This window comes from Peromyscus leucopus, chromosome 18 (assembly GCF_004664715.2).
Source record: "Peromyscus leucopus breed LL Stock chromosome 18, UCI_PerLeu_2.1, whole genome shotgun sequence".
In the NCBI taxonomy this organism is placed as follows: domain Eukaryota; kingdom Metazoa; phylum Chordata; class Mammalia; order Rodentia; family Cricetidae; genus Peromyscus; species Peromyscus leucopus.
This window is the reverse complement of record NC_051078.1, coordinates 1,144,358-1,276,378: the sequence shown is the minus strand read 5'-3', so window position 1 is coordinate 1,276,378 and position 132,021 is coordinate 1,144,358. Positions and strand designations below refer to the sequence as shown.

General features: G+C 37.5%; 9 protein-coding genes across 9 annotated transcripts in view; 2 read left to right on the top strand and 7 right to left on the bottom strand.

Annotated features, from left to right (window-relative positions):
• The first annotated feature begins 10,136 nt into the window (after positions 1 to 10,136).
• Positions 10,137 to 11,075, top strand: LOC114681783 (olfactory receptor 6C3-like). The gene has a single exon (XM_028855491.1). The coding sequence runs from the start codon at positions 10,137 to 10,139 to the stop codon at positions 11,073 to 11,075; it is 939 nt and encodes a 312-aa protein (XP_028711324.1).
• A 21,152-nt stretch (positions 11,076 to 32,227) lies between these two features.
• Positions 32,228 to 33,166, top strand: LOC114681781 (olfactory receptor 6C3-like). The gene has a single exon (XM_028855488.1). It carries the CDS (start codon positions 32,228 to 32,230, stop codon positions 33,164 to 33,166), a length of 939 nt encoding a protein of 312 aa, XP_028711321.1.
• A 9,813-nt stretch (positions 33,167 to 42,979) lies between these two features.
• Positions 42,980 to 43,915, bottom strand: LOC114681769 (olfactory receptor 6C2-like). The gene has a single exon (XM_028855467.1). It carries the CDS (start codon positions 43,913 to 43,915, stop codon positions 42,980 to 42,982), a length of 936 nt encoding a protein of 311 aa, XP_028711300.1.
• A 9,267-nt stretch (positions 43,916 to 53,182) lies between these two features.
• LOC114681778 (olfactory receptor 6C2-like) lies at positions 53,183 to 54,118 on the bottom strand. Its single transcript, XM_028855484.1, has one exon. The coding sequence runs from the start codon at positions 54,116 to 54,118 to the stop codon at positions 53,183 to 53,185; it is 936 nt and encodes a 311-aa protein (XP_028711317.1).
• A 10,162-nt stretch (positions 54,119 to 64,280) lies between these two features.
• Positions 64,281 to 65,222, bottom strand: LOC114681768 (olfactory receptor 6C68). The gene has a single exon (XM_028855466.1). It carries the CDS (start codon positions 65,217 to 65,219, stop codon positions 64,281 to 64,283), a length of 939 nt encoding a protein of 312 aa, XP_028711299.1. The 5' UTR covers positions 65,220 to 65,222.
• Positions 65,223 to 80,777: 15,555 nt separating this feature from the next.
• LOC114681735 (olfactory receptor 10P1-like) lies at positions 80,778 to 81,713 on the bottom strand. The gene has a single exon (XM_028855420.1). It carries the CDS (start codon positions 81,711 to 81,713, stop codon positions 80,778 to 80,780), a length of 936 nt encoding a protein of 311 aa, XP_028711253.1.
• Positions 81,714 to 94,706: 12,993 nt separating this feature from the next.
• LOC114681749 (olfactory receptor 6C76-like) lies at positions 94,707 to 95,642 on the bottom strand. The gene has a single exon (XM_028855442.1). The coding sequence runs from the start codon at positions 95,640 to 95,642 to the stop codon at positions 94,707 to 94,709; it is 936 nt and encodes a 311-aa protein (XP_028711275.1).
• Positions 95,643 to 105,318: 9,676 nt separating this feature from the next.
• LOC114681756 (olfactory receptor 6C2) lies at positions 105,319 to 106,257 on the bottom strand. Its single transcript, XM_028855447.1, has one exon. It carries the CDS (start codon positions 106,255 to 106,257, stop codon positions 105,319 to 105,321), a length of 939 nt encoding a protein of 312 aa, XP_028711280.1.
• Positions 106,258 to 131,246: 24,989 nt separating this feature from the next.
• LOC114681750 (olfactory receptor 6C75) overlaps positions 131,247 to 132,021 on the bottom strand; it is a 963-nt gene continuing 188 nt past the window's right edge. Inside the window, exon 1 of the mRNA XM_028855443.1 lies at positions 131,247 to 132,021. This exon is cut by the window's right edge and continues 188 nt beyond it. Within this exon, the coding sequence (XP_028711276.1) occupies positions 131,247 to 132,021 (775 nt within the window).

Sequence of the window (132,021 nt, the reverse complement as noted above, 5' to 3'; positions counted from 1 at the left end):
AAATGGTAAAACAAAGACCCAAAGTCATTTCAGTGAGAAGGGGAATGGTTTTATAAATGCTAATAATTTCTGTGAATCAGATCATGGTCATAAGCTGATATTGTCACTATTCCAGCCATTCTGGATGTTATAAAATTCTATGAAAATTGGCAGTAATATATATTCTTGTATCAATATAGAAGATTGTGGAAGATTCTGATTTTGCATTGATTCTTTAGCTAATAGCTTAATTAATTTTTTTTATGTTTTAGAATGTCATACATGTTTACAATGAAATATATCTATCCCTAGTGTCTCCCTTCCAGCTCACTCACTCTCAACCTCAAGCTTTTTTCCTCTTCTTTCTTCATTCATAAGCTACTTAGTGCTTCCCATATATTTATGGATGTGAGGCCACCTTCTGGAGCCGAGGAGCCTACCAGAGGCCACACACTCAAAAAAGAATGAATCTCTGTCTTCCACCAACTGTACACTGCCAATCGGTGGGGTATGAAGATCACCTGCCTTCTCTGTGCTGGATTTTGATTGGCTTGATCTAGTACAGGTCTTGTGCAGGGAACCACAGCTGCTGTGACACCATGAGTGTGGTGGACATGTCATGTCCAGAAGATGGAATTCATAACAATCCTTCCCATCTTCTGCTTATGTTCTTTCCACCTCCTCTCTCTTGATGGTCTCAGAGCCATTTGTGTAGGGTGACTATAAAAGATGTCTCATCCAGGCTGAGCAATCAGTCACTCAGTACACTTTGACCAGTTATGTACACCTCTACTGACTGGTGCTCACTTGCAAAAGAAGCTCTCCAACCAAGACTGAGAAGAGCCAGGATTTCTGAGTATAAACATAACTGTTTAGAAGGTGCTTGACAGCATGACCATCTAAAATAACTTAAACTAATGACCTCATCCTCCATGGTTGTTTGAGCAGGATTACAGCAACAAATATGGTGTTCTGTCCTGTGGAACAGGCCTCAAATCTGGTCATTAAATGGTTATTTCTCCAGAATGATCTTGTCTATTGCACCAGCGGACACATCTTGTCTAGCAGGATAATATGGCAGTATGCAGTGTCTAGTGCTGGGTAAGATCACTGATGTCTTTGTCCCCCAGCAGCCTGTACAGAACTTTTCAGCAGGATCAAAGCTTGTAGCAAGGAGAAAGTTTCCTGGGTGGTTTAAGACCGATTTCTCTATTTCTTGCATCCAAGGTGTGTGTGTGTGTGTGGTGTCTTCAGGACTGGAATTTTAACCATGTTTATTATGATAACTAAGGGAAATGGTAATACCATTTGTAGTTTTGGAGACTTTGGGACCTACCCTTGCCAACAAATCACAGGGAAATATCTGATGCCTGGTACCGGAGTTTTCATTGAACAACCAACATCTTCTGGAGTGACAATGTCCATCCTTGGAGTGTAATTTCACTTTAGTTCTTATTTTTAAAGTCATATTTTGAAGTTAACAGCTCAACTTACTCAACCTAAGTAGATTATACCAGACTATAGTTTGAAGTGTGGTATTAAAATTATATTACATGTGTATTTTGTTATACTACACAAAACTAATTTTGTACTGATTAAAAGGTAGAAATTACACTTTCTGTGTTTGTGTTTATTTAAATAGAGGCTGTATAGGACTGTTTTTTAAGGGAATACACTTATTTGTAGGTGATATTAGATTATATTTAACATTTGTTAGCTATATGATTTAATGCATATTATACAATCTCTCTGAACCATAATGCTTCATTTGTAAATAATAATAAAAAATTTTAAGACCAAATGAGAATAAAGGTAAAGGTTTATGATCCTTGTTTGAAAAATTAAAAAAATGATAAAATGACTTATATGCTATTTTGCTGTACTTATAGACTAATACTGTCTTGTTCAGCTATCATCAGAGAACCTCCTCCTACAGCAGATGAGAACAAACACAGAGATCCACAGCCAGACTTTTCCCAGAGAGTGAGAGACCTTGGAACATGCATTCCCTACATGGGATGTCTCCATCAATCTCTTTCCTCAGAGTACAGGCAACTGGAGGAAGTGGAAAGAGTGTACAAACCAGGGGGTATGGAGGACACCAAGGAAAAAGTCCCTTTAAATCAACATAAACAAAGCTCCTACAAACCCACAGAGACTGAAGCACCACACACAGGGCCTTCACAGTCTGCACCAGGTCCTCTGAGTACATTTTATGGCTTCCACTTTAGTGTTTTTATGAGATTCCTGAGTGTGTGAATGAGTGGGCCACTGATTCCTTCTCTTGGGCTGTTTTCATTCTGTTGGTTTATCTTGTTCAACTTCAATGTTATAGTTTTTATCTTATTATATTAGAAATAGAATGAATGAAAACCTTGCCACTATGATAAAGGTTAACCACTACACTGTCCTTTATACCTGCTGGATAGGGAAAATCAGTTTTCTCCAATAGTGACCCTGGGTATATTAACCAATCTAGAACAGACAGGCTTTGTATTCAGGAGTAGTTGACCAACATATGATGGATTCCACCTTATTATTATTATTTTTTTTGTGTGTGTGATTTTATTTGGTTAGAGTTTGGTGGATTTTTTGGGTGTGTGTGTGTGTGTGTGTGTGTGTCTGTGTGTGGTTTATTGGTTTTGTTTTTTTTTCTGTTGTTAAACTGAGTTTTTGTTTGTTTTTAAGAAAGAACTTAAAGTTGGGTGGGTATGGAGGGGGAGAGGAGCTGAAAGGACTTGGAGTAAGGAAAGAAAATGATCAAAATAAAAAATGTTTTAAAAATAAAAATGTAATAATAAAAATACAGTGATTAGAATGGTAGTTTTAATAAAGGTATTATTACAACCACTGTGAACACCTTTCCCCAAGTTAAAAATTAATTCTGTTTGAAAGAAAAATGACAGAATACTTCAGCCATTTTTGGAGCCTCAATGCTACATACTTATAAAGCACAATTGTTTTTATATAATTTTCTTTAATTTTCAAAATCTCTCAAGATTCTATTTTCAACAAAGGAATTGAAGATTGACAAAATTAATTGAGTCACCCAACACTAGAAATCACATTAATGTTTATTTGTACTTTTATTCTTGGTCTTCCCAATTCAAAGCTCATATACATATTTTATTTATTTTTTAATGAAAATTGATTAATTAATAAATTATATTCTGATAAGTGTTTTTCCTCCCTTGTCTCCTCCCAGATCATCTCCTCTCCCTCATCCATCTAACGTTAGGTCTTCTTTTTCTCTGTTTAGAAAGCAAGCAGGCAAGTAAATAAAAAATCCAATAGAGAAAAACAAACAAACAGAAAAAAAACCCAAAGAAATAGCACAAGATACACACATATGCACACACAGAGACACACAGATACACAAACACCCACAGAGACACACACACCCATACATACACACCCATAACTACACAAAATTGGAAACCATACAACTTCAACAAAAGAGCAGTGAGGTAAAAGGTGAACAGACAAACCATTAAGAGACAAAAGATCTCCAAAAATATCATGGAGTTCATTTTGTGTTGGTCTTTAACTGCAGGTCATGTGGCTTCCTCTTAAGTGTGGTTTGTATTCCCAAAGAGACTCCACTGGAAAAAAATTAACTTTTCTTATGTGTGTGGTTGTCAAGTAGCTATAGCTTCTTGGTTAGGGATGAGAGGTCGTGTTCCCTTCCCCTTCTCAGTGCTGAGACTCTATCTGACTTAGCCTTGTTCAGGTCCTGTGCATGCTGCCACTGTCTCTGTGAGTTTATGTGTCAGTCCTGTTGTGTCTGGAAGGCATTGTTCCCCAGGTGTCTTCCATCCTCACTGGCTCTTATAATCCTTCCACCCCCTCTTCTGCAGGCTTCTCTGAGCCAGAGGAAGGAAGTTTGTTTGAGACATTTCATTTGCAATTGAATGTCCCAAGGTCTCTCACTCTCTGCCCGTCTAGCTGTGTGTCTCTGATTTTTTTCTCATATACTGAAGGTGGAAACTTTATTGATGATGTCTGAACAAGTCACTGATCTATGGGAATAGAACTTTATTAGGAGTCATTACATTGCTGCATTCATTTAGCAGAGCAATAGTATTTGGCTTTCCCTAGGTCCAAGGCCTATCTAGTCCAGGTTATTGGCCACCTGGACACTGTCAGTCATGAGTTCCATTTTGTGGTTGGGCCTTAAATCCAATCAGGTAGTGGTTGGTTACTCTGGCATTATTGTACCACCATTGCACCAGCTCATCATCCAGGAGGTCACCAGTGTAGATCAAAGGGTTTATATCTGTTAAGTTTCTCTTCTGGTTGCATGTAGAGTACTTTCCAGTCCCTTGAGCAGTAGTCAGTAGGGATGAAGTCTCTAGTTAGGCACCAGTTCGACTTCTCTGTGTTCAATGAGTTATTCGGACGTTTTCTTCAGCAATAGGGCCTTACAATCAATTTATGCAGAGCAACCAATAGCAAAGCCCATATGTTTCTTCACTGTTACTATTTATTATTTTTTTTTTAGGAAATTGGATGTAGTAGTCTCTCTTCTAAGATTTGTTTCTATATACACTGGTATTATTGTTATTATTATCATTATTAAAATTAATTAACACTCATATTTGCAAGGAGATTTTTGTAAAAGTAATCCTGAAAAATAGGGAAAAGAAATTCTAATAAAATAAATCCTTTAATTATTCATTAGCTTCTGAGGAGTCTTTCTTTCAATCTGGTCAGTAGAAATTCTGAAAAGAACCATTGCATGATGAGCCAGACTCTGGAATACTTGAATATTGCTATATTTAAAAAAGTTACAGATTTCTTTATTATATATATGAATATATATATATATATATATATATATATATATATATATTTCCTTAAAGCAGGAACAAAATATTTTTCCTGTATACGATATGTTGGCACATTATTTTGATCCCATTACTTGGGTGGTAGAGGCATGTGTATTTCTAGTTTGGGGCTAGCCTGGTGAGTTTTAGGCCATCTAGGGTTAAATGTGAGGCCTTAACAAAAATTGCCTATCCTGACCTGGCAGTACTGGCACTCACCTTTAATCCCAGCACTGAGAGGCAGAGGCAGACAGATCTCTCTGAGTTCAAGGCCAGCCTGGTCTACAGAGTAAGTTTCAGGGCAACCAGGGCTGCATAGAGAAACCATGTCTCCAAAAACAAAAACCACCCCCCCCAAACTGCTTATCCTGAACGTTAGTTATGTATTATGGGATGTCTCAAAGTGATTATGAGCTGATATAGATATTACCTATACCATGAATAGTATTTTTGATGTATTAACTTTAATTTCGAATAACTTTAAGTTTCTAAAATAGAAAAGTATAACATCATAAAAAAGTAAATATTTGGACATAGAATATTTTTTGTGACTTTGAGTTTTGTTAAATGGCATACAAGACAATTGAGTACACAAAAGCAAAGTTGAAAAAAACCCTAGATATTTAAATGGTAATTGCATTACTGTAGAGATTTCAATAATAAACATAAAAAACCATTAACAAAAACAACACACACACACACACACACACACACACTCACACAGAGACAGAGAGAGACAGAGACAGAGAGAGACAGAGAGAGACAGAGAGAGACAGAGAGAGAATAAAATTGAGATGGTCAAGTCTTTTGTCTCAGTCTCTCAGAGAAATAGCCCTTGATGTTTAAACCAGTATTTCCTTTAAGCCAGAGTTCCCATGCTGCTCTCCCCTCCCCCAAGGCCATGGTGACATCTGGCTCTAAGCTGCTGCTGCTGACTACTTCTGGTACAGTGATCCTGAAGCAGCTGGGGTCTGTGTGTCAGTTGCCTGTGTCACCTCAGGAGCCCATGCAAACCATGTATTGAACTATATATTGAATATGAGGGACCTGCTGAGTTGGCCCCAACCCTCACTGTCCTGGAATAACCCCCTCCCCAAGGAGAGCGACCCTCCCACCCCAGGAGAGCTGACCCTGAGCCTCCTCAGTCCTAGGATAAGAGAACCTGATGACTTTGGCATGAGAAAGCTGGCCTCACCCCTAATAGGAGAGCTGGCTCCCACATTTAGGAATGCTCACCTTACCCTGCCCCTCATGATGTGAGCACCTCTTCCATAAAATGGAGTAGTGAGAGTGTTAAAAACCAGAAAAATTATCAGCCTGTGGCTCTTCAGGTACAACAAGGCTTTCCAAACATCATCATGTGAATGTCTTGAGTAGTCAACCACAGCTGCTGTGATTTCATGAATGCATTTTTGCAAAGCTAAAGTACAATCCTAATTTTTAAAGATATTTAAATGATTTAAAGTTATGCTGTTTTGTGCTAGCAGAGAATGAATGCTACTAGCGAATGAAATTTGGATCTAGCTCTAACCTTAACCAACAATAAAATTAATAAATTATGAATAAATCTCCTTGGATAATCCATGCAAATGTTACAAAAGGAAACTTTTTTTTCTAGATAACACGACCAGAAATGACATTTATTACTCAGTGTTAACTGAAAAGCAAGATAGGAATGTTGAACAATATTTTGTGTAATGAAATTTCAAAATATCTGTACTTACATAGTGTATATGATATAATAAAGTACATAAAACCATAAGTGAGTGTGTGGTTGTGTTTGTAAATACATAAAACCAATTTGATATAATATAGTATATTTTATTTTGAATCATCAAAAGATTTGAAATAAATGCATGGTTGGTAGGGTAGGTTAAGAATAGGTCTCTGAATGGATGAGATCTACTTGAGCAAACTGGCTGTGAGGGGGTGTAATGAAGGGCAAGGTTTGGGGGAAAGAGAACTTAGGGGAGTGGGAGGTCCCAGCTGGATCAAGAACGGAGTGGGAGAACAAGGAAAGAGACACCATGATAAATGAAGACCCCATGGAATTAGGAAGAAGCAGAGTGTTAGAGAGGTTCCCAGAAATCCACAGTGATGACTTCACTATAGACTACTGGCAATTGTCGAGAGGATGCCTGAGCTGACCTACTCTGGTGATTGGATGGCCAAACACCCTAACTGTCATGATAGAACTCCCATGCAGTGACTGGTGGAAGCAGACGCAGAGATCCGTGGCCAGGCCCCAGGTGGAGCTCCAGGAGTCCAATCGGAGATAGATAGATAGATAGATAGATAGATAGATAGATAGAAGTGTAGATGTAACCAACCGTCTTATTAAATAAGAAACACAGAACCAATGTAAAAGAGAAAGCCAAGAGGTCATAGTTCAGAGCTAAAATCTCACCCTTCCTCCTGCAGTGGTCCTAGCTCTCTGAAAAAAACCTATTTTCTGTGTGTATGTCTTTTCATAGTCTTTTTGTTCTGCCTTCTCATTGGTTGTAAACCTAAACATGTGACTGCCTCATCACTGCCTGTATGTACAGCCCCCCAGGTCTTAAAGGCGTATGTCTCCAATGCTGGCTGTATCCCTGAACACACAGAGATCTACCTAGCTCTTCTACCAAGTGCTGGGATTAAAGGCGTGTGCCACCACTGCCACGCTCTTGCTATGGCTCTAATAGCTCTCACCCCTGGGCAACTTTATTTATTAACATACAATCAGAATCACATTTTAGTACAATTAGAATACCACCACAGAGGAGGGTTTATATGAGCAAGAGATATTGAGACCATGACTGGGAAAAGCACAGGGACAAATAGCCAAACTGGTGGTAACACATGAACTGTGAACCAATAGCTGAGGAGCCCCCCCATGGAACTATACCAGGCCCTCTAGGATAAGTGAGACAGCTGATGAGCTTGAACTGTTTAGGAGGCGCCCAGGCAGTGGGACTGGGACCTGTACTTGTTGCATGAGCTGGCTTTTTGGAACCTAGGGCCTATGCTGAGACACTGTGCTCAGCCTTGGTGCAGGGAGGAGGGGACTGGACCTGCCTCAACTGAATCTACCAGGCTGAGCTGAATCCCTAGGGGAGATCTTGGCTTGGAGGAGGTGGGAATGGGGGGTGAACTGGGGGTGAAGAGGCTGGAAGGTGGGAGGAGGAAGGACAGGGAATCCGTGACTGATACATAAAATTAAATTAACTATAAAATAAAAATATTTATTAAAAAAGGATAGGTTTCTGTATACTGGTGTGGCTCTGGATCTCATATTGTGGAGCACATTATCAATTTTGAAATTAAAAATAAAAAACAAGGGCAAAGTATAACCCTAACTTTGAAGATTTTAAAGATTAAGTTTTAAGTTATCTATTCTGTTTTGTGCTGGGAGAATTTTATCAATTAAAAAATACCAGCAAGAATGACAAAGAAGAGCCCATTGTAGGGCAGTTTAGTCCTGTGTTTAACTAATCCCAAATGAATTGAGAATGAATTATCTCCTGAGAATAGACAGAGTCTAGGCTCTTATTAGGAAAATTGTTTGACCAAAGGGAAGACAGGTAGAATGTTATCAGTTGATTGGTATACTTTTCCCCTCTGTCTCTCTATATTGTTTGGTTTTCAAGGAAGATGGGTCATGACATCACTACATACAAGTCTAGAATTTCTGTTTGCATCTTCTGTTCTTTAGTTGAGTGTATCAGGGATTTGTACAGTGGCCAGAGAAGGTAAAGTTGTGTTTATGTTTGTGTAGATTTCAATCTTTACCTTATCCAGAGACCTTCAAAAGGTTTTACCTTCTATTGTCTTAAAATCTTATCAGTCGCTTCATTTTCGAGGATGACAATGGTGTATTTTATAGCACATGCAGTTTCAGTGAAACAATAGAAGAGACTAAAGATACATTTATTTTCACTTCTAGGTGAGACTGTTAGCAATCTTACAAGCAATTTAGCATGAAGTTTTTGATGTAACAGGCTTCAGTGTAGTAAACAGAGTCGAGTGACCTGAATGGGAAAAACTTCTTGAGATTTTTATTAATATGTTTAATTTTGTGTTTCAAGTAGCAACATTCAAGTTATGTTGTAGACTGTAGGATTTTATATCCGATTGGTATTAGCATATACACCAAATAGCATGTTTCACATTAGTGAAGAAAAGAATTTTTATCTATCATTGAAAGATTTACTTTACTGGGAAAATGCAAGGATCCTCAAATTATCACTTAAATACATTTATTGCTATTATTTTTACATTTTAGTATGTTTTAATTATCATGTGAACTACAAAACAGTACCTGTAAGTTTTGATGAAAAAGATATGTTTATTCCTAAAGAGAAAAAACACTGAGACTCAGAAGACTACAACAGGAAAAAGTGGATAATGCCCATTATCAGCTTTATCACTTGCTGAAATCCCTGCTTAGAAAGTAGTACATCACATTTGGTGATAACTTATACACAGACTGTATGTTGTCTGTTAAGCATCAGAAGAGAATAGGACTGATTAGAAGAGCTCGTGGTTTGAAAATGAAAATTCTATAGAAAATTTTATTTATTCTGTTGATTCCTTGAGAAGGAAGGCACTATTATACTTTGAGATAAAAAATCATTTGTAAGAGTTATTTTTTTTTGTCCTCGAGAAAGTTTAAAGATAAAAATTACAAAGTGAGCTTAGTAAAAAGAAAATATTAAAATGCTACGAGTACCTTAGACTTCATAGAAAGTAGTTATTGATCCCTGGCTCTGTTTAAATTGTTTTCTCTGGTCTTTGTTTTATTTCCCACAAATTAAAAATTTACTTATTTTTATAACTAAAGAAAATCTCACCTTACTTCTCTCTTGGGAAATACATTTATTCCTGGCCATTTTAAACTACACATGTATTAAGGTTGAAAATAACCATGACAGTTTTAGGTTTAGTAAATATGATCAGGTGCTCAGTTTGTACCTATAAACTAAGTTTGGAAATAGTATTAGAATTAAAATTAAATGTCATATATTCAATCCTGAAAACATACAATATGTGAAACCAGAACATAATGAAGATACTATTAAAATATTTTTAACATAGTTCAAAGGAATCTTGTAATATAGAAATAATGACTGTATGTAAAATTTTTGTGTATAGAAAGGCTGTAAACTCCTATCTACAAAAGTATTTCCTTTCAAAAAGATGTTTGAGGAATGAGCAGAGATTAGAAAATCTTAGTGGAAGTGCTCTTATTTCATTGAACACAGTAATATCAATATTTAAACATTTGTTTCTTTTACATTGAATTTACACTTTAATTTTTTTATCAATAGATTCTACGGACTATAAATCAGAATGAGAAACCACTCTATGATTACTGAGTTTGTACTCTTGGGTATCTCAGACACACCAGAACTTCAGGTTGTACTTTTCATTTTTTTATTCATAGCTTATATATTAAGTGTATGTGGAAACCTAAGCATCATCACACTTACTTTGCTTGACTCTCAGTTAAAGACTCCTATGTATTTTTTCCTCCAGAACTTCTCCTTCCTAGAAATTATGTTCACCAGTGTTTCCATCCCTAGATTTTTGGGGTCAATAATTACTAAAGTCAAGACCATTTCCTATAATAATTGTTTGGCTCAGTTATTTTTCTTAATCTCCATGGGTGTTTCTGAGTTCTTTCTTCTAACTGCTATGTCTTATGATCGCTATGTTGCCATCTGCAAACCACTGCATTACACCACCATCATGAACCAGAAAGTTTGCACCCTTCTTGTTCTCACTGCATGGCTGGGAGGATTTCTGTTCATCTTCCCATTAGTCATACTGGTCCTCAAGTTAGACTTCTGTGCTTCTAATGTCATTGATCATTTCTGCTGTGACTACTTCCCCATCTTACAGCTCTCCTGCTCAGATACAAGGCTTTTAGAGGCATTTGGCCTTTATGTTGCCTCCATCACTCTGCTGTTCACACTGGCTCTAGTTATCCTGTCGTACATCTGCATCATCAGCACCATTCTGAGGTCTCCATCTGCCAGTCAGAGGAAAAAGGCTTTCTCCACCTGTTCCTCTCACATGATTGTCATCTCCATCTCTTATGGAAGCTGCATTTTCATGTATGTCAAACCTTCTGCCAATGAAAGGGCATCACTGACCAAAGGTGTGGCTGTTCTCAACACTTCAATTGCTCCCATGTTGAACCCTTTTATTTACACATTGAGAAATCAACAAGTAAAACAAGCCTTCAAAGATTTGATTAATAAAGTAATGTTTCATAGAGACAAATGAAAATACAGGTTAGCTTGAATGTCATTATACCCCTCCAAAAAGGAGGGATGAAACTTTGTATTATGAGGTCATTGGTTTCAGCTTTCTTAAAAAATATTTTGTGTGTGTTGATGTTTTGCTTGTATGTATTTTTGTGTACCAAGTTGAAATCTGGTTCCTACAGAAACCAGAAGAGGTCATTGGATCCCCTGGAAGTAGAGTTATAGATGGTTGTAAGCCACCATATGGGTACTGGGAATTGCACCATTGTAGTTGGAAAGAATAGCATGCCCTTTTAACTGCTGACCCATCTCTTCAGACCCTCAACTTTAATTTTTTTAAAAAATATTTATTTATTTATTAAGAAATTTTTTTTCATTCATTTTACACACCAAAGATCCCCCTCTTCCTTTCTCTGGCCCTACCAGCCTCCCCCTCTGAACCCACCTCCACTCCCACCCACAAGAAGGCAATGCCTCCAGTAGGGGCAAGTCCAAGCCCTTCCCCCGCCTCAAGGCTGCAGGAGGTTCCCATCATAGGGATGTCAAAAATCCTGCTCATGCACCAGAGATGGATTCTGATCTTACCGCCAGGGGGCCTCCCAAGCAGATCAAGCTACACAATTGTCTCACCATGCAGAGGGCCTAGTCTAGTCCCATGTAGATTCCACGACCATTGAGCCAACTTTCATGAGTTCCCTCTAGTTTGGTTTGGTCATCCCTGCATGTTTCCCCTTCATGGTCCTGATGCACTTGCTCATAGAATCCCTCTTCTCTCTCTTTGACTGGACTACTGGAGCTCGCCTAGTGATTGGCTGTAGATCTCTGCATCTGCTTCCATCAGTCATTGGAGAAAAGCTCTGTGATGACAGTTAGGGTATTCACCAGTCTGATATCTGGGGTAATCCAGTTCAGTTCAGGCACCCTCTCTATTATTACTGGTAGTCCAGGCTGGGGCATCCTTGGGGATTCCTGGCAACTTCCCTAGCACCGGGTTTCTCTCTGTCTCCATGATATCTCTCTCTATCATGGTATATCTTTCATTGCTGTCTCCCTCCCTCCCTGTTCCAGATCAACCATCCCATTCCCTTATGTTCTGATCCCCTATCCCCTACTCTCCTTTGCCCACCCCTCATCCCCAATTTACTCATGGAGATGTCATCTATTTCCCCTTCCCAGGGTGGTCCATGTGTCCGTCTTCCCTGTTAGTTAGCTTCTCTGGAGTTGTGGGTTGTTGCCTGATTATCCTTTGCTTTATATCTAGTATCCACTTATGAGTGGGTACATACCATGTTTGTCCTTCTGAGTCTGGGTTACTTCACTCAGGATGGTATTTTCTAGTTCCATCCATTTGCCTGCATATTTCATGATGTCATTGTTTTTCTCTGCTGAGTAGTACTCCATTGTATATATGTGCCACATTTTCTTAATCTGTTCTTCAGTTGAGGGGCATCTAGGTTGTTTCCAGATTCTGGCTATTACAAATAATGCTGCTATGAACATAGTTGAGGATATGTCTTTGTGGTATGATTGAGCATTTCTTGGGTATATGCCCAAGAGTGGTATAGCTGGGTCTTGAGGTAGATTGATTTCCAATTTTCTGAAAAACTGCCATACTGATTTCCAAAGTGGCTGTACCATTTTGCACTCCCACCAACAGCAGAGGAGTGTTCCCCTTGCTCCACATTATTTCCAACATAAGCTGTCTGCAGTGCTTTTGATCTTAGCCATTCTGACAGGTGTAAGATGGTATCTCAGAGTTGTTTTGATTTGCATTTCCCTGATAATTAAGGATGCTGAGCAATTCCTTAAGTGCCTTTCAGCCATTTGAAATTCTTCCTTTGAGAATTCTCTGTTTAGCTCTATAGTCCATTTTTTAAATTGGATTGTTTGTTATTTTGATGTCTAGTTTCTTGAGTTCTTTATTTATTCTGGAGATCAGCCCTCTGTCAGATGTAGGGTTGGTGAAAATCTTTTCCAATTCTGTATGCTGTTGTTTTGTCTTATTTACTGTGTCCTTTGCCTTACAGAAGCTTCTCAGTTTCAGGAGGTCTCATTTATTAATTGTTGTTCTCAGTGTCTGTGTTATTGGTGTTATATTTAGGAAGTGGTCTCCTGTGCCAATGCGTTCAATACTATTTCCTACTTTCTCTTCTATCAGGTTCAGTGTGACTGGTTTTATATTAAGGTCTTTGATACACTTGGATGAATTTTGTGCATGGTGACAGATAATGGATCTATTTGCAGTGTTCTACATGTTGACATCTAGTTAGGCCAGTACCATTTGTTGAAAATGCTTTCTTTTTTTCATTGTACAATTTTGGCTTCTTTGTAAAAAAAATCAGGTGTTCATAGGTGTGTGGGTTAATGTCAGGGTCTTCAATTCAATTCCATTGGTCCACATGTCAGTTTTTATGCCAGTACCAAGCTGTTTTTATTACTATAGCTCTATAGTAGAGTTTGATGTCAGGGATGGTGATGCCTCCAGAGATGACTTTGTTGTACAGGATTCTTTTAGCTATCCTGGGTTTTCTCTTTTTCCAAATGAAGTTGAGTATTCTTTCCAGGTCTGTGAAGAATTGTGTTGGGATTTTGATGGGGATTACATTGAATCTGTGGATTGCTTATGATAAGATTGCCATTTTTACTATGTTAATCCTTCCTATCCATGAGCATTGGAGATCTTTTCATTTTCTGACATCTTCTTCAATTTCTTTCTTCAGAGACTTCAAGTTTTTGTCATACAGGTCCTTCACTTGCTTGGTTAGTGTTACCCCAAGGTATTTTATATCATTTGTGGCTATTGTAAAGGGTGATGTATCTCTGAAATCCTTCTCAGCCTGTTTGTCAATTGTATATAGGAGGGCTACTGATTTTTTTTGAGTTGATCTTGTATCCTGCAATGTTGCTGAATGTGTTTATAAGCTGTATCAGTTACTTGGTTGAATCTTTGGGGTCACTCCAGTATACTATCATGTCATCTGCAAATAGGGAAAGCTTGACTTCTTCCTTTCCAATTTGTATCCCCTTAATCTCCTTATGTTGTCTTATTGCTCTGGCTAGAACTTCAAGTACTATATTGAATAAGTATGGGGAGAGTGGACAGACAGCCTTGCCTCGTTCCTGATTTTAGTGGAATTGCTTTGAGTTTCTCTCCATTTAATTTGATGTTGACTGTTGGCTTGCTGTAAATTGCCTTTATCATGTTTAGGTCTGTTCCCTGTATTCCTGATCGCTCCAAGACCTTTATCATGAAGGGGTGTTGGATTTTGTCAAATGACTTTTCTGCATCTAGTGAGATGATCATGTGGTTTTTTTTCTTTCAGTTTGTTTATATGGTGTATTACATTGATAGACTTTTATATGTTGAACTATCTTTGCATCTCTGGGATGAAGCCCATTTGATCATGGTGGATAATTAATTTTTGTATATATTTTTGGATTCGGTTTGCTAATATTTTATTGAGTATTTTTGCATTGATGTTCATGAGGGAGATTGGTTTGTAATTTTCTTTCTTTGTTGTATCTTTGTGTGGCTTGGGAATCAGAGTAACTGTAGCCTCATAAAAGGAGTTTGGTAATGTTCCTTCTGTTTCTATTGTGTGGAACAATTTAAAGAGTATTGGTATTAACTCTTCTTTGAAATTCTAGTAAAATTCTGCGCTGAAACCATCTAGTCCTGGGTTTTTTTTGGTTGGGAGACTTTTAATGACTGTTTCTTTTTCCTTAGGGGTTATTGGTCTATTTAAATTGTTTATCTGGTCTTGATTTAACTTTGGTATGTGGTACCTATCCAGAAAATTGTCCATTTCTTTTAGATTTTCCAGTTTTGTGGAGTACAGGTTTTTTAAATATGACCTGATGATTCTCTGGATTTCCTCATTGTCAGTTGTTACATCTCCCTTTCATTTCTGATTTTTGTTAATTTGGATGCTCTCTCTGCCTTTTGGTTAGTCTGGATAAGGGCTTGCTATCTTGTTGATTTTCTCAAAGAACCAGCTGTTTGCTTCATTGATTCTTTGTATTGTTCTCTTTGTTTCTATTTTTATTGATTTCAGCTTTCAATTTGATTACTTCATGGCATCTATTCCTCCTGGGTGACTTTGCTTCTTCTTGTTCTAGAGCTTTCAGGTGTGCTGTTAAGTCACTAGTGTGAGAATTCTCCAACTTCTTTATGTGGGCATTTAGAGCTATGAATTTCCCTCTTAGCTGCTTTCATAGTGTCCCATAAGTTTGGGTATGTAGTACATTCATTTTCATTGAACTCTAGGAAGTCTTTAATTTCTTTATTTCTTCCGTGACCCATTGGTGATTGATTCAATTGGGCATTATTCAGTTTCCATGAGATTGTAGGCTTTCTGTAATTTTTGTTGTTGAAATCTAACTTTAAGGCACAGTGGTCTGATAGAATACAGGAGGTTATTCCAATTTTTTTTTCTTTTTTTTCTTTTTTCTTTTTTTTTTTTTTTTGGAGACAGGGTTTTTCTGTGTAGCTTTGCGCCTTTCCTGGAACTCACTCTGCTGCTCAGGTTAACCTCGAATTAACAGAGATTGCCTGCCTCTGCCTCCTGAGTGCTGGGATTAAAGGCATGCACCACCACCGCCTGGCCTCCATTTTTTATCTTGTATCTGTTGAGATTTGCTTTGTGACCGAGTATGTGGTCTAATTTAGAGAAAGTTCCATGGGGTGCTGAGAAGAAGATATGTTCTTTTTGGTAGGGTGGAATGTTCTGTAGATATCAAATAAATCCATTTGAGTCATAACATCAGTTAGGTCTCTTATTTCTCTGTTAAGTTTCAATCTGGCAGATCTGTCCGGTGTTGAGAGTGGGGTGTTGATGTCTCCCACTATTGATGTGTAGGGTTTGATATATAATTTAAGCTTTATTAATGTCTATTTTACATATGTGGGTGCCCTTGTATTTGGAGCATAAATGTTTAAAATTGAAACTTCATCTTGGTGGATCTTTCCTGTGATAATTAGGAAATGTCCTTCTTGATCTCTTTTGATTGATTTTAGTTTGAAGTCTATTTTGTTAGATAATAGGATAGCTACACCAGCTTGCTTCTTAAGTCCATTTGATTGGAAAGCCTTTCCCCAGCCTTTTACTCTGAGGTAGTGTCTATCTTTGAAGTTGAGGTGTGTTTCTTGTATGCAGCAGAAAGATGGGTCCTGCTTTCGTATCTATTCTGTTAGCTTGTGTCTTTTTATAGGTGAGTTAAGTCCATTGATATTAATGGATATTAATGACCAGTGATTGTTAATTCCTGTTATCTTTTGGTGGTAATGTGTGTGTATTTCTCTTCTTTGAGATTTACTTCTGTGAGGTTATCTATTGCCTGTGTTTTCATGGGTGTATCTGACTTCCTTAGGTTGGAATTTTTCTTCTAGTGCTTTCTGTAGGTCTAGATTTGCAGATAGGTATTGTTTAAATCTGTTTTTGTTTTGGAATGTCTTGTTCACTCAGTCTATGGTGATTGAAAGTTGCTGGGTATAGTAGTCTAGGCTGGCATCCATTGTCTCTTAGTGTCTGCATTACATCTGTCCAGGACCTTCTGGCTTTCAAGGTCTCCATTGAGAGGTTGAATGTTATTCTGATGGGTCTGCCTTTATAAGTCACTTGGCCTTTTCACTTTGCTGCTCTTAATATTCTTTCTTTATTCTGTATGTTTAGTGGTTTAATTATTATGTGGCGAGGGGACTTTTTTGGAGTTCTAGTCTATTTGCTGTTCTATATGCTTCTTGTATCTTCATAGGTATTTCCTTCTTTAAGTTGGGAAAATTGTCTTCCATGATTTTGTTGAATATATTATCTGTGCCTTTGAGTTGATATTCTTCTTCTATCCCTATTATTCTTAGTTTTGGCCTTTGTGGTGATATTGTGTTCCCCAAAATATTGTGCACCCTATTAAATTTGTCTGGGGTCAGAGAACAGAACAACCAATAGACAGACATATAGGAAAGAAAATGGTGGCACACACACCTTTAATCCTAGCATTCCAAAGGCGGAGATCTGTCTGGATCTATGTGAGTTCAAAGCCACACTGGAAACAGCCAGGCATGGTGACATGCCTTCAGTCCTAGGAAGTGATGGCAGGAAGCAGAAAGGTATACAAGGCATGAGGACCAGGAACTAGAGCTGGTTAAGCTTTCAGGCTTTGGAGAAGCAGTTTAGCTGAGATCCATTTTGATAAGGACACAGAGGTTTCCAGTCTGAGGAAACAAGATCAGCTGAGGAATTTCAAGGTGAGGAAGCTGTAGCTTGTTCTGCTTCTCTGATCTTCACCCCAATAACTGGCTTCAGGTTTGTTTTTATTAATAGACTTTTTAAGATTCATGCTGCAGGCCTTTTCATGGTGTCCCAGATTTCCTGAACATTTTGTGTTATGACTGTTTTGGCTTTGGTGTTTTCTTTGACTGATGAATGTATTTGCTCTATTGTATCCTCTACACTAGAGAGTCTGTTTTCCATCTTTTGTATTCTGTTGGTTATGCTTGCGTCTGTGTTTCCTGTTCATTTACTTAGATTTTCTATTTCCAGCATTTCCTCTGTTTGTGTCTTCTTAATTGTTTCTATTTCAATTTTCAGATCTTGAACTATTTTCTTCACATGTTTAATTGCTTTTTCTTGGCTTTCTTTAAGGGATTTATTGATTTCTTCCAGTTTTTTGTTTGTCTTTTCCTCAATTTCTTTAAGGGAATTTTTCATTTTTTCTTTAAAGGCCTTTAGCATCTTCATGAAGCTATTTTTAAGGTCACTTTCTTCTGCTGCTTCTACATTGTGATGGTCAGGTCTTGTTTTTGTAGGAGGGTTAGGTTCTGTTGATGTCATATTGCTCTTTATGTTGTTGTATGTATTTTTGCACATCCTTTCCACTAATAGGTGCAAGAGGTGCCTATGTCTGAGCAAGCTGCTATTGGTCCACTCTGTGCTTGTTGTGTCTGTGTCTCGGGGGGGCCCCCTTGGGTCCAATCTTAGTTCTTGGTCTAATTGGAGCTGGCAAATTCTGTTATCTCAGGGAGTTGCTCTTGGTTCAACCCAAGCTAGCTGGTTCTGTGACTCAGGGAGCTGCTCTCAATCTTATCAAGGCTCTTGGTCCACTCAGAACTGGTGGATTCTGTATCTCAGGAAGCCACTCTTGGTCCAATGAGAGCTGGAGGATTCCTTGTCTCAGAAAGTTACTGGTGTCACAGTCAGATGAGTATTGGGGTAGGGTGTAGGTCTTGTAGATTGCAGGGTCCCATGGGGGATTTTGGTGGGGGAGCATGGACGTGGGAGTTTTCCCTGCTGGCTAGCAACTGGGGCAGAGTTGGGTGGCGGTTCCCAGGGACTGGTTGTATCTTGGGTCCTAGGTCCTTGAGGCAGGACTCTCTGGATGGTAGAGGAGTCACTCACCTCTTGGTCCAATTGGAGCTGGTGGATTCCTTGTTTCAGGAAGTTACAGGGTCACAGCCAGATGGGTATTGTGGTAAATGCTAATGGTAAAGTGCATTTACAATTGGTGTTATTTGCTTGTTACTATTTTCTTCTTCATTTCATTGGGCACTATCTCTCAATCTTCCTTTTCTAACTTTGATACAAATGTGTATTATATTTTATATTCCTTTAGATTGTGTGTGTAGTCTATCATGGCTATTCCTTTTTGTGCTTATATTTGGTGTGGTGTGCATGTGTAGGAGTTTGTGTACATGTGTGTGAATGTGCATGCCTGTGTGTATGGAGGTCCAGGGGACAGTACTAACTGTCCCTATCTATCACTCTTGCCTTGTTCCTTTGAGGCAGAATCTCTCACTGAACCTGGAGTTCAGCTAGGCTCACCACAAACAAGCCACAGTGACCCACTCATTTCTGTTCTCTTCTGTTCCTGGGTTATAAGCATTCCTGGGACTGTGCTCAGATTTTATGTGGCTGCTGATACCCAAACTTTGCTCCTCCTGATTGTGCAGCGAGCACTCTTAACCACTGAGCCATCTCTCCTTGCCCACTCTACTACAATTCATTACAATAAATTAGTCCCTTGAGCTGGTGGAAGAGAAGAGATCACACATTAAGCATCTCATACTATAGAAAATATATGTAAAATATGCCAAATAATTAAAAAATGCCTTCTGCCTGATCCTCTTCCTTTTACAAGCTGTTCTTTTCCATCTCTTCAGTCAAACTAGTACATACACTATTGATAAAATGGTAAAACAAAGACCCAAAGTCATTTCAGTGAGAAGGGAAATATTTTTATAAATGCTAATAATTTCTATGTATCAGATCATATTCATAAACTGATATTGCCACTATTCCAGCCATTCTGGATGTTATAATATTCTATGGAAATTGGCAGTAATATATATTCTTGTATCAATATAAAAGATGGTGGAAGATTCTGATTTTTGCATTGATTCTTTAGCTAATAGCTTAATTTAAATTTTTTATGTTTTAGAATTTTATACATGTTCACAATGAACTATATCTATCCCTAGTGTCTCCCTTCCAGCTCACTCCCTCCCAACCTCATGCTTTTTTCCTCTTCTTTCTTCATCCATAAGCCACTTAGTGCTGCCCATATGTTTATGGATGTGAGGCCACCTTCTGGAGTGGAGGAACCTATCAGAGGCCACATCCTCAAAAAAGAATGAATCTCTCTCTTCCACCAACTGTATATTGCCAAGAGATAGGGTCTGGAGATCACTTGCCTTCTCTGTGCTGGATTTTGATTGGCTTGATCTTGTACAGGTTTTGTACAGGTAACCACAGCTGCTGTGACACCATGAGTGTGGTGGACATGTCATGTCTAGAAGATGGAATTCATAACAATCCTTCCCATCTTTTGGTTCTTATGTTCTTTCCACCTCCTCTCTATTGATACTCTCAGAGCCATTTGTGGAGGGTGACTATAATAGATGTCCCATCCAGGCTGAGCAATCAGTCACTCAGTACACTTTGACCAGTTATGTACACCTCCACTGACTGCTGCTCACTTGCAAAAGAAGCTCTCCCGACAAAGACTGAGAAGAGCCAGGATTTCTGAGTATAAACATAACTGTTTAGAAGGTGTTTGACAGCATGACCATCTAAAATAACTTAAACTAATGACCTTATCCTCCATGGTTGTTTGAGCAGGATTACAGCACAAAAATATGGTGTTCTGTCCTGTGGAACAGGCCTCAAATCTGGTCATTAAGTGGTTAGTTATCCAGAACGGTCTTGTCTATTGCACCAGTGGACACATCTTGTCTAGCCGGATAATATGACAGTATGCAGTGTCTAGTGCTGGGTAAGATCACTGATGTCTTTGTCCCCCAGCAGCCTGTACAGAACTTTTCAGCAGGATCAAAGCTTGTAGCAAGGAGAAAGTTTCCTGGGTGGTCTAAGACCGATTTCTCTATTTCTTGCATCCAAGGTGTGTGTGTGTGTGGTGTCTTCAGGACTGGAATTTTAACCATGTTTATTATGATAACTAAGGGAAATGGTAATACCATTTGTAGTTATGGAGACCTTGGGACCCACCCTTGCCAACAAATCACAGGGAAATATCTGATGCCTGGTACTGGAGTTTTTATTTAACATCCAATGTCTTCTGGAGTGACAATGTCCATCCTTGGAGTATAATTTCACTTTAGTTCTTATTTTTAAAGTTATATTTTGAAGTTAACAGCTCAACTTTACTCAAACTAAGTAGATTATACCAGACTACAGTTTGAAGTGTTGTATTAAAATTATATTACATGCTATATTTTGTTATAGTACACAAAACTAATTATGTACTGATTAAAAGGTAGAAATTACTCTTTCTGTGTGTGTGTTTATTTCAAATAGGGGCTGTATAGGACTGTTTTTTAGGGGGATACACTTATTTATAGGTAATATTAGATTATATTTAACATTTGTTAGCTATATGATTTAATGTGTATTATATTATCTCTCTGATCCATAATGCTTCATTTGTAAATAATAATAAAAAATTTTAAGGACAAATGAGAATAAAGGTAAAGGTTCATAATCCTTGTCTGTAAAATTAAAAAAATGATAAAATGACTTATATGCTATTTTGCTATACTTATAAACTAATACTGTCTTGTTCAGCTATCATCAGAGAACCTCCTCCTACAGCAGATGAGAACAAACACAGAGATCCACAGCCAGACTTTTCCCAGAGAGTGAGAGAGAGACCTTGGAACATGCATTCCCTACATGGAATGTCTCCATCAATCTCTTTCCTCAGAGTACAGGCAACTGGAGGAAGAGGAAATTGGAAAGAGTGTACAAACCAGGGGGTATGGAGGACGCCAAGAAAAAGTCCCTCTAAATCAACATAAACAAAGCTCCTACGAATCCACAGAGATTGAAGCACCACACACAGGGCCTTCACAGTCTGCACCAGGTCCTCTGAGTACTTTTTTTTTTTTTTTTGGTTTTTCGAGACAGGGTTTCTCTGTGGAGCTTTGCGCTTTTCCTGGATCTCTCTCTGTAGACCAGGCTGGCCTCGAACTCACAAAGATCCGCCTGCCTCTGCCTCCCAAGTGCTGGGATTAAAGGCGTGTGCCACCACCGCCTGGCTCTCTGAGTACATTTTATGGCTTCCACTTTAGTGATTTTATGGGATTACTGAGTGTGTGAATGAGTGGGCCTCTGATTCCTTCCCTTGGGCTGTTTTCCTTCTGTTGGTTTGTTTATCTTGTCCAACTTCAATGTGATAATTTTTTTTCTTATTATATTAAAAAAGAACGAATGAAAACCTAGCTACTATGATAAAGGTTAACCACTACACTGTCCTTTATACCTGCTGGATAATGAAAATCAGTTTTCTCCAATAGTGAGCCTGGGTATATTAACCAATTTAGAACAGACAGGCTTTGTATTCAGGAGTAGTTGACCAACATATAATGGACTCTACTCTGTGTGTGTGTGTGTGTGTGTGTGTGTGTGTGTGTGTGTGTGTGTGTGTGATTTTATTTGGTTAGAGTTTGGTGGACTTTTTGGTGTGTGTGTGTGTGTGGTTTTATTGGCTTTGATTTTTTTCTGTTGTTACACTGAGTTTTTGTTTTTTTAAGAAAGAACTTAAAGTTGGGTGGGTATGGAGGGGGAGAGGAGCTGAAAGGACTTGGAGTAAGGAAAGAAAATGATCAAAATAAAAAATGTTTTAAAAATAAAAATGTAATAATAAAAATACAGTGATTAGAATGGTAGTTTTAATAAAGGTATTATTACAACTACTGTGAACACCCTTCCCCAAGTTAAAAATTAATTCTGTTTGAAAGAAAAATGACAGAATACTTCAGCCATTTTTGGAGCCTCAATGCTACATACTTATAAAGCACAAATTTTTTTATATAATTTTCTTTAATTTTCAAAATCTCTCAAGAAATAATTTTATTTTCAACAAAGGAATTGAAGATTGACAAAATTAAGTGAGTCACCCAACACTAGAAATCACATTAATGTTTATTTGTACTTTTATTCTTGGTCTTCCCAATTCAAAGCTCATATACATATTTTATTTATTTTTTTAATGAAAATTGATTAATTAATAAATTATATTCTGATAAGTGTTTTTCCTCCCTTGTCTCCTCCCAGATCATCTCCTCTCCCCCATCCATCTAACGTTAGGTCTTCTTTTTCTCTGTTTAGAAAGCAAGCAGGCAAGTAAATAAAAAATCCAATAGAGAAAAACAAACAAACAGAAAAAATCCCCAAAGAAATAGCACAAGATACACACACACACACAAACACACACACACAGAAAGAGAGAGAGACACAGATACACAAACACACACAGAGACACATTCACTCATACAAACACAGAGACACACAGATACACAAACACACAAACACACACACACACACAGACACACACACCCATACATACACACCCATAACAACACAAAATTGGAAACCATACAACTTCAACAAAAGAGCAGTGAGGTAAAAGGTGCACAGACAAAGCATTAGGAGACCAAAGATCTCCAAAAGTATCACGGAGTTCGTTTTGTGTTGGTCCTTAACTGCAGGCCATGTGGCTTCCTCTTAAGTGTGGTTTGTATTTCCAAAGAGACTCCACTGGAAAAAAATTAACTTTTCCTATGTGTGTGGTTGTCAAGTAGCTATAGCTTCTTGGTTAGGGATGAGAGGTCGTGTTCACTTTCCCCTCTCAGTGCTGAGACTCTATCTGGCTGAGCCTTGTTCAGGTCCTGTGCATGCTGCCACTGTCTCTGTGAGTTTATGTGTCAGTCCTGTTGTGTCTGGAAGGCATTGTTTCACTGGTGTCTTCCATCCTCACTGGCTTTTATAATCCTTCCACCCCCTCTTCTGCAGGCTTCTCTGAGCCAGAGGAAGGAAGTTTGTTTGAGACATTTCATTTGCGATTGAATGTCCCAAGGTCTCTCACTCTCTGCCCGTCTAGCTGTGTGTCTCTGATTTTTTTCTCATATACTGAAGGTGGAAACTTTATTGATGATGTCTGAACAAGTCACTGATCTATGGAAATAGAACTTTATTAGGAGTCATTACATTGCTGCATTCATTTAGCAGAGCAATAGTATTTGGCTTTCCTTAGGTCCAAGGCCTATCTAGTCCAGGTTATTGGCCACCTGGACACTGTCAGTCATGAGTTCCATTTGTGGAGTGGGCCTTAAATCCATTCAGGTAGTGGTTGGTTACTCTGGCATTATTGTACCACCATTGCACCAGCTCATCATCCAGGAGGTCACCAGTGTAGATCAAAGGGTTTATATCTGTTAAGTTTCTCTTCTGGTTACATGCAGAGTACTTTCCAGTCCCTTGAGCAGTAGTCAGAAGGGGTGAAGGCTCTAGCTAGGCACCAGTTCAACTTCTCTGTGTTCAATGAGTTATTCGGGTGTTTTCTTCAGCAATAGGGCCTTACAATCAATTTGTGCAGAGCAACCAATAGCAAAGCCCATATATTTCTTGACTGTTACTATTTATTATTTTTTTTAGGAAGTGGTATGTAGAGGTCTCTCTTCTAAGACTTGTTTCTATATACACTGATATTATTGTTATTATTATCATTATTAAAATTAATTAACACTCATATTTACAAGGAGATTTTGTGCAAGTAATCCTGAAAAATAGGGAAAAGAAATTCTAATAAAATAAATCCTTTAATTATTCATTAGCTTCTGAGGAGTCTTTCTTTCAATCTGGTCAGTAGAAATTCTGAAAAGAATCCTTGCATGATGAACCAGACTCTGGAATACTTGAATATTGCTATATTTAAAAAAGTTACAGATTTCTTTATTATATATGTATATAAATATACACATATATATTTCCTTAAAATAGGAAGAAAATATTTATCCTGTGTAGGGTATGTTGGCACATGATTTTGATCCCATTACTTGGGAGGTAGAGGCATGTGTATTTCTTGTTTGGGGCTAGCCTGGTGAGTTTTAGGCCATCTAGGGTTAAATGTGAGGCCTTAACAAAAGTTGTCTATCCTGACCTGGCAGTACTGGCACTCGCTTTTAATCCCAGCACTGGGAGGCAGAGGCAGACAGATCTCTCTGAGTTCAAGGCCAGCCTGGTCTACAGAGTAAGTTCCAGGGCAACCAGGGCTGCATAGAGAAACCATGTCTCCAAAAGACAAAAACCACCCCCCAAACTGCTTATCCTGAACATTAGGTATGTATTATGGGATGTCTCAAAGTGATTATGAGCTGATATAGATATTACCTATACCATGAATAGTATTTTGATGTATTAACTTAAATTTCAAATAACTTTAAATTTCTAAAATAGAAAAGTATAACATCATAAAAAAGTAAATATTTGGACATAGAATATTTTTTGTGACTTTGAGTTTTGTTAAATGGCATACAAGACAATTGAGTACACAAAAGCAAAGTTGAAAAAAACCCTAGATATTTAAATGGTACTTGCATTACTGTAGAGATTTCAATAATAAACATCAAAAACCATTAACAAAAACAACACACACACACACAGACACACACACACACACACACACACACACACACACACAGAGAGAGAGAGAGAGAGAGAGAGAGAGAGAGAGAGAGAATAAAATTGAGATGGTCAAGTATTTTGTCTCAGTCTCTCAGAGAAATAGCCTTTGATCTTTAAACCTGTATTTCCTTTAAGCCAGAGTTCCCATGCTGCTCTCCCCTCCCCCAAGGCCATGGTGACATCTGGCTCCAAGCTGCTGCTGCTGACTACTTCTGGTACAGTGATCCTGAAGCAGCTGGGGTCTGTGTGTGTCAGTTGCCTGTGTCACCTCAGGAGCCCATGCAAACCATGTATTGAACCATATATTGAATATGAGGGACCTGCTGAGTTGGCCCCGATCCTCACTGTCCTGGAATAACCCCCTCTCCCAGGAGAGTGACCCTCCCACCCCAGGAGAGCTGACCCTGAGCCTCCCCAGCCCTAGGATAACAGAACCTGATGACCTTGGCATGAGAAAGCTGGCCTCACCCCTAATAGGAGAGCTGGCTCCCATACTTGGGAAAGCTCACTTTACCCTGCCCCTCATGATGGGCCTGGTGAGCTGGCTCCATCCCTCACCTGAGAGGAGTGGTCCTAGCAGCCTGGTTATTATGGGTAGGATAACACTTTTGTAGTGTTATCTGTGACTGCAAACTTATCCCTGAGAATGAGAGACATGGAAGGCTTCTGTGACACATACTTCCTCTCAAAAAAAGAGGAAATAGTCCAGAGAGGAATGTATTGAAGAGCATCCTTAAAAACTGTGATAAAGATGCTGAAATGTGGCTCTTCACAGCTGATAGCTTCTGGTGAGGGTGGGCGGCGAAGGACTCAGTTTTCTTTTAAGACGCTGGCCACTGCGAGTTTGACCATGCTCCAGTGAGTTTATAGGCAACACAAATTGTACTTGGTGGGAGTTTTCTTTGGGGGGCACAAGGATGAGAGGGTAGACCTGAGAGGAATCAGAAATGAGTGTGATTGTTGTACCCTGTATGAAATTCCCAAATAATTAAAAAGATATTATGCTGGGTAAAATAATATACTTATGTTTGAAGAAATATGGACTTTGGGACTGTAGATTAGAAAAGCAGTTAAATGCTTTAAGTGCTGGTCAATGGCCAGACTAGTAGGAGCATGGAAGACAGTGGTGCTGAGTGTGAATTGATGAACTGTGTGGGCCTGGCTCAAGATGTTTTAGGGGAGAAGACTTTTAGTATGTTGCCTAGAGATCATTCTTGTGATATTTGGTGAAGAATATAGATGCTTTTTGCTCTTATCCAATAAGTTTGCCTGAGGCTAAATTGAAGAGTTTTGGAATAATTTCCTTGGCAGTGGAAATCTCAAAACAGCCTAGTATAGACTCTGCTGTGTGGTTACTAGTGTTAACTCTGATGAAGATATATAATGAAAAAAAGCAAGCTGAACATGAAAAAATACTTGAGGAGAAGAGGAGAACCAAAATGTTGAATGGAGCTGAATTCTATGTTCAAGGAAATAAACAGATTAAAGAAATGGAATAAAATGAGTGGTGACCCCAGGACTAGATTCCACCCAGCTAAGTTTCCAAATTGTGAGAAGGAATTGAAGAAAAGCTTAGAGCCAGGTGTGGTGGGCACATCTTTAATCCCAGGATTTGGAGACAGAAGCTAGCAAATCTCTGAGTTTGAGTCTAGCTGGGTCTGTAGATCCAGATTCAGGACAGCCAAGCTTAGGTGGTAAAGGAAACCACTGAGAACAGAAAGCTGGTGAAGATATGATTGCACAAGGGGCTAAGTTCCAGCCACCAGGAAGCAGCAAAATTTAGAAGCTTTGGCCACATGGTTCTGGGTTTAAGGATAGAAGAAAGGGGCTATGGAATTTGCCTCCATGACTAAAGAAAGCTGATAAGGCCAGGTGTGTGTCAGGGGTGTCCCTGAATGGAAGCTTAGAGAAGCCATTGCATGAACCTGTGAAGTTGAAGCCTGGATTACCTTGGAGATTCCAAGATTTTGGAGATGCCAGAGCAATGGGATACCTGCTGAGAAGAGCTGCTAACAGGTAGTGGATCCAGCCCAAAAGAAAGAAGTGTGTTGCAGTCTACAAAGATGAAAGGAGTTGGAGATCTAAAGAGCGTTATGACATCAGGCATGGGGATGCAGTTTGGAGTTTGCCCAGCTAGTTTTCAGTCTTGCTTTGTGTGGTCCAGTATTTCCTCACTATGCTCTCTTCCCTATGTTTTGGAACAATAATGTATATCCTGTGCCACTATATGTTGAAAATATGTGATCTGCTTTTTGATTTTGATTTTATAGGGGGTTACAGTTAAGAGATTGCATGAATCTCAGAAGACACTTTGAACTTTGGACTTTTAAACACTCTTAATAGAGTGATAGACTATGGGGACTTTTGAAGTTGGACTGAATGCATTTTCACACTATGATATGGCTACAAGCCTTTGTGGGACAGGGAGTAGAATATGGTAGTTTGAAAGAAAATGGCCCCCAAAGGGAGTGGCACTATAGGTGTGTCCTTGTTGGAGGAAGAGTGTCACTGTAGGGATGGGCTTTGAGATCTCATATAAGCTCAAGCCATGCTCAGTGAGACAGTTCACTCCCCGTTGCCTTTGGATCAAGATGTAGAATTCTCCAGCACTGTGTCTGCCTGCATGCCACCATATTCCCAGCCACCTTGCTCTTGCTATGATAATAATGAACTAAATCTCTGAAATTGTAAGCTACCACGTCAATGAAATGTTTTCCTTTTTAAGAGTTGCCATGTCCATGGTGTCTCTTCACAGCAATAAAAACCCTAACTAAGACCCGGTCCCAGAGTGATAGGAGTCCATCAGCATCATAGTGGATAATCATGGTAACTGAAGCAGCTAGCTAAGAAAACGCATTTTAAGCCACAAGCGAGTTGCAGAAAGTGAACCAGGGATGGCTTGTAGAGTTTGAAACCTCGAACCCTACCTCCAGTGACACACTACCTCTAGTAAGGCTACACTTCCTAAATTTCCTAGACAATATACCAACTGAGAACCAAATATTCAAATGCCTAAAAATATGGGGGCATCTGATGTAATCTGATGTAGAAACTGCATTCTACTCCTTGACCCCTATAGACTTCTGTCCATATTGCAGTGCAAAATGTATTTAGTCCAACTTCAAAAGTGTCTATAGTCTTTCAAAGTCTCAACACTATTGAAATGTTCTAAATTTAAAGTCTGTTCTGAAACTCAGGGGAATTCTCTAACTGTAACCCCATGTAAATAAAAGCAAGTCATGTTCTTTTAACCTATGATGGCACAGAATACACTTTCAGCTTTGTTGCCAGAACATACATTTTCTCGTTAGACTGGTCTCACAAGGAAAGCTTGTATGCAGCTTTCCTCAGCAGATATCTCAAGGTTCTGGCCTCTCCAACATCTTAGGGTCTCCAGAGCAATCCAGGCTTTACTTCCACAGTTTCATACAAAGGTCTCTCACAATGGCTTTTGCTTGGTAACACATTGCCTGGCCATATTGGCTCTTTGTTTGCAGTCAGCTTGGTAAGGAACCTGGGCTCCTTGCATCACATTTGCAGCATTTTTGATTGTCTTCCTTTCTAGGGTCAGCAAATTCCCAAGCATATTCTTATACAAGTTGGAAGATTAGATGGTGGGGTCTTTATTCCAGTGCAGATCAAGCATCCCCTTAATCTCTTTATCTCTCTCATCTCAAGCTTTGGCTGCCATATTGTTTCCTGGTGCTCCTTTTCTCTTTAAGCTGTACATATGTATTTATTTCTGCCCCATGATTTTTTCTTGTTGTAGCTCTGTTTAAGAGTGGTCTTCAATAACCAGGTAGCTGATGGTAGTGTTGAAGTCTCAGTATAGAGAGGAAAGGAACATATGATGTCTGCCAAGAAATTTACAGGCAATGAGTTGTGTTAACCCAAGAGAAAGTCTAGGTGGGATCCAGATGGTGATGCTGTAGTGAAAGAGTGTCTAAAATCTTTAGGTCTTATATCATGTCACTACATGCTCTAGATACTGAGATATTAATTACAAGATTAAATGTGTTCTTTTAGGTTTTAATCTTGCTTTCTATCTCTATTCTTCCATTTTATTTATTTATTATTTGTATACAATGTATATGTGTTCAAATAGTTGTGAAATCTTCCATATTTGACTGAGGATGTTAATTTTGTGCTATTGTATGTCAGATATAGGTAATAGCTCACAGTTATAATTTTTTAAAATTCAAAACTTGGCGAAATGAACAAATTTCTTATGATACATCCAACAAAATTCACTAATGAAAATAGTTATCTGCATATCACTACATCTACTAAAGAAGACCTCAGAAAAAGAAAACTCTAGGTTCAGATAGTGTCACAGTTGAGTAATACCAAATTTTAAAGATAAAATCAAACAAGATGTGAGCACCTCTTCCATAAAATGGAGTAGTGAGAGTGTTAAAACCAGAAAAATTATCAGCCTGTGGTCCTCAGGTACAGCAAGACTTCCCAACCACCATCATGTGAATATCTTTAGTAGTCAACCACAGCTGCTATGATTTCATGAATGCATTTTTGCAAAGCTAAAGTACAATCCTAATTTTTAAAGATATTTAAATAATTTAAAGTAATGCTGTTGAGTGCTAGCAGAGAATGAATTCTACTAGTGAATGAAATGTAGATCTAGCCCTAACCTTAACCAACAATAAAATTAATAAATTATGAATAAATCTCCTTGATATTCCATGCAAATGTTACAAAAGGAAAAGTTTTTTTTTAATAGAAAACTCCAGGAATGAGATCCATTACTCAGTGTTAATTGAAAAGCAAAATAGGAATGTTGAACAATATTTTGTGTAATAAAATTTCATAATATCAGCACTTATAAAATGTATATAATATAATGTATATAATATAATAAAGTACATATAAACAATAACTGAATGTGTGATTTTGTATAATACATAAAACCAATTTGGTATAATATAGTATATTTTATTTTTAATAAACAAGAGATTTGAAATAATGCATGGCTGGTTAGGTAGTGTAAGAGTAGGTCTCTGTATACTGTTGTGGCTCTGGATCTCATATTGTGGAGCACATATCAATTTTGAAATTGAAAATAAAAAACAAGGGCTAAGTACAACCCTAACTTTTGAAGATTTTAAAGATTAAGTTTTAAGTTATCTATTCTGCTTTGTGTTGGCAGAATTTACTAATTAAAAAAATAACAGCAAGAATGTAAAAGAGAGCCCATTGTAGGGCAGTTTAGTCCTGTGTTTAACTAATCCCATATGAATTGAGAATGAATTATCTCCTGAGCATACACTGAGTCCATGCTCTTATTAGGAAAATTGCTTGACCAAAGGGAAGCCAGGTTGAATGTTATCAGTTGATTGGTACATTTTTCCTCTGTCTCTCTATATTGTTTGGTTTTCAAGAAAGATGGGTCATGACATCACTACATACAAGTCTTGAATTTCTGTTTGCATCTTCTGTTCTTTAGTTGAGTGTATCAGGGATTTGTACACTGTCCAGAGAAGGTAAAGCTGTGTTTATGCTTGTATAGATTTCAATCTTTGTCATATCCAGAGACCTTCAAAAGGTTTTACCTTCTATTGTCTTAAAATCTTATCAGTTGCTTCATTTTCTTAATGAATTTCGAGGATGTCAATTGTGTGTTTTATAGCACACACAGTTGCAGTGAAGCAATAAAAGAGACTAAAGGTATTTTACTTTCAAAGACTAAATATATTTTCATTTCTAAGTGAGGCTGTCAGCAATCTTTCAAGCAATTCAGCATGAACTTTTTAATGTGACAAGCTTCAGTGTAATAAACAGAGCCAAGAGTGACCTAAATGAGAAAACTTCTGGAGAATATTATTAATATGTGTTATTAATTTTGTGTTTCAAGTAGCAACATTTAAGTTATGCTGTAGACTAGGATTTTATATCTGATTGGTATTAGCATAAGCAACAAATCGTGTGTTTCATATTTGTGAAGAAAAGAATTTTTATCTATCATTGAAAGATTTACTTTACTGGGAAAATGCAAGGATCCCCAATATATCACTTAAATACATTTATTACTATTAATTTTATATTTTAGTATGTTTTAATTATCATGTGAACTACAAAACAGTACCTGTAAGTTTTGATGAAAAAGATATGTTTATTCCTAAAGAGAAAAAACACTGAGACTCAGAAGACTAGAGTAGGAAAAGGTGGATAATGCCCATTATCAGCTTTATTACTTATCCCTTGCTGAAATCCCTGCTTAGAAAGTAGTACATCACATTTGGTGATAACTTATACACAGACTCTATGTTTCTGTTAAACATCAGAAGAGAATAGGACTGACAGAAGATTACAGTGTAGAACCCTGTGGTTTGAAAAAGAAAATTCTAAAGAAAATTTTATTTATTCTGTTGATTCCTTGAGAAGGAAGGCACTATTATAATTTGAGATAAAAAATCATTTGTAAGAGTTATTTTTTTTTGTCCTCGAGAAAGTTTAAAGATAAAAATTACAAAGTGAGCTTAGTAAAAAGAAAATCTTAAAATGCTACAAGTACCTTAGACTTCATAGAAAGTAGTTATTGATCCCTGGCTCTGTTTAAATTGTTTTCTCTGGTCTTTGTTTTATTTCCCACAAATTAAAAATTTACTTATTTTTATAACTAAAGAAAATCTCACCTTACTTCTCTCTTGGGAAATACATTTATTCCTGGCCATTTTAAACTACACATGTATTAAGGTTGAAAATAATTATGACAGTTTTAGGTTTAGTAAATATGATCAGGTGCTCAGTTTGTACCTATAAACTAAGTTTGGAAATAGTATTAGAATTAAAATTAAATGTCATATATTCAATCCTGCAAGCATACAATATGTGAAACCAGAAAATATTGAAGGTACTATTAAAATTTTGCTACACAAATCTGAAGTTCAAAGGTATCTTATACTTAGAATTATATCTAGAACTTATACATAGAAATTATGGCTGTGCAATATTTTTGTGTATAGAAAGGCTTTAAACTCCCATTTACAAAAATACTTCCTTTCAAGAAAATGTTTTTGTTAAAGAGGAATGAGCAGATATTAGACAATCTTATTGGAAGTGCTCTATGGCTTTATTTCACTGGATATAATAATTTCAATATTTAAACATTTGTTTCTTTTACATTGAATTTACACTTTAATTTCTTTTTTATCAATAGATTCTATGGACTAAAATCAGAATGAGAAACTACTCTATGATTACTGAGTTTGTGCTCTTGGGTATATCAGACTCACCAGAGCTTCAGGTTGTAATTTTCATTTTTTTATTCATAGCTTATATATTAAGTGTCTGTGGAAACCTAAGCATCATCACACTTACCTTGCTACATGCTCAGTTAAAGACTCCTATGTATTTCTTCCTCCAGAATTTCTCCTTCTTAGAAATTATGTTCACTAGTGTTTCCATCCCTAGATTTTTGGGGTCAATAATTACTAAAGTCAAGACCATTTCCTATAACAACTGTTTGGCTCAGTTATTTTTCTTCATTTCCATGGGTGTTTCTGAGTTCTTTCTTCTAACTGCTATGTCTTATGATCGCTATGTCGCCATCTGCAAACCACTGCATTACACCATCATCATGAACCAGAAAGTTTGCACCATTCTTGTCCTCATAGCATGGCTGGGAGGATTTCTGTTCATCTTCCCATTAGTCATACTGGTCCTCAAGTTAGACTTCTGTGCTTCTAATGTCATTGATCATTTCTCCTGTGACTACTTCCCCATCTTACAGCTCTCATGCTCAGATACAAGGCTTTTAGAGGCATTTGGCCTTTATGTTGCCTCCATCACTCTACTGTTCACACTGGCTCTAGTTATCCTGTCGTACATCTGCATCATCAGCACCATTCTGAGGTTCCCATCTGCCAGTCAGAGGAAAAAGGCTTTCTCCACCTGTTCCTCTCACATGATTGTCATCTCCATCTCTTATGGAAGCTGCATTTTCATGTATGTCAAACCTTCTGCCAATGAAAGGGCATCACTGACCAAAGGTGTGGCTGTTCTCAACACTTCAATTGCTCCCATGTTGAACCCTTTTATTTACACATTGAGAAATCAACAAGTAAAACAAGCCTTCAAAGATTTGATTAGTAAAGTAATGTTTCATAAAAACAAATGAAAGCACAGGTTAACCTGAATGTCATTATACCCCTCAAAAAGGAAGATTGGAATTTTATATTATGAGCTCATCAGTTTCAGCTTTTTAAAAAAAGTATTTTGGGTGTGTAGGTGTTTTCTCTCATGTATACCGGTGTACACTTCTGTGTATGTATTGTAAAATTCGTACCCACCGAGACCAGAGGAGGGCACTGAGTTCCTTGGAAGTGGATACTGGGAATTGCACTGGTGTACTTGGAAAGAACAGCTAGCTCTTTTAATGCCTGTCCCACCTGTTTATTCCCTCAACTTTCATTTTAATTTGAAAGTTACTATTTTATGTTTTTCATTAAATCTATGTAGGTATTATTTAACATTTTCTCTGCATTTAAACATTCCATTCTAGAGGACTTGTGGAAATTAGTGTAAAATGTTATGGCACAGTTGATAGACATTCATACTGTGGAATATTAACCTGTGTTTGGTTATGATCTTTGTGTCAAAAAAATATGATGCTAATGGTAAAATGCATTTGCTTCTTCTCATTTTCTTCTTCATTTTATTGGGTACAATTTTTCAATCTTTCTTTTCTAACCTTGTTACAAATGTGTATTGTATTGTATTGTATTGTATATTCCTTTGGATTGTGTGTGTAGTCTATCATGGTTATTCCTTTTTGTGCTTATATTTGGAGTTTGTGTACATGTGTGAGAATGTGCATGCCTGTGCGTGTGGAGGTCAGAGGACAGTACTAGCTGTCCCTATCTACCACTCTTGCCTTGTTCCCTTGAGGCAGAATCTCTCACTGAACCTGGAGTTCAGCTAGGCTCACCACAAACAAGCCACAGTGACCCACTTGTTTCTGTTCTCTTCTGTTCCTGGGTTACGAGCATGCATGGAACTGTGCTCAGATTTTATGTGGCTGCTGATACCCAAACTTGGCTCCTTCTGATTGTGCAGCAAGCACTCTTAACCACTGAGCCATCTCTGCTTGTCCAGTCTACTGCAGTTCATTACAATAAATTAGTCCCTTGAGCTGGTGGAAGAGAAGATATCATACATTAAGCTACAGAAATGTATGTAAAAATATGTCAAATAATTAAAAAATGCCTTCTGCCTGATACTCTTCCTTTTACAAGCTGTTCTCTTCCAACTTTTCAGTCAAAGTAATGCATTCATTATCTATAAAATGGTAAAACTAAGACTAAAAGTCATTTCAGTGAGAAGGGGAATGATTTTATAAATACTATAATTTCTGTGTATCAGATCATTGTCATAAGCTGATATTGTCACTATTCCAGCCATTCTGGATGTTATAATATTCTATGGAAATTGGCAATAATATATATTCTTGTATCAATATAGAAGATGGTAGAAGATTCTGATTTTGCATTGATTCTTTAGCTAATAGCTTAATTTATTTTTTTCATGTTTTAGAATTTCATACATGCTCACAATGAACTATATCTATCCCTAGTGTCTCCCTTCCAGCTCACTCCCTGCCAACTTCATGCTTTTTTCATGTTCTTTCTTCATCCATAAGCCACTTAGTGCTGCCCATATGTTCATGGATGTGAGGCCACCTTCTGGAGCAAGGGAACCTACCAGAGGCCACACCCTCAAAAAAGAATAAATCTCTCTCTTCCACCAACTGTACACTGCCAAGGGGTGGGGTCTGGAGACCTGCCCTGTCTGTGCTGGATTTTGATTGGCTTGATCTTGTACAGGCCTTGTGCAGGGGACCATAGCTGCTGTGACACCATGAGTGTGGTGGATATGTCATGTCCAGAAGATGTGCATAACAATCCTTCCCATCTTCTGCTTCTTATGTTCTTTCCACATCCTCTCTCTTGATACTCTCAGAGCCATTTGTGGAGGGTGACTACAATAGATGTCCCATCCAGGCTGAGCACTCAGTCATCTTGTGTACTTTGACCAGTTATGTACACCTCCACTGACTGCTGCTCACTTGCAAAAGAATCTCTTCTGGCAATGATTGAGAGCTCCCTGGGTCTGTGGATATAAACATAAACACTTAGAAGGTATTTGACAACGTCACCATTTTAAATAAAATTAGACCTATGAACTCCCCTTCCATGGACCTTTGACCAGGATTACAGGACAAATATGGAATTCTGTCCTGTGGAGCAGGCCTCAAATCCGGTCAGAAAGTGGTTAGTTATCCAGAATGGTCTTATCCCTATTGCACCAATAGACGAATCTTGTCTAGCAGAACAGACTCAGTGTACGTGCTGGGTTTGATTGTTGATGTCTTTTCTCCCCACCAGCCTATCTGGGACTTTTCAGCACTATGAAAGCTTGTACCAGGGAGAAAGTTCCCTGAGTGATTTGAGACTGATTTCTCTATTTCTTGCAGTCAAGATATATGGTGTCTTCAGGACTTGTGTTCTTACTATGTGTTATGTTGGATAACCACAGGCAATGGTAGTATGCCGGTGTCCCACTGCAGCCCAGATTCAGGTCATGAGATGGGGAAGGGGTGTTGGTGGAGGAAGAATTGTCTGACCGTCAGATGAGTTTCACGCAAGGGGCCAGCCCCTAATAGTTCAAGGCATCTTTATTTATGCTTCAAAAACAAACATGTTTTTCCCATCCTCCAGTGTTGACTGACCTCTGGCAAAAACAAAGATGTGAAATATGTTCCCCCCAACTTTTATATCAAAACAACCTCTAAACCAAAAACAATGTTCAGCATTTTGCTAGCTTGGCTAAATATCACATCAGACACAAATTTGTTCTCACAAAGCTAAAAGGTGATAAAGATAGGCACACATTTTCAAAAACGATAATATCATTCAAAATTTAACAAATTATATTTAAGGAAATAGGAGTAATTTGCCATGAGCTTGCATACAGTTAGCTGATACTTCTTTAACTGCCCATTAACTTTTATTGCCTCCTATCCTGTCAGCCCTGAATCAGAACAGTTCCCAGTGTCTGGAGTGACAGCAGGTATTTCCAGATAAAAAAATCTGAGAAGCATCAGGTCCCAAAGAATTTTAGGGCAAAATATTGCAGAAAAAATGGGGTTTCTGAGAATGATCACATCTGTGCCACGTGTGACTGACAAAGTGAAACTATAAACTACCAAGAGAATCATCAATATTATGAGAGAGAAGAGAGCGTGGAGGATGTGTGGTCCCAGCATTATTCTGCACTGTCCCAAAGTCCAGTGGATTTTGTCCAGTGAGAGACTTTCTCTTTGGATTTTGTCTCGCAGACACCTATTGGACAAGCACTCATATTCTAATCTGAAACTAGGCCACACAGCTCCCAACAGTAATAGGCCGAGTATTCTTGCAGATCTCAAGGCTCACCCTGCCAATAAATCATGGTGAGATATCTGATGTCTGGTACTTCAATTTTCATTTAACAACCAATGTCTTCTGGGAGCGATGTTGTCCATCTATGGATCATAATTCCATTTGAGTTCTTATTTTTAAAGCTGTATTTCAAAAGTAACAGCTCAACTTTAGTCAAACTAAAGCAGATCACATGAGGCTGTAGTTTGAAATGATATATTAAAATTATATTAAATGATATATTTTGTTTTAGTGTATAAAACCAATTTTGTACTGATTAAAAGATGGGAATTACTCTTTCTATCTTTGTATTTATTTCAAATCCAGGCTATATAGGACTGTGTTTAAGGAAATACACTTGTTCATAGGTGTATTCCTACACCTATGATTGTATTTGACATTTGCTAGCTACATGAATTACTCTGTATTACATAATCTCTCTGAGCCATAGTGCTTCATTTGTGAATAATAATAAAAGGCCAACTGAGGTTAAAGGTAAAAGTTCACAGTGATTCACACAAATGTTACCATTTGAAATTACAACTACTGTGACTATCCCTTTCCAAGAGAAGAATTAATTCCATTTGAAAGAAAAATGATGCAATTACTACAGCTATTTTTGGAGTCTGAATGCATCAGATCTACAAAGAACAATTTTTAATATAATTTTATTGGACGTCTCAAAAAAATCTCTAGAAATTATAATTCCATTTTAAACAAAGGAACTGAAGATTAAGGAAATTAAGTGACTCACTTGACACCAGAAATCTCATTAATGCCTATTTGTGGTTTTATTCTTGATCTTCCTAATGCAAAGCCCACATACTTATTTATTTATTTTTAATTAAAATAGATTTTTTCTATGCAATATACTCTGATCACAGTTTTTCTCCCTTAACTCCTCCCAGTTACTCCCCATCTTCTTTTTATCTGACTTTGTGACTTCTTTTTCTCTGTTTAGAAAACAAACAAACAAGAAAAGACAAATAGCAGAAGAAATACACAGACAGAGAGACACACACACACACAGACAACGCCCCCCCCCATGAAAACCCAAAATTGGAAACCATAATGTTTAAACAAAAGAGCAGTGAGGTTAAAAAAAATAAAGCCTAGACAAAGAATGATAACACAAAATATTTTCCAAAATACCACTGTGTTCTTTCTTTTTTCCTTCTTTCTTTCTTTTTCTTTCTTTCTTTCTTTCTTTCTTTCTTTCTTTCTTTCTTTCTTTCTTTCTTTCTTTCTTTCTTTCTTCCTTCCTTCCTTCCTTCCTTCCTTCCTTCCTTCCTTCCTTCCTTCCTTCCTTCCTTTCTTTCTTTCTTTCTTTCTTTATTATTGGTTTTTTGAGACAGGGTTTCTCCGTATAGTTTTGGTGCCTGTCCTGGATCTCACTATGTAGACCAGGCTGGCTTTGAACTCATAGAGATCTGCCTGGCTCTGTCTCCTAAGTGCTGGGATTAAAGGCATGCGCCACCACTGCCTGGCCTGAGTTCATTTGGTGTTGGCCGTCTACTGCAGGGCATGGGCCTTGCCCTTACCTGTGGTTTTTATACCCAATGAGACTCTTTGGAGAACACTAATTTTTCCTTTGTGAGCTGTTGTCAATTGGAGATAGCTTCTTTATTAGGGATGGGAGGTTATCTCCCCACCCCCCTCTCAGTGCTGTCCCCTCCATCCCCCAATCTGGCTTAGCTGTGTGCAGGCCCTGTGCATGGTTCCACAGTGTGTGTGAGGTGATACATACGTCAGCCTGTTGTGTGTGCAAGACACTGTTTCCTTTGTGTCTTCCATCCTCATTGGCTCTTGTAATCTTTCTGCTCTCTCTTCTGCAGGGTTCTCTAAGCCCTTAAGGAAGTGGTTTGATGGAGACATCTTGTTTAGGATTGAGTGCCCCAAAGTCTCCCACTGTCTGCACATTGTTCAGCTGTGTGTCTCTGTATTTGTTCCCATCTACTGCAGAGGGAAGCTTCTTTGATGATGGCTGAGCAAGATACTTATCTCTGGGTATAGCAAAATGTTGTCATGAGTCATTACATTGGTACAGCCATTAAGCAGAAGAATAGTATTTGGTTTTTCCTATGTCCCTGGCCCATCTAGTCCCAGGTTCTTGGCCACCTGGACAGTGTTAGGCATGGGTTCTATTTTGTGGAGTGGGTCTTAAACCCAATTAGATAGATAGCCTCTGTTATAGGACCCAAAACACCTGTAGCCAGACAGGTATAGACCCTCATGGAGAATATACTATTATTACTGTTTTGACTTGGCATAGTATGAAGCTGAATCCCAGTGACTTACCGCTGTACTCATAGATGAATGTAACAATCTACCATCATCAGAAAAGTCTCATCAGTTGGTAGCAATAAACAAACACACAATTGTTTGAGAGGCAGGGAATAAGAAACTTCAGAATATAGCCAGTTAGGCTATAACTGGCACCTGTATCGCAGCCTGTGTGAGCCTGTGTGGCAAAGCTGTGGACTCACTGTCAACTCTGGATGGGGCAGAGTGAGAGTGCTTTTCCCTCAAGATGACCTTCTAGAAAAAATTGTATAAACTATGACAAGCAAATGTATTTGAAAGCAAGGACATGAACAGAATGGGCTGGCATGTCCACCTCATCTCGGTGGGAAAGGCAAAGACCTAAGAGGAATATTCTGGGTTCTTTTCACATGATCAAAGACGATAAGACACAACACTGGTTATATTCCCTGTCTATACTTGTATTTGTTTAAGCTAACTGCAAATGTCATCTCATGTTTTGCTTTCCTTAATAATAAAAGTGATGAGTGCTTTACACTACTCTTGAACTCTAATGCTTGGAGGCTTTGGTTACTCCATGTTGATATTTTGGTATATCCTTCAATTTGTGAAGATTTAACCTTGATGGCCAGGGTGGGTTGACAACAGCCCCTTTCTTCAAGGCTGAGGTATCATTGTGGAAATGGAGAGGAAAGATTGTAAGAGCAAGAGCTGGTGGGATGACAAAAGGAAATAGGGTATTTAAAACACGGCAGAGCAGTTGTACATATAAATTCACAGTGATTGTGATTGTGACAACATTTACAAGATCTGTGCAAGGTCAAGCCATGGTCAGTATGGAAATGGGAGGTAGACATGATGTTTACCCCTATCTGAGTAGGTATTTACGATTAATGACTGTTAGAGGGAGAGTTCATTTTCTTTTTTTCTTCTTTTTTTAATTTTTAAAAATTTATTCTATGAACTTCCAGAAATGGCTACATCATTTTCATTTTTACTCTTACATTTGATTAAAAAACAATCCTATGTTTTCTCCAAACCTTCATTTTACCCCTCTTTTTAGTTAAAAATAGTCTAATGGGTTTGAAATGATACCTCACTATGGTTTAAATTTGTATTTCCTAAATAACCAACAATGTTGAATATGAATCATCTAAAGTCTGAAGAATTTTGTAGGACTTCTCACTACACAGTAACTTCTATAATCAACAAAAATTAGAAATTGTTTTGTTTGGTTGGTTTTTTTTCTGTCTGTTTGGCTTTCCATGATATAGTCTTTTTATTCATTCTATCATCCTGCTTTTAATTCTTCAGTGCTCATATTATAAAGATTTCCATCATATCTTTAATATAGACAGTAATCACAATGCAGCTATATAATTCCATTGACTTAAGATAGGAAATGTTTATTTATTGCTTGTAAACATTTCTGAAGCTCTCTGTAAAACAGAAGATCTATTGCCTTCTTTATGATAGCTTAATATTCCAATCTAAAAAATAATAAATGAGAAGAATGAGCAGGGGTACCACAAGATGTGTTAGCTGTGGATCAATTAATATAAGTATGTATGTAAATGCTGAAAAAGAACCTGTAAATTTATATGCTCGAGTTCATTTTCTTTAATAGTGGGGCCCCTGGGAGGTGGACCATATTCCAGTGGAAGGACACATATCCAGGAGTATATGGGTAGCACAAACTGTAGTTGATGTTTTTTTTTTTTAAAGAGTACACAAAATTGGATGGGTAAGGAAGAAGGTATGAATTATGGAGGAGTTGAGGGAGGGGATGTTATAATAAAAATATTATACAAAATCCTCAGTATAAAATACCATAATATCTTATACATTTTATTTGTTTATTTTATGAATGATCAATAAATTTATCAGCACTGAATAGTACTCCATAGATGTAACACCTAGAAACCATAACAATGACCAGCGTGGCAAGATATTCCTAAAGGAGCAAGCAGTAGTAGAACTTACACCTTGGCTGTAACCAAGAACTCTCTAATTGGACTTAGGGCCTGCTCAGCTTGAGTGAAATCATGCCTGTTGCTGGAAACCTAGCCAACTGGCTAGGGATAGTAAGGTTATGGGAATTAGAGGAGAACCTACTATCACCAGTTTACTAGACCAGTGTAATTCCTAACTTCATTTTATAAACTTTCCCTATACTCACAGGTAAGTATAGCTTTTATCATTTATCAAGGAAACTTCTCTTTGCAACATATGGAGACCATTACAGAAAACCACAACTGGTCAAAGTGCAGAGATCAACAGATTGTGAGGTACCCAGCACCAGTGGATACACTTATAATACAACTCCTGCACCCAAGGCTCAGGAAACATTGAGGAAATGACAGGAATTTGCAGCCATGATACCTCAACAATTTGGCTGAGTGAACAAGACATGAGCATGGAAGAAAAGGGATCATGGGATGGATTAGAGGGAGGAAAGGGGAAGAGGGGAAATGATGTAATTGTTTTATACTTAAAATGAAAAATTTTAAAATTATTTTATATGTATGGGTATTTTGCCTAAGTGTGTGTCTGTGCATCATGGTTTTGCGCTGTCATGTTGGTGCTGAGAATCAAACCCGGGTCTTCTGGAAGAGCAGCCGGTGCTCTTAACTGCTGAGCCATCTCCTTAGCCACCACATTTTTCTTTTAAACTCATTTTCTTTTTTTTTTTTGTTTTTTGTTTTCATTCATGGATCAAAATTCCTATTGGACATCTATAGTTTTCTTAAGCTATACTTTAGGATATCTTTATGCTAGATATATTTTAGTAAGGCATCAAATACTGTATTAAACACAAGATAAAACATCATTTGTATTTATTATTGCAAATCATGAAAGTAATAGGATTACATAATAACCACTATCACCATAGTGTAAAGATGAAACTATTAACACTATTACTTAATAAGATTTAAATTTTATGAGACTGATGTGCTACCTACAGTGCTAACGAGGCACCTGCTGACCCTACCCGCCATCACAGAGCCTTTGTCCAGTGACTGATGGAGGCAGATGCAGAGATGCAGAGCCAGGCACCAGGCTGAGCTCCGGGAATCCAATTGATGAGAGAGAGGAGGGATTCTGCAGGTGAGGGACATTGAGATCATGATGGGAGGATGTGCAAAGATGACGGGCCACACTAGTGGAAGCCCATGAACTGTAGACTAGTGGCTGTGGAGCCCCCATGGGACTGGACTAGGCCCTCTGGATACGGAAGTTGGTTGTATGGCTTGAACTGTTTGGGGGGTCACCCAGGCAGGGGGATCGGGATCCGTCCCTGGTGCATGGGCAGGCTTCTGGGAATCCAATGCCTGTGGTGTGAGGCCTTGCGCAGCCTTGGTGCAGTGGGGAGGGGCTTGGACCTGCTTAGGCTCAGTGTGCTGGGCTCTGCTGACTCCCCATGGGAGACCTTGATTTGGGGGATGTGAAGATGTGGTGTGGCTTGGGAGGGAGGGGTGGGGGAATGGGAGGAGGGAGGGAGTGGGATCTGTGGGTGGTATGTAGAATGAGTAGAAAATTTCTTAATAAAGAAAAATGAAATAATGATTTAAATATTATCTGTAATATTAAATATAAATTGTTCTAAACCCATTCTTTTTTCTTAGTTTATTGTTTAGGGTAAACAATAAAGTACCAGGGGTTCCTCCACACTCACAGGTTATGCAGGAGTCAACTAAAAGGTGGAAAACAGTGGAACAAAAAATTGTATATATAGTGAACATGCTCATCCTGTAGTCAGAATTTCCCAAACATTGTAGCTATTTGCATAGAATTTACCCTGTGTTCAACACTTTCAGTAATTGAGATGATTTAAAATATACAATAGGATGTACACAGGAATATAGAAATACTGAGCCATTTAATATAAGGCATTTGTGTACACATTTTAGCACCCTCCTGGGGGTTCCTGAACCAATTCCCTGAGGATACTGAGGAATAGATAGAACTTAACATGGTGCCTGGGGCCAAGATCCTCTTGAAAGCTGGACTTAGAATAGACAATAAATACAATTATTCATTGAGATTGCCTCATCATTGTTTGCCTTAACTTTTTTTTGGTGTGAAGTCATATTTTTATTTCCTGGAAGTGTTTCATACATAATTATTAAGAAATTTAAATGAAATAAAGTTTCTCAGTGAGAAAGCTAAAGATAAAAATTTTAAAGATATAGTTTATGAATGGCATATATTTTTAATGAAAAGTTGACTCTCTCCAGTAGTAAATGTTTCTACTTCTTGAAGAACAGTGTGATTCTTTTAACTGAGTCACTGAAGGCCTGTTTGACTTGTTTGTTTCTCAAGGTGTAGATGAAGGGGTTCAGCATGGGAGCAATGGAAGTGGTGAGAACTGTCACACCCTTGTTGATGGCCACTGAATCCTTTGCAGATGGCTTGACATAGATGAAGATGCAGCTGCCGTAGGTGATGGAAACCACAATCATATGGGAAGAACAGGTAGAGAAGGCCTTTTTCCTTTGCTGGGCAGAAGGAAATCTGATAATGGTCCTGATTATATATACATAGGAAAGAACTACACACACAAGGGTCATGATAAATGTCAGCACTGCACAAACTATCACCATCTGCTCTATGAGCCACGTATCTGTGCATGAGATCTTCAGGAGGGGAGATGCATCACAGACAAAGTGGTCAATAACATTAGAGTCACAGAATTCCAGATTGAGGCCCAGGCTAAGTGGTGGCAGGACCACCAACAAGCCAGCTGCCCAGCAACAGAAGATAAGCCTTTGACAGATCTTGCTGTTCATGATGGTGACATAATGCAAGGGTTTGCAGATGGCTACATATCTGTCATAGGACATGACGGCCAGGAGAAAAAACTCTGTCACACCAAAAAGATCAGTAAAAAATATTTGAGTGGCACAGTTGTTATATGTGATTGTCTTGTCACCTGTTGAGATGTTGTATAAGTATCTGGGAATGCAAGCAGTTGTAAACGAGATTTCTAAGAAGGAGAAATTTTGTAGGAAAAAGTACATGGCAGTTTTTAGGTGTGAATCCATAAAGATGAGAGAGATGATTGTGAGGTTCCCAGTTATACTCAGCATGTAGGTGAGAAACAGAAAGATGAAGATCAGAGTTTTTAGTTGTGGGTCGTCAGTTAGTCCCAGGAGGATGAATGTTGTTAACGTGTGGTTTCTCATAATTGAATTGTTACCTCTAGTCTGCACTTAAAATTCAGAGATATCTGTTCAAGAGTAGCAATTAATAGGAGAAATATTATGAAACCCAACTCACATGCACTCACATTCTGTTTACAATCACAAACACACTGGTTGCTTAGGTCCTACAAGTAAGTAGTTTGATCTTTTCAGGGTAGAGATAGAAAATCAAATTGCCTTGTCTATACCACATTTCAAGATGTTATGGGTGCTTCCTTCTCTTTGCATTTGATTCTTAATTTGTTATTATTATTTACTTAATTGCTCTTTGGGTTCATGTTTTTTCAAGCAGTTTGGGTTGCCTGCTAAAGCTCCAAGAGACTGAGCTCCTCCCTAGAGGCAGAATCCTGAAGTCAAATTTTATACTCTCTTTGGCCTGTTCATGTGTTTATTGTGGTTTTGTTATTTATAAAAATCACATAGTTTAAAGTTCATTGTTATAGGCTTTCTATTTGCTGTCTAATATACTGGAGTCTAGTATTATAACTATGAACATTTGTATTTTCTTTAAACAACCCCTTCCTTACCCCATCCTTTCCTCTTAATTTTCAGTTCAAAATTACATTGTTATCCTCTCATGGGAAAAAGAAAGGAAATATCTTGAGGGCACACTTATTGTACAGTATGATAAGTTATATATAAAGTATATACTTGACATGATCAACACAATTGGTATTACTGTTTAATTTAGGAATGCATTGAAAATATCATTATCAATATATTAAATAAAAATGCCATATTTAACTGTTAAACCTGTCTTCAAAGATATCTCTGCTTCACTGTCACTTAACTTTGTGTTATATGGAAATAATGTTATTATTCACACATATTCCATGCTGAAATACTAAAAATGCAGTATTTGTGAGTTGCAGACATACTTGAACTATTCTACATCCTGATCCATGATGCTTTTTTTTCTGTGAACATGTTCAGTTGTCAATATACCAAAGTCACATTTTGTCCATTATTTATATTGAACAATTCATAGAAAATTAATCAAACACTATGAAATTTGTTTCAATTGAGGGACTTTGTAAGTAGCATGTGTATTTTTAACCACACAATACTCATAGCATTCTTTCATAGCTTACCTTTGTGGCCTCATATGTGTTTATCTGTCACCTTTCTTCTTTGTAATTTTGAGACATTTGTTTTTCTTGCTGATGTCTTTATGTAGCCTACTGTGTTTTATTATTTGTTAACATAACTCTTTTTATTTTCATCAACTTTTAATTTTGAAAAATGATTACTCCTCATCAGTTATATAACCGACTTTACCTGGAACACAAATCCAAAATGAAATACTTAATGTCTATACCTATATTCTATTTCATTTTGTACCTTTAACCATAACCAGTATGTTATGGTTACTAAACCTTTACAATAGGTTGCACGATGAAATAGGCACTTGGCTTACTTTCATTGCCTGGGGGGCCCAGCCTCCAGCACCACAGGGTTCAAAGGGAATCCACACTACATGGCATACTATGACTATTTTATCTGAGAGGTAAGGGGAAAGATACACATTCTCTTGATGGTTTCCTTCTTTATTCTTCTTCTGTATTCTCTATTCTTTGTTTTCCTGGTGATTTTCTTCTCTCATTCTTGATGTTTTCTTTCTGTCTTTTCTCTTTTTTACTCTCTCATTCATTATTATTATTATAATTATTATTTTTTATTTTGTTATTTTGAGACAAGGTTTCTCAGTGTAAGCTTTGCACCTCTCCTGGATCTCACTCTGTAGACAAGGCTGACCTTGAACTCACAGAGATCTGTCTCCCCTGCCTCCTCAGTGCTGGGATTAAAGGCGTGTACCACCACCACCCAGCTATTCTCTCATTTTTGATGTTTTCTTTCTAACTCTATCTTTATTCTTGATGTTTTTCTTCTAATTCTATCTTTAATCTTTCTTATCTCTCATTCCTGATGTTTTCCTTTTAACTCTTTGTTTTTTTCCCTTACAGATTTTATACCCCAGCAAAATCTTTTAAGCAATATAAAAATTACAATGTGTTCACATTCTGTTTTTCAAGTGAATGATTACAATGAATATAAGGAAAAAATAGCATGTGATCCTATAACACAAATCTTAAAAGGTCTTATTAATGAAAACAAACCCAGAGCCAGGTATTGGGGTGAATGCTGAAAGATCAGAAAAACAGAACCAGCGACAGCTAACCTCACCTCTCCAATTCCTTGGCAGATCTCGTTTTCTCAGACTGGAAGCCCCTGTGTCCTCATCCTGATGGATCTCAGCTGAACTGCTGCTAAAAGCCTAAAAACTTAATAAGGCTCTAGTTTCTGTTACTCATGCCTTACATGCCTTCCTCTGTTTCCTGCCACACTTCCTGGGATTAAAGGCGTGTGTCACCATGCCTGGCTTTTTCCAGTGAGGCTTTAAACTTTAGATTGTCTTCTTGGGTTTCTCACCTCAAAGCTATTTGACAAAAACATCTTAGTCTAACTTTAAGTTATTTTCAAAGCTTTGTTTCAGCTATGAGGCACCTAGAAACTTGTGAGTACATCTTCCAACATTAAGATTAAAAGACTTTGAGCCAGCCTGGCTCCTAGAACTCAGTTGTTTTCCTTAATTATTAACCTGAACTGTGATCTCTGCAGCTCCTTAGGTGAAACTCATGGGCCCTAGCTGTGTGACATTTCCTTGTATCTATTTTCAATCATAAAAACTCTACTTAAACTAATGTTATTATTATCAGTTAGACAGTACAGCTGAAGAAGAAATCGTCTTCATAATAATCCACAGGTAAAAATGCCCAGTAGAGCAGGATGTTTCCATGAGATAAACATACTACATTACAGGCAGTGGGGATGTCCCCACACCCATTCACACCATGCCAGATACCGGAGAGAGATGGCAGTGACAAACACGTGAAGTTACAGAGAAGCAAAAGACCTTCCTGAATCTGTGGTCTTGGGGCCTTGCCTATCTGAGATTCACCCATCAAGGTTTTGTTTCCTGGTGGGCTGATCCCCTGAAGTTAATAGCTTTCTGCTGCTCCTCTGACATGGCCACCAGCAGCTTACTTACCAGGAATAATTTTCCTTCAGTGCTCTTTGTTTCCAGTTCCATCCTTGTCCCTGAGTCTCCAATTCACAAATTTCTAGAGAACTGCATGTAGATATTTTTCCACAGCCGTCAAACTACCCCATCTTTAGATGATCTCTTATTCCTTGTTGCTTTTTTTGGTTAATCCAGGGCCTTGGACAAGCTAGACAAACACTTAGCATGGAGATACAGCTTCAGTTCTCATTGTTGTGCAATATAACTTTATTAATGGCTATACCCTACCCAACATCAAACACTCTGAAATAGCACTTAAATTGGTACTATATTAGAGTTCCCATTCCTAATTTTAATGCAGTCATGAAGACCTTAAACTAGAGGAACATGGGATCTGAGTCTCAAAAAAGAGGCAGTAGTTGAAAGAATAGAATTCATCATATTCACACTTGTTCACAGCCTCTCTCTCTTAGTTATTTAACCACAATTATTCTTGTAAATATGATTTGAAAATGATTATTTCTGGGAATCACTGATTAAATCTATTCATGTCTACAAACATAGTAGTCTGAGAATGCATAAGAGTTTAAATTTTCTGGTTTTAGTCAATTGCATTAACTTTCTCATTGATGATGCAATATTATCATAAGAAAATAACTTTCTTATTTTTTCTATCTCTGAAAAATAGTTTCAAAGGAATACCTGGTAGTTTGGGAAGAGCTGATGTTCTGCAGTCTTTTGCTCAGAGAGAGGGTTTTCAAATATCAAGCTTGATACTTATTATTAATTTGCCACATCTACAGCAAATAAACACAAGAGTCCTCAGTGACCCAGGCTCAGAAATAACTAATGAATCATCTATGGGAACATGGCCTTTGGAGACTCAATGAAGCATCAACACCACTTAAAAGTAACTGCAAGTAAAATGTACAATCTACTTAAAAGAAAACCTAGTCCAGTTTCTTATAATTAATTCTTATTATACGAGGTGTAAAATTTTTGTGTCTCACTTTCTGTATTATCAATTTGTTATGCAGTAGATAAATTACATAGCTTTAAAATATCACTCAGTTTTATTCTACAAAAAATAATGTTTAAATTTTGTTTTGAAAAGTTAATTAATTAATTAATTAATTAATTAAATATCAGTCTTTATGTGTGTACATGATTTGTGTGTTTACATATGGGTGTGTGTGCCACAGTGATTTGTGGATATCAAAGGACAAGTTTGTGTAGCTGTTTTTCTCCTTCAACAATTGTGTGGATTCAGGGGATCAAATTCAGGTTTCCAGGCCTATACAAGTGTCTCTACTCAATGAAGCATCTCGATGGCTCCAGAGTATTATTTTTGCAAGTCAAACTATGCTGCTGAGGAGATGGCTCAGTGCCAAGAGTAAAGTGCTTGATGTGAAAATATGAAGACCTGAATTCTGATCCCCTAACCCCATGTGAACTTGATTATGATATCATGATTTTTTAATCACAGGGTTCCTATGGAAGGTGAGAAATGGAGAGAGGAGAATCCACAGAAGTGTATGGGCTTGGCATCCTGGCAGACAACAAAACATTGTCTATAGCCCATTTCTTAATTGGACTGTTGGGCATTTTGATGTCTAATTTCTTGAGTTGTTTATATATTCTGGGTATCATCCCTCTGTCAGATGTGGGGATGGTGAAGATCTTTTCCCATTCTGTAGGCTGCCACTTTGTCTTGTTGACCGAGTCCTTTGCTCTACAAAAGCTTCTCAGTTTCAAGAGGTCCGATTGATTAATTGTTTCTCTCAGTGTCTGTGCTACTGGTGTTATATTTAGGAAGTAATCTCTGGTGCCAATGCATTCAAGACTACTTCCTACTTTCTCTTCTATCAGGTTCAGAGTAACTGGATTTATGTTGAGGTCTTTGATCCATTTGGACATAAGTTTTGTGCACGGTGACGAATATGGATCTATTCTCAATAGAGGAAGCTCAAATGGCTGAAAGACATTTAAGGAATTGCTCAACATCCTTAGTCATCAGGGAAATGCAAATCAAAACGACTCTGAGATACCACCTTACACCTGTCAAAATGGCTAAAATCAAAAACACTGAAGACATCTTATGCTGGAGAGGATATGGAGCAAGGGGAACTCTTCTCCACTGTTGGTGGGATTGCAAGCTTGTACAACCACTTTGGAAACCAATATGGCACTTTCTTAGAAAATTGGGAATCAGTCTCCCCCAAGATCCAGCTATACCACTCTTGAGCATATTCCCAAGGAATGCTCAATCATACCACAAGGGCACTTGCTCAGCTATGTTCATATCAGCATTGTTTGTAATAGCCAGAACCTGGAAACAACCTAGATACCCTTCAACTGAAGAATGGATAAAGAAAATATGGTACATATACACAATGGAGTACTACTCAGCAGAGAAAAACAATGACATCATGAGGTTTGCAGGCAAATTGATGGATCTAGAAAAAAATCATTCTGAGTGAGGTAACCCAGACTCAGAAAGACAAACATGGTATGTACTCACTCATAGGTAGATACTAGATGTAAAACAAAGGATGACTAGACTGCTACTCACAACTCCAGGGAGGCTGCCTAGTAAAGAGGATCCTAAAAAGACACAAGGATCGCCCAACGACAGAGAAATGGATGAGATCTACATGAGCAAACTGGTCATGAGGAGGTGTAATTAAGGGCAAGGTTTGCGGGAAAGAGAGGTTAGGGGAGCAGGAGATTCCAGCTGGATCAGGAACAAAGAGCAAGAACAACGAAAGCGATATCATGATAAATGAAGACCACATGAGAATAGGAAGAAGCAAAGTGCTAGAGAGGTCCCCAGAAATCCACAAAGATACCTCCACAATAGACTACTGTCAGGGTTGGGGATTTAGCTCAGTGGTAGAGCTCTTGCCTAGCAAGCACAAGGCTCTGGGTTCGATCCTCCACTCCAGATCTCTCGGACAATGTCAATTCAAAATTTAAAACTATAGAATATGAAATGGCAGAAGGAGACAGGATCTGGGTAAAAGCCATCTTTAAATTAGACTACTGGCAATGGTCGAGAGAAAGCTGGAATTGACCTGCTCTGGTGATCAATCCAAACACCCTCACTGTCGTGGTAGAACTCTCATCCAATGCAGTCCAATCGGTGAGAAAGAGGAGGGAAAGAGGAGGGATTGTACCAGCGAGAGATATTGAGACAATGATTGGAAAAAGCAGAGGGACAAATAGCCAAACAAATAGAAATACATGAACTATGAACCAATAGCTGAGGAGCCCCCAACTGGATCAGGCCCTCTGGATAAGTGAGACAGTTGATTAGCTTGAACTGTTTGGGAGGCCCCCAGGCAGTGGGACCAGGACTGGTCCTTAGTGCATGAGCTGGCTTTTTGGAGCCTGGGGCCTATGCAGGGGTACTTTGCTCAGCCTGGGAGGAGGCGACTGGACCTGCCTGGACTGAATCTACCAGGCTGAGCTGAATCCCCAGGGGAGTCCTTGCCCTGGAGAAGATGGGAATGGGGGGTGGATTGAGGGGGAGGGTGGGGGGGCAGGAGGGAGGACAGGGGAATCCGTGGCTGATATGTAAAATTAAATTAAATTATAAAATTAAAAAAAGGTGACGTTGTTACAAATAATGTATACTGCTAATAACAACACTAGATGTTGTCTGAACTCCACAGGGTATCATGGCATGTGCCATAAGTGCTGCCCCAACACAAACTGTAAAACTTCTTCAGTCAAAATAAATATTAAACATTTGTAGATTTGACAACTGTAAGCATTCTCAAAGTTAACAGAAATATAAATTTCCTTTTATGACATAACATATCTAATATTTGAGGTCATGTAATATTTTACATCTAAGAGTCTCTATGGTTCCAAATCCATTGAGTGTCCACACAATTTGAAACTTGTTCTTTGCCACTATAAGCATCGATGTACCAAGTTGTCTTTGTGGTTTACTGGTAGAATCCTATAGTAGACAGATTGTATGGTAGTTTAAAAATTGTTGTTTCAGTACTTTCATGTTTACCTCCATTTGCAGTAGTAGTGAATAAGAGTTTTTTGTCCTCCTCCCCTGTATCTATGCGTGGATTAGTTGTGTTTTGGATTAACAATTGTGACTAGGATGAGGTGGGATCTCAGTGCAGTTCAGATTTGTTTCCCCAGATACTCTTCATGGTCTCATGGATCAAATTTGCTTTCCCCCAATTGTTGATGATGATACTGAACATTTAAAACATGTGCTTATTGATCATTTGTATTTCTTCTGTTGAGAATGTACAGTGTAATTAGTTTGTCTTTTTATTGATTGCTTGATATTTCTGATGCTTAAGTTTAGAGTTCTTTATATATTCAAGACGTCAGTCAGATCTACAGCTGTCAAAGATGTTCTCACATTCCGAAGGCCATATCTTCACTTTCATAGTTGTTTCCTTTCTATGCTGGAGCTTTGACATTTCATGCAATCTCATTCTCCACTCTTAGAATTTTTTCCAGAAGTATTGAAATTATTTTCAGAAGACGTTATCTGTGTTTTCAATAAGATTTCCTGTAGTTATTTCAAAACTTCATGTCTTACATTACAGTCTTAACATATTTGAATTAATTTTTGTAGAGGGTGGTCTTTTCAGAGAGTCCCAAATGTCCTGGATGTTTTGTGCCTTGATATTTTTTCTTTTCAGGTTTAACTTAATTTTGGATGGAGGCATTCAATCGTTCTATCTTGTCTTCAATGTCTGAGAGTCTCTCTTCCATCTTTTGCATTCTGTGGTGAGGCTTGCCTCTGAGTTTCTTGCTTGAGTTTCTAATTTTTCACTTCCAGCTTTTCCTCAGTTTGAATTTTCTGTATTGGTTCTATTCCCACTTTCATGTCTTAATTTTGTTTTTATTTTATTCTACTGTTTGTGTTTTCATAGATTTCATCATGGATTTATTCATATACTCTTTAATGACCTCTACCTTTTTTAGAGCCTATTCTGAAATCCTTGTCTTGTTCCTCAGCCATATTGCTTTTCTCAGGGCCTACATAGTAAAGTTGCCGAGTTTTATTGGAACCATATTATCCTAGCTGTTATTGATTGTGTTTTTATGCCATCATTTAGGTATCTGGGTTAGGCTGATTGTAATTCTAGGTTCTGATATCTGATTGTGTTTGTTGGACAGGTTTCTGTTGCCTTCTCTGGTTCTTAAGGGAATGTGGTGGCTGTGGGTTGTGTGGTAAGGAATGCTTTTGTGATTTCTACCAGTTGTGACCCCTGAAGGTCCTTGGCAGAATGTGTTCCTAGATATTTGGAGCTGACACTTAGGAAGGAGAATGAACAAAAGGGGGATTTTGGGAGTGTTCACAGGAGGGAGTAAAGCAGTATGTAGCACCAGGATCTGCACTGACCTCTGGGAATTGGGGCAGAGAAGGAGGAGTGGCCACAGCAAATGGTCTGCTACAGAGCTGGGGATGACTTTGGGGGATTGGATTTGGAGGACAGGAGGGAGAAGGAAGACTGCCTACCTGATTCCTTGTCTATCATGACTCCCTGAAGAGTAACTACCTTATCAAATTGTTTTCCTACTGTTTTACATAAATTTTCATGATTTCAGTCTTCCATTCATTTTCTCAAAATATACTAATGCCAGATGCCTTACGGTTTTTCGCTAACAGCTAATACACCCCCCCCCCGAGAAATCTCAGGAAAAGTTGGTTAACAGGAACTTAAATCAGTTTCTTGTTCACCTAAATGGTTTATTCAGGTTTCAAACTGATGGTGACTAAGGAGGTCTTCCTAGAGAGTTTTTGACAGGAAATATTAATAAGATTATTCATAACCAAAGGAAGCATAGAAAGTCATTTAAGAAGTGCCAACTTTTTTTTCTAAGTGGCAGAATAGATAATGAATTCTAAAGGCCACATCTGCCAATGGTACATATTACTTCTACACTCATTTGATTAGCTTCAATGCAAAATAAAAAGGAGCACATAAAAGTATGGGAAAATGATAGAAAATCACAAACTATTGTGTTTCCAGGGATAGCAGACAACAATTTCAGGTTCACTGCAATACTAAACATATTCAAAAAATTGAGTTTTAATGGAGATAAAGAATGTCGAATCCATAATATTCAAGTTTAAAAAGAAAGTGTGAGTACAAACAGATCAAGTATATAGAAAAATATAGTAAAGCTTCAGATGCTATGTTCATTCACTCATCTTTTAATTTAGTCCTCTCCAATTTATATTACATCTTTGAGAGGATTGCAATTTTTTTAATTGAGTAATTGAAAGCTTGCTTCACTTGCTTGTTTCTCAGTGCATAAATAAAGGGATTTAACATTGGTGAAATTGATATGATAAGAAGTGAAATCCCTTTATTGATAGCTACATCACTCTTGGATGAAGGTTTGACATAAATGAAGATGCAGCTGCCGTAAGTAATGGAAACAACAATCATGTGGGAAGAACAGGTGGAAAAGGCCTTTTTCCTTTGTTTGGCAGAGGGAAATCTCAGAATGGTCTTGATGATATAGACATAGGAGAAGATAACACACACGAAGGTGATGATGAATGTCAGCACCGCACCAACTACTACCATCTGTTCTATCAACCACGTATCTGAGCAGGAGATTTTCAGAAGAGGAGCCGCATCACAACAAAAATGGTCAATGATGTTTGAGTCACAGAACTCCAGGCCCAAGCCTAGACTAATAGGTGGGAGAATGATGATCAGTGCTGCTGCCCAACAGAAGAAGATGAAGTTCCTGCAGATTCTGCTGTTCATGATGGTCATGTAATGCAGAGGTTTACAGATGGCCACGTAGCGATCATAGGACATGGTAGCCAGGAGGAAAAATTCTGTGACTGCAAAGAGGTCTATAAACAGCAGTTGAGCGACACAAGCAATATAGGTGATGGACTTGTCCCCAGATGATATACTATATAGAAATCTGGGGATACAAGCACTAGTGAGTGAAACTTCTAAGAAGGAGAAATTTTTGAGGAAAATGTACATAGGCGTTTTAAGGTGAGGGTCAGTCAGAGTGAGGGTGATGATGGTTATGTTTCCAGATAAACTCAACATGTAAGAAAGGAGCAGGAAGATAAAAAGCAGAATCTTCAGCCTAATGTCATCTGTCAGACCCAGCAAGATGAAGGTTGTTACTGTTCGGTTTCTCATCCTTGATTGTTGTCTGTTGTCCAGCCTGGTTGAAAAATAAGAAAGACTTTACTGATAAAACTTCAGAGTTCAGTCAGTGCTAACCTCAAGACAAGCTAGCTTGAGTGTCATTCTAGCCATTGGCTAATGAAGAAGCAAGCACAGAGTGCAAGCTGATCTCTATCTTCTCTTTGTGTCACATGACAGCTCATATTTGAATCATGTATTTCATACTGATATTCTCAAGTGTCTACAGTCTAGCTGTAATCTATACCAGTTTAACACATAATCTTATCAGCATCATTCCGTAAAAATTCCCTTTAAATGAATTTAAATTAATTGCTGACATCATCTAAGAGCCACATCCCTGTTGTTCTGTTTTGGATTAACCTTGTTTTATTTTGAGATGTATTAATCCTTTATTATAAATGACAGTGTCACCTAGTAATAACACATCAAGAGAGTAGACCATAAGTTTATTTCCATGTTCCCTTTCCTTTAGCATTCTATTTGTTCAAAATTGTCTCTGCTTTTCTACTTTCCACTTGTACATGAACCCATTTGATATTAGTATATTTTAAATTATTTGATATTAGTATATTTTAAATTATTTTGGCCAAAGTTATCACCATTTGCTTCACTAATTTAGCACAACTCAGTCTTTATTTACTTCACTTTTTCTGCTGCATGTATGGCTCTGACCTGTTTACCTCATGAAAGGCTTTATAGCTTAATTCATTAATCTCACATTTTCCTTAATTTCTTACTACATTCCCATTTTCCCTCATGGCTCCTTTACCTTATCTAATCTTTATGATGGGGTAGAGTAAATCACTTTTCAAGAAATTGTTTCTGATTCTGACTTAGGAGAGTTTCTTTTTCTTTTTTTAAATATTAAGATATTTTCTATTAATTTTACGTATAACCACAGATCCCCCTCTCCTCCCTCCTCTCACCCCTAGCCTTCCCACCCTCCCCTTTCCCACCCTCTCCAAGGCAAGGCCTCCCATGGGGAGTTAGCAGAGGAGGGTTTTTTTTTTCAAATGAAGTGACTTGAAGTAACAAAATGATGCTGTTTCATATCTGTGGGGAAAATATATGGTACAGTTTTCCAACTTTACCATTGAACTTATTTAAGAACTTCTAAATCAACATAGAGGTTCTGAATTCACGATTTACTTTTTGTATCTGAATGCCCTTGAACAAATTGCTTAATTCATTTATTTTGCATTATGTACAAGCAAAAATTCAAATAAAATGCTTTGTATACTTCTTATTCATCTTTTTTATAAGAGTCTCTATGAAGTAAAATTGTATTTTTAAAATTTATTTTAATTATATTTTAAATTTTAAAATGATAATAATTCTGTTTTCATCTTTCTTTTCCTTCCTCCAACTCCTCTTATGAATCCTCTTGCTCTCTCCCAAATTCATGGCTTCTTCTTCAATTGTTGTTACATATATGTGTATATATTTCCAAATACTAGGCACAACCTGTTCACTCTGTATAGTGTTGCTTGTATGTATATGACTTTGGGGCTGATCACTTGGTATTTGATAATCAACTGGGGAGTTTGTTCCCTGGGGAAGACTCTTTTGACATGATAAGTCTAAGGGTACAATAGTGGAATGCATACCTTGGTGTCAACCAACAGCTCTCCAATTGCACTTACATTCTGCTCGGCAAAAGGGAAATCACGCCTGATACTGAAAACCTAACTAGTTGTCTAGAGGTAGAAAAGTCATGGATTTTAGAGAAGATATAACTTTCAATTTACTAAACCAGCAAATCACTAACTACAATCTAAATATTTAGCCTTATACCCACAGATGAGTATAGTTCATACTCCTCATCAAGGATATTTCCCTTTGCAAAAATAAACAAAAACTGTTATAGGAAACCACAACCAATCAAAATGCAGAGTTTTGAAACCTAGCCCTGTTGGATACATCTAAAACACAACTACTGTACTTAAAGCTCAGACATTATTGTGGAAGAGAGAGCAGAAAGCTTGTAAGAGCCAGAGGAACAGGCTGTTTGGTGTGAGATCATTTCATCTAGAAATGTCAGAGAATCTACATCCATGAAATCTCATCAACCTGGGTGTCTAAACAAGATTCAAACAATAACCACACCAATAAATATGCTAACATGAAAGGGGAAAGCTCATGAGACCTCAACCCTAGATAATGTGGTTTTAATATGTACTTTTGTTATGATTCGAGATGTTGAACTGTAATATATGACTACATTGGTCACCCCTATCTCTTTTTACTTGTATATGTTCATATATTTTGCCCATTTTAAAACTGTATTTTTTACTATTGAGTTCCTTAAATGTTTTAAATATTAGGTCCATTGTGTGATGTTTAGTTGGCAAATATTCTCTCCCTATCTGTGGATTATCTTCTCACTCTCAAAGTATTTTCCTTTGGTGTGCAGAAACTTTTTATCTTGATGACATCTCATGTGTCTGCTTTTGTTATGTTTTCTTCTAGTTATTTTGTTGTTTTAGGTCTTACATTTAAGCCTTTTATCGAAATATCAAAAGTGAATGACAACACATGCTGCAAGTATGTGGAGAAAAGGCAACACCCCATTTAGCCATCAGGATTGCAAAGTAGTACAGATATATTAGAAAATGATATAAAGGTTTAAAAAAAGTAAAAATAAAATTACAATGTGGTCCCAAAGTCCTATATCTTATTATGTATGATTTTCTCCATCATCATAAGATTGAAAATTAAATTACCGTATTGTGGGCTTGGCTTATTCAGTTAGAATAATGTCATTTTCTTCCATATATGTTATTACAAATGCCAGAATTTCCTTCTTATTTAAGTTGTACAGTACTTTGTTTGGCATCTATACCTCATTTTCTTTATTTATTCATCTATTCATGGGCACTTAGTTTTATATATTGGATATTGTTAATGATGACAAAATGAACATGGGAATACGGAAATATCTTCAGTATATCATCTTTGATGTCAACACAATCCTTTGAATATGTATTCCAGGGATCTAGCAAGCGTTGTATAAAAGTTTGTGGAAGTAATGCTGAAATGAACATAATATTTGCTTGACGTACACAAATCAAATCATAGAATGACTTCTAAGAATTTTCTTTTTATATGAACCTTAGAGCAAAAATTCATTGATGTTTTGAGACTATCTTTAATATTATAGTAATTGGTCTGACTCTCTAATTTCTTCCTACCAACTGATGTCCAATGAGGGAGTATATTTCCTGTGCATTTATAATCTTTAGAAACTATCTATGACCTTTCTATTCCTATTGATTTCTTTGTCTGCTTTTGTTATGTTTTATTCTAGTTATTTTGTTGATTTAGGTCTTACAGTATCTAGTCTATGGAGTTATTGTGATCATTGGTTGAATAATTCTCCAATAATTCTTGGTAGATAGTAAGTTAGGGCCAGTGTCTCAGATTCTTTTGTTCATTTATGTTTACATTCTGCTTTTCTTCCTTTGCTCCTTAACTTGCTCTAACATTTTTGCTAATTTATTTTTTTATTAATCAATGGCCATTGTGAATACTATATTTTGTTCTTGTATTCTTTTTTCATTTTATAATTTAATTTAATTTTACATATCAGCCACAGATTCCCCTGTCCTCCCTCCTCCAGTCCCCCCACCCTCCCCCCAGCCCATCCCCCATTCCCATCTCCTCCAGGACAAGGACTCCCTTGGGGATTCAGCTCAGCCTGGTAAGATGAGAATTTTTGGTGCTTTTGATAACTTTCTTATGAGCTTCTAGTTAACTTACAAGAGGAGGAGTGAGTCTTCTACAAATTGGAGAATGCATCAGTTCGATTCTGAATTTATTTTTGAAGACATTTTTGTTTTCAATTTTATTCACTCCTTTATCAAAACAATCAGAATATTTTCCCCAAGTCCAGATGAGATTAGCCTTTCCAAATGTGTTATGAAAAATTTTGGTCTATTAAGTCTATTTTGTAAATAAAGAGTTTTTTCTTTGTACTTCAAGCTAGAAAAGGTTTCTTATGAAAATAGTAGCCCCCAAACAATGGCCACTCATTTCTATGAATTACCCTCTGGAAGAAATCTAGAGGTGTATTTTCTTAAAGTTGATAGATTGAGTCATGCTGTGTCTACTAAGAGAGGTACAAGTGAAGGCATTATATAATCATAATCAGACAAATACATTTGGTTGGTAAGCCTCTCTACAGGACAAGGGAAATAATTCAAGCATGGGAAAGAAATAATTAATTGAAATCAGATAGGCTTCATTAGGATTGGGATAGTATCCTTCCAGACAAGATAATTTGGGAACTGAACCCAAATATGAAAATTCTGCCCTTAGCTTTTCATGTTATATCTTAACTTATAGTAGAATCACAGATTTGAAAACCTTCTTTCTTGTCCGATAAGTAATGTCTTTTCCCCTTTGAACCTCAATATGAAGTGAATGTCTGATCAATCAATTCAGTTTAGGTACACTTTCAATGCTGAGGATTTCAAGTTCATTTGTTGTGAACTCAGAAGTCACAAGTGACAACATTTCAAATATTTTGGAGATTTCATGAAGCGTGTTACAGTTTCCATTTGTATACATATGGGTGAAAGTGGCATTGTGGGTCCATTCTGTTTGCCTTTAAAATTACCTTGTCTTTGAGAGTACTCATGAATTTATTGGAGAATATTTCTTGGAAATATATGATTGGTACAGATTAAATAATTAGGATAGAAAGAATGAACAAGTTATGATCATATTCTTCCTGAGGATGCATGTATAAATTATTTCCAATGAACCTTATTATTTAATATATTTAATTTTTAGAGAACAGAAATGACACCATAAATATATTTCCTTGTCTAGCAACACCAATATTGATATTTTGCTACCTCTATTTTTTTATTTTTTAAATTTTATTATTTTAATTTTTTACTTTGTTTTGTTCTTTTTTTGGTTTGGTTGATTTTGTTTTTTTTATTAAGAGATTTTTAAATTCATTTTACATACCAGTCACAAATCCCCCTCTTCCCTCCTCCCCACCTCCAGCCTTCGTCTGGCAACCCACCCCCCATACCCTCTTACAAGATGTTAAGGCCTCCCATGGGCTACCTCTGATTTTGAAATGGATAAGTGTGACTACTAAAGAGGCTAGGAAAATAAAATGGTGGACAAAGAAAGAAACTGAAGTAATCAAACTTCAGAACAAATGAAAGAGAAAAGCATACTTACTCTTCTGGAAGGCAATCATGACTTTAGTTGATCTATAATCTTGGTTTCCCTAAAAGTAAAGCTGAAAGTGTAAGTGTGATTAAATTTGTGCACAAACCTTATGAAGATGTACACAGAGAATTCTTTTACAGAATTTTTTGGTTAATGCTCTTTTTGGTTAACAGATTCACATTAAAGATTGTATTCTATTCTAAACTCAGTGACCAATTTATTATGTCTCAAAACTGAAATAAAGACATATAAATGATTTTCAGAGTATTTTGGTAGATGATTTCCAATTTCTCTGGACAAAAAGAATTTCAAATTGTAAAGAAAGGTGATTGTTTTATTATGCTAGTCTTTTATGGATAAGTAGAGGATGAAGAAGAGAGTCCTTTGTGGCCAAACGCAAACATGGGTAATGAATGTAATAGTCACTAATTGGCAGAATATCAAACAGCGGCAACAGTGGGACTTGTGTCCTTAGAGACAAAAATGTGCAACAGTTTTATTAGACACATTCTATGTACAAATCAATGACTGTCTGACAAAAGGACAATACAGAATTTTCAGAAAATTCGGTGTTTAACTTAACTCATAAGTAATAAAAGATAAAAAAGTTTCTTGATATCTGTTTTGATTGAGAAAGTATAAATATATTTAAAGGAAGTTAGTATCTAAGTATAAATACTTTTCCATGTTAAAAATACATAATTATATCCTATTCTATACTAAACTACCCTCCTCATTGGCTATTTCCTCTCCCCCTTTCCTCTCAGTTCTATCCCTGCACAAAACCAAGACATGAACAATGGAAAGGCATTGGTAGAGGCCAGGGAGTTGACTGGGGTGGGCAGAATGAGATACGAGAGGGTGAGGATGAGAGGAATCAGAATGCATTATATATACATATGAAATTGTCAAAGAACAGATTTGATTAAAAGGAGATATCCAGGATAACTGCTCAAATCAATTGATGAAAAGTTTTTGAAATCTTACAAATAAAGAAGGAATTCAATGTTATGACTTTGTAAAGCCACTGTTTTACAGGATCATCTGAAAGATATTGAAATTTACAGAAAAATGTGTCCATGCTTAATGATGCTTTTTTTTTGCTTAGGGTATAGAATAGATGATCTTACACATAGTTTATAATTGAAAAGATAATCACCAAAACTGTGTAGGTCATTAACCAGTTTAACATCTGTTAGAAAATTATGTGGACAGACATACAATCAGATAGCATTTTTTCCCTGAATTCTTCTTTGAAAGAACTTTGCCACCTGGTGTCACTGATAAATTATTTGAACAAAATATTCTATTTTTGTCAAACATATATTCTATTTGTATTAACTACATTAAAATATTTGAAAAGTATACTTTAATAAAATGTATATCCATGTAGAAAAAAATAAGAGTAGAAAATATGTATTTCTTAGTAATATTTGCCAGAATCTTTTTTTTTAACAAACTGTATTAAATCTGTGGGTAGCATGGTATCTGGCCATTTCTAAACCCTTCTTGTTGGCCTAATATTTTTCCAATGCTGATTTACCTGGATGTGGCATAACAGATAATTTGATATCAAACAACATTCACAACAATGAAATTCAACAATGTAGAGAAATCTCAAATTAAACAGCTATTTTTTTCTATTAGAAATGTCGTTGTCCTTTATATACTTTTTTTTAGAAATAAGTCATTGCAACAAATTATAAAATAAAATAAAATACTGTGCCATTCTTCATTCTAAATGAAATAAAAATACAGCTTTATTTCAAAAACTTAAATTTATTCATTCTTATTTTTAATTTTTGCGATTATATATATATATTTTTAAAATATTTTAATTTTATAATTAATTTAATTTTACATATCAGTCACAGATTCCCCTGTCCTCCCTCCTCTCACACCTAGCCTTCCTCCCCAATCCACCCCCCATTCCCACCTCCTCCAAGGCAAGGTCTCCCCTGGGGAGTCAGCCCAGCCTGGTAGATTCAGTTGAGGCAAGTCCAGTCCTCTTCTCCCTACACCAATGCTGAGCAAAATGTCTCAGCATTGGCCCTAAATTCCAAAAAGCCAGCTCATGCACCAAGGACAGGTCCCAGTCCCACTGCCTGGAGGCCTCCTAAACAGTTCAAATTCATCAACTGTCTCGCTTATCCAAGAAGACCTGGTATAGTTCCATGGGGGGGCTCCTCAGCTATTGGTTCACAGTTCATGTGTTTCCGCTAGCTTGGCTATTTGTCCCTGTGCTTTTTCCAATCATGGTCTCAATATCTCTTGCTCATATAATCCCAACTTTCTCTTGCCGGATGGACTCCTGGAGCTCCCGCTGGGGTTTGGCTGTGGATCTCTGCATCTGCTTCCACCACTCACTGGATGAGAGTTCTATCATGACAGTTAGGGTGTTTGGCCATCCAATCACCAGAGTAGGTCAGCTCAGGCACCCTTTCGACCACTGCCAGTAGTCTATAGTAGAGTCATCATTGTGGATTTCTGGGGACCTCTCAAGAAAACTGGGCATGAGGGAGGGTAACGGAGGGCAGGGGTCAGGGGAAAGAGAACTTAGGGAAGTGGGAGGTCCCAGATGGATCAGGAACAGAGTGGGATAACAAGGAAAGCTATACCATGATAAATGAAGACCCCATGGGAATAGGAATAAGTGATTATATTTTAAATACAACATTTCTCTCTTCCCTTTCCACCCTTCACACCCTTCTCCACCCTGCAAGTTCTTTTTCATCAACTGTCATTGAATATGTATATGTATTTCTTATATATAAATATATATGTAAACATATATATCCCCGCACATAGACTGTTGAGTGTATGTGTGTTACCTGTGTGTGTGTATTCAGGGCTGACGTTTTGGCAGCCAATGATGTGATCCTTCCTGTGGAGGGCCACCTCTCCCAGCTTTGAGGTGTTGTCTGCAGTTCTATGTGTAGGATTGAGACCTTGTGGACTCTTCCCTGTGCAGTGTGACATGTTCATTAGTATCACCCTTGTTCAGCTCATATCTAGGCAGTGCTGCTGTTGTGACTTCATGGGTATAGCTTCAGATGCTACTGTACACCATCTCACAGAAAACTCCCTGACCCTTTGGATTTTACACTTTTTCCAGCCTCTTTTTCACAATGTTTCCTGGTCCTTAGGGTGGGAGTGTTTTGTAGATTTATCCACTGGGACTGGGTTCCACAAATATTGCTCTAGCTAAGACTTCAAGTATTGAAAAGAAATGGCGAGAAGGGACACAGTATTCTTGTTACTGATGTTACTGTGTTTAGAGATTTTCTACTTGTAGCATGTTAGTTAAATGTTTATCATATATGGCCTTTACCATGTTGAGGTATTTTCCTTCTACCCTGTCTTCAAAAGTTTTTGTCATGAAGGTCTGCTGATTTTTGTGCATAGCCCTGTCTGAATATATTGAGATGATCATGTGATTTCTGACTTTAAATTAATTTATATGACTTAGTGATAACAGAATGTGTGTGAATGTAGGGCCATCTATTGGAGCATGAGTAGCCTTTGAGGGATCACATCCTTGAAAAATCCTGAGTCTTTCCTAATACCACCAGTTGCCAATAGCTTCCCAACTCAGGCAGAGACTTCGGGACCACTTCTGCCTTCCATGCTGTGAATTCTGCCTGGCTTGATCTTGTGCAGGTCTTGTGCATGCAGCCACAGTCATTGTCAGTTAATCTGTGCAACTGCCCTAATGTGTCAAGAAACACTGTTTTGTTATAATCATCCACTGAATTATAATTTATCTATATGCTCTTCAATGATGATCCTTGAACTTTGGGATGAGGAAGCATGATATAGATGTCCCATTTAGGATTGAACACTTTGTAGTCTGGCATGTTGGCCAATTGTGGGTGTCTGCTATTCATCATCTACCACAGAAGAAGATTCTCAGATGAGGACTATGCAACAAACCTATCAATGGGTATAACTATAAATATTTAGGAATCAGTTTAATACTATATCTTTAGTAGTTGGTTTAATACTAGGTCTATTTAACAGAATAGTAATTGATTCTCTCAGGTATTATGACCTACCTAGACTCATTAACAGTACTGGGCATGAGTTCCATTTTGTGGAATGGTCTTAAATCCAGCTAGAAAATGGTTGGTTATTCACATAACATTCATGCCACTGCTACACTAGTGATTATATCTTTTCAAGTTGCTGTAGTTTTCAAGGTTCACAGCTGGATAAGAAGGATGATTACTTTGCTCCCCAAATATCATACAAAAAAACCTTCCAGAACTATGACAGCTAGCCAAAAGGCATGAAGATTCCAGGTGAGCACCAGTTTGATTTCTTCATGTTCTGTGACTCATGTATGTGGTATGTTCAGCAATAGGATGTTACTTATGTCAGCCAAAAGCACTGACAGTAGTCTGTAATGTGTGGAGGTCTATGAGACCTCAGCAATCAACCAAGACAAAAGAGGTATTCCATACCTGCCATTGGGCTGTTTGTTAGCCTGTGGTGTGTAGGAGGAGCATTGTTGCCCCATTATAGGGTGATTCCATTTAAGTTCTTTTGATATATGTGTACATATGTATTTTAAGAAGCTTCTAAATAATAGGTGCCATGTTTTCTTTCCAGAAGACTTTTAGTGTTAATTCCCAATTTCTTCTTCTGACTTGTTGCTCCATCTCCCACCACACTTTATTTTTTCCCCTAATTCTCCCTTTATAACATGTGAATTGTATCTCTTCTTTCTTAAAAGCCCATGGCCCCCATGGCCCTTTATCAGTTTCATGATTTCTATAGATATTCTACCACCAACAGAACTAACAGAAACACCACATCAAAAACAAACAAACAAACAAACAAACAAAAACCCAAAACCATAAGAGGTCACATGATTGCCTGTAGTCTAAGAAAGTACAAAGCTTGTTATTTATAATGAAAAATAATGAGAGAGGACACTTTGATTTGTCAGCTTGGGCATACTTCACTTCTTTAAAAGAAATGCAATTTTCTTGAATAAGTCATGAGAAGCTTGTTTGACTTGCTTATTTCTCAGAGTATATATGAAAGGATTCAGCATGGGTGATATGGAAGAAATGAGCACCGACACACCTTTATTGATGGTTACCTCTTCTTTTGCAGATGGTTTGATATAGATGAAGATGCAGCTGCCATAGGTGATGGAAACCACAATCATGTGTGAAGAACAGGTTGAAAAGGCTTTTCTCTTTTGTTGAGCAGAAGGGAATTTTAGAATTGTCCTTATGATGTACACATAGGAAAAGACTACACATATAAGAGTAATGATGAAGGTCAATACTGCGGAGAATATTACCATCTGCTCAATTAGCCATGTGTCTGAGCATGATATTTTCAGAATAGGATTTGCATCACATCCAAAATGATCAATAATATTAGAGTCACAGAATTCCAGATGAAGACCTAAACTAAGTGGTGGGAGGATAATCAGGAATGCTGCCATCCAACAAGAAATAACCATTGTTCTGCACAACTTGTTGTTCATGATGGTCATATAATGCAAAGGTTTACAGATGGCCACATAGCGATCATATGACATGGCAGCCAGAAGAAAAAATTCAGCTACCCCAAAGAGGTCTGTAAAAAATAATTGAGTTGCACATGCATTGTAAGTAATTGTTCTATCTCCAGTTGAAATACTGTATAAGAATCTTGGGACACAGGCACTTGTAAATGAGATTTCTAGGTAAGAGAAATTTTGGAGGAAGAAATACATGGGAGTTTTAAGGTGGGGATCCACTGTGGTGAGGGTAATGATGGTTAAGTTACCAGTTACACTCAGTAGGTAGGTGATAAATAGAAAAATAAAAAGCAAGACCTGCAACTGAGGGTCATCCGTGAGTCCCAGGAGGATGAATGTTGTAATTGATGTGTGGTTTCTCATTATCCACACCAGGAATTTTCCAAACCTAAATGCTAATGTCAGGGAGACTTGGTCTGTAGAATTCAATGACAAAAATCAACAATGATGAGCATTTTCATAAATATTCATTCAATTCACCTAATGTCTATTTGCTATTTTTATTAATGTGAAGAATTTGAGAGTGAGAAGATATATGCTTACACATATGCTTATTGTATTATTATAATAATACAATACTGCTACTATATATATTTGTGGTTTTTGTTAGGCATAGAAGTGAGTACATATTTATAAAATGTATTATGGAGAAAATTAAAACAAAGATGCAAAATATCCTTACCACAAAACTGCCTTACTCCCTTCTTCTTTATTTAAGATCTACATTCTGTATCAGTTATTTAGTTCTCACACTGTTACTATCTAGCTTCTAATCTTATTCACTTAAAATGTGCCCTTGCATGTCTTCCTGTGATTTATCTCATTATAAACAATTAAACAAATACAATGTTTTGATATACACCAAGCTGTATTCCAGCTGTACCATATATGTATTACCTTTCAACAACTTGCAAAGTGTGGATGTCTCTTATCTCTAGGTTATTTATTTATTTATAAATTTATATATGTGTGTATTTATTTGTGTGTGTGTGTGTGTGTGTGTGTGTGTGTGTATGCACATGCTATAGTATATGTATATGGAATGTATATGGAGGTCAGAGGACAACTTGTGGTACTTGAGTCTCTACTTCTACCATGTGAGCACAAGTATTAAAGTCAGGATTTTAGGCTTGGAGATAAACACTTTTAAGCACTGATTCTATTGTTTAGTTTTTTTCAATTGAGCATAGATTTTTTTCATACAATATATTCTGATTACAGTTTCCCATCCCCAACTCCTCCCAGATCTTTCTCACTTCCTCACCCACCCAAATCCACACCCCTTCTTTTGCTCTCTCTCATTAGAATACAATAATCTAAATCTATTAATAATAATAATAATAATAATAATAATAATAAAAACAGTAATAATAGTAACACAATAAGATAAAATAAAAACAAACCAGAATAGGATAAAACAAACAAGAAAAAAGGAAACAGAAAAAAAGAGACAAAAAGTATGAGAAACATATACAGACATCTTATTGGCCCTATATTCGCTTGAAAATGGGAAATCTGAGGCACCAATAGGTAAAGTATGTGCCCACTCTTTCCTAGATCAGTGGCAAGCCAGTCTTCAGAGTCTTAGTATATCTTAGTTACGGTCCTGTCATTATTGGAGTATACTTGACTGAAGGCTTCATTTTCACAAACACAGTGTTTTGTTTTGGTCATCAAGACAAAGGAAGAGTTAGTCTGATTTGTGTCTAAACCAAAATGGTTGAGAAATAAAGGGAGGCACAGTTAGAAGTCATGTTGGCACAACTGGTGTAATAGAATAGTTATGGACAAAGCCTACATGCCCACTTCTGTGCAGTTATTTGTTTATTTCATGTTTAACAATAGGGCTGAGAGAGATTAAAATGCCAAACATAACTGATTTTCCTGTTTTAATCCTTGGACTGTTTAGTAATTTGATTCCTCTATGTTGTTTTCTTAAGGTTTTGGAACATTTCCATCAGAGAGTTATTTTAAAAATATAGTGGCATATTCACCTGAATCAGTAACTGACATATTTATGGGCTTTGGTGGAACATTTTTAGCCCACATGTAATATGTGGCATATCTGTCTCTCCAAGGGCCATTTATTTCTTTTAGGAACCTTACAAAGTTTGTATGAGTTTTCACAGAATCTCAATGCATTGCAGTCTATAGAACATTAGAGGTTAGTCCCCCATCTAACTGCATTGCTGAATCTATTAACTTCAGAAAGTCTTGATTCATGCACTTGTAGACCTTTGGATAATGTCTTTCTACTTTTTTTTTTGTCTAAGTGAGCACTGCCTTCAGGTACTACTGGCCCCACCTATACTGAGCAATCACCCCAGCAAAATACATAAATAAATAAAACAATAAAATATAAATATGAAAAATGTGATAGAGAGCTTATATCCACTTGATAAATCTATTGTCATCAGAAGGTGACTGCAGCTCACATTCTGAGAACCTCTCACTGGGATTCCATATATATATATATATATAATTTATAATATATATGATATTATAACATATATAATATTTTTGTATATTACATAGGCATTCACTATCTAGCCTCAAGCTTGCTATCCTCTTGTCACTACATCCCAAGTGATGGGGATTACAGTCCCCACATCAGGCCACATCTTCCTCTTTTCACGGTCTCAACTCACCACCCATCCCCTTGGGTATTGAATTCAGCTTTGCTTAGGTCTTGAGACTACCTTTAAGTTTCAATCATAAATATATGGCTTTTTCTGAATTCAGATCTGAACAATTATTTAAACTAATGATCCCATAATATTCATCTTGATTACATGATGTTTTGAATATATTTCCTAGACACCAAAAATGAATAATAAAAATCTAAGTAAACTGTTATTTCACTGAGATTTTGGGTCAATATATTTAATTTTAAAAGTAAAAAAAATATGGATATATGTCTGTTTTTGAGGGATTTTATTTTTGCATCTTTCTAAATCCAGCATGGTAATAATTTCTAGGGTCATCATTCCAGCAAAAATTTTATAAATGATTGTAGGTTTGTTCCATGAAATGCTAAGGCAAGTATTCAACACTGATTGTCTAAGTCTACAACTTTATTAAAGGGAAAAAAAGATATCACTATATTTCCCCACTTATCTTTTCCTGCAAGTGTGTATAAAAAAAGTACAAGAATACACATAAACATAAGTAGAGTAAAAACGTATTCCTACTTATCCTTCAGCTGGAGGTCATTGCATGACATCTGTTGTCAGTTTATCTGTCCGTGCTGACAGCGAGGTCCAGGTTGAACAGTGACACTGAGTCAGAGATGTAAACACTAAGTGTTCTCAGGGAAACACACTCATCCTGAAAAGGCCCTGAAGTTCCTGAGCCCCTGGCACAGACTTTTTCCATGACAGAGCATCTGACATTTAAACTTGTTCTTGCTTCCTTGTTAGATACAAAACACTAAGGCACAGCATAAATTGCTGGTTTGGTGACAGGCAGTTGATTAATTAAGGATAGTTGAGTTTCTGGATATATTTAGTACTACAGACTGTTTCTATTATTTTATATATTCCACCCATAATAGAAGACAGTGGAATCCTTGGAGCATCATGTTTAAAAGTCACTTAGGAATCAAGATAATAATTTTTTGGCAATGAGCTCCTCACAGGCAATAACAGGGTAAAACCCAGGGGATGAGAACATCTAACTACATTAGACACACTGTTGGTGCTGGATAGCAGGAGTCAAACAATACTACTTAAAGTTTTTCTGTATTGTCCATGATAATGAAACTGGCATATGATCACTTCATCATTACAAAGTAACTCATGGACATTTTGGAAATTCTATAATCAAAGGAAACAAAACAAAACAAAAAGAGATAAACTCAACAATCAAGTGAGGAAACCTGAAAAACCTGTTGGATATTATTCTGTGTGACAGAATTTATATTTTATTATCACATTTGTAATGCCCATTGTCAGTTTAGACACTTGTGAGCATTGCTTCTTTGCACACTGTCTCAAGGTTTTATGTGACCATTTTGGCATGTTGATTACTGGTTACCACACCATTCATAAGTTGTTCTCAGTTTTAGGAGGAAACATTTCATGTTTGTGTGGTTGTTTTTTATCAGATATGTTAAAAAATCTGTGAGGTCTCAATGTGGAAAAAAAGGAATTAAAGTGGGTATGATGTACTTGGGAAGAATCTTAATATGTTGTCTCAATAAAAAAATAGGATTTTTCTTAGTACTGGAAAGGCATTTAAAAATGCACAAGGATAGAAGATGGTAGTGTTAAGAACACATAGTTCTGCTTTCCTCAATCTAAATGACATCTCTGCTAAGTTTTGGGAGGGACTGTTAATAACAAGTAGAGATCTCTGAGACTCATGAGTAAACAAACCTCCTTCACAATAACCACCATTGGATGGTTGAGAGGGTGAGGATGGACAGAACAGGAACAAAGAACACTTAGATATCTGGCACAATTCCAGATAAATATGTGTACACTATTTTATAATGGATGAAGTTCTGCCTTCTTTTGTATAACCCATCTACCATCACTTCCTTCCATTCTCTAAAACACAAGTCCTCATTTATTCAATGAACATTTACTAAAAACTTAGTATGTACTTCAGGAATTATTCAGCATAGTAGTAGTCTTACAGCAGTCAACAAAACAGACAAAAATAATGGCTAGGTCTTATATCATAATTTTAGGAAGGTAAAAAATAAAGTAATTTTGTGAGTAATACCACTGTGTTAATGGGTAATGGTTTTACCTAAAAACATCATAGTGTGAGAAAAACAACATTATTGTGTGGGACATTTTATATAGTACTCTAGAGGCAAGCTCTCACTGAGGAGATATCTAAGGCTGGAAATAAACACCAACTATCCCCCAGCAAAAACAACAGTTCTCAAATTTAGCTTAAAGGTAAGGGGCTGTAGTATATTAAGAATATAATGGGGATGGGTAAGCTAGAGACATGGCTGAGTGGTTAGGAGCACTGGTTGTTCTTTCAGAGGACCGGCAATTGATTCTTAGTACCTACATTATAGCTCACAACTGTCTGAAATTCCACTCCTAAGGATCTTATATATTTTCTGGCCCCTGTGGGAACTGCATGTACATGGTGCACAGACATACATACAAGTAGAACACTCACACACATAAAAAAGAATATGGTGTGAACCAGGCATAGTGGTGCATGGCTATAATGCCAGCACACAGGAATGATAAAGGATAAAGCCAGCTTGGACTACCTATCAAGATCTGGTCTCAAAAATAACTTTTGAATATGTAATTAATAATATTTAAGAAGAAGCAAATCATGAAAAAACAGTTGTTTTTTATAGAAAACTACAAACTAACAACCTATTATGTAAAATAGCACCAATTCCTAATGTTTTTCTAAGTTGAGAAAAAAAGGAATTTTTACTTAATGTTTAGGGAATAATCAATATGCAACACTGGAAAAAGAATATAAAAGTATCAAAAGTTTAACTAGAAGTAGTGGTGAATGCTTAGTGTTTGGCAGGCTGAGGCAGGAGGATCACATTTTGAGGCTAGCTTGAACTATATACTGAGACCTTGTATCCAAACCAACAAAATAAAGCAAAGAATTAAATGCAGATCATTTCAACCAATGAGTTCTCTGCCAAAATTAATTTTGTATTAATCAAACTATTGAAAGTTGCTTAATGCTTACAGTATGTATCATTTCTGAATCTTTATTAGTTGATATTCTGTTCATTTTAAGCCATGCTTTTCTTCTTTAAAAAATTATTTATTTAATTTTATATGTATGAGTGTTTTACCTGCATATGTGTCTTTGTACCATGAGTGTGCGATGCCTACAGAGGCCAAAAGAGTATGTCAGAGTTACAGGTTGTTGTGAGCTTCCATGTGGGTTCTGCAGATTGAACCCAGGGCTTCTGCAAGAGCAGTTAAGTGCTCTTAAGTGCCTAGCCATCTCTCTATTCCCAATCTGAACATTTTTAAAGGTGATAGTTTTAATATAGTAAAAAAAAATCATTTGAAAATGTAAGACTCTGTGTTCATACAATAAATGTTTATATAAACAATGTGCTAAATCCTCTGTTGACTAAAGTATGCTTAGGGGGATCTGATTTTGCAAACATTTTCTTTTGTGTAACTCTATTAACTTGTCAATGAACCAGTAGAAGAAATCGATAACCTGAACAATGAAAATGTTAAATTTAAAAAAGAAAAAAATCAAGTCACAAAACATTCAGGAAATCTGGGACACTATGAAAAGACCCAAACCTATGACTAAAAACTATAGAGGAAAGAGAAGAAAAACAGGCCAAAGGCCCAGAAAATATTTTCAACAAAATTATAAAAGATGACTTCACCACTTTAAAGAAAAAGATGCCTATCATGGAACAAGAAGTATACAGCATAGGAATCACCTTAGTATAAAAAGATGAAAAAAGGTATTCTTAGCAAATGTAGAAAAAAGCAAACAGGCGTAGCCATTTTATATGAGACAAAATAGACTTCAAACAAAATATAATCAGAAAGGCTAGGGAAAGACCCTAAATACTATCAAGGAAAATATTTACCAAGTGGATATTGCAATTCTAAACATCTGTGCACCTAACACAAGGCACCTAAGTTCGTAAACACCATTACAGCTGAAATCACATACTGATCCTCACATGGTGATAGTGGATGGCTTCAATACCCCATTTTTATCAATAGATAGGTTGTCCAGACAAAAAATAATGGAGAAATTCTGGAGTTAAAAGATGCCACAGATCAAAATGACCCAGTAGACATCTACAAACATTCCACCCACACAATAAAGAATACACTTTCTTATTAGCAGCTCATGGAATTTTTTCCAAAATTGACCGCATACAAGTGGTCGTGGACACAAAACAAGTCTCAACAATACAAGAAAAATTGAAGTGACACCCCATGTCCTATTTGACCACCACGGATTAAAGCTGGATATCAAAAATAACAGAAACAGCAAAGGTATACAAACTCGTGGAAACTGAACAACTCAATACTGAATGAAAATTTAGTCAAGACAGAAATCATGAGGAAGCTAAAAATATTTTATAATTAAATCCAAATAAAAACACGGCATACCCAAGCCCAAGGGACACAGTGAAGGAGTTCTAAAAGGCAAATTCATAGAACTAAGTGCCTCTATAAAAATTGGAGAGATCTCATATTAGTATCCTAATAACACATTTGAAAACTCTAAAACAAGAAGTGATATCCAAAAGAGTATATGGGAAGAAATAATCAAATTTATTTGATTATTGAAGTTGAAGAATGAATAAAGAAAACGTGGTACATTTACACAATGGAGTATTACTCAGCAGTAAAAAATGACATCATGAAATTTGCAGGCAAATAAATGGAACTAGAAAAAAAAATCCATACTGAGTGAGGTAACCCAGACACAAGAAGACAAACATGGTATGAACTCACTCATAAGTGGATATTAGGTATAAAGCAAATGATAACCAGGCTATAATCCACAGCCCCAGAGAAGCTAGGTAACAAGGAGGACCCTAAGAAGGATGCATGGATTGCCCTGGGAAGGGGAAATAGATGAGATCTCCTGGGTAAACTGGGGGTGGGAGTAAAGGGTAGGGGATGGGGGATGGGAACATGAGGAATTGGGATGGGGGAGGGATGGAGAGGCAGAGCAATGAAAGAGATATCTTGATAGAGGGGACCATTATGGGGTTAGGGAGAAACCTGATGTCAGGGAAACTCCCAAGAATACACAAGGATGACCCCAGCTATGACTCCTAGCAATAGTGGAGAGGGTGCCTGAACTGGCTATCTCCTGTAATCAGCTTGTTGACTACCCTAACTGTCATCATAGAACCTTCATATGGTAATTGATGGGAGCAGTTGAAGAGAGGGAGGAGGGATTATATGAGCAGGGCTGGCCTGGGGGGGGGACTAAAAAGGAGGTGGGAGGAGAGGAGGGAAGGGGAACTGTGGATGGTATATAAAATAAATAAAAAAAACTTAGGGTTGAGATCAATAAAACAATCAAAACAATGAAATGAAGTGTTAGTTCTTTGAGAAAAATCAAGAACATCGACAAAAACATAAGCTCAATTAATCAAAAAATAGAGGAAGAATATCCAAATTAATAAAAGTATAGATAAAAGGGGACAGTATAGCAGACACCAAAGAAATTTAGAGAATCATAAGAACATATTTAAAAAAATCTGTATTTTACCAAACTGGAAAACATAAAAGAAATGGGTGAATTTTTTGATACATATGACTTTCCAAAGTGAAATCAAGATCATATAATCAATTTAAATAGGCTCATAGCTACCAGTGAAAAAGGAGTAATAATTAAATATCTCCCAACCAAAAAGAAAAAAAAAAAAAAAGAGCCCAGGAACAGATGGATTCAGCACACAATTCTAACATACCATCAAAGAATTAATGCTAATACTCCTTGGTTTATTTCCCAAACTAGAAACTGAAGGAGAATTTTCAAATTATTTTTATGAAACTACAATTACACTGATATCCCAAACACATAAAGTCTAAGTAAAAAATAACCTTTATGAATATAGATGCAAGAATTCTTAATTGTTTGAAAACTGAATTCAAGAATATATAAAAAGATTATCCACCATGATCAAGTTATCTTCATACCAGAGATGCAGGAATGGTTCAATATACACAAATCAGTAAATGAAATTCACCTCATAAACAGATTGAAAGACAAAAAATAGGATCATCTCATTAGTTTTGAAAAGCCTCTTTGACAAAAATCTAACATCCTTTCATGATAAAAGTCCTAGAGAGACTAGGGATGCAAGACACATATCTCAACATAATAAAGGGATTTGGCAGTAAGATCACAGCCAATATCAACTCAAACAGAGAGAAACTTAAATCAATTACACTAAAATCATGAACAAGAAAAGTATGTTCACTTTCTCTACACCCATTCAGGACAATATCTGAATTCTTAGCTAGAATAATAAGACAACTGAAGGATATCAAGGATATACAATTAGGAAAGGAAGAATTCAAAGTATTTTTATTCATAGATCACCATCTTTTCATAAATAAGAAATCTTAAAAATTCTACCAGGAAACTTTTAGAGCTGATAAACACTTTGAACAAAGTAGCAGGATACAAAATTAAAACACAAAATCAGTAACTTTCCTATGTACAAATGGCAAACATACTGAGAAAGAAATCAGGAAAATAGTGCCTTTCACAATAGCCTCAAAAATATCTTGGGATAGCTTTAACTAAGCAAATGAAAGACTTGTATAATATTTTTAAATGAAAATAGATTTTTATACAATATATTATTATTACAGTTTCCCCTTCCTCTACTTCCTCTCAGTTCCTTCCCACCTCTCCTCTCATTCAGATCCACTCCCTTTCTGTCTCTTTTTAGAAAACAAACAGGCTTCTAAGGATAATAATAAATGAAACAAAATATAAGAAGATAAAACCAAACATATCAAAATAGTATAAAAAACCAAAACCCAACCAAAACAAAAATCCACATGGTGGTAAGAGAGAGCCACCTCTCAGAAGCAGTCTTCAGTCCTTTACATAAACATTTACACCACAGCACACACTCACAGCCATACATACTCACATTTACACCACAGCACACACTCACAGCCATACATACTCACATTTACACCACAGCACACACTCACAGCCATACATACTCACATTTACACCACAGCACACACTCACAGCCATACATACTCACATTTACACCACAGCACACACTCACACGCATACATACTCAGATTCCCTACCCACACACAATAAATATATAAAAGGTTAAAAAACAAAACGAAAGCTATAGTTTAAGAATAAAAATGAGAAGAGTAAGATTATTTGATAAATATTTATTTTAGAACTAATATACAAGTGCATAGTCTTTCTGTAGGCTTTCACATAGGTTCAGGTAGGATGTCTGTTTTCATATCGTCACTCATGTGGACAAATGAGCAGATTCTCTCTCCTTCTTTCCCCCCTCTCTCTTACACACACACACACACACACACACACACACACACACACACACACAATTTGTTAGAATCAATAAACTCAATAAAGCATCAAGATATAAAATCAACATACAAAAGCAAACACTTTGTAAAACATCAAACACGTGATCTCATTTACAATAATATTAATACAATAAAATGAATTTAAATAAGATGAAAGATTTGTTGGTTAATTGTTAATTGGTTAATTTGTTGCTTTATTGGTGAGTGAATTAGAAAAGAAATAGATGGACTTGACTTAATGTTTCAATGTCCATTTTATGCAATGTATTTTATAGATTAAGTGCAATTCCTGCCAAAATTTGAACAATATTTTTCATAGAAGGAAAAAAATGGTATAGACTGCCAAAGTTTTGTAAGATGAAATGCTAAATGGTCTTATTAATGAAAAACCTGGAGCCAGATATTAGGGTGAAAACTGAAAGATCAGAGAAACAGAACGAGCCACAACCAACCTCACCTCGCCAACTCCTCAGTCAATCCTGTTTCCACAAATCCTCAGACTGAAAGCCTCTGTGTCCTCATCGCTGAGGGTCTCAGTTGAACTGCTGCTAAAAGCTTCTAGTTCCTGGTCCTCATGCCTTATGTACCTTTCTGCTTCCTGCTATCACTTCCTAGGATTAAAGGCATGTGCCCTTCCCAAGAAAAGACATGAGATCTCAAGTCCTGGGATTAAAGGTGTGTGCCACCACTGCCTTGCTGTTTCCAGTGTGGCCTTGAACTCACAGAGATCCAGATGGATTTCTGCCTCCCAAGTGATAGGACTAAGGTTGTGTGTCACCATTGTGTGGCCTCTATGTCTAATAGTGACTAGTTCTGCTCTCTGATCCCCAGATAAGTTTTACTTGTTAGAACACAAAATATGACCATGAAGTTTGAATATTTAAATCAATCTTGAGAAAGAATAACACAGTTGGGGATATTAGACTTCCTGATTTCACAGTTTTCACTATAGCTAACACAGTATGGTGTTAGTATAGAGGGCAATATGTGAACCAATTGTATAGACTGGAGAGCACATAAATAAGTTTATGAATGCACAGGAAACTGCTCTTTCACAAGTTACCAAGAATCCACAATGAGAAGGGTTAGTTTCTATGATAAGTAGAACTGAGAAAACTGGATATTCACATACAAAGAAATCAAACTGGATATTTACTGTAGGAAGAGTTTTTTGTTGGGACTGTTGGACAGCTCCCAAATAACCACATAGCAACTTAATATTAATTATAAATACTCAGCCAATTGCTTAGGTTTGTTACTAACCATCTCTTATAATTTGAATTAACCCATATTTCTTATTTAGGTTTTACCACGTGGCTCATGGCTTGTTACTTCAGTTTCTACACATCCTGCTACTCTGTGTCTGGCTTGCACCCCCCTTCTTCCCAGTGTCTTCCAAGTCTGACTCTCCTGCCCAGTCTCTACCTGCCCAGCTGTAGGCCAGTTAAATCTTTATTAAGCAATGAGAGTAATACATATTTACAGTGTACATAAGTTGTTCCACAGCAATTTACCTTACATTTTACACAAAATAAAACTAATAAATATATATAAACAGAATAAATAAATAATATAATCAATTAAAATTAGGTATAAAACAAGGGATGTATAAATGTGAAGAAAAAAGCATTGAGTCAGGGTGCAAAGCCTATCTCTACACAGTCCCTTTCTGTGGAAGCAAGTAAAATAGATTGAAGACTTAAACCTAGCACATAAACAGAAATTCCTAGGGAAAAAATAGGCAAAGAAATCTTCATAAAATGAAGCATCTAGTGTTTTACTGGTTTTATATATAAGCTCAGCAAAAATAGACAATTGAGAAAGCCACAAACTGAAAATATTCTGTGTAGCAAAGGAAACAATAGTAAGTCAACTCATGGGATCAGGAAAATACTCATAAACATAGTAGGTAAGCAGTTAATTTACAAAATATTCAAGGGACCCTAGCAATTTAAAAGGATAAAATATCTCAATTGATAAAGCAGGCAGTGGACCTGAATATACTCAGAGAGTCACCTTTCTTGGGGACAGTTTCTCAACGTCTCTTATCATTGGGAAAATGCAAACCAAAAAACACAGGGGGTACAGTGCTCAGGCCTGTAATCTCAGCTCTGAGGAGGCTGATGCTGAAGGATTATAAGTTCCGAGCCAGTCTGAAGATACAGTTCGACTTTGTCTCAGTGCTATAATGATAACAACAAACAACAACAATAACAACAAATACATGGCTAATGGGAAGGTAAAGTGGTTCCATCATTACAGAGAACAACACAATGGTTCCTGAAAACACTAAAAACAGAACTACTATATGACCCAGAAATCCCACCTTGGATATATTTACAAAAGAACAAAAAAAAAATGACCTTCACTAAACATTTTTATACTCATATATTTTCATCATTTATACTAGGAAGAAATGTAAATTATCTAAATGTCTATCTGAAGATTAGTGAATAAAGAAACAATTTAAAAAGAAAATGCATGAAATATATAAAATGTAATATTATTCAACTTTACGTTTTCAGGAAATCTTGACATATGCAACACATAAATGAATTTGGAAGACACTTTTTTTTTTTTTTTTGGTTTTTCGAGACAGGGTGTCTCTATGTAGCTTTGCGCCTTTCCTGGAACTCACTTGGTAGCCCAGGCTGGCCTCGAACTCACAGAGATCCACCTGGCTCTGCCTCCCGAGTGCTGGGATTAAAGGCGTGCGCTGCTGCCGCCACCACCTGGCGAGGATAAGGTTATGCTGTAGATCTTTAGGATTTATTCAACTTGACAACTAAAATGATGCAATCATTGGCCAAAAACTTCCAATTTCTCTAATTCCTCACATCTGACAACTACCATTCTACCCTCTGTTCTGAGCTGGATTACAGTGAATCCTACATTATTTATCATTCTATGACCTAATTTTTTGGTTTAAAAGTGTCTTCCATGGCCGGGCAGTGGTGGCGCACGCCTTTAATCCCAGCACTCGGGAGGCAGAGCCAGGTGGATCTCTGTGAGTTCGAGGCCAGCCTGGGCTACAGAGTGAGTTCCAGGAAAGGCACAAAACCTCACAGAGAAACCCTGTCTTGGAAAAAGAAAAACAACAACAACAACAAAACCAAAACAAAACAAAACAAAAACAGTATCCTCATAGTTGGCAATAGTATGTGGTTCACTTATGTTTTGTAAGCATAGATTTCATGTTAAACTTTCTTTCTAAATTACAAAACAAAGATAATTGGGAGACAGGCAGTGGTTTGGAACTGTTGAATATTATTTTAGCAACTTGATTGTGATGATGGATTCATGGATGATTATGTGCTTTAAAATGCAGCTTCTTGTGTATCAATTATGTCTCAATAGTTACCATCAAATTTAAAATTAAAAGCAATAACTATTTAAAAATGAGTTGGAGTCTGCGGGGAACTGTACCATTTATGTGCCAGAAGATAATCTTTTATGGAAAGAAGGAAACAAAAATTCTGATATATTAAAAAATGAATCAAGAGAAGCATCCAGAATGCAAGAGCAAATGATGGTAGTGATTCATGATACTCGTGAATACTCTTTGCAGCTTCTGAAGTAAGCTTCTGCTTCCTAGACCTTGCAAGTCTTTCTTATATTTTAAATGCATTTAGACTTTTCTCTTAACATGTTTTACTTCTTTTTAATTACCATATTTTTGTATGAAACGGTTTTCACTATTACATTTTTATACATGAATATAATGTACTTTGATCATATTTGTTCCTCCCATTACTGTTTGTTGTCTCCCCCACCTGATGGTACATTTTCTCCTTCCAAATGGTCCTACCTCTATTTTAGGGTCTTACATCTAAAGCACATATATTCTGTATATGAGAGAAAGTATATTTATTTGAATTTTGCTTATCTTCCTTAACATAATGATCCCCAGTAATATCCATTATCTTTCAAATAACTTAATTTTATTGTTTATGTTTGAGTAAAGCTCCATTGTGTATATACACCACATTTTCTTTATCTATTCGTCTGTTGATGGATTCTTCAATTGAGTCTTATCTATTATGAATAGTATCACATGTACATGTATCTCTTTGGGGTATGCTGACCTAATCCTTTAGATATATACCAAGAGATATATCAAAGAAGCAATGTTTTAAAAATTTCAAGTACAAAATTTACATTCACAGAAGCAAGGTTTTTTTTTTTGGAAGTCTTATATAAAATCAACATCAAAAGACTTCTCTATTGTTGTGTATTTTATTTTCTTATAACTATAAAGTAAAAGAATGTAATAAATTTACTAAATTAAAAGCCATTTCAGTTTTTCTTGAAGTGACATTCATATATTAGCACTTGCTATATATAATAAATGAAAAACTAAAAAAAAATTACAATTTTTGCAAAAGGTTTATAATAGTTGTGGCATAATGTAGTAATGAGATGTGTTTAGGCAGCAAATTTCAAGGAGGAATTAATTGAGTTGAGCCTTACAGGATGAATGGGAACTTGATAGGTGGACATGATGGGTAAGATGTGTATGAAAAATTTGCTTTTAAAAAGACACAGAGATATAAGAAGACTTTGTGGGAACAGGAGGCTTTATGAAAATGGACTTAGATGAGGAGACAGGTGGGAATACAGAGGATTCCTGTGGTTGTTTTTCCTCCAGAGGAGGAATGTCTGTGAAGCAGAAGTCTCCTGGAAAAAGGTTTCCCCAACTCCAGAACCTCGTATAGACTAACCTGACTTCCCTTACAGTGTTATCTTGGGAGGGGAATGGTGTGACTAGTACCCTCAGATACTTTTCCTCTTGAAGGAGACCCCAGAGCAAATGTATCACTAAATAGACAAAAGCTCACACAAGTAGAAGAAATGTAACCCAAAGCAGGTTCATTCCTCCAGGTTCTAGGGGTCCATTGGAGGTCAAGTTCATAGAAATCTGCCTTCATGACCTACATAATTCTCTGGCACCTTGCCCAGGGTACGGGACAATCTAGAGGATGTTCTTTTCCCAAGTCAAGGATCTCTTCCATTCTGCTGTTTCCTAGTAATTCCTGCCCTGAGAGAGTATCGGGGGTATGGAATAAGTAAGATGTAGACTTCGCAAGGTGTCGCACCTTATGCACTGGGCTCCAAAAAGCCGGCTCATGCACCAAAGGCCCTAGTCCAGTCCCATGGCGTCTCCACAGCTATTGGTCCACAGTTAATGGGTTTCTACTAGTGTGGCTGGTCATCTCTGTATGTTTTCCCATCATGATCTCAATGTCCGTTGCTTACAAAATTCCTCCTCTCTCTCATCGATTGGACTGGCACCTGGCTGTGGATCTCTTGCTTCTATCAGTAACTAGAAGAAGACTCTATGGTGACAGGTTACCAGAGTAGACCAGTTTAGGCACCCTCAGTGACTATTACTAGTAGTCTAAGGTGGGGTCATGGGATTCCTGGGAACTTCCCTAGCACCCTGCTTCTTCCTATTTCCATGATGTCTTTATCATGGTATCTCTTTCTTGGTGCAGGGGCAGAGGGGCTTGGACCTGCTTCAACTGAATGTACCAGGCTCTGCTGACTCCCCATGGGAGACCTTGACTTGGAGGAGGTGGGAATGGGGGAGTGGGTTGGGGGGGAAGGCTGGGGGGGGCGGGAAGAGGGAGGAGAGGGGAATCTGTGGTTGGTATGTAAAATTAGTAGAAATTTTCTTAATAATAATAAAAAATTACAAAACATTATATAAAAACAAAAAAAATAAGATATATATCTGTGTCTCAATTCCAGCACTTTCTACCAGGAGAACTTACTTATTGAGGTTTCTTTAAGGATTCTGTTAGGCGGAAGTTTAAGTTGAACACCTGAATGCTGGGAGGAGGAACAGTGAATGAGAGGAACACTCCGGTTCCCCTCAGGGCTAGGGAACCCACCTCCTCATCATGTGTTTCAGGGCTCCCGTTACCTCTTTGTTTCGGAGGGTGTAGATGATGGGGTTGAGCATGGGTGTGACAACTGTGTAGAAGAGACTAAGGATGCGGTCTGTGGTGACAGAAGAGCCTGCTCGGGGCCGGATGTATGTGATACTGGCCGTTCCAAAGAAGAGGGAGACCACAAGCAAGTGGGAGGAGCAGGTAGAGAAGACCTTGCGGCGGCTCTGGGTGGAAGCCATGGCCAGGATGGCTCCCAGGATGCGGGCATAAGAAGTGACTATCAGAGAGAAGGGGATCATGATGAAGACCACAGTGGCTGTCATCACGGAGATTTCGCTCCTGTGCTTCCCAGCACTTGCCAGCCTCAGTACTGGGAGGATGTCACAGAGGAAGTGTGGAATGACGGGGCGTCTGGGGAAAGGCAGAGTGAAGATGAGGGAGGAATGAGTAGTAGCTGTGACGATGCCCATGGTCCACGAGGTTCCCACCATGGCTGCACAGGCCCGCTGGTTCATTAGGGTGGAGTAGTGCAGGGGCTGACAGATGGCTGCATAACGGTCGTAGGCCATGGCTGTGAGTAGGCAGCACTCTGAGATGCCCAGGACAATGAAGAAATACATCTGGGCTGCACAGCTCCAGAAGGAAATGGTCTGGGGGTGAGAGGAGGTCAGGTCAGCCAGGATTCTGGGCACAATGTCGGTGGTGTAGAGGAGCTCTACTACGGAGAGATGGCGTAGGAAGAAGTACATGGGGGAGCGCAGCACAGGGCTGGCTTGCGTAAGAAAGATGATCAGTGAGTTGCCCAGCAAAGTTATCAGATAGACCAGAAGCACCAACCAGAACAGTGGCCCTTGAAGGGCTCTGAGGTCAGAGAACCCCAACAGGAGGAACTCAGTTGTTGCAGTTTGGTTTTCCTCAGCCATCGCTCCAGACAGAGCACGAGCTTTGCACAGCTAAGAAAGAGAAATAACATTTCTGTAATGCAGTACAATACTTTCCACACAGTTCCTCCTCAAATCCAAGACAGCTGGTGTCTTCTGTTTTCAGAGGGGCCTTGGATCTCAGAGATTAAACTCGTCTGAACTAATAATGAGGAAATAGCATGGCTGTGATTTGATCCATGCCTTTTGACTCCAAAGCCTGTATATCATCCATGTTCACTTTCTCTGTCTCACCGTCCACACGGAGATACCCAGCTTTGTGCTTTAAGTGAAGCAGTTGTTGTGCCGTTTGTACTCAACGAACTGAAACTCAAATGGCCACGATAGGGACTGTCCCAAGGTAGTGTCTAATGATCATCACAATGTACCTAGGATTGAGGATGATCTATAATAATGTGAATATTTGTTACATCACAGCATAGACACATCATAATTAGGGATTCTGGCACCTGCCCTGATTCCTTTCTTTTTAATCTAAGTCCTTCTGATCAGCTAAACACTCTATACTGTCCTAGCATACTCCGTATGGGTTAAAAATCCCACTTATCTTTCAGGCTTCAGTTTAATCCCCAGGGCAGCATGTGTGTTCCATTTATCCATGGCATTTTGGGATTAAAAAAGACATTTAGGGTTACGTATTTCTATGAACAACATTAACATTTTATGTAAAATATTTTAGAAAGATTTTTTTGGTGTGTTTGAACAGTAGTGGGCTGAGGCAGTTCTTTCCAGCATTGGCCTCTTCTGGCTATAGGAAAAGTCTTAATTACAGTGTGTTTGGACACTTACGTAGCGGCTTATTGACATTCTAACCCCTCTTTTACCAGACAGTCCCAAACTACTTGAAAAAAATATTTTTTGAAGAGATTTTTTTTTTATTCATTCTCTCATGAGATACATACACAGACCCAGGACTTCCTAGTGTTACTGCCAGTGTGAGATCCTGCAGGAAATGGTGGGAAGTTGCTAATGTTTCCAAGGTGCCTCATTGCTACAGTGTACTTTGCCTAAGGCTTAATATTCATCAAATCACTGATACAACGTAGTATAAAACCCTTTGTTTTCTCTTGTTTCTTTTTCCTTTTCTTTTCCTTTCTTTTTTTTTTCTTTTTTGGAGGCAGGGTTTCTCTGTGTTGCTTTGGAGCCTGTCCTGGAACTCACTCTATAAACCAGGCTGGGCTCAAACTCACAGAGATTCACTTGCCTCTGCCTCCTGAGTACTGAAATTAAAGGTGTGTGCCACCACTGCCCGGCTCTTTTCTCCTTTTTGAAGATGAGGGAATGAAATCATAGACAGCTGCAGTAACTTCACCCAAGCCATTTACATAGTAAGTAAGATTGGGCTCAAGTCTAAGTCCAACTCCAGAATCTGTGTTCATAGCCACTAAGTTGTCAAGTATCATGGAGGTTAATTTAACCAGCACAGTACTAGAAATGTGAAGTCTTCCCCAGACATATGCAAGATGGCTTAATGAATCCCAGTTACACAGATGGGGACAGATTAAATGACTGATTTAAAGTCAGGTAACTAGTTAAGAAAAGGCAGAACACTGTGTCTTCAGTTTCCAGAACCATTCATTCTCTGTGGCCATCTCCTATGTGAGTTCAGTCTAACCATTTGCTAACTTACTTTCTAACTCGGGAAAGAGGGTTGTAGTTTGTGCCATTGCTCATGGACCTAACCTTCACTGCCCTTTGTCCTTTCACCATATAGCTTGCCTAAAGCTTACATTTAGAGATTGCTACACGCTGGGAGTTCCGTGGTTTCTCAGTTGTCTGTATACAAACATGAGCGCTAATCTAATTGTTGTTGTAGAAAAGGAACTAGAGCCCTAGGCTTCAACTCCCCGCCTAAGATAGTGGGTAGCAGAGCCAGAACTGTGTATTTAAGCCATGTACTTTGGAAAAATGAACTTGCATGGAGCCAGTTTGAACAGAAGTATCTAACCTCAGTGATCATGGGTCTTCCCAGTGCCCACATCCACTTAGATAACATGCAATAGAATCTCTGTTTTAAAAGATTTCAAGTGTTATTTTTTTCAATTAAAATACTTAAGAAATATTTAGCATGAAGAAATTTGTGATTTTGATCACCTTTGCTGAGTTTTTCCTTCCCTGTAAATGCTCTCAAGCCTTTGTTCTGCTGAACACTTAGAGTGTTATGCTTATAACTATAGTATGCACATTATTTTGCCTTTTTGCAATCATTTCAATATTTCCTATAGGCATTTTACCACAAAATCACACAGTGATCCAAATGGTCCTTGAAAATAAAAAAAAAAAAACAGAACAAAACCCCAAACAACAACAATAAAAACACCAGTTCTTGTATTAATCTATTGATTTTCTCCAATAACACTTAATAAACTCAATGCATACTTTTGCAGCTTAAATTGTTCCATTTCGTGGGGATTATATGTGGTGTAAACAATATCTTTGTGGGTATCCCCATTTACCTTTGTTAACATTTTTCTAGGGTAAATTTCCAGAAATGGAAGGATTGGTTGTGTAGACATTTTTGTGTGTCTGTGTGTCCTGCTGTATTATATTTTTAAAAAAATCTCCTTAAGATTTGCTGAAAGCAATCCCAATCTTCCTTCCCAAAGAAAGCTGAGGAAGCCAGTCTATCCTCCCTTACATTTCCATGTTACCTTTGACACGTTGTGATCACTTCTTCACTCAATTCTCTGACTAAATTTTGCCTCAATATGCCATCTAAGAGGTGGATACCAGATCCTCAACACCTCGCCCCTGCATTGTGTGTGTGTGTGTGTGTGAGAGAGAGAGAGAGAGACAGAGACAGAGAGACAGAGAGAGACATAGACAGAGAGACAGAGAGAGAGAGAGAGAACATTCATCAGGCAAGTGTAGGACAGAAAAGTAGAATTCAGGCAGCTCTGTCTGTAAACCCTGAGATGGAGACCATTAGGAGGACCCTAAAAGATGTTGGTCATAGACATATGGAAGCTATGATTACCACCTGGCAGGCCACATGGAAATTCTCAGACCCACATGCAACCCATTGTTTCTCCCTACACAGCATGAAATACACAGCATATAATCACAACACATCACATGGCATGTCTTCCCGATAGCAGTGCATTTGCTTACCTTACACATCAAATGTTTGCATTGTCTGTTTGTATATACATCGGCTTTTCTCAGTTATGTGCAATTTTATCTGGAAGAAATTCCCCACTGTTACCTAAACCCTTTTGAGATTTTCTCCTCACCAAGATGTGACATCTGGATCATACATCTGTAAAGAAAACAGTCAAGACTCAAAAGCCCTCTCCAGGATTCTTTTCTCCTGTGCCCAGGAACAGGTATTGGTCCCCCAAACACAGGGTTCTAAGTGGGCCCTGCTCTGCCCTTTGCCTTCTCTTTCTCTTTCTGGCAGCCCAGCTTTATCAGACAGAAGTCCAAGTGTGTATTGCATTGTGTGTGGTCCTTACCTCAGATATGTAAAAGCGGTCACCCAGTTAGGGCAAGGGATGCTGAGCATAGGGAAGGCTACCCTCTCCTTCTTCCTTGAAAGTCAGCCTCTGTGGTGCCTACAACTATTTTGAGGTTGGTATAGTGACTTCATCCCCAGGGGACTTTGGTGGCCCTGAGCTATGGTAGTGTCATTGGGTGAGATAATTGTGTCTGTGTCTCCATGTTGTCTGTATCCATCCTCTTTTTCCTAAAATAAAAACTAACGCCTGCCCCTGCTTTCATCTCTCCTGTTCCCTCTCTTGGATGCAATGGCCTTCTCTTTGTATTTTCTTGGTCACAGATGACATGAGGCTTGAGGGCCTCCCTGCCTCATATGTGGACTTTCCCCTGGGACATTTTTCCTGTGTATGAAATCTCATATATCTGTTAAATAAAGACACTTCTGGCAGATACTCTTAGTTAATAACTGAGTCTTGACTTAGTCATATTGCTCCTCATGCTTGGTTTGCTTTGCAAGTGGAAATGTTCTAGTGAGGCCATTGCCTGTGTGGTTACTTTAGGGGTTTCTATAAGAAGGACTGGGATTCTGCAACCTGTTTCTCTCATGTCAGTGCAGCTGTACTGAGTAGGACCCCAAACAGAGTTCAGCCTTCTAAGTATTATTAGCCTGGGAAGGAGAAGTCTGGGGGTAGAATAAAGAAGACCTCTGTGTTGTCTGAAACAACCTGGACTTCCCCCTCAGCCCCTGATGCCCTCTGGTTGACACTTACTATCCTCACTTTTCTCTCACTTTCTCCATTTGTCCTTACCTCTCTACTCTTATTGAAATCACCAACCAGCCCCTCATTGCTTAATCCAACTGTGAATCTTCTTTTTTCTTCTCTTTTCTTTAAATATTTTAAAATTCATTCTTCTCTCATGCACTACATCTCCAGCACAGCCCTATCCACACATGGTTTTTCTTTTTAAAATTCTTATTTTTGTTTATTTTTGAAATTATAATTTAATTACATCTATCAATTCCATTTCCTTTGTTCAAGTCCTCCTATATGCTCCTTCCCACTCTCCTTCAAATTGATGTTCTCTCTCTCTCTCTCTTTTTACTAATTGTTATTACATGCCTATATAAATTTTCATTACTGAAATCTCAACTGAAGTTTTACTTATTTAGAAAGACCTTGAACACACTATGACCACCTTAATCTCACAATGTTATCTTCACACATCTCCAAGAGAATGGTCACATTTGCTTTTTATTTGGGTGCTTGGTTCAACTCTTGTCCACTACAACAGACAGAGAAGATATTGCTTTGTTTATAGTGATTGTTTTAGGGTTAGAAGAGACTGGTACATGATAAAAGGGTAAACTCAAAGGTATAAAACTTTGACCTCATCAAGATAAGATAGATAATTGGGTGTTTTCTCTGATTTTGTCAAACACAAATAGACTAAATATTGTAACAGTAATTCTTGCTTGATAACTGTTTTATGCAATTTTACTGTGTTAAAGTTAAAACCTTTTTTGATTAGATGAAAAAGGGGGAGTGCTGTGGAATAATGCTCTTGTACACTGTAAAGATTTGTCACTCAAATTGGTTTAATAAAGCACTGATTGGCCAGTAGCCAGGCAGGAAGTATAGGTGGAACAATCAGACTAGGATAATTCTGGGAAGAGGAAGGGCAGATTCAGGGGTCACCAGCCAGACACAGAGGAAGCAAGATGAGAATACAATACTGAGAAAATGTACCAAGCCATGTGACTAAATATAGATAAGAATTATGGGTTAATTTAAGTGTAAGAACTAGTTAGTAATAAGCTTGAGCTACTGGCTGAGCATTTATAAGTAAAACTAAGCCTCCAAGTCAATTATTTGGGAAGTAGTTGCCAGGTATTTGGGGATTTCTGGAGGGACAGAAATTTCCATTTACAGGAATGCTTTGTCATAAATTGCAGCTCCCTCATCTAATTCTATTCTAACTCATACTGCATGTCTGCCTTTACATCTTCTGGAGTTTTGAAAGCTAAACAATACATCTTCCAAGCTTACTAATAGCTTAGACATTCTGCAGGACACAGAGAAAAGTGACTGACAAACTTTGCCATTAGGTGGAACAGTTCTTCAAGTTTTCTGATCCACTGAAAAGTCTTCCAGATTCTTTAGGCTTGTAGGCCTAGATGCCCCAACATTACAGAGGAAATTTGGGTGACTGTCCAGGCAGCCAGATGTCTCTGTCATTTCTAGAATTTCAGAGGTTGCTTACAATGCACTTCCTATTTACCAAATAATATTATATCCCTCTAGGATTTTTGATGGAGTTGAAGACTAGATAGTTATAATTGTTTTCCTTAGTTTTGATAAAAGGTAAATTAGATATAAAACTTTAGACTCACAAAAATAGGATAGATGACAGAATATTTTCTTTAATTTTGCAAATACAAATAGACTAGATATTATAACTGTAATTATTGCATGATAACTGTTTTGCTATATATAATTTTACTATGTGTTGTTCGAATCTTAGATGGTCTTTTAAATAAAAAACCCAGAGCCAGATATCAGGGTGAAAGCCGAAAGATCAGAGAAGCAGAGCAAGCCACAGCCACCACCTCACCTTGCCAACTCCTCAGCTAATCCTATATCCTCAGACTGAAAGCCTCTGAGTCTTCACCTGAAAGGGTCTCAGCTGAACTGCCTTACTTCCTGTTTCCTCACGCTTTGTATACCTTTCTCCACACTTTTCCTGGGATTAAAGGCATGTGTGCTTCAAGTACTGAGATTAAAAGTGTGTGCCATCACTGCCTGGCTCTGTTTCCAGTGTGGCCTTGAACTCACAGAGATCCAGATGGATCTCTGCCTCCTGAGTGATAGGATTAAAGGTGTGTGCTACCACTGTCTGGCCTCTATTTCTAATCTAATGGATGGCTCTGTTCTCTGATCCTCAGGCAAGCCTTATTAGGGTGCACAATATATCACCACAACTATGTTAAAATTAAAATCTTCTTTTTTGATTGGACAGAAAAGGGGAAGTGCTGTGGGATAGTCTTTCTGTATGCTATGAATATGTGTTGCTATTATTGGTTAATAAAGAAGCTGTTTTGGCCTATGGCAACACAAGATAATAGCCAGGCAGAAAACACAAGAAAGATTCAAGGAGAAGAAAGGAAGAGTAGAAGAGATACTGCAAGCTGCTAGGGGGAGCAAGATGTAATAGAACACAGGTAAAGCCACGAGACATGTGGCAATACATAGGTTAATAGAAATGGGTTAATTTAAGATGTAATAGCTAGCAACAAGCCTGAGCCATAGACCAAACAGTTTGTAATTAAAATTAAGCTTCTGAATGATTATTTTATAAGCTGCTGTGGGGTCAGGTGGGACACAGAAAAGCTTCAGGTTGCATAGGTTGTTTCCAGGTTCTGACTATTACAAATAACATTGCTATGAACATAGTTGAGCAAGTGTCCTTGTGATATAATTGAGCTTCCTTTGGGTATATGTCCAAGAGTGGTATAGTTGGGTCTTGAGGTAGGTTGATTCCCAATTTTCTGAGAAACCACCATATTGATTTCCAAAGTGGCTGTACAAGATGCACTCCCACCAACAGTGGAGGAGGGCTCCCCTTGCTCCACATCCTCTCTAGCATAACAGAAAGCACATGTAAAGGTTGTTTTTGTTTTTGCTAGCTAGGAAAATAAACTCTCTTGTGAGGCTGGTGCTGTATATTCTAGAACCATACTGCAACAAATTGAGGACTAGATATGCAGAAACACTAAGGCAAGAATTGACAAGATGTCTCCACAACATAATAAAGAATAATGGTTGATTTCTTTGATTTATAAAGGTAAATGCAGTGTAGATGTAGATTACATACATACCCAGTTTCATCTTTTTTTCCAGGCATAGTTCCAATATACTTTGCTGATTATCTCTAATCAAGGAAATAAACTGTTTCAGGTAAGAAAATGTTACTTCCCTCTTATCCCTTTTATCAGACTAGGTCACTTTTGTAAAATCACTAATATTAAAATTTAAGCACTTTAAAAGGCTCTTCATTGTAATAAAACATCTCTTTCTAATTTAAATACTAATTAGTACGGATGAGAAAAATTGAGTCACCATATTTCCAAAATTTTTGTCATGTCATACAAATGCTGTATATATTTTGATTTTCTGATATTGTTTAGTCATATTGCCTTCCAAAAGTCTCCCCAAAAGCCACAGACACATTTTGCCTATTTTGGAGTATAATACTAGAGGAATCTGTAACAGGGAAACATAGCAATAATCATCCCCAGAGATAGAAAAATGAGTGCATGTCTGACTAATTAATTTTGTCAACCCTTTAGTCTGGTTCTCTAGGGAGCTATTGTGCATTGTAGGAATGTAGAATGTCACCTGTGATGGTAGGCTTCACATTAAGCAAAGAAAAAGACTGCTGATGGACAGATTGCTTGCTGAGAAATTGCCTCAAGTTATCCTCTCAATTAATATTGTTAGTGAAAAGACACTCACTTTGGTTATTAAGTAGTTTTTAGTAAGAAAACATGAATTTCAGGGTTAGAATATAGCTGTGCCATAAAACAAATTCCAACTGGAGAAACCATACCACAAATCAAAATGAAGAGATAATATTTTCAGTACAGATGTGAGGAGTCTTGGGAAAGACAAAGAGTTCTAGTTGAGTGAGTTTGAGAAGTAGCAAAAACTTCTCAAAGTAAACAAAGAGCCATTGAAGATTTAGAGAGGACACAGTGAGAATTCAGATATGACTAGTTATTTCACAGCTACATTTAGACAATTCACTAGCATATACATTTCAGGATTACAATGAATACAGGCATCCAACTCATGGGAATGCAAGTCTGTGGTTCATACTTTGCAATGATAAAGATAAAATAGCACTTAATAGTTGGGACAACAGAGAGTGTTTGTGGGGCTAAAGTCATAGTATCAGGCACATAAATCACATGAGGCTGAGTTTATCTGGGGAAGCCATCTCATGCATATATTGATATTGGTCAAAGAATCCTGAACTTTGGGCGGTGGATGCACTTATTAGCATCCAAACATTTTCTTTGCTTTTCTTCCTTAAAAAATTTGAAGTGTATAGTATTTGTCCAAAATAATAAATTTCACTGTCATTTTCATGCAGGTGTACAATGTAATTTGATAACTTTTATTTCTTATTATTCTCTTTTGTCTCCTTTGGTCTCCCCATTGTCCCTCTCCTCTTTCCTAAATAGTCCTTCTACTTTCAAGTCTCAGCTAAAACAAAAAACTAGATTCTGTATAGTAGAAGAAATGTGGGACTCATGTCTTTCTGAACTGGCTCATTTCACTGATTTGATGATATCCAGTTCTATCCGTTTTCCTGGAAATGATATATTTTCATGATTATTTATGGCTAAATAATGCTCCATCATGTATATATGCCACGTTTTCTTTCTTTATCTGTTGAAGGACATCTAGGTTAAATCTGTGACTTTGCAAACGTGAAGAGTCCACAGATATGCAGGTGCCTCTGTTGTGTGTTAGCTTAAGTTCCTTTAGTTGGGGACCCAGGGATTTTATAGCTTAATCTCATATTAGCTCAAGTTTCTGTGTTAATGTCTATTGTAGTAGGACTAACTCACGTTCCCATAAGAATATATAAGGATTCTTCCTCCTATATCCTTGTCACTATTTTCTGCTTTTTATTTTCTTGATGACAGCCTTCTTTTATGTGAAGATGAACCTTAAAGAAAGTAGGTTGAATTGATACTCTAAGAAAACAAGGGTGGTCAAGCAGGGGGAGGGATAGAGAGTGAGGGCAAGGAAAGAAATGTCTTGATAGAGGGGGCCATTGTGGGATTAGGGAGAAACTTGGTGCTACGGAAAGTCCCAGGAACCCACAAGGATAACCCCAGCTTACACTGCTATCAGTAGTGGAGAGGGTGCCTGAACTTGCCTCCCCTGCAATCAGATTCCTTACTACCCTAGGTGTCATCAGAGAGCCTTCATCTATTAACCGATGGAAGTAGATGCAGAGATCCACAGCTAGGCACTGTGCCAAGCTCCTGGAGTCCAGTTGAAGACAGGGAGGAGCGATTGTATGAGCAGGAAGGGGGTCAAGATCATGATGGGAAAAATCACAGAGACAGCTGACCTGAGCTAGTGGGAGCTCACGGACTTTGGACTGAGGGCTGGGGAATCTGCATGAGATTAAACTAGGCCCTCTGAATATGGGTGACAGTTGTGTGACTTGGTCTGTTTGTGGGGCCCCTGGCAGTGGGACCAGGATTTATTCCTGGTGCATGAACTAGCTTTTTGGAGCTCATTTCCTATGGTGTGATACTTTGCTCAGCTTTGATGCAGGGGGACGGGCTTTGTCCTGCCTCAACTTGATGTGCCAGACTTTCTTGACTTCTCTCTGAGGAATGGATAGGGGTTTGCAGTGGGGAGAGGTGGGGGGAATGGGAGGAGGGGAGGGGGAACTGTGGTTGGTATGTAAAATGAAAAGAATTTAAATAAAAAAAGGTCACTTGGAGAACATCATATCCACCTTGTTAAGACCATTGCTTCAGCAAAAATTCATAAAATGATATCTTTGTCTATTATCAAACAAATATTTATACTTTAGTTAAATAAAATAATACTAGATGAGGGAACTCAAAAGATCAGTTACCAAACTGAACAAGTGGTTAAGCTAGAAAGGTTGACCGAATCAAGCGGTTTTGAGATGGAGTAGCTCTATTATGTAGTTCTGATTGTCCTGGAACTCACTATGAAGAGCAGGCTGGTCTCTAACTGTTAAAGATCTACCTTCCTCTGCTTCCTGAGTGCTGAGATTAAGGGCCTAAGCCACTAGGCCTGGCTCCAAATCAATTTTCTAAAGTTTAGAATCTAATTTTTTAAAAAAAGTCTAGAAACAAGAAAAGTCTAGAAATAATCTGAAAAAGCAGCTAAATTTTATTATGAAACTATTTACTTGTACGTTTCTTACCTCATCCCCATTCAATTGTCAGTGAATACATTTCTCAATAAAGTTACCTGGAGAAAGTTATACTTATTTTCACTTATTGGTTATTAACATAAGCCATTTCAGCTAAGTTTTGTGTAGTTTACCTTGAAAATGTATACATACAAGTAATATTATACAGACTGAGCAGCTTGGTTACATATCTACAGCCTTTAGGAAACCTGCTTTAAGACTGCCTCCAGGGTATGCAAAAAAATCCATGAATGCTGTGAGGGCTAGACTTTTCTATCTGAGGAGTAAATAAGGAAACACACATTTTCTGATAATAACTTTCTCTTTTACATCATCTTAAAAATTCTCTTTCTGAAAATCTCTCTGTGTCCAAATAGCTACATTCTTTATATATAGCTACATCTCTCTTTATATACACACCTCTCTCCTGCACAGTCATACATCTCTACATACAGTTATATCTCTTTTCACACAGTTATATCTCTCTCCCCAGCTACATCTTTCTCCTGCACAGCCATACATCTCTATACGTAGTTACACCCCCTTTTTACATAGCTCCATATCTCTCTTCTATACACATTTCTTCTCTCTACTCTGCTATATTCCTTCACACATTGCTACATCATTCATTCACTCTTTACTCATTCATTCTCTCATTCATTCACTCTCCTCTACACATATATTTCTGCCCCACATACACTTCTCTGACTCCACAGCAAAAGCTCTGGACAAATTTGAGTTACATTTCCAGGGTCACAAAGCATTTTCTTAGTAAACAAGAGAGAGCCATTCTGATACACATAAGGAATCTCATGGTTTCTCTCAGTCTAGGGAGGTTGTGCTGACCAGGCATGATGAATAAAATGAGTATGTAGCTCTGAATGGTTAGTGTTCCCAGACAGAGAGTGACATTGAAATTCAGGACTTAAATGATAAACAATTAGTTGGCTGGACCTTGAGGCTAGGAGTGTGTGCAATCAGTTGCTGTGGGGAGTTTATGTCTTAATGTTATCAGCCTGACTTTGGTTCAACAAACAGACACTTGGGAACTTGTCCTTTGCAGTTAGTCTCCAGGGGCAACTATTCTGGTTTGGATTTGTTCTGATGTCTTAGCTAAATATGTGAAAAGTTTTCTTTGTAACTGAGAATACAGTTATTTTTCTATGTCTGTTAGAATATAAAAATATCCTAATGTTATTTCTATTCATCAAATTTATACCGTTTAAGCAGAAATCATCTTCCTGACCATCCACAGCAATATGTGTGCCCAAAGATGGAATATTTTCATGAGAAAAACACACAAGCAATGGGAAAATACTCATAGCTATTTTTTGGGAAGAAATCTAATGGCACATAAGAAAAACTACAGACAGAAACACCAATCATCTACAGTCAATGACCCCATGGTCCTTACCAAGTGGGGCTTCCCATCAGAGTTATTTGGTGGGTCAAACTTCTTGAATACTAGTTGTCACCTGCTGTATATTCCCATGGCCTCTGGCAGTTACACACACACACACACACACACACACACACACACACACACACACACACACCTAACAACCTTTCATAGGAAAAGTGCATATCAGTATATATAGCAAATATTCTTAGCCCCACATCCTTGAAAGTCTACAAAAAGTCAATACTTTAAAAAAAAGATTAAACCATATAAATATTGGAAAACAACTTAAGATATTATGAGTATGCCAGAATTTCTATAACTATCTGGGGCATAGGACAAATATTAGATTTTACTGCCAGAGAAATCCATACATCAGGAAACAGATAGATAGAGGCTCTTTCCAAGGAACCTTTAGGAAAGCTTAAAGTTCAGTATTAGCAACAACCTAAGTATGCTTAATGGACAGGGTTTGGGAGCCATAGTAATTCTTTTTTTAAAGATTTATTTATTTATTTTATGTATATGAGTGTTCTATCTGCATGTATGACTTTGCGCTAGAAGAGGGCATCAGTCCCACAATAGATGATTGTGAGCCACTGTGTGCTCTTAACCGCTGAGCCATCTCTCCAGCTCCCAGTAATTCTTACAGCAACTTTTGGAATGAGTCAAAAAGCATCAAGTACCATACATTATAATAATAAAGGGTGGAATAAACAACAAAGAAATAATACCAATGCATTGAATCACACAGGGCAATATTCAGTATGACTAGACCTTTGGAGATACAATGAGAAGCATAGGTAGGAGACATTGCCTCATGGAAGATCTAATTTTATTCAATGCTTATATGGTGGGAAAATAATTTTTCAGTTACTTGTTGCTCTTTTCTTAGCTTTTGCTTGTTGCTCAAAGAATAAATTCTTTGAAAATAAATTCATTCTTTTAAAATACCATTCCCATTTTGGTGACATCAAATCAGTCACACTCAGAAAATTTTAAGGGGCATCTAAAATTTAAAATGATAACTGTGTCAAGTAAAGCCAAAATGGAAAAGGTAAAAACATTCAGCTAAGTTGAATACAGCAGCGTATGAGGAAATAAAATAATGTGAATGCACATTAAATATAATTTTTTAAAAACTGAAGCAGTGAATTTCTTTACCTTTAAATTTTATTTGACACACATTTTTTGACCAAGTTCTTAAAGGATTCTTTCACCTGTTTATTTCTAAGGGAGTAAATAAAAGGATTCAGCATTGGGGCGACAGAGGTGTTGAGCACTGCTATTCCCTTAGTCAAAGCCACCCCTTCCTTTGCTGAAGTTTTGACATACATGAAGATGCAGCTTCCATAGGAAATGGAGACGACAATCATGTGTGAGGAGCAAGTAGAGAAGGCCTTTTTCCTTTGCTCAGCAGAAGGGAGTCTTAGAATTGTCTTAAGGATGAATAGATAGGAGATAATTACCAATGTTAAGGTTACCATGAGAGTGAATACTGCCAGGAAGAATGCCAGGAGCTCTAGGAAGGCTGTGTCTGTGCAGGAGATGAGCAGCATGGGAGAGGAGTCACAGGAAAAATGGTCAATGATGTTGGAGTCACAGAAGTCCAGTTGAAGCCCCATGATCACAGGTGGAAAGATGATGAGAAATCCAGCCAGCCAAGAGCTAATTATAAGCTGGATGCAGACCTTGCTGTTCATTATTGTGGTGTAATGCAAGGGCTTACAGATAGCCACGTAGCGATCATAGGACATAGCAGCCAGAAGGAAAAATTCAGTTGAACCCAGGAGTATGAAGAAGAACACTTGGGCCATGCAAGAGTTATAGGAGATGGTCTTATCCCCTGTCACAATGCTCACAAGGAACCGAGGAATGCAAACTGTTGTAAATGAGATTTCTAGGAAGGAGAAATTCCGAAGGAAGAAATACATGGGTGTCTTGAGGTGTGAATCTACCAGAGTGAGGGTAATAATGGTCAGATTTCCAGTAATGCTCAAAATATAAGTGAGAAATAAAAATATAAAAACCAGTATGTTTAGCTTTGGGTCATTTGTTAATCCCAAAAGAATAAACTCCTTCACCGATGTTCGATTTTTCATTTCTTCTTGTGTTCTGCCGGGTCTGTAATTATGAAATGAATTAGAGAGTCAGGATAAGTTTGAATTATATTTGTTGTGATATGTGTTTGTTTCATCACATCATTGCAGATTCATAACAATATACAACCTGAATATTAAATCATTCACCAAATTACACTGAGTTTTAAAAGTGAATATTAATTACCACAAAAGTAGTACATGTCTGATGATTGCCTTGAGTCTAGAGCTATTTAGTGTCAAAGAATCACTTGATAAATCTAGCAAGTACACTGACAGATGAAAATAATGCCACTACAGGTCTTTTGTTGTAGTATATGAGTAGATATATCTGAAAACTAGATAAAAATACTTAAAATGTGAAAAATATTAATTTATTCTCAAAACTATCTCAACAAAGGAATGTATTACTTTTGTGAATGAAACATTACAAATGTTATTTTTCAATTTTAGAAAATATTAAAAACTGTTCTTGACTGTCTGAAGAATTAATAATTTAGCAGTGAGTCAGGACCATCAAAACCAATATTTATACAATACTAAAGAAACAAATTCAGAAATTTTCAAGTTTGAAAACCTTTTTAGTGTTTCTTTATTGAATTAAATAATATTTTTTCACTTTACAGATGAGATTCTAACAGCCAGATAAAGAACTAAGGGCATAGAATAATTAGAAAATGGAAAAAGAATAAATGAAGTATGGAACAGAACATAGACTTAAAATCATATAATGCCATGTGATCACAGCTGAAGAGTTCAAACCCAAATACTCAGTGCATTTTTTTAACTGACTGTCAGTGTTTGATGCCTTGCTTTTGGACAATTGCTCACACTTCTCATTTACATCTATTGTGATTTTCATACATAACAAGCTTATACAGCATGTAGCTAAAATTTGGAAAGAGAATTGGGCTATACACAGTAACAGGAGCATACTATGGCGATGAATATAAGGAAAATCTCTAAAGTAGAAGAGGTCTGATAGGTGATATGGTCTTGGGTGTTGGTAGAAATTCCTAAAAGCCAAACTCACTAAAGTAATGCATTTTACAATTTGTGGTCAAAGAAAGTTGAGAAATCCTTGGGTCCCAGTGAGCAGCAAAAAGCTCAGGAGTCACTCTCAGGTCAATGCACACTGTGCATGACAGTCTCAAACTGAAAAAGTATTTTTTTAATTGAGTAAAAGTGTCTCTGGATGCAACCTACTATTGAGTAGTAAATCTAAAGGCTGTGGGAACAGAACAGTGAAGCTCACAAGCAACAGGGATTCAAAACCAGAAGTCATGGTATCTTGGATTGTAGCTAAGACTCTTAAGAAGATAGATGGAGAGAGAAGGATGGGGAAGGAGGAGGACAGGGAAGAGAGGAGGGGAAGAAAGGAACAAAACAAAGAAAGAAAAAATGGGAAGAAAGCAGGTACAATGTCAAGTTGTTTGAAGCAATACTTACAGCTAAGAGGCAATAAAGCTGTATATATATATATACATTTGCTCCCTAGGTGAAGCTCATAGCTGGTAAAAGAGGAAAAGACACAAAGTGTGAGTGAGAATCAAGAATCAACATCTGTGGAAGATGGAGAGCTACATGACCTATGAGTAGAAATTCTTGAGACAGAACATGACTTGAAATTCCCAGTTGTAGGCCTAACAGCAAATACCTGTTTTATAAAATTCCAAGAAAGAATAAAATCCTTACCATGGGAACTATGAAAACCAACAAATACCATTTTCCACTTTGGCTTCTAGTAACTCTTGGGAAAGAAAGATGGCTTGCATTTAAAAATTTTTGCTTTTTATACCACTATTAGAAAATGGTTTTTCTAAGTATTCTTTCCAGAAGAAGCATTTCCATTTTATGTTTTTACCCCCTTAAAACAGACACAAGGGATTCTTCCAGCAAAGCAGAGTTAAAATGTCTCTGGAGAGAGATGGTATTGATGAGTGTGTCCTAAAGCTAAGCTGAGTAATTAGGTGAATTACAGAAATTAGCTTTTGAAATATCCAGTGTTGGAGAAATGTAGAGTGCAAACAGCAGTGAAGAAACAACATCAAATGGCTTTGTGTTTTCTAGTCAATATTTTTAATACAAAGAATTTGCCAAGGTAACATAATCCTGTTTTGTGTAAACATGTAATGAAGCAGAAAATAGGAAGAGGAAATATCCCCTGGGATAATAGAACGTTCCATGTAATTATTTTATTTGACAATAAAAACAAACTGGATAATTTAGGCAAGATATAGTTAATAGATAGGCATATATCAAGATACAATAAAAACAGAGAGATAAAATTTTTACAAATCACAAAATTAGTATTAAAAATATTTTCTTGCTGATTATCTAAATCATGCTAAAAAAAACCCAAGTTTACTTTTTTCTATTATAGTCTTCTGATTTTTTTCTCTGTTAGACAATTTGGGGTCTGCTTTATTGCTATGAGGCACTAATGTTTTAAATGCAGTATGCTTGTTATGGATGCTGAATTTGAAACTTTTTTTGTCTACAAAATTCCATTTGTATTTATGTGCACTAGTAGCAGCTGACTCCACAGAGAGAAATATGGTGACTTAGCTCATCTTATTTTATGAACACATTTAATGCAGGAAAGCATTTAACCACAGCTTCAGCTGATTTTTCTGGTACAACGTAGAGACTGTTGTCCCTTTTCTTCATACAGAAATCCTAACAGAAGCTACTCATGGAAATTCTGCCTCTCTTTGAGAAATATTAAAATATGAAGATCTGCAAAACCACAGAAGGCATACTGAGCTATAATGAGTTAATGCAAAATACTGAGAGAGAAGCAAATTAGTCTACTGAGCAGGTTTAGTGTGTACTTCGTAACCTAACATTGTATACTCATTGTCTACTAGAGTGGAGACAGAGGGGCTATTCATTGCTAAGCCTTCCTGTAGTATGTGACAGTCTACATGGTTGTGTGTGGATGTGAGTGTGTGTGTGTGCGCCTGTATGCCTGCACTTTCATAGGTGTCTTCTCCTCAGGAAATGTATGGGAGGGTCTCCTCTTCCCCAAGATAATGTGGTTTTTACCAGCTTCTTTGATTCTCTTGAGTTCTCATGTTTTAAAACAAAACAATCCTTATTTGCATATGTAGACCTATGTCTCTGTTTCTCTGTCTCTGTCTCTCTCTCTGTGTATGTGTGTATGTGTGTCTGTATAATAAAACACCCAATTCTCTACGATATTTTTTAGCTTTGGATCCATTTCCTCCATCATTTCATGCATTCCATTTCTTTCACTGATCTCCCCCAACTCTTTCTTCCATTGAGTGTCACATCATTATCTCTGTGCTGGAGTGGTCTCACTATTCCATCTTTTGAAAGCAGTTGGAAGCTTTTGCTTTGCTGTGTACAGTGGTTTGGGTAGGAATGGCCCATACAGATCAATGCTTGATCCATAGCCAGTGGCACTGTCAGGTGTTAGGAGGAAGTGTGTCACTATGGAGGTGGACTTTGAGGATATATATGCTCAAGCTACTCCCAGTGTGGCACACAGTCTCCTGCTGCCTGTGGATCAAGATGTAGAACTCTCAGCTCCTTCTCCAGCACCATGTCTATCTGCACACTGCTATTCCTGTCATGATGATAATGGACTAAACCTCTGAAACTGGAAGCCAGCCTCAATTAAATGTTTTCCTTTATAAGAGTTGTGGAGGTCATGGTGTCTCTTCACAGCAAAAAAAAATATCTATGACACTATGGCCAGTCTTTTTTCTCCCTTCTTCTCTTTCTCACTTCCTTTCTTTCTCTTTCTTGATGAACAGTTACTCTTTATTCTTCTCATTTTTCATAGATTATTTATGATATTTAAATATTTCTTCTGTGTTATTTTTCTTAAGCCAAATATAGGGAGGTACATACTTATAACAAATATTGCATGCAACTCAAATTATTAAATTTTGTGTGACAAAATTTAGTACTCCTTATTTTTTAATTTTATAGTTAATTAATTATATCCTTTAATTAATTAAAATGATTAATTATAATTTATAATTAACTAATTATTATTTATTATACCTATTCTTATATTCCCTCTTTATAAATTTTACCTTATGAACTAAAGAAAACAATAAAGATAGAATAATCCATGTGATGTATATTTAACAACTGTCTTCTTCCTCTTAATTTTGTATACATGTGTGGTATCTTTGTGAAACTGACATGAATCACCATATATCATGCTATTTCATATACTTATTTTTCATTATAATGAAAATAGATTTTTTCCTCACATAATATATTCTGATTATGATTTCTCCTCTATCTGCTCCTCCTAATTTCTTCCCATCTCCCCTCCCATCTGGATAGATCCCCTTTCTGTCTCTCTTTAGAAAACAAACAGCCTTCTAATGGATAATAAAATAAGACAAAACTAACACATCAGAATTGGACAAAACAAACAAACAGAAGGAAAAGAGCCCAAGAGAAGGAAGAAGAAACAGAGACTGTCTTAGTCAGGGTTTCTACTGCTGCAGTGAAACACCATGACCAAAGAGCAAGTTGAGGAGGAAAGGGTTTATTTGGCTTACACTTCCACATTACTGTTTACCATCACAGGAAGTCAGGACAGGAACTCAAGCAGGGCCAGAACCTGGAGGCAGGAGCTGAAGCCGAGGCTGCAGATGGGTGCTGCTTACTGGCTTGTTCCTCTTGTCTTGCTCAGCTTGCTTTCTTATAGAACTCAGGACCACCAACTCAGGGATAGCACCACCCACCGTTTGCTGGGCCCTCCCTCATTAATCACTAATTGAGAAAATGCCTTACAGCTGGATCTTATGGAGGCATTTTCTCAATTGAGGCTCCTTCCTCTTTGATGACTCTAGCTTGTGTCAAGTTAACATAAAACCAGCCAGTACAGAGACCCACTTGTTCCTATACTTAAGAATCCCATAAAAACACTAAACTGGAAGCTATACTATCCACACAAAGGATCTGTATAGAAAATAAAAATAAAAAAATAAGATAAAGTTTAAAAAAAAAAGAAAAAAAAGGAAAAGCTCTGACATAACATTATGAGACCACGAACCTCCAAAGATGTCATTGAGTTCAATCTCTGCTGGCAATCTACTACAGGACATGTAGCCTGCCCTTAAGTGTAGTTCCCTCCTGCCCCATTGAGACTCTTTTGTAGGAAACTAAGTTTTTATTTGCAATTGGTTACCAATTGGAGATTGATTCTGGGTTAGGGATGGGGCATGTGTCCAATTCTCCTTTCAGCTCTAGGACCCCATCTAGTGCAGACCCTTGCAGGCCCTGTGCATGCTGCTTCAGTCTCTGTGAGTTCATATGTGCATTAATTATGTTGATTTAGAGAGCATTGTGTATGTGTGTGTGTGTGTGTGTGTGTTTGTGTGTGTGTGTGTGTGTTTGTGTGTGTGTGTGTCCTCCACCCCCTCTGGTTCTTACACTTTCTGCCTCTTCTTCTGCTGGGCTCCCTGAACCATGAAGGGATAGATTAGATGGTATGGTGGTCTAAATAAGAATGGCTCCATATGTGCATAGATTTGAATACTTGGTCACCAGGAAGTGGTAGTGTTTAAAAGGATTAGGAGGTATGGCATCGTTGGAGTAAGCGTGTCACTGGAGGTAGGCTTTGAGGTTCAAGCCAGTGGTTCTCTCTCTTCCTGCTGCCTGTGGAACTAGATGTAGAACTCTTAGCTTCTTCTCTAGTACCATGTCTGCTATTTGCTACCATGTTACCCGCCATGATGACAATAGACTAAAGATCCTATCTTTATTTCCCACTTATCTCTTTGTAACACTATAGTCTGTTTAACATCCTTGGCAGATCCTTACCAGCTACCTGACCTCTGAAACACACGTATCTAAAGGTTAAAAACTAATATCCACAAATGAGAGAGAACATGAAATATTAGTCTTTTTGGGTCTGGGTTACCTTACTTATGATGATTGTTTCTAGCTCCATTCATTTCCTAAAAATCATAATTTCATTTTTCTTTATAGCTGAATAATATTTATAAAGTAATGATAAACTATTATATAAATATACCACATTTTCATTATCCATTCATGTATTGATGGGCTTTACAGGCTGTTTCCAATATCTGACAGTTATGAATAGAGCTGGAATGTGTAGCTAGAGTTTTCCTGCCTTGCCCACAGTCAGGACAAATCTTTGTCACCCGCCAGTCCCACAGCCGCTCAGACCCAACCAAGTAAACACAGAGGCTTACATTGCATACAAACTGTATGGCCGTGGCAGGCTTCTTGCTAACTGTTCTTATAGCTTAAATTAATCCATTTCCATAAATCTATACCTTGCCACGTGGCTGGTGGCTTACCGGCATCTTCACATGCTGCTGGTCATGGCTGCGGCTGGGGGTGTCTCTCCGCCCCAGCCTTCCGCTTCCCAGAATTCTCCTCTCTCTTTGTTCCACCTACTTCCTGCCTGGCCACTGGCCAATCAGTGTTTTATTTATTGACCAATCAGAGCAATTTGACATACAGACCATCCCACAGCAGGAATGAACATGGACAATCAGGTATCCATAGTAAGATGTAGATTAATTTGGGTGTTTTCAAGAGTGGTATAGCTGGATCTTGTGGGAGATGGATTCTTAGCTTTTTTGAGGAACTTCCACACTGTTTTCCATACTGAAACTCCCACAAGCAATGAGTAAGTGTTTCCCTTCCCCCACATTCTTGCCGACTTGTGCTGTTATTTGTTTAATTGATCTTGGCCATTCTGATTGAATTAAGACAGAATCTTGTAGTTTGCATTTACCTGATGCCTAAGGATGTTGGAAATTGTTTTTAAGTGTTTCTCATCAAGTTGTGTTTCATCTTTGAAAAACATCTGTTTAGTTCTATATCTCATTTTAAGTTGGATTATTAGCTTCTTTGATGGTTAGTATTTTTTTTAGCTCTTTATATATTCTAGATACTAAGTATTCTATCATATGTAATAATTAATAAAGATTTTTCTCATTATGTAGGCTTCTGCTTTGCTTGAATGATGGTGTATGTTGCTGTACAGAAGTTTTTACTAGCCCCACGAGGTCCCATTTATTAATGGGTGGTCTTAATTCCTATGTTATTGGTGTCCTATTCAATATGATTTTCTCTTCTTTAAGATTCAGTGTATTTGGCTTTATGTTGGTGCCCTCGATTCATTTGGAAATGAGTTTTGTGCAGGGTGGTTGGCTTTGATCTGTTTTCATTCTTCTGTATTTACTCACTCAGTTTGACCAGCACCATTTTTGATGATATTTTTTCCAGTGTGTATTTTTGGCTTTTTTTGTAAAAATTTTAGTTGTCCATAGGCATGTGAAATTATATCTGGAATTTCAATTTGATCCTATTGATCAGTATGTCTGTTTTTATGCTGATACCACGCTGGTTTTATTGCTATACCTCTGTAAAATCTAGGGTTGTGATACCTCCAGAAGTTCTATTATTATTGAGAATTATTTTAGCTATCCTATTTTTTGTGTGTGAGTTTCCATATGATGTTGAAAATCGTTACTTTAAATTTATGTAAAAAATTGTATTGGAATTTTGATGTAGATTTCATTAAATTTTTATATTCCTCTGGTAAGATGGCCATTTTCAAAATGTTAATCCTACAGATCTATAATCATGGGAGATATTTCCATCATTTGGTATATTCTTTTATTTCTTTATTCAATGTCTTAAGGGTTTTTTTTATACAAGTCTTTCACTTGTTTAGAGTTACCTCAAGGTATTTTTTTTGAGACTATTGTGAAAGGTGTTGTTTCACTGATTTCTTTCTTAGTCTATTTGCTGTTTGTATGTAGGATAGGTACTTATTTTTATGTATTAATTTTGTATCCTGCAACACTGATGAAAGTGTTTATCAGGAGCTTAACTTTCCTGGTTGGGTCTTCCCTTAGGGTATTTTATGTCAAAAATAATCATCTGCAAATAAGGACACTTTGACTGCTTTCTTTCCTGTTTGTATACCCTTGATCCCCTTCAGTTATCTTATTTCTCTATCTAAAACTACAAGTATTACATTGAATAGGTGTAGAGAGAGTAGACAACCTTGTCTTATTCCTGATTTTAGTGGAAACGCTTTGAGATTCTCTCTGTATAGGATGATGTTGGCTGTGATAATGGCTGTGATATGTCTGCAATTTGCCTTTATTATGTCAAGGTATGACTGTCATATTTTTTCATCTCTCTAGGACTTTTATCATGAAGCAATGTTAGATTTTGTCAAAGGCATATTCTGCATCTAATACATGAGATAATACATGTAATTGGGGGAGTCATTAAGTCTATTTATATGGTAGATTACCTTATTGATTTATGTCTGGTGAATGAGCTCTGCATTTCTGGCATGAAGGCAACTGGATTGTGGTGGATAATCTTTTTTGGTATGCTCTTGAATTTGGTTTGTAAATATTTTATTGAGAATTTTTGTACTTATGTTCACAAGGGACATTGGTCTAAAATTTTCTTTTTTATATGTGCCTTTGTGTGGTGTTAGTATCAGGGTAACAGTGACTTAATAAAAAGAGATAGAAACTATATCTTCAGCTTCTGTTTTGCATAATAATTTTAGTATCACAGTACTGTGGGATGGTCTGTATGTCAAATTGCTCTGATTGGTCAATAAATAAAACACTAATTGGCCAGTGGCTAGGCAGGAAGTATAGGCGGGACTAACAAAGAGGAGTAAAAAAACAACAGGAAGGCAGAAGGAGTAACTGCCAGACACCCCATGACAAGCAGCATGTGAAGATGCTGGTAAGTTACAAGCCACGTGGCAAGGTATAGATTTATGGAAATGGATTAATTTAAGCTATAAGAACAGTTAGCAAGAAACCTGCCATGGCCATACAGTTTGTAAGCAATATAAGTCTCTGTGTTTACTTGTTTGAGTCTGAGCAGCTGTGGGACTGGCAGGTGACAAAGATTTGTCCTGACTGTGGGCAAGGCAGGAAAACTCTAGCTACATCACAGTTATTCACTCTGACAGTCTGGTGGATTTCTTCCCCAAAACCATCTGTCCCTGGGCTTCTTTTTAATTGGAATATTTTTAATTACTACTTTCATTTTGTTAGGGTTTATGTATCTGTCAAATTAACTGGAGCTGGAGTTATAGGTGGTTGAGAACTACACAATAGAAGTGAAATCTGGTCCTCTGGAAGAGCAGTGCTTTCTCTTAACCACTGAGTTATCTCTCCAGTCTCAGAACTTCTCTTATTAAACATAAAGAAATAAACACACCAGTGATTTTGGACACTTTTTTCAATATTGACTAACCACAGGGTGTTATTTCTCTTTCCCAACATTTTAATTGTGATGCCTGATTTTCTTTACTTTTAATAGATCTCTGCTGATGTTACTTTCTATATCTGTTGCTCTGATTATGGTTTTGTGATATTTTGATAACTTTTTACTATAGGAATAAAGTGCTACTATTATAAATATACTTTTAAATATCAATTACTCTTATTTCTTCTCTAGAGTAATGAAAAGACCAGACTAAAGCGGAGAAAACCTTAGTTTCTTGGATGTACATTTTATAGTTTCAGCATGAATGATGATAAGATTACATACGATTTTAAAGAAGAATGAGTTTCATAAGGGTAAGACCTGGGTGAATTATTAGTTGTCATTGCAAAGTTTAATTCTGAAAGGAGATAATAGAGGATCTGATTTATCATGACTTCTAGCTCTTTGATATAAATGCAATCCTCTTTACAGAGTCACTGAAAGCTTGTTTCACTTGCTTGTTCCTTAAGGTATAAATGAAAGGGTTCAGTAGAGGTGCAACAGAAGTAGTGAGAACTGAAACACCTTTATTTATGGCCACTTCATCCTTAGCTGATGGCTTGATGTAGATGAAGATGCAGCTTCCATAGGTGATGGATACCACAATCATGTGAGATGAGCAGGTGGAAAAGGCCTTTTTCCTTTGCTGTGCAGAAGGGAATCTCAGAATTGTTCTGATGATGTATGTGTAGGATAGAATAACACAGATTAGTGTAATAATGAGTGCAAAGACAGCCATAAATATAACCATCTGTTCTATTACCCATGTGTCGGAGCATGAGATCTTTAGAAGGGGACTTGCATCACAGCTGAAATGATCAATGGCATTGGAGTCACAGAAGTCAAGTTGGAGGCCCAGGCTAAGGGGTGGGACAATAATCATTAAGCCAGACACCCAACATGAGACAACTAGAAAGGTACACACCTTGGGATTCATGATGCTCATATAATGAAGGGGTTTACAAATAGCCACATAACGATCATAGGACATTGCTGCTAAGAGAAAAAACTCAGTTGCTCCAAAGAGAATAACAAAGAATATTTGACTTGTACAAGCATTGTAGGTAATGGTATTGTCTCCACTTGATATACTGTATAGGAATCTAGGGATACAGACTGTGGTAAAGGAGACTTCTAGGAAAGAAAAATTTCTAAGGAAAAAGTACATAGGTGTTTTTAGATGGGGATCCACCAAGGTGAGGATGATGATAGTCAGGTTTCCTGTTACACTCAGCATGTATGTGAGAAATAAGAAGATAAAAAGCAGAACTTGAAGTTGTGGGTCATCTGTTAGTCCAAGAAGGATGAAGGTTGTTATTGCTGAGTGATTTCTCATTCCTGCCTATAGGAAGTTAAGGCTTTATAAAGTCACAGCTATGAAAGTCTAGCAAAGGACTGTGGATACAGATGTCAAGAAATGAGCCTGTATTTACTTTCTAAGTTTTCATCATAACAAGTGTTGCCATTTCCCGGATTTTACAAATAAGAAGAGATTTTCTTAAGGACTCGTGTTATTGTAAGAAGATCAAAGTAAAGAATTATCTGTTGTCCTGAAGGATTTCCAGATGTAGTTGATTTTCATTCATTATGTAGATAGAAGTTACAAATGTGTCTAGAGAAACATTGTCTCAGGCAAATTCTGGATATTGGATACATGTAGATATCTAAGAACATAAATTTTCTTCAATACTATTACCTGGATATTGCTTTAAGCATAAGATGTTTTTCTCCTGGAAAACAAGCAACAGAGATGATAGCAGAATTATTTGCACTTGAAAGATGGTTAGGGTATATCTATTTTAGTGTCAACTAAAATGCTATGTCAAACATACTGATGGAAGGAATATACTCATGTGCTTTTATTATATACTTTTATTAGTTGATTTTGGTCATTTGCTTCTCAAATACTTAAAAGCCACAGTATATTTTACTATTACAAATTAGATATTTATAAGATATGCCTTTTTTCAGGTTCTTCTCAAATTTTTTTGCAAATACATGTGATCTGATGGGGGAAAAGGAAAATAGGGAGTTCCTTAGAGAGGGGGAAGTAGATAAATACAGGAGAAGGAGGCAGATAAAATAACAATATGGATGGCTGAAAAATTCACAAGGAATAATACTATTAACTGTTTACCTAAAAACCCTATAATGCATGTAATTCAGTTCATAAATATACGTATATATTTTAAAGAAAATTTTCTCATCTGCGCTGATGGTGTTCTCCAAGAGTCAAAGACCACATAGCAAAAATTCCAAGCCAGACACGGAAAGCCTTCTTTTGTGTTGTTAGCAAGGGCTGTCTAAGGTAATCTCAAAACATACAGCTTATTGCTATTGCTTTGGATACCCCTGTCACCAGAGGTGGAAGGTGAGTCCCTATTGCTGAAGACACCATGAACTTCAGAAACAGGGCCCAGAAGCCCTGAGCTGAAACTGGTCTAAATGCATCATCTATGAGGACTAGCATTCAGGGTACCAGAAGACATCATGCAATCTTCCAACGGAAGGAGGCAAGTAATAGTTCTACTCAACTATGATGCCTATGGACCACACCAACGACCAGCATGGCACAATAACCCTATGGGTATAGCAGTGGCACACATACCTTGGTAGTGACCAACTGATTTCTAATTGGACTTTAGGACCACTCAGTAAGAGGGATACCATACATGCAACTGGAAACCTAGCTGACTACTCAGTGCTAGTGAAATTATGTGTTTTGGAGGGGAATCTCTAACCACCACCTTACTGAATCTGCATAATCTTCAGCAACAATCTGTAAACATCTGCCCGTATGCTTACAGATAAATGCAGTATTCACCCCTCACCATGGAAACTTTTTTGCAACAGATGGAGACGACTAAAGAAAATCACAACCAATCACCATGTGGAGCTGTGGCACTCGGTCCCCGTGGCTACGTCTACAAAGCATTCCCACAGCTAAGGCTGAGAGAACAGTGCAGAAGATTGGGTGGAAAGACGATGAGAACCAGAAGATCAGGCACTTTGCCGTGAGGTTGTGTCTCCTCACAATATCAGAAGCTACACCTGTAATATCTCCCCAACATGACTTCCCAAACATAAGCTAAACAAGGATGACGCCAACAAACATGCCATACTACACGGAGGAAAGCTCGTGATAACTCATGAGACTTCAACCCTACACAAATAACTGCAGACAACTGAGTAAAGCTGGGAGTGGCAGAGGTGAGGATCCCCAAGGAAGAGCACACCAATCGATTGATTGCCCAGTGCCAAATGCTCAGCCCTGAAAACATACATACAAGTGACATTATATGGACTTAACAGGTTATATTTAGGAATATATATGTACACACAGATACATATGCACGTTCAATAACCCTTGAAAAAATAGGCAGTGGTCTGAAGTAGAGCAGAGAGGGATAAATTGAGAGGGTTTGGAAGGAGGAAAGGGAAGAGAGAAGAATTTCTGTAATTAAAATACAAATACTAAAAAAATACAAATACTAAAATAAAATAATGCTAAAATAAAAGTTAAAATATCCAAAATAAACAATGAAACCCCAAAAGATGTCATCTCCTGTTTAGTTTAGGCTTTAACTATCGGTGTTGTAACTTTAATTCCACCTCTGTAGTGTTTTTAAGACCCACAAAATCTTAATTTCTGCTGAAGTCCAATGACACATCTAAATCTTCCTCCTGCCTGCCGTTGGCACAACATTAAAAGATAAAGTTCTATAGTTCTTTAAATTGGTCTCATGTCACCATTCTGAATTTTCTTGTAGCTTTGGATCTCTTAAATTTTTTTTACTGTTTTTGTTTTGTTATCCTTTCTCTATTAATATTTCACCATATTAATATGATCATTAATATCAGACCTCTTGATTTAATTTTCCATTTATTAAAATTCTATATTTTCCACAAGTGAAATTTCCACTTAGTCAAATTTCGTATTTACATGGTGTATTCCAAAAGTCAGATCTATTCATCTTATGAAGTCTTGCTCACCATGTATATCCATACTTGTGTCTTGGCAAGCTGTTCCCAGGGTCCTCTTGCAGACAATATTCTGCTGTGTGCAAACAGGATGCTCCACAGATACTCAACTCTCTTGTACTCTACGTGAAGGCATCTCCCACTTCCAATTCTGACCTTCTTCTGGCATGGACTGTTTCTTAACACAGAGCAACCTCTTTTGCTTAATCTGAAAGGCTATTTATGGAAAGCTCCTTCTTTGACTTTCCTGCTTCATCACTTGTCCTTTTTTGTTTTTTCCTACATGCCTTCAATTCCAGTAGCATTGACCACTTGCAACTTTTCATGTTTCTGTAAGTTCTTTCCTCTCACTTGGCTAACATAATATTTATATCTATCTATATAGATAGATATAGATATATACACATATGTATATATATGCATAAATATTATGTTTGACAGACTAATAATGCCTATTATTTCTTCAGGGCTCCTCTGGGACACTATTTTCTCAACAGAAACTTTATGTACCTACCCAGAGAATGTAAACTTTTTTGATGTGAGTGGTTCCAAGGTGGTATTGGACAACCAATGAAGAGACTTATCCCTGAGAGATAATTCTCCCTCCTCCAGAGTTCATTAGAAGCATCTCTTTACAGTAAGTGGAAATCATCACAGAAAACCATAACTATACACAAAGCAGAGATCAACTGATCATGGTGGAGACCGGCCCCAATGGATACATCAACATGGGTGCTCTGTTTATGGCTCAGGGAACCTCATGCAAGAGAGAGTGTGACTATTTTAACAGGAAGAATACCAGGAAGTCTTCCATGAAACTGTCCCTTCTGGAAATGTTTGCATAAACAAGACTAGAACAATGGCATTATCGATCGGCATGTTAATGTGGAAAAGGGAAAACTTTCAAGAGTTCACCCTTAGACAAAGAACTACATGATATACCTTTTGATGCTCTTGAAACTGTGCCTGATACACAGCATATATTTAATAATTTTATTACTTACATGAGTGACTAAAACTTAAATTTTATTCTAAACTTTTAAAAGTATTTTCAAATAAGCCTCATTGCTAAAAGGCCCCTACTGCAATGTTTGAACTGATGTTAAATCCAAGGTAGATTTTTATTTTTAAATCTTTGTTTGACTTAATTTCCTATGTTCTAAAACCTAGTGCTCTCTGTCATGCTTGTACTCCTACCTTTATTACTACAACCAGAAAGTAATTAGTTAAGTGGACTTTATTAGAGTATTAATTTTATTAGAATGTTGACTTAGTTGTCCATTTCTTTTCACTCTTCAGTATCTACCTCAGTGAGTAGTATTTCTAGAAATAAAAATCTTTGCATAGATATAAGTGAACAGACCTATTTTAAGTAATGGAAAATATTATCACCCAATACATATAGTTAAAAAATAATAGATTCTGAAAAGTTGTTATTAAACTCTTTTGTCTATCCCATCTTATTTTCCCCTATCACAATAAACTATTAATGCACCAGAAATATTATTACAGTCTAAATTTTCCATTATCTACCACTTTTTAAGGTTAAAGTCACAATCCTAATAATCTGTCTTCTGCAGGGCCTGGGAATCAATCACAGCATTCACTGAGGGATAATTGGGTAAGAAAAGTTCAGTTTTCTCGGAATGTCACTATTTTTTTTTTGTCTTTTTAATGAACCTGCTACCACTTAAGAAGTGTGAGCATACTTAAATATGTAGCTATCCAGGATACAAATGTCAGATAGTAAAAATATTCTATTTAGAATTCTATCAATTAATGTTACAAGTATAGAATCTAATCATCTTAAATGAAGAAATTAACTAGGAGTAATTCTCAGAATTGTGTTTGAGGATGCATCCCATGAAATGGGAGAAAATACTTACAGAACAAATATTGAAAAGAACAGGTCTTGCAGGGTGCTGATGGCACACACCTTCAATCCCAGCACTCGGGAGGCAGAGGCAGGCGGATCTCTGTGAGTTCAGGCCAGCCTGGGCTACAGAGTGAGTTCCAGGAAAGGCGCAAAGCTACACAGAGAAATCTTGTCTCGAAAACAAAAACAAAAACAAAAACGAAAAGAACAGGTCTCAAAAACATATTTTGACCTTACACAATACAGTAGTCAAAACTAAGCAATTCATTTTGCCAGTGGGCAAAAACCACAAATAGATCTCTAAAGGGACATAAAAATGGCTCAACACACATTGAAATGATTACTATTAGTAACCATTAGAAAAACACAATTCTAAACCATGATGAGATGTTACTTCATATGATTAGGGTACTATTAGCAGTACAAATATATACTATTTTGTGGATATGCAGATTTTGGAACCTTATACAATGTTATGGGAATCAAGTACAGGAAATGTTATAGGAACTGCATGTTTGTGACGGTTGTGTAGCTTGGTCTGTTTGTGGGGTTCCTATCAGTGGGATCAGGACCTGTCTCTGGTGCTTGAGCTGACTTTTGGGAACCTTTTCCCCATGCTGGGTTGCCTCGCCCAGCCTTGATGCAGGGGGAGGAGCTTGCTCTTGCCTCACCTTAAAATGCTATGCTTTGTTGACACCCATGGGAGGCCTGCCCCTTTCTGAATGGAGATGGAGGAGTGGACTGGAGTGGCTGAGGGAAGGCAAGGGTAGGAGAAACTGTAGTTAGGGATGTAAAATAAATAAAATGTAATTAATAAAAAACTCCTTAAAAATCCAAGGTATGATACAGTCGAGCAATATAATTTCTTGCCAAATAACCCAAAAGAGTGAATTAGTTATCAAGAAAACATCTAATTTCTGTGTTCATTTTAGTGTAATTCATAAAGGGAACGATATAGAAATGACCAAATATGCCCCAATAGATAGTTTTAAAAAAGTGGCATATACCTACAATGGAGGACTGTGCCGAAGATCTGGAAATCCTATGATATGCAACAAGGATGAACCTGAAAGACATTTAAAAGTGGATTATCCAGTTAGAGAAGAATGAATAAATCTGAAGTATCTGAAATATTTAAAGTGTGTGTGTGTGTGTGTGTGTGTGTGTGTGTGTATTTTGTATGAGAGAGAGAGAGAGAGAGAGAGAGAGAGAGAGAGAGAGAGAGAGAGAGAGAGAAAGAACGAGAACTTGAATGAGAGAGAGAGAGAGAACTTGAATGGCAGTGGCCAGGTGCTGGGGACAAATGGGATATTGTTAAACATCTTTAAAATACCAGTACAGGGATAAGTAAGTCTAGGATCTGCTGACTATACTGTGTCATGATTTATACTTCCTTACTGTATACTGAAAAATATTAAGAGCAATGCTAACATGTTAAGCTGTATTATTGAATACTAGACAAAGGAAAGCAAAATGTATGAAGAAATAATAAAACTTTAAAAAGATGTATATGTCCTTTGTCTTCATTGTTGTGGTGGTTTCATGAGAATATATAAATGTCCAAGCTCATTAAATTGAGTCATATCCATCTATATAATTATCTTTCTATATACCTATAGTACTTCAATAAAACTGTACAAAAAGAAATATATATATCACAAACCATGGCACTATTTAAATGGACTGTAACTTCCTTAATTATTTACAGGTTGCGACAGATTCTGCACAGTGGCATTAGTTCCTACAGACACTTTTCTCAGTCCCTTGTGAATAAACTCTTATTCAATCCGATCTGTTGTTACCAGCACTATTTAGAAAACTTGTATGATGCTTATTCTGAATTTTCCCCAAACTAGAGTTGGCTCTTTATTTAAGATGTTTCCCCCTTTCTACTTGATCCTTCCATGAACTTTAAATTTAACAAGCTTTCTATTTTTTTCCTTCGAAACAATTCCTTTTAGTATTTGTGTTTTATTATATGAGCGAGTACATTGCCCTTACATTGGAAGAGAGACTCTTTCAATTTTCCTCTTTTATATGGATTGTTTCTTCTCAGGATCTTTTTGTAAGTACAGGGTACGGGAGGTTGTGATCACAGTCATGCTTACTTTATAATCTTGGTTCTCCATGGTCTTTCCCCTGAACTCCAAGCCTCCTTTTACCTGGCTCCTGAGGTGTAGTGCTGGTGTACATTTGTTACATGGAGTGCTTCAACCAGATACCCTCTTGGCTCTCATCTTCTCCAGGAGTGAAGAACTTGCTGTCCTTCTTATATTAGAGGTTATTGCTTAATTTTATGTTGTCTGCTTCCCTTTAACTGTTGGAAAATATGAAACAATTTCAAGTGAAATTATCTTCTCTGGTGTCTGTTACATGCCTAGGAGTTGGTTATGCTCCATGTCTTAAAACTCATTTAATTTGTACTAAAGATTTGTCAGTAATTTTATTTAATGCTTTACCATTAGCTTCCAGAAGAATCTGCAGCTGACTAACTCTGTAAATAGTGCTATCAAAATATTCCTCATAGATATTGATTCCAGAGTTAGTCAGGCCCTCCACATTTTCACCAGGAAATAAAGGAGTAACTTTTGAAAGTAGCACAAAATTAGAAACTAGGATATTTGAAGTACGATGCTCAAGAGTATCATAAAAATTGTGACATATGAGAATCACTTAGGCAAGAAAATGTTTGCTGTTCAACTTTGCCCTTATCATCCATGACCTCCATCACTGCATCCTATATCATAAGAAGTCACCTAAATCATATATATACCTTATAACTGAGACACAAATGAGGGGCTATTGTTTGTTGCTTCTCTTACCTAAATTAAATTTCTCACTTTGTTGATGTCATTTCTGACTCATATGGATAATTTTCAGCAAAAGAAAAGGCTGGACTTCTGATAATGGAATGATATACACCCCAATTCTTCATCCAACATTAATTATTTATAGCAGTAGCAATGAACATTTACATTCCCTGCAAGCACAGTCTCCAGGGTTCTTCCTATTTCTTCATCGTTGAATGAAGTGATCATGTCCCCCAGGAGATAACAATTAGTATGTTGTACAAATGATGTCTTACTTTCTGTACTCTTAAAAATATTTCTGCAAATAACATGAGCCCTCTGGGTGTGGAAAAACAAATTCTTCCTTCTTAGGGATATGAGTCTTATAAATCCCACAGGGTGCACATAGCTAGCACAGCCTGGTTCCTTTTCAAACACTCGTCACAGGAAAGTGGACAATTACACAGAAAACTTAGGGGGATGTTGCTGACCTGGTAGAACTTGTGCTGAGATGCTGGCAGAGCATCATGCCACACAGCTACAGGCTGCCGCAGCCTGCCACGTGCATTGAATCCCTGTGCACCTCCCAAGGGTTTTTGAGAAATCCAGAAAATACAAGTTATTATTTTGGATAACAGTTCTTGTAGACTGGTTTTATTTATTCTCTGCAAACCATTCTCTATCATTTTTGACCATTACATTTTGCCATTAGTAGTTATAATTTCCTTGTGTTAAACTGTACTTGCTAAAACTACATTTTGGTTGTCTTTCCTCACCAGGTGCTGGTAGCCACTGACCTCTTTACAATCTTTTTTTTTCAAAGAAATTAAAAATGGTTTATTCTGGAACAAAACATGAGGGACCATGGCTGAGGAACATAGATTTAGGTCTCTCCTATAATAGTCTAAGGTAAAATCAGTTTCCTGGAGTTTTTGTGGTAACAGAACAAAGAGAGCTCTAAATCAAGGTGTTTTTAAAAGTACAGTGTTGGAAACATCAGAGAGGTAGATTACAGCAGGATGGGAGGAACTCTCCTGCAAGCCTTCATGCTGTTTGACAACATGCTTAGCCCTTTAACGGGTGGAACACCGGTGTTTGCTAAGTTAACACACTTCAAAGCGTTTTCATCTGTTGTCAGTATGTTAGGGTACTGTCTTAGAGTCTCGATTGGGTTCATTTTCTCTGCCAGTTAAAGAACTGAAAAGCAGGAAACATCTTGAGCATGACAGGTAGCTGTGGAGACAGCAGACAGAATCAACAGTTGAAGGATGGTTTTTGTTGGGGAGAAGGAGTCATCCACATCCAGCAGGCACATAAAGACAAGGAGAAAAAGCCCTCCTTCCTCACAAAGGGAGCAGGGGCCCCCAGGAAGCCAAGAAGTTCCAGGTTTTTTTTTTTTTTTTTTTTTGAGAGTTAAGGCTTTTGAAGTCTCTGAAGGGTCTTCCTCTGCTAATTTAGGGTTGGTCAGTTTGGAAAGAGGCAAGATGGCCGATTAGCCCACAATTATTGTATAAAATGTCCTGATCTGTCTGAATTTGCTGAGATGGTCCATTAGCAGGTGCCCTCCTGGCTAGGGAGAAACCCCACAGTCTTTGTTTTAAGTTTCCAGGCCTTTGTCTCAGGTCAGGAGGGTGAGGAAGAAGCCAGCCATTTTGGAAGTTCATCATTTTTATTACCTAGTCACGGCCCCTCTTCCTGTCTGTCTGCCTACCAGGGAGTCCTCCTAGCAGCCGCTAGTCCCTCTCCGGGTCTGCCTAGACGTGAGACATTGGGCACGACACAGAGAGAAACAGAGAATGGCTGTTTAGTAGGATAAAGATCATCCTAGATAAATTTAATTAGGCTTGGTAACTGCATCATTCTATCCTCTTCACATGGTTGAAGTTTTTATCCAGTATATCAGTGTATGCAGACTACTTCTTTCCAAGAATTCTTATTCACAGTGGTAAAGCAGTTTACTGACCAGCGATCTCTCCAGCTCAATGGTAAATGATTTCATCAATTAAAAAAAAAAACAGAGCTGGGTTTGAAGAACTTTCACATGGGGGGACATGCGGAGATCCATGTGGGAGCTTAACGCTTCAAAGAGGATCTAAAGTTCCTTGGGGCCTTTCCTATACCTTGTACTAGGTCTCTTTTCCATCTGGATATTCTTTTTTTTTTTTTTTTTTTTTTTTTTACTTTTTTTCTTTTATTTTACAATACTATTCAATTCTACATAACAACCACAGATTCCCTTGTTCTCCCCCTTCCTGCCCCCTCCACTTCCCCCCAGCCCACCTCCCATTCCCACCACCTCCAGATCAAGGCCACCCCGAGGACTGAGATCGACCTGATAGACTTAGTCCAGGCAGGTCCAGTCCCCTCCTCCCAGATTGAGCCAAGCTTCCCTGTATAAGTCCCAGGTTTCAAACAGCTAACTCATGCAGCAAGCCCAGGACCTGGTACCACTGCCTAGATGCCTCCCAAACAGATCAAGACAATCAACTGTCTCACCTATTCAGAGGACTTGATCCAGTTGGGGGACCCTCAGCCTTTGGTTCATAGTTCATGTGTTTCCATTCGTTTGGCTATTTGTCCCTGTGCTTTATCCAACCTTGGTTTCAACAATTCTCGCTCATATAAACCCTCCTCTTTCTCGCTAATTAGACTCCCAGCGCTCTACCCGGGGGCCTAACTGTGGATGTCTAAATCCAGATTCCTCAGTCCTTGGATAGGATTTCTGGCCCAACTATTAGGGTGTTCGGCCATCTCATCACCAGAGTAGGTCAGTCCCGGCTGTCTCTTGGCCATTGCCAGCAGTCTTTTGTGAGGGTATCTTTGTGGATTTCTGTGGGCCTCTTTAGCACTTTGTTTCTTCCTTTTCTCATGTGGTCTTCATTTACCATGGTCTCCTATTCCTTGTTCTCACTCTCTGTTCTTGATCCAGGTGGGATCTCCCGCTCTCTTTCCCTCGACCCTCGCCGTTCATTGCTCCCACTCATGTCCAGGCTGTTCATGTAGATCTCATCCATTTCTCCGTCATTGGGTGATCCCCGTGTCTTTCTTGGGGTCCTGTTTTACAGGTAGCTTCACTGGTGATGTGAGTAGCAGTCCAGTCATCCTTGTTCCACATCTAGTATCCTCCTATGAGTGAGTACATACCATATTTGTCTTTCTGAGTCTGGGTTACCTCACTCAGGATGATTTTTTCTAGATCCATCCATTTGCCTGCAAACCTCATGATGTCATTGTTTTTCTCTGCTGAGTAGTATTCCATTGTGTATATGTACCACAATTTATTTATCCATTCTTCAGTTGAAGGGCATCTAGGTTATTTCCAGGTTTTGGCTATTACAAACAATGCTGATATGAACATAGCTGAGCAAGTGCTCTTGTGGTATGATGGAGCATTTCTTGGGTATATACCCAAGAGTGGTATAGCTGGATCTTGGGGGAGATTTATTCCCAATTTTCTAAGAAAGCGCCATATTGATTTCCAAAGTGGTTGTACAAGCTTGCATTCCCACCAGCAGTGAAAGAGAGTTCCCCGAGTTCCACATCCTCTCTAGCATAAAGTGTCCTCAGTGTTTTTGATCTTAGCCATTCTGACAGGCATAAGGTGGTATCTCAGAGTTGTTTTGATTTGCATTTCCCTGATGATTAGGGATGTTGAGCAATTCCTTAAATGTCTTTCAGCCATTTGAGTTTCCTCTGTTGAGAATTCTCTGTTTAGTTCTATAGCCCATTTCTCAATTGGACTGTTGGTCTTTTTGATGTCTAATTTCTTGAGTTCCTTATATATTCTGGATATCAGTCCTCTGTCAGATGTGGGGTTGGTGAAGATCTTTTCCCATTCTGTAGGCTGTCTCTTTGCCTTGTTGACTGTATCCTTAGCTCTACAAAAGCTTCTCAGTTTCAAGAGGTCTCATTGATTGATTGTTTCTCTCAGTGTCTGTGCTACTGGTGTTATATTTAGGAAGTGATCTCCTATGCCAATGCGTTCAAGACTACTTCCTACTTTCTCTTCTAGCAGGTTCAGAGTAGCTGGATTTATGTTGAGGTCCTTGATCCACTTGGACTTAAGTTTTGTGCACGGTGACAGATATGGATCTATTTGCAGCCTTCTACACGTTGATATCCAGTTATGCCAGCACCATTTGTTGAAGATGCTTTCTTTTTTTCCATTGTACACTTTTGGCTTCTTTGTCAAAAATTATATGTTCATAGGTGTGTGGGTTAATGTCAGGGTCTTCAATTCGATTCTATTGATCCACATGTCAGTTTTTATGCCAATACCAAGCTGTTTTTTTTTTTTTTTTTTTTACTGTAGCTCTATAGTAGAGCTTGAAGTCAGGGATTGTGATGCCTCCAGAGGTTTTTTTTATTGTACAGGATTCTTTTGGCTATCCTGGTTTTTTTTTGTTTTTCCATATGAAGTTGAGTATTATTCTTTCCAGGTCTGTGAAGAATTGTGTTGGTATTTTGATGGGGATTGCATTGAATCTGTAGATTGCTTTTGGTAAAATTGCCATTTTTACTATGTTGGTCCTGCCTATCCATGAGCATGGGAGATCTTTCCATTTTCTGACATCTTCTTCAATTTCTTTTTTCAGGGACTTAAAGTTCTTGTCATATTGGTCCTTCACTTGCTTGGTTAGTGTTACCCCAAGGTATTTTATGTCATTTGTGGCTATTGTAAAGGGTGATGTATCTCTGATTTCCTTCTCAACTTCTTTGTCCATTGTATATAGGATGGCTACTGATTTTTTTGAGTTGATCTTGTATCCTGCTATATTGATGAAGGTGTTTATAAGCTTTATCAGTTCCTGGGTGGAATCTTTGGGGTCACTCAAGTATACTATCATGTCATCTGCAAATAGGGAAAGCTTGACTTCTTCCTTTCCCATTTGTATCCCCTTAATCTCCTTATGTTGTCTTATTGCTCTGGCTAGAACTTCAAGTACTATATTGAATAAGTATGGGGAGAGTGGACAGCCTTGCCTCGTTCCTGATTTTAGTGGAATTGCTTTGAGTTTCTCTCCATTTAATTTGATGTTGGCTGTTGGCTTGCTGTAAATTGCCTTTATTATGTTTAGGTATGTTCCCTGTATTCCTGATCGCTCCAAGACTTTTATCATGAAGGGGTGTTGGATTTTGTCAAATGCCTTTTCTGCATCTAGTGAGATGATTATGTGTTTTTTTTCTTTGAGTTTGTTTATATGGTGTAGTACATTGACGGACTTTCGTATGTTGAACCACCCTTGCATCCCTGGGATGAAGCCTACTTGATCATGGTGGATAATTGTTCTGATGTGTTCTTGGAGTCTGTTTGCCAATATTTTATTGAGTATTTTTGCATCAATGTTCATGAGGGAGATAGGTCTGTAGTTCTCTTTCTTTGTTGTATCCTTGTTTGGTTTGGGAATCAGGGTTATTATAGCCTCATAGAAGGAGTTTGGTAACGTTCCTTCTGTTTCTATTATGTGGCACAATTTAGAGAGTATTGGTATTAACTCTTCTTTGAAGATCTGGTAGAATTCTGCGCTGAAACCATCTGGTCCTGGGCTTTTTTTGGTTGGGAGACTTTTAATGACTGTTTCTATTTTTTTAGGGGTTATTGGATTATTTAAATAGTTTATCTGGTCTTGATTTAACTTAGTTATGTGGTACCTATCCAGAAAAATGTCCATTTTTTTTAGTTTTTCCAGTTTTGTGGAGTAGAGGTTTTTGAAATATGACCTTATAATTCTCTGGATTTCCTCAATGTCTGTTGTTATGTCCCCCTTTTCATTTCTGATTTTGTTGATTTGGATTCTCTCTCTGTGTTTTTTGGTTAGTTTGGATAAGGGCTTGTCTATCTGGTTGATTTTCTCAAAGAACCAACTCTTTGTTTCATTAATTTTTTGTATTATTCTCTTAGTTTCTATTTTATTAATTTCACCTCTCACTTTGATAATTTCCTGGTGTCTATTCTTCCTGGGAGACTTTGCTTCTTCTTGTTCTAGAGCTTTCAGGTGTGCTGTTAAGTCACTAGTGTGAGATTTCTCCAACTTCTTTATGTGGGCATTTAGTGCTATGAATTTCCCTCTTAACACTGCTTTCATAGTGTCCCATAAGTTTGGGTATGTGGTGTCTTCATTTTCATTGATCTTTAGGAAGTCTTTAATTTCTTTTTTTATTTCTTCCTTAACCCATTGGTGATTCAGTTGAGCACTATTCAGTTTCCATGAGATTGTAGGTTTTCTGAAGTTTTTGTTGTTGTTGAAATCTAACTTTAAACCATGGTGGTCTGATAGAACACAGGAGGTTATTCCAATTGTTTTGTATCTGTTGAGATTTGCTTTGTGGCCAAGTATGTGGTTGATTTTAGAGAAAGTTCCATGGGGTGCTGAGAAGGTATATTCTTTCTTGTTAGGATGGAATGTTCTGTAGACATCGTTTTGGTCCAATTGGGTCATGACATCAGTTAAGTCCTTTATTTCTCTGTTAAGTTTCGATTTGGGAGATCTGTCCAGTGGTGAAAGTGAGGTGTTGAGATCTCCCACTATTTCTTTGTTAAGTTCTACTTCCATATTCTGAATTTCTTTATTTCATTCAACTGTATTTTCATAGTCTTTATTAATGCATTTATTCATATCCTCTTTATGGTCCTTGAACATATTCATAGTTGGTATTTTGAAATTTTTGTCTTGTGCTTCACCTAATTTTTTTCTCAGGGTCTATTATTATAGTGTGGTTTATGGATTCTGGAGAAGGCATATTGTCTTGATTGTTCATGTATACATGTTTATGCTGGGATATAGGCATCTGGAGTTATGATGTTTATGGTAATTTTTGGTGTAGGTGTTCAACTCTTTGATTGTTATTGCCCTTATTTGGTTCCTAGTTTAATGTGGTAGCTGTCAGGTCCCTGAGTCCCAGCCAATGGTAGGGGCTATAGGTCCCTGGTAGAACATGGTTCTGTGAGTCAGCAAGGAGCCACACAGGAGGCTAATGGTAGTAGAGGTAGACTAATAGTAATGGTTAAAAGGTGTGGCATGGACAGCCTTCTTGCCTTTACTATTTTATCAAAAATGTCTTTTATCCTCCCTTAAGGAATATCTGGGAAAATGGATGGATCTGAAAAAGATATATTGAGTGTGGTAACCTAGACTAGAAAACCAAACATCACATGTCCCCTCTCACCTCCCTGAGGGCTAGTTTTCATCTTATCAGAATGTGTCATACAAGCTTCCAAAAGAGGGAAGCAATCAATCAGCCTCCCCAGCTGTAACACCTATGAATCCCAGCAGTATGGTATGACAACCCTAACGGTGCAGGAGTGGTGAGAATGCCTTAGTGGTAAACAACAGCTCTCTAATGGAACCCAAGGTCTACTTGACAAGAGAAAATCATGCTTGGTATTGGATATACAACCAATCCTGGGGCTGTGAAGGCATGGTTCTTAAAAGATAACTTACAACCACCACGTTACTAAACCAGAATAATTTATAACTACGTTTGTGGTGGCTGGAATAGGTATGGTCCCCATAGACTGGTGTGTTTGAATGTTTGGCCCATAGGGAGTGGCACCATTAGGAGGTGTGGCTTTGTTGGAGTAGGTGTGGCCTTGTTGGAGGAAGTGTGTCACTGTGGGGGTGGGCATCGAGGTCTCATATATGCTCAGTTATTGCCCATATGTGGCGCACGGAATCCTGATGCTGCCTGAGGATCAAGATGTAGAATTCTTAGCTTCTTCTTCAGTGCCATGTCTGCCTGCATGCAGCCATGTCACCCGCCATGAAGATAATGAACTAAACCTCTGAACTGTAAACCAGCCCCAATTAAGTGTTTTCCTTTATAAAAGTTGCCATAGTCATGGCGTCTCTTCACAGCAATAGAAAGCCTAACTAAGACAACATTATAAATATTTATGCTTATGCCCACAGGTAAGTGTAGTTCGAACCCATCAAAAATTTTTCTTTGCAATAGAGGGAGACCATTACAGAAAACTACAACTGGTCAAAATGCAGAGAACAAATGATCATGTGTGACCAGCCCTACAAAATAACTCCTGCACCTAAGACTCAGGGAACATTTTAGAAGAGAGGACAGAAAGATTGCAAAAGGGCAGAGCAATGACAAGTTTTCTGGAAGTTTTTGTCTTGTAGAAATTCCAGGGAAGTTACGCCCATGAAGTCTAACATGGTTATGTTAACAATACTCAAACAAGGGCAATACTAATAGTTATACTAATATGGAAGTGGGAAATCTCATGGACCCCAACCCTGAGCAAAAAACTACAGACAAATAAAGAATACTGAGAGCAGGAGAAATAGTCTTCTCTAGAGAAGAATCCACTGATTGGTTATCCAATACCAAGTGGTCTTCCCTGAAATCACAGCACAAGGTAATGTTATACAGACTCAGCAGGTTACATTTATGTATTTAGCAAAATACACACACACACACACACACACACACACACACACACACACACACCATGAATTTGAGAAAGGAAGAAAGGAAAGGGGGTGTTGGAAGGAGAAAAGGAAAGAGGGAAATGATGTAACTACATTTTAATTTCAAAAATTATTTTAAAAAGGAGAAATGATATAGTTATAATCTCAAACAATAACAAAAACCTGTCCTTGGCATACCCAAGGTCAGATATGAATATTCTCTGAGTTTTGTTTTTTACCCCAGATGTTTTAATCATTAAGAAAGCACTAGGAAAAAGGAACACTGTCAAAGGAACTAAATCAGTGCCTTGGTTGCCCAGGAATTTTGGATATGTTGGGGATTGTCCTCAGCTGACCTGCTCAGGAAAGGAAGGCATAGAGGAATGAATGACTGATTATTCCTTTGTCTTGGAGGCTGTCCCAATAAAGTTGTTGAAATGGGAGCATACTATCCCTGGAAAGAGAGATTGTTCAAAGATGACTGTCTGTCCTTATCACCAAAATGTAAATTTGAGACATTACTGTTTCACCCAAATGTGTATCCTCTGACACAGTGTGCTTGTTTGTCCTGGAGGAAGACAAAGCCCGGAAGTTAGCTATCACAATCAAGCAGATCTTATTAGGTATACAAGAACATCTAAAGGAACCAAATATTCATGACATAGCTCAAGTGGAGGCCTATATAATTTACTGTCCAAACAGAGTAAAATATGAGAAAAGGTTTGAGCACAAGTGAAGAAGTTTGCCCCTTCATAAGCAGCAGCTCTCTGGCTCCACGATGAGAGGGATTGGCTTGCCAAGAACTTGTTTACAACCTTTTGTAGATTTAAGTCATTCCTTAAGGTTACCAGTTGCCTGGGAGGGTTGGACAGGTGCCCCTTTCTTTTTTTGTCATTGACATCTCCAATTCTTGTTTCGCTGAATTGCCCCAGTTTTTCATACAGGATTTCTTCCTTCAGTCTTTTGCATTTTAATTGTTATGTAAAACTTGTTTTTATTTTAATATTGATGTCAGCATCCCAACTACTATAAAATGATAAACTTTTGTACTTGGTAAGCCCCTAGGAGCTAGTTTCTTTGTAGGCACACTTCTCACTGTCCAGAGCTCCGACTTCCAGCTGGCTGTGTAGCAGAACCACACTCTTCCTCCTTCCCTACCTTCATTTTCCTTGGAAACTGGGCTTTTGCTTAAGACCCTCAGATCCAGTGTCTCCATTCTGCACCACTTCCTTTGTGAATATGGCATTTATGTGTCATTTTGTCTGTATTGCTGTTTAAAGTAAGTAAACTTGTATTTAAAAATTATTGTTGCTTTGTCATTGGTAAAGTATGAGGAGGTATGTCCGTATGTCTGGCTCTCCTTATGTGGCTGCTGTCCTTGCCAGGCACCAAGGCTAAGCCCCAGGACCAGGTCTAGGAGTTCTCATAGTTTCTGCTGGGGATATTCCCAAGCCCCATACATCTCCATCTTCATCTGGTTCTTTGTAGATAGGACTGTGTACACAAGTGTATTCTGTTCTCTCTATCTGGGTCTTTGAGCCTTAAGATATCAGGCAGCTGCATTGCTCTCTGTTATTGTTATCTGCACTCTGAATCCCACTGGTCGCTAGTATCTCCCTTCAGGACTCTTGATGGCCTGTACTTGTACCCCAGAGGAGTCAACCCTGCAAGTGGCCCTAGCAAATAGCAGGCTCTAACTTCTCTAGAGCACCTGAGCCCATAGCTCTTTCTTGCATTTAACCCTACTCTGCAGCCCAGTGTGGCCTCAGCATAGGCTCTCCTCAGGTACCACTGTCCATAGACTCTGAGCATGCTGTACCTACCTAGTCTGAGGTGAATCTGCTATCTGGCAGTAGCCTGTAGCCCATGCCTGCTGGCTGAGTCTGTGATCTTGGGGCTTAGAGAGGACAGAGATGTGTAGTGGATATAGCCAGTGATTATAATCTTCACCACTAGGCTTCTTCCTGAGTCTCCTTGGAAGATCCTTGTCATGGTGTAGTAGTTTGAATGCAATTAGCCAACATAAACTCATACAGTGGCATTGTCAGGAAGTGTGACTTCATTGGAGTAGGTATGATGTTTTTGGAAGAAGTGGGGTGGACTTTGAGGTCTCATATATGCTCAAACCATGCCCAGTTTATCAGTTCACTTCTTGTTGCCTGAAGATTAAAGATGTAAAATTCTCAGCTCCTTCTCCAGAACCATGTCTGCCTGAATGCTGCATATCCAATCATGATGATAATGGAATGAACATCTGAACTGTAAGTCACCCAATTAAATCTTTTCCTTTGTAAGGGTTGCCATGATCTTGGTATTTATTCACAGCAATAGAAACTCTGAGACAGAAGTTGGTGCCAGGGAGTGAGGTATTGCTGTGATAGACCTGACCATGTTTTTGTTGGAAGGAATATGGACCTTAAGACTGTGAATTAGAAATGCAGTTGAATGCTTTAAGTGCTGCTTAATGGACCATACTAGTAGGAGCATGGAAGACAGTGGTGCTAAGAGTGATTTGAACTGTGTGGGGATTGGCTCAAGAGGTTTCAGAGGAGAAGAATATTAATATGTGGCCTAGAAGTCATTTTTATGCTATTTTGGTAAAGAATGTGGCTGCTTTTTGCTCTTGTGTGAAGAGTCTGCCTGAGGCTAAAGTGAAGAGATTTGGATTAATTCCATTGACAGAGGGAATATCAAAACAGCCTAGTATAGACTCTGTTGTGTGTTTACTATTGTTAACACTAATGAAGAGATATAACAAAAAGGAGCAAGCTGAGCAAGGAAAAATAAAAATGTACAATTTGAGGAGAAAAAGAGCACTAGGAAGTGGGATGGAACTAAGTATTTGTTCAAGGAGATAAACAGATTAAGAAATGGAATAAAGGGGGTGATGACCTCAGGGCAAGATCCTACCCAGCTAAGTTTCCAGTTTGTGAAAAGCAGTTAAAGAAAAGCTTAGAACTGGGTATGGTCATGCCTACTTTTAATCCCAGCACTAGGAAGACAGAGGCTGGCAGATGTCTGAGTTTGAGGCCAGCCTATTCTACAGAGAAAGCTTAGGCAGTGAAGGAAGCCATTGAGAACAGAAAGTTGGTGAACATGTAATTGAACAAGGGGGTCATTCAATTATATGCCCTAGCAAGCAGCAGAACTTGGCAGCTTCAGCTACATGGTTCTGGTGTTAGAATACAGGATAGAAAAAAGGTATTATGGAATCTCCCTCTGCAACTAAGGAAAGTCACTAAGGCCAGGCACGTGTCAGGGGTGTCCTTGAATGGAGGCCTAGAGAGGCCATTGCATGAACCTGTGAAGGTGTAGCCTAGATTGCCTTGGAGATCCAAAGATGTTGGAGATGCCAGAACCATGGGATACCTGGCCAGGAGAGTGGCTAACAGGGAACAGAACCAGCCTAAGAGAAGTATGTTGCAGTCAACAAAGCTGAAAGGAGTTGGAGATCTGAAGAGTGTTTTGATATCAGACATAAAGATGCAGAGTTTGGAGTCTGCTCAACTGGTTTTTGGTTTTGGTTTTGTCCAGTATTTCTTTGCTATGCCCCCTTCCCTACATTTTGGAACAACAATGTGTATCCTGTGCCATTATATGTTGCAAGTATGTGATTTTTTAAAATTTATTTTGATTTTATAGGAATTGCAGTGGAGATTGCATGAATCTCAGAAGTGACTTTGAACTTTTAAATATTATTGAGACTATGGGGACTTTTCCTCCCTCCAAACTCTCTCATATACTTCTCCTTTCTCTCTTTCAAGCATATGGCCTCTTTTTTTATTAATTGTTATCACAAAAATGTATATATATATACATATATATTCCTGCCTATGACCTGATCAGTCTGTATAATGTTACTCAAATGCATCTTTTCCAGGGCTGAGGGAAAAATTAAATAAGAAAAGAAAAAATTAAATAAATCTTCTAAAAGGAATGCTTCACTTGACATACAATAATTTTTAATTATTCATATAATTTTTATTTTTGAGGTTAGTGGTGTGATAAATTGTTTAAAATAATTTTCAAATTTTTAAACTATGTATAGATATTTAGTTTAGGTACTGTTCAGCTTGATTTACTAATATTTTGTTGAGAAATTCTGTCTCAATTTGTTATATATGTAACTGAGAATGACCTTAAACTTCTGATTCTCTTGCCTCTGTCTTCCAAAGGCTTGGGTTACAGATGTCTACCACAGTGCACAGTTTATCTAGTGCACTGAAACCCAAGGCTTTTTGTATGTTAGGCAAACATTTTTCCCTTTGAGCTATATCCCCAGACCTTCTGTTCCTTTACTTAAAAAATAATTCTTTGAGAATTTTGTTCCATATGTTTTGATCATATTCATCCTTTCCACACTTCCTAGACCTACCACTTTGTACCTTTCCATCCATCTTTGTGAATTTTTCCCCCTCGAGGCCAGTTTATGCTAAACAAATGTTCTTGTGTGAGTGGTCTTCTCTTGGGGAGTAGTAGACTTATGAAGATCTACAGTTTTAGAGAAAATTGACCGTTTCTCTCCTAGCAGTGTTCAGTTCTCAGTAGACCCATCTGTCCATACTGAGATATGATCTGTTTTAGACATGCTCAGATCTTGTCCACAGTGTCACAGCTACTGTGACTTCATCTGTGCGGTGTCCCTGCTGTGTCCAGAAGACACCGCTCCCTTGTAGCCACCCACCACTTCAGGCGCTTACATCTTTTCTGTCCCTGGGTATGGTTTATATGCTCCATTTTGGGCTATCTGCCCCTTTACTTGGAACCTAGCTGTATCTTTATGTTTAAATTTAGTTTTTGATGGTGTGGTTTTTAATTCCCTTCATAATCTCAGCCTTTTAATTTATACAGTCCAATTAGTCACATTTAAAGTATTTTCTGCTATAATTCAGATATCTCTTATATTTATATTTTTTTACTTATTTTGAATTCTGATTTTACATTCCTAATATTTCACATTCTTAATAATAAATTTATATAGTTTTCTTTTATCACTCATCTTAATTTATCAGATGTATATTTAACTTTTTAAACAGTTACTAAATAGTTTCAATATACATTATAAAACTAATCTATGCCAATTTTAAACTACACTCTACCTGTTCATGTAGAGTGGTATTTTATAACAATATACTCTTTTATGACACTGATGTCATGCATTTTGTATATTCATGTCTTAACTATTAATAAATTGTTACTAGTATATTATTTGAACAGTATTTGTTTTCCTGGTTTATTAAGAATACTTGACTGGAGATATGGCTCAGTGGTTAAGAGCACTTGTTGCTCTTGCAGAGGCCCAGGGTTTGAGCCCTGGTATACACATGGTAGTTAATAATCATCTATAATTCCAGTTCTAGAGTATCTGATGCTCTCTTCTGACCTTTTTGGGCACAGGCATGCATGCAGTGAACATAGATACATGCAGGCAAAACCTTCACATATAAAGTAATATGAACATTTATTATAAACATGTTTTGCTGGGCGGTAGTGGCGCACCCCTTTAATCCCAGCACTCGGGAGGCAGAGGCAGGCGTATCTCTGTGAGTTTGAGGCCAGCCTGGGCTACCAAGTGAGTTCCAGGAAAGGCACCAAAGCTACACAGAGAAACCCTGTCTCGAAAAACCAAAAAAAAAAAAAAAAAAAAAAAAAAAAAAACATGTTTTAAGAGAAAACTCATTTATTTATTGTTCAGCCACATTTCTTCATGTAGGATGGAGTCTCTGATCTGTACAAATTTCCATGTGCTTGAAAAACATTTTACATTTCTGATAGGCCAGATCTACTCATAACAAATCCATCCATGTTTTGTTTGTATGAGAAAGTCTGTATTTCTTAAACCCTTTGAAGAATAAATAAAATTGATAGAACTTAGTGTCCTTTGTTTTTCAGCAATTTACATTTTCTTTCCTATGTATTTTCTCTGTGCTGTGAGTTTACCTTTGTTCTTCTAACCTGCCATTCTTGTACCTGAATTTTTTTTGTTTGTTTTAGATATTTTATACTTGTTTTCCTGATTTTGAATCTGACATTCATGGTTGTAATTAAAACATATCCAGTTTGGTGTGTACTCTGTTCTGATTTGCTTGAATCCATGTTTCATTTTTTTTGTCATCAAATTTTTTTTTGATTGTGATTATATTTGCAAATGTCTTTTCTTTTCCCCTTCTGGATTCCAGTGTTTGAAATGCCCTTCCAAATTAATATTTGGGAGCTTAATTTGGAAAGTTCTGCTCTGTTAATTTAACATTACTTTTTCTTTAAAAAAAATACTGTTTGGCACATCTCCATTGAGCTGCCTTTAGGAATTACTGACTCATTTTTTTTTCACATCTGATCAACCAGTGTACCTATCAAAGGCATTCTTCATTTCTAATTTATTTTGATTTCTAGCATTCCCTTTTGATTCTTTCTTTTCATTCCTCTAGTTATACTAGTTAGCAGTTAATTGCATGTCATCTACTTTTCCCATCAGAGCACCTGCCATATTAATCAATTAATGTATTAAATTAGTAATCATAGTTTTAAATTCCTGGTCAGAGAGCTCCAATCCCTAGTTACATCTGGCTCTGGTGCTGATGTCTTTTGCAACATTTGTAATTGTTTTGTTGAAATCAGAACATGTTTTATTAGTTACTGTGTTTATGGTGATTTAGGGGAATGAGGTACCAGACAGATTCATATATTCCGCTCTTGCTTCTGTCTTTGTCAACTTACCTTCTGTAAGAACCCTTCCTCAAGTAAAGAAGCCTGCTTTTACTTCACAGATATAACCTATTTTCATATTATAGTCCTGCTGTGGTGGCAGCTAATGATAGTGTTTTTAATTTTTTAATGATAAAATCTGACTTTTATGTTTGCATCTCTAAACTGTGACTTCTGTGGTTTTTTATTAAGCACCCATACAGTAAAAAACTTATGTATAACATTTGACTCTTCAAAGATTAACTACTAATAATTTGCTGTTGAGTGAAAATGTTATTAATAAATGTATACCTGGTTATGTGTGTTTGTGTGGTACATGCTTGTATGTGCATAGGGGGTACATGCACGTGTGTGTGTGTGTGTGTGTGTGTGTGTGTGTGTGTGTAGGCAAAAGTTAATGTTTGGTGTCTTCCTCTATTGCTTTCTATCTTGTTTAAGACAGGGTTTCTCACTAAACCTGAAACTCACCAGTTCCAGGGATCCTCCTCCTATGCCCACATTCTTATGCTAGGCTTCCTGGTGCATACCATCACACCTTGGTTTTTACTTAGATGTTGGGGATCCAAACCCAGATCTTCATATTTGAATGACAAACCCTTTACAAACTGATTCATTTTCCCTGTTTCTAGACACATTATTGATATGTAATTTTATTTGTTGTACATATCATATATAGTGAAAATGAGATGAAGTAAAAATTAAAGATAATTTTTTTTACTGTGGTAATAAATTATTGTAATTACTTGTGGAGCAAGAATTAGACTTCTAAGGGGTTCTCATCTATGCTTGTGCATACCTAAGTAGCAACAGGACTGGAATTATTACACAGTCACAGAATTGACTACAGTCAACTTTATGCATCTTTGTGTTTTCTTGTATTTCTTGCCTCTGTGAATGGAGCCACAATGAGACCTCCAAGAGCATGTACGCATAAACTCTGATAATCTGTAACTTACACTAATCATTTTATTTGTATTTAATACAGAAAATGATAACATAGACTAGTGTCTAAACATATTTTATATATTTATGGATCTACAACATTGTATTCCTTGAGATTGTAACAGGGTATTTGGCTGGAAAAACAGTTATAATCATTAAGATCTTACTGACAATGAAATATAAGTAAAAAAAAAACCACAAATAATATTACTTAGAATTTTATCAGTATTTCAGATTAATTTATCAGATTATCTGCAAGATCCTTTTCAAACTGTTACAAATCTTTAAACAGAAAATAATAGAAAAAAGAAAGTATTTCTGTATTAATGGATCCAGGCAGTTTGAACTTATGCAGAAGTTTGTAAGTTTCTTTTTCAGTTTTCCTAAATTGGAATTGATGTCTTCAGATAAGCTTTGCTAATCAGGAGGATATATTTTCCCTACTCTCTCCTTTTCCATTCATCTTCTCTCATCTCATGTTCCCTCTCCTGTCTGTCTATAGTTTATATTCATTTACTTAATCTTTATACTTTTCCCAAACTCTTTGGATTTTCATTTTATTTTCTGCTTACTTGCTTTATCATACAAAGCCAACTTGCATAGTTTCATTTTCTTTATAAATTGCCTCAACAAAGAATTAATAATCAAATAAAATATCACTTAATCACTGTTTTGTAATTATACTAGTTTAGAATATATTCGAATGAAGTGTACATCATTTCATAGGAGCACAGTGAAATAATCAGAGCTTCATATTGTTCTTGTTCATGAGAATAATTATTTCTTTAATTCACATAGGAAATGTATGGAGCTCATCACATTTCCCTGTCATTCAGATCAAGCTAAAAATCAAGAAGCTAAAAATCAAATGACGTACCCGGTATCTAGTCAGACTCATAGCTTCTGTCCCAAGGTAATTACTCGTAGTGAAGCACAGGACCCGAGGGATTCATTAGGCACAGGACCAACCTTGGAACACTATTTTCATTTCTTGGCTACTTCTAAAATTCATTGTCTTGACTATGAGCCTATGGGGAAGAAAACGTCTGTAAAGGAGACAACGGAAAATAGAAAGACATTATTGCATGTTGAATTATAGAAAAAGTCTATGATATTAGTAGTCAGCACTTGTGATTTCCAGGATCACCAACAGAGAGGCAGCATTCCACCGTTGTACACACTTCAACACTTTCTGTTCATTTGGTGGTGTGTCAGTGGGAATGACAATTGTACCAGTGGAAGGAATGTGAATATAAAGTCAGGATAACAATGGAACTGTAGAAGTCATGATTTTCGTTTTAAAATATGATTAGTAGAAATAGAGACATTTTCAGTTGAATAATCTGTCATTTAAGAAATAGTACCAAAGAATAAAATAAATTTCATAAATTTTTATATACTTTTACTTATATTTTCCTTAGAAAAATAATTTAAAACACCCAATACATTTCATCTCGTATTTCTATTTATTCTTTACATACATTTTTGCTCCAGCTTATCAGTAAGTTTAATATACTTTGATAGTTGTTGGGAAAGAATCCATGTGGAGAGGGGCAGGGATTTTCATCCAGCTCTTGTCTTCAGAGGTCCCTTTTCCTTGTGATCATGTTCATTTCTTTGAGGAAAAGAGGACTCTCTGGACCATGGTTTTGAAGGCTTGCTTCACTTGTTGGTTCCTCAGCGTATAGATGAAGGGGTTCAGGAGAGGAGCCACTGAGGTGTTGAGCACGGCTACTCCTTTGCTTAAAGTCACCCTCTCCCTTGCAGAAGGCTTAATGTACATGAAGATGCAGCTGCCATAGGAGAGGGAGACAACAATCATATGGGAGGAGCAAGTGGAAAAGGCCTTCTTCCTTTGATTTGTAGAAGGAATTCTCAGAATTGTCCGAATGATGTTTGTGTAGGAGAGAATAATTAATGTCAAGGTGACCATGAGTGTTACCACAGCTAACAAAAATGCCATGAGTTCTAGAAAGTGAGTGTTTGAGCAAGAAAGCTGCAAAATTGGAGAAGAGTCACAGATGAAGTGGTCAATTATATTGGAGGCACAAAAGTCTAACTGCAGCAGAAGGATAATTGGTGGAAAGATGATCAGGAATCCTGCAAACCATGAGCTAAAGACAAGAAGAATGCACACGCGGTTGCTCATGATTGTTGTGTAGTGGAGAGGTTTGCAGATGGCCACGTAACGATCATAGGACATGGCAGCCAGAAGGTAAAATTCTGTTACTCCCAAGAAAATGAAAAAGAATAGCTGAGCCACACAACCATTGTAGGAAATGGTTCTGTCTCCTGTCACAATAGTGACAAGGAATCTGGGAATGCAGACAGATGTGAATGATATTTCCAGGAATGAGAAATTGCGAAGGAAGAAATACATGGGT

Coding starts and splice junctions, on each gene's coding strand:
- LOC114681768 (XM_028855466.1), bottom strand. CDS start 65,219: ATGAGAAACCACACATCAATTACAACATTCATCCTCCTGGGACTCACG.
- LOC114681749 (XM_028855442.1), bottom strand. CDS start 95,642: ATGAAAAATCGAACATCGGTGAAGGAGTTTATTCTTTTGGGATTAACA.
- LOC114681778 (XM_028855484.1), bottom strand. CDS start 54,118: ATGAGAAACCGAACAGTAACAACCTTCATCTTGCTGGGTCTGACAGAT.
- LOC114681781 (XM_028855488.1), top strand. CDS start 32,228: ATGAGAAACTACTCTATGATTACTGAGTTTGTGCTCTTGGGTATATCA.
- LOC114681783 (XM_028855491.1), top strand. CDS start 10,137: ATGAGAAACCACTCTATGATTACTGAGTTTGTACTCTTGGGTATCTCA.
- LOC114681735 (XM_028855420.1), bottom strand. CDS start 81,713: ATGGCTGAGGAAAACCAAACTGCAACAACTGAGTTCCTCCTGTTGGGG.
- LOC114681769 (XM_028855467.1), bottom strand. CDS start 43,915: ATGAGAAACCACACGTTAACAACATTCATCCTCCTGGGACTAACTGAC.
- LOC114681756 (XM_028855447.1), bottom strand. CDS start 106,257: ATGAGAAATCACTCAGCAATAACAACCTTCATCCTTCTTGGACTAACA.